Here is a 144,179-nt window from a genome sequence, read left to right on the forward strand (position 1 = left end):
CTTTCAATAACCCATATGTTGTTTTTTCTGTCAAGAGCTTGTATACTTGTTAGCTTTTGCCACACCTATGAATGTCATTGATTTTACTGTGGCTATGAATATTTTATAATTCCCACTTGTTATTGCTATTGTAAAGAAATACTATGAACTTCATGCATTGCTCTTGTTCTCTGCAAATCTTACTGAATTTTTATTAATCAGGATATTTTATTGGATTTTATATACACTCATATGATCTGCAAGGAAATGATCGTTTTGCTTTTAACTATTCCTAAACACTCATTGTTTCTATTTTTTGTTTTGCTGCAAAGGCTTGTTGCTCCAGCGCATGGTTGAGAAGGGAGTGCTAACTCGCCTTTGAGTTTGGCCCTCACGTCTGTGGGTCACGAGGTTCCCTAAACAGCTTCCTGCCCAGCTGTTTGGCTTGTTTCCAGGTCTCAACCCAGCCCCAGGGTGACTCTGACCGGTTGTCATTCATCTTTGGGGCAGTGGATGGGCTGAGCCAGCCTAGTCCTGAAGGCCCATGGAGGGAGGGACGGGCTGAGCTGCAGAGAGACTGTGACTGCCACCAGGGCTTGCTGTCGCCCCTCCAGGTGCCCCTGAATCACACTGGGTGACGGCTGCCCCACCCCCGACTACCCACCCCCAACCCTGCCACCTCCCCTTGGCCAACTTCCTCAGCTAAAAGGCTGACTTGTGGGCAGTAGAGCTCTGGTACAGGCTGACCTCCAGTTTTTGTTTTTATATAATTTTATTTATTTAATTTTGGCTGTACTGGGTCTTTGTTGCTGTGTGGGCTTTTCTCTAGCTGTGGCAAGCAGGGGCTGCTCTCTGGTTGCGGTGCTCAGGCCTCTCGCTGTGGTGGCTTCTCTTGTGGTGTGCAGGCTCTAGAGCACGCCAGCTTCAGTAGTTGCAGCCTGAGGGCTCTGGGGCACAGGCTCAATAGTTGTGGTGCAGAGGCTCAGTTGCTCCACAGCAGGCGGGATCTTCCCAGACCAGGGATCGAACCTGTGTCTCCTACATCAGTAGGCAGATTCTTTACCACTGAGTTGCCAGGGAAGGCCCTGGCCTTCAGTTTTACCTCCTGCCTTGGAGATGGGTCTCAATTCCCCCTTCTCAGACCCATAAATCTGGGAATTCTCCTTCAGCCCCAACTCTGGGGTATAGCTAAGCTCCAGAAGCAGGTTGAATGGGGCAAGTACCCTCAGTGGCCGAGCACCTCCACCCTAATGTGTCCTCAAGATCCCACTGCTTTCTCTCCCTGGCTCTGTTCTTTGCCTTGGGTGTGAGTCAGGGACAGGGCGTGAAGATGGGTGGGGGGACAGGCGACCCTGGGTGCAGTAGGCCCTGGGCACTCAGGCTTTCTTTGCTCCCTCCCCTCCTGCACCTGATTCCCAAGACTGCAAAACGAGGCTCTACTTCCAGCCTCCTGTATGGTCATGTCAAGGAAGACCCAAGAGCCTGTTTTTCCATATTTCACCTCAGGACATTTGGACATCGAATAGTTCAGCAGCAGGAAATAAGCCACCATATAAGCAGAACGTTTCTCAGTCAAAAAACAAGCAATCAGAGAAAACGTATTTTAAAAAAAGAAGATTTAGTGGGTGGGCCAAGTTTTCTATCTTTCACCTGGTAGATTAATGATTATATGGCTGCACGGCAGCAGCTAACATTTTCAAACAGGAAGACATATGATTAAATCTCTTTTGATGTTATCTGCAAATAGTTTCTCTGAGCTCTGCTTCCAAAGGGTCATTCTCTAATTAGAGTCAGAGATGATTATTGTGGCACCAGCCCTGCCTGCTTCGATGGTGAATTCTTCAAAGCATAATTAGCCTACATGCAGTATCTTGTAGCATGTTGGACCCTCAACATTTTGTTCTTTTCTATTAGTAACTAGAACCATTTCATCTCATATGTGAGTGCGTGCGTGTTCAGTTGTGTCTAACTCTGTGCAAACCCATGCACTTCAGCCCGCCCAGCTTCTTTGTCGATGGGATTCTCCAGGCAAGAATACTGGAGTGGGTTGCCATGCCCTTCTCCAGGGGATCTTCCCGACCTAGGGATTGAACCTGTGTCTTCTGTGTCTCCTGCATTGCAGGTGGAATTTTTACCACTGTATCTCCTGGGAAGCCCATTTCATCTGATGCTTTTCCAGTAGAATGGAGTTCTTTGCTACTCCTGCCCAAGGAGTGGACAGGTCCACTCCCTGTGACCTGCCACAGGGAGTGGACAGCCCTGTGGCTACTGCTCCCCTGGCCCTGGGCAGACCATTACGCCCTCAGGACTGATGATTTAATAAGTTAATTTCCACTCAGGACATTTGCTAAGGCCTCTCTTTAAGTAACAGACTGTTGCTCTTGACAACTTATTACTGCTATTGAAGTGGACCTTGCATCAGGGTGAAGGGTGCCTAAACATCTAATGGTCACTGGTGAGCAAAGTGAGGTGGAGGAGCAAAAGCTAATCAGGTACCATGTCCTCTAGTTTCCTTTTGCTCAATAGTGACCACTAGAAGTCAGTTCAGATTCCTGGCATTAGGTTATTTTTTTGAAGAGTTAATTGATGTTATGGGCTTCCCTGGTGTCTCAGAGGGTAAAGCGTCTGCCTGCAATGCAGGAGACCTGGGTTCATTCCCTGGGTTGGGCAGATTCCCTGGAGAAGGAAATGGCAACCCACTCCAGCATTCTTGCCTGGAGAATCCCATGGATGGAGGAGCCTGGTGAGCTACAGTCCACAGGGTCGCAAAGTAACATTATATAAATGACATTGACTTGCTTTAAAAGAAGGCTGAGCACTGAAGAATTGATGTTTTTAAGTTGTAGTGCTGGAGAAGACTCTTGAGAGCCCCTTGGACAGCAAGATGAAACCAGTCGATCCTAAAGGAAATCAACCCTGAATTGGAAGGACTCATGCCGAAGCTCCAATACTCTGGCCACCTGAAGGAAAGAGCCGACTCATTGGAAAAGACCCTGTTGCTCAGAAAGATTGAGGGCCAGAGGAGAAGGGGACAACAGAGGATGAGATGGTTGGATGGCATCATAGACTCAATGGACATGAGTTTGAACAAACTCCAGGAGACAGTGGAAGACAGGGAAACTTGGCATGCTGCAGTCCGTGGCATCACAAAATCGGACACAACTTAGCGACTGAACAACAACAGCAACCCCTCTTTTCTGAGTGAGCTCCAGGCTCTTGTGGGTGAGATGTCTGCCAAGTGAGCAGACTTAACCAGCCTCGCCTGAAGGCGCTGGAGGAGGTGCCTCCCAGGAGTTCCTCCTGGGCCCTTGGCCTTCCCACTTGGCTGGGGCTCCTCCTGGAAGCAGTGGCCACACGAGACTGGCTGGCTGTTCAGTCTGCCAGCTGCCTCCCTCAAGGTTCCCAAATGAAGGTATGAAAACCCAACTTTACCTCCATGAACACATACTTGGTATTATTGTACTCAGAATTTTTGTTTTTTGGGTAAGGGTATAATGACAAAAGGGTACTATTTGTTCAGTAACGTATAACAAATGTGTTATTAATCACAAACACATCTAAGTACATACATAGACAAGGAGCCACGGTGAAAGATGTGTGCTTTTTGGACCACACTGAGTAGAGGGTCCCTGTGACACACGCTGCCAAGGGTACCAAGACCCCCAGCCAAGCCTGCAGCATCCAAAATGCATTTTACTGCCGAGCCTGGTATACAAGCCCTCAGCTTCGGGCGTCCTCTGGAATGAGAGCTTTATTTACTTATTTGGCTGTGCTGGGTCTTAGTTGTAGCACATGGGGTCTTCAATCTTCACTGCAGCATGCAAACTCTTAGTTATGACGCATGGGATCTAGTTCCCTGACCAGGGATCGAACCCAGGCCCCTTGTGTTGGAAGTGTAGAATCTTAGCCACTGGACCACCAGAGAAGTCCCTATTAATTTATTTTTTATTGAGGTAAGTACAGTTGGTTTACAATGTCATGTTAGTTTCAGTTGTACAGCACAGTGATTCAGTTATAGGCATATAACTGAATATATATTGCTTTTTAAATTCTGTTCCCATATAGGTTATAACAGAATATTGAGTATAGTTCCTGTGCTGTCCAGAAGGTTCCCGGGGCAAGAGCTGAGAGCCCTGAGCTCACAACGTGGCCTTCCAGCCTCTAGGCTCCCAGTCAGCACTCAAAGAGCCTGGATGTCACCACCCCTGTGGTTTTACAACAAGTTTAAGAAGCCAACAAGTTGAAAACCAACAGTGCTTCTTAGAGCTGCAAGAGAACTGCGATCACAGGGCAAACCGAAGGTCTCACCTGCAGTGGGGAGGGGGCTCTTGTGAAGGTCATATGCCAGGCACAGGCACCTTCAAGCCTGAGATGCAGGCACACCCCAAGCCCCCAAGCCCAGCCTCCACTCCTGACACCCACGTCGCTGTGGCCTCAGTGGGCCTCAGCCTGCTGCAGGATTCAGCTCCCAGCCAGAGACTGAGGTCGGGCCATGGTGGTGAGAGTGCTGAATCCTGGCCACTAGACCACCGGGGACAGTGACAAGGCCCTGGCCTGTCGGCTTTGTGCAAGTGAATTTCCACAAAGAGACAGAAGTAGTGAAAAGAATAAAGTATACTAGGAGGAAAAAGAATACGTGTAGATAGACCCCCATGGAGAAGGAAATGGCACCCCACTCCAGTACTCTTGCCTGGAAAATCCCATGGATGGAGGAGCCTGGTAGGCTGCAGTCCATGGGGTCGCAAAGAGTCGGATACGACTAAGTGACTTCATTTTCACTTTTCACTTTCACGCATTGGAGAAGGAAATGGCAACCCACCCCAGTGTTCTTGTTTGGAGAATCGCAGGGACGGAGGAGCCTGGTGGGCTGCCATCTATGGGGTTGCACAGAGTCGGACACGACTGAAGCGACTTAGCAGCAGCAGCAGCAGCAGCAGATAGACTCCCAGTGGGCTCAGAGAGGGAGTCACGCCCTCGGGGTGGTCTGAATCGCTTACCCAGATATTTCTTCCGGTTTTCTCTGGCCAATCACCTGGCTCTGTCTGACTCTGAGTTCTTGTTTGGAGTATCTTGGGGTCCTTCCTTGTGTACATGTATGTCTCTAAGCTGAGACAGATTCCTGCACAGAGGCCTGTGGGTAGGTTGACATCACCTGCTGTGGGGTGGGGCCACCTCTCTTTGACCTTCAAGGAGTCTTTCTGCACCTGTGTAGTTAGGAAGGTCTCCTTGACCTTGAGAAGGAGGAACATGTGATCTCCTTGCCTCTTATCTGGGCAGGGCTCAGCTCCTTCTCCCTTCTGCCATCACCCTCATCTGCGAGACTCTGTCCACAGGGGACAAACTCCAGCTGCTCAGCTAGGACCCTGTCCACCTCCCGCCCCACCCACACCCACACCCCCATTCCCCACATCCACATTCCCTGCCTCACCACCCCCCCACGGCCCATCAGCAGGGTTCCAAACAACAGGGAATTCCCATGGAAAACACTGCACGTCTCAGCCCTTGTTGACGGGGACCTGCCTCTCCTAAGTTTCACTTCTAAACACTAAATTGTTCAGTTACACATGTAACAAACCACCTCGCGAGAGCCATAAAAAGAACCAAAGTTCACATGCAGATCCACTGGAACAGCATCATGGTATCTACTTATAAGCAATAAGGAAAAGTTGCTCTGTTTCCATAACCATAAATCTCTTCTCCTGGGTTATCAGGAGGTCTTCCCTCAGATGGCCCGATCTCTGCAGCCTTTGTCCTGGGCATTGACTCTGCTCACCCAAGGACAACAGGGGACAACACGTTCCCAAGCCCTGGGCACTGCACTATTCTCCTGGGTGTCCAAAACCCTGCCCACGCATGTGTACATAGTCCCCGTGTTAAACCTGCCTTCAGCTACCCCTGTGTGAAGGTTCCATCGTTCCCCACAGGGCTCCTGCTACTCCTGAGGATGGAACCAGGGACCTACTAGGTAACACAGACCTCTTTCCACTTGCTTTGGCAAAATAAATGCCTGTTGTTTTGAGAAAAAGCATATTGTGTTCTGTAACTTAACCCAGATGGTGTAAATGTGTGACATTTCATCGAGTCATCCCTCTTCCTCTGGGGAGGCTGCAGGTAGACGGGAGGCTGCAGGTAGACGGGATATCAGAGGACAGCTCAAAATAAACCCTCAGAAGCTGGAAGAGCCCCAGAGTTCTATTTGCTGCACTCTAGGCTGCTGCTGCTAAGTTGCTTCAGTCGTGTCTGACTCTGTGCGACCCCATAGACAGCAGCCCACCAGGCTCCCCCATCCCTGGGATTCTCTAGGCAAGAACACTGGAGTGGGTTGCCATTTCCTTTTCCAATGCATGAAAGTGAAAAGTCAAAGTGAAGTGTCCGACTCTTAGGGACCCCACGGACTGCAGCCTACCAGGCTCCTCCATCCATGGGATTCTCCAGGCAAGAATACTGGAGTGGGGTGCCATTGCCTAGGCAGCTATCTGCAATAGAACCCTATTTTCTTTTTACTTTTGCACTTTTCTTAACCGGAGGGCTGTCTGAAATACTGTTACCATTTTCCTGTTGCCACTGTGAAAAGTCCTGTTGGGGAGCCGACACTGAGTTAAGCAGGCAGAGGTAATTTAACATTTAGTTTTGTTTCAGAAATTGTGGTTCTCTGCTCTTGACACCATTCACTGGAAAAGTCCTCACTTGCTGCAACTCAGAGACCAGCGTCACATAGGACGTTGAGCAAATGTTTTCCACACACACAGTGTTTACGGAGCAGGACCAATCACGTTTTAATTTGGGCCATAGTGACATCAAACTTCATCAAGTAAATAAGCAACATAATCTGGAAATATCTCAATTTACCAATCCTCCTGGTATAGTTTTTCAATTGGGTTCAATAGAATCTTCAGGTCTAGAACAAGAACATGTATATTGAACATTTTTCATATGAAGGATGTGTATCTTTCATTTGCTCATTTACTTATTCAGCAAGTATCTGTTACATGTCTAGTACAGATCAGGTATTGTCTTGGAAGCTGGGGTACATTGGTGGATAAGAGGAAAAAAATCTTTTTTGCTTTGGTGAAGCTTACATCCTGGGGGTCCCAGCTCAGTCGCTTCAATCGTGTTCAACTCTTTGTGACCCCATGGGCTATAGCCTGTCAGGTTCCTCTGTCCATGGGATTCTCCAGGCAAGAATACTGGAGTGGGTTGCCATGCCCTCCTCTGGGGGATCTTCCCAACCCAGGGATCAAACCAGGGTTTCCTATGTCTACTGCATTGGCAGGCGAGTTCGTTACCACTAGTGCCACCTGGGAAATCCTATCCTGGGTTGTAATTAATAAATTAATTAATAAAGATGAAAAATAGACCAGTGTGAAGGGGTTTCTGAGTGCCTGAAGGCGGTTACAATTTTAACTGACATGTTGCAGGTAGATCTAGTGAGAAGGTGACGTGAGATCAGAGCCTTGCTAAGGCAGGAAGTCATTGTTTGCAAACCTATGATGTGAGGGCCACCTGAAGGCCCAGCATCCACAAGACCCTGTGCGGACACTGTCTACCAGGCAATTTCCCTTCCATCAGTTCAGTTCAGTTCAGTCGCTCAGTCATGTCCGACTCTTTGCAACCCCATGAACCACAGCACGCCAGGCATCCCTGTCCATCACCAACTCCTGGAGCCCACCTAAAATCATATCCATTGAGTCGGTGATGCCATCCAACCATCTCATCCTCTGTCATCCCCTTCTCCTCCTGCCTTCAATCTTTCCCAGCATCAGGGTCTTTTCAAATGAGTCAGCTCTTCACATCAGGTGGCCAAAGTATTGGAGTTTCAGCTTCAACATCAGTCCTTCCAAAGAACACCCAGGACTGATCTCCTTTAGGATGGACTGGTTGGATCTCCTAGAAGTCCAAGGGACTCTCAAGAGTCTTCTCCAACACCACAGTTCAAAAGCATCAATTCTTCGGCACTCAGCTTTCTTTATAGTCCAACTCTCACATCCATATGTGACTACTGGAAAAATCATAGCTTTGACTAGACAGACCTTTGTTGGTAAAGCAATGTCTCTGCTTTTTAATATGATGTCTAGGTTGGTCATAACTTTTCTTCAAAAGAGTAAGAGTCTTTTAATCTCATGGCTGCAATCACCATCTGCAGTGATTTTGAAGCCCCCAAAATAAAGTCAACCACTGTTTCCATTGTTTCCCCATCTGTTTGCCATGAAGTGATGGGACCGGATGCCATGATGTTAGTTTTCTGAACGTTGAGCTTTAAGCCAACTTTTTCACTCTCTTCTTTCACTTTCATCAAGAGGCTCTTTCGTTCCTCTTCACTTTCTGCCATAAGGGTGGTGTCATCTGCATATCTGAGGTTATTGATATTTCTCCCAGCAATCTTGATTCCAGCTTGTGCTTCATCCAGCCCAGTGTTTCTCATGATGTACTCTGTAAATAAGTTAAATAAGCAGGGTGACAATATACAGTCTTGATGTACTCCTTTTCCTATTTGGAACCAGTGTGTTGTTCCATGTCCAGTTCTAACTGTTGCTTCCTGACCTGCATACAGATTTCTCAAGAGGCAGGTCAGGTGGTTTGGTATTCCCATCTCTTTCAGAATTTTCCACAGTTTATTGTGATCCACACAGTCAAAGGCTTAGCCCCTTCCATACTTGGATAATAAAAGGCAGAGCACGGGGCCCTTCACTTCTGACAGCAGGGATCACAGCAAAGCTGTGCTTCCTTCTTATAAATGCCCTTTTAAGGTCTCATCGCTCTAACAGCTACTGTAGACAGCGCAATTGTCCTTGTTCAAAGGAGACATGTCTGTATAAATTGCGTATTTATTTTCCTCTCAAGATCTTTCTTTAAAATACATTCTATTTCCATGTGAATCTGAGGCTGTCTGGCAAACAGAATGCTGGCCGAATATTTCCTACCACTGCACGTATTCTCCTGGCTGGTAGGGACAGTATCTTGAAATATTAATCTCCGTGACTTTCTTTTATTGATTCCCTTGTACATGACTTTGCACGAGTTAGAACATCTACGTTGCCTTGAAAAGAAGTAGGAGTTTTGGAGCTGGAATGAGGAGCAGAAGGAAGGAAAGATGTTTGATTTATTTTACTGCAACTCACCAACCTGAGTCAGTAGGGCCAACAAACAGGAGCTAGGCTACTGTCTCCAGGTTTTGCTATATCATTAGGGCAACTTGATTGAGTCACTTAAGCAGAGCAGCCAAACTAATCCCTGGAATTTCCATCAACAGCTGCCTACATGTCAGACTCATGGATCATGGTGATGAGACACTGACTGTGCACAAAACCTCCCTGAGTCCCAACTGAGAGGCTAGGCTACACTGGGGACCCACTCTTACTGCGACCCAGGACATAGGACAAGTGTAAGTTCCCTCCCGGTTTGGCTGTGTCTCAAGGTTTCGGCAGGATATCTATAAACTAGGCATCTGGAGTCAGGCTCCCTGCCTAAGCATGTTCCTAGCATCGGCATGTGCTTCTCATTGCTTCTTTCCACTCAGACGGGTCAGAGAAGTTCTCCAGGAAGAATGACTTGCGCAGAGACTCTGCAGGCAGTGCGCACTGTACTCTATGTAGTCCTTTCAGTGACACTATACCTGCCAGAGGCTCAGGTCACTTACATTGCCCCAGGTTTCAGGCTGGAGTAAAAGAAAAAAGTGTTTGTTGAAAGACTGAGCAAAATTTTTGTATTTTTGCCGTCCTTCACTTCCCCTGATCTTGGGTTGGGTGAAGACACCTGAAATGATGCTGTGTGGGTCAGCATGTGGAGGAAAGGTGAGCCGTCACGGGGCCAGGAAGTACTTCCCCTGCTTACATGTCCCTGTGAGCGTGAGTTCTGATGTGCATAGAAACAAACTTTGCCCTTGCACACATCCCCTCCCCTGGCTGCGGTCACCTTCATCCAGCCGATCCAGACTCCTTGATGACACGAATTCACCTTCTCATCCTGCCATTCTCAGCAGTTCAGAGGACAATGAGATTTGCATGTGAACAGAGAAGCTAAATTTCTGTGTTCTGGTTGCATATTTCCATGTGTGCATTAGATATTTGTCTCCAAAAGATGAGGCTCATTTCTGTCGACATTTTCACCCATTCATTTCCCCTTGCTTTTGTAAATTATTTGGATTTGCTTTAACTTCATTTTCTCCCAGACATTGGAAGAATGATTAATGCAGCTCATTAACCATTTTAGCATTTCATTGCTTATAATCAAACCAGAATTAATTTTCCAAAATTATGTGGCACATTACTATAAAGATTTACTAAAACCCAGATGCATTTAAAATACTCCCTTTCTTTTGCTTCTGTTTATTTTCAGTTCTATCAAAAAGCAGTAAACTTCTGCTGGCAAAATTGCTTGGAAAAACCCAACTGTTTAGCAGGCAATGTTGCTGTTTTCATTTACAGGTTTTTACCGTAGCCTGGGTGACAGGGCATCTGTACAGTTGCCTTCATTTGTACAATTAGTGACTCGATCAGAAACTCAGAAAATTCTCACGACTGGACAGGAGAGGCTCCGCTCATGCATTTCCTCACAAAGAAGGATCCCCTTAGTAGACTTTGCTCATCTCTAGGAGGCTGTGCCTCTGTGCTCCTCCCAGGAGGATACGGTCAGTTGTCCCCCTACTCAGCAGAGGACAGGAGACCAGGGTGACCACTGGTGAAGTCTGGGCCAGTAAGAGGGCCGCTTAGCAATGCCAAGGCTGCTAACACCTTACCAACCACTACCAACTTTTGCCAACCTACAGGTGAGCCGTTACGGGGCCAGGAAGTACTTCCCCTGCTTACATGTCCCTGTGAGCGTGAGTTCTGGTGTGCACAGAAACAAACTTTGCCCTTGCACACATCCCTGTTGGTTGGTTGATAAAAGGCTGCAGACACCTTACCAACCACACCCAACCCATGGTGGTCTCCCATTTGATGGATGTAGGGTGAAGAATCAAGAATTCCAGGCTCAGAGGACAGCAGACATGGGAACCCATCTGCCATGTTTGCAGTGGGAGGTTGGGTCCAGCTCTGCTGCTCTGGTGGACCAGCTGAGTCATGAAAGTGTAGCCTTATCTACAAGATTAGGCTCCATGCACAGTTCTCTCTTGGTTCTAACAATCTATGGAAGTTTAATCTATGGCTTGGATCTCATATAAAGCAACATAGAAATTAAAGAAGCACATGCTAGCATGGGACTAACTATGCAGAAAGTGAAAGTGTTAATCACTCAGTCGTGTCTGACTCTTTGCAACCCTATAGACTGTAGCACGCCAGGCTCCTCTGTCCATGGAACTCTCCAGGCACAAATACCAGAATGGGTTGCCATTCCCTTCTCCAGGGGATCTTCCTGACCCAGGGATCAAACCCAGGTCTCTTGCATTGGCAGGCAGAGTCTTTACCATCTGAGCCACCAGAGAAGCCCCAACCATGCAGATGCCAAGCCAGCTTTCAGTACCATATATGAGGTGACTCTGAAGGCGGACTTGTTCCTGGTCCTTGTGTTGTGAGATCCAGTGGCGTCAGCTGGATGGGTAGCTAGCCTCTCTCTGTCTTCTCCACAGAGAACTCAGCTTTCAGGGCTCTGTAAAGTATCAGGCCCAGTCCCTGCCTTCAGAGAACTTACAGTCTTCATGCAAAGCTCGGGGCAGGGCAGGGCTGAGATTTAGGAGACTGAAAGTATTTACAAGAAACTGTGGTTGTCGTTTGTTGTGTAGCTGCTAAACTTGTTCAATTCTTTGTGACCCCATGGACTGTAGCCCACCAGGCTCCTCTGTCCATAGGATTCTCCAGGCAAGAATACTGGAGCAGGTTGCCATTTCCTACTCCTGGGGATCTTCTCGACCTAGGGATCGAACCCAGTCCCCTGCATTGGCCAGGAGGATTCTTCACCACTGAGCTATCTGGGAAGCTTTTGTGGTTTTCTAGTGACTGGTAAAGACTACAAGCACTGGAGGGCTAGGGGAAGGAGCCCCTGCCCAGTGGGGTGCCTCCCAGGGAGGACGGACACACAGTGATGGTATCAGACTAACAAAGCCATACTCTGGAATCAGCCTACTTGTGGGGTTCCAACAAGGTCGCCGAGCTTTCTGGAAGCCTCGGGGCTTCATCTTCAAGACACAGTAATATAGGACTGACCTTCTAGGGTAATCTTGGACATAAGGCAAGCACAGCATCTGGCACAAAGCCTGATGTGCAGTGAGCAGTAGGTAAAGGTCAGCCGCTCACGTCACCATTGCCATGATCAGAACTGTCCTTGTCATCACCATATAAGGAAAAGGTTGATGTGAGCCTTGAGGAACAGGATTGTGTGGACAGATGCTCCCTTGAACTTGTGGATGGAATTTCAAGATCCAGGACTGGGAGAGACTTAGAGACCTAGCATTTTTTGTTTCTAGATTGGAGAACCTGCTATCTGGGCTTTACATTTGAGGAAAGGGAGCATGGCTCTAAGAGATGTTGCCAAAAACATGTGCCCTGTCAGATTCCCTACTAAGTTAGGAGACTGCTTTCCCTCCTCACCTGCCAAAGTGTATTTTAGTATCTTCTTTGACTGCTCAGGCTAAAGTGATTTCTCTGCATCTATGACCCCCTCATCAAAATTTACTAGTCATTTGTGTGATTGTTTTGGTCCTTCCTTGGGTTCTTTTGAATTTTTATTTAAATTTTTGATTGCTCTCTAACATATATTTCTTGCCTCAATTGTTGTTACCTATATTTTCTGCCTTGATTATAGGGCACAAACTCCTAGTTGTTTCTATGTGTCTCTAGACTTCCCACAATTCTTAATATGATTCTGGGTGTGGGGTAAGCACTCAACATATTTGCTGGTTGTTTGATTTTTTAAATTCAACATGTTGCATAAAATTGGATCAGGAAAAGTCAGATAGAAATGTTTCTGCCAATGAAAAATATGTATTGGTTTATTGAGGTTTAACATACTTCCAGTGACATGCTCTGTGATATTTAACACATTCATATTCTCATTCCAAACCACCCCAGAAAGTTGCCCTGTCCCTCCTCTGGCACCACAAAGCCACCATAGGTGTCATTCTATCACCACGTTAGCTCTGTGTGTTCTAGAATTTCACATGAATGGAGTCACATGGCATACACTTCTGCGTCTGCGTTCCTTCACTAACATACTATCCCTAATAAGCATCCACATTGTCGCATGCATCAGTGGCTCATTCTCTTCCACCGGGTAGTGGTCCACTGCTTGAATATTCCCATCTGTTAGTTCACTTCCTTGCAGACAGGTATCTAGGTTGTTCCAACCAATAAACCACTATGAGCATTATTGTACATGCCTTGATACCAAGCAGGACCCCATGAGGCTCCTGGGCACAGAATCCTTGGAAATGGGCTGCATTCAGCCTCCATAACCTTCTCCAAGTTCCAACAGGCAGGTTCAAGCAGCTGTTAATTAGGGAAGGGAGTGGATGCGGAGACAAGAGAGGTACTGTCAGAAGAAACAATATCTTTGTTGTCTTCAAAGACCCTATCTTTCAATCAGGGTCCTGGTTCCCAGTCAGAGGATACACACAATAGCTTTGAGCAGCAAGGCTGTCTCTAACTCCACTTGCAGATATGTTTATCTGCATACACATGCCCCAGCAGAGTCCACACTCAGTATTTATCAAAGATAAATGAAAACATGGCCAATGAGGAGCATGTACCGTACTGCTTACTGCACACTAGGCGCTGTCCTGAATGTTTTGAGCATGTTAACTCAACTCTTATCAAGATCCGTGAGGTAAGTGCCTCTACTGGCTCCATTTTACTTGTGAAGAAAGCAAAGAGAGAGAGGTTCTGGCCTCAGTCAATCCCCAGCCTCCTGTCTCCGGTCCTGCTCCACAGATGGGGGAGACTGGTCACAACCAGGGCCCTGCTCCTCCCCTGCCCCAGTACCCCACATTCTTGTCTTCTTACTGGGAAAACCCCACAGGCTGACACTTCCACCTCCAAAAAATGAGCAGTACTCTAAACCGTTTATAAATACAAAGGACTTGGGCCTTAAGCTCAGTAGTTGTCCTTGCTCAGTCGCTAAGTCTTGTCTGACTCTTTGCAACCCCATAGACTGCAGCATGCCAGGCTTCCCTTACTTCACTATCTCCAGGAGCTTGTTCAAGCTAATGTCCATTGAGTAGTTGATGTCATCCAACCATCTCCTTCTCTGTCGCCCCCTTCTCCTCCTGCCCTCAATTTTTCCCAGCATCAGGTCTTCTCCAATGAATCAGCTCTTCGTATCAGTACTTTCAGTGAATATTCTGTGCGATCTTAATATATTAATATTAAACTCAATATACAAGGTAACTAGGTACACAGGGTAATTGGGCGTAAAGTGAAGCTACAATCAGGAATTTCATATGGTTTCCGGGCAGCGGTTGGGTTGGAAAGTTGAGCAGGCGGGGGTGATCAGATCTGCAGTCCACACCGCAGTCAGGACGCAGGTACCCACATCCTTCAGTGTACCTAGGACCCCGCAGCGCCGGGACCCTCCGGCCTGGGCCGCACCCACTGCGAACTGGCAGTCAGCAGCTCAGTAGGTTAGGGCAGGCGACGCCCACTGCGCACGCGCGGACTGCCGACTCCGGGATCAGGGTAGCAACACGGCCTCTAGGAGCCGCGCCGGCCAATCAGCGCGGCCGGGGGCGGGGCTTTCCCGTGGCGCTCCCGGGTAGGCGGCGGGCAACTTCCGGCAATAAAGCCTGACGCTCCGCCGTCAGGTGCGGGCTGTGGGCTTTTGAGCGCCAGGTGGGGCCAGGATCGTCGGCGCGCTAGGTAAGGAGTGCGATGCTGCGCGCGCCAGGTGGGGACTGTAGGCGTTCGCGTGTCAGGTGGGGACCGAGGCAGCCTTCCGGCCTCAACCCCGCGCCCACCCTTCGCGACACGCAGTCCAGCTTCCTTCACGACCCTGCCCGGTCCTTAACCGCCTCCCGCCCCCGCCAGGTTGGCCGCCTTGCCCACCGCCCCCCGCCCGCCGTCTCCGGGATCCCCGTCCCTCGGCCCGGCGTCTTGTGAGTCCGCCCTCCGGCTCCGCCCTCCCCAGGCCAGACTCGTCCTCCCGGCGTCGGTCGTCTCCCCTCGCTCGGCTGCGGCCCCTCTGCGGTTGCCTTCCTTGTTTTTCTTGAGCTGACGCCTCTGCATTTTGCATCCTTCTCTTCGCGGTAAGCTCCGCTTTGCCCATTCTCCCAGCCCTGGCCTGCTAAGACTCATCTGAAAGGAGTCCTGAGGAACCTTCCTTTCCTGCCTCTCGCAAACCCTTCCCTCCAGCCCTAATCAGAAATAACTCGCGTTCTCTTTTCTTTCCTATTCCACTCCCCCTCTTTCGGGACTGTTTTCCGTTTCCTTATGGCATCTGTGATTATCTCTCAGGCCTTCGTATGGTAAACCCCATTTCTGATTTCCAGCCCTCGATTTACCCCTGCTTGATCTCTCTGGATAAGATTCTTCCACACTTAGAAGCCATATTCATGTTTTATCTGTCAACATTGTTTGGAAGTCTTGTAAGGAAAAGAAAGCAACAGAAAAAGTCAAATGCTTATCAAATGAAGAATCAGTCATTCTTATCTCAGAACAATGGAAATTATTTTCTCAAAATTGATGATGAAAGATAAATACTGGAGAAGAAACTCCTTTGCCAGCTTTTTGTCTAAATACGAAACTGCCTTTTATTTTCGTTGTAACTTGTGCTTGTATAGCAATAGCTGTTGCTCTACAGTTATAGTTTTTATTGTTTTGAAAATCAGTGATTGAGATAAGTACTGTTATTCCATTTACTTTCCATCTGACTTTTAAAAAGCAAGGTATATGTAGCCTTTTTAAACTTATTAGCTGTTTCCTTTCATATGTTTTCCTTGTCTTGTGTTTTATATTTAGATCAACTATTACTTTCAGTTCAGTTGCTCAGTGGTATCCGACTCTTTGCGACCCCATGGACTGCAGCATACCAGGCCTCCCTGTCCATCACCAACTCCCGAAGTTTACTCAAACTCATGTCCACTGAGTCACTGATGCCATCCAACCACCTCATCCTCAGTCGTTCCCTTCTCCCGCCTTCAGTCTTTCTCAGCATCAGGGTCTTTTCTAATGAGTCAGTTCTTTGCATCAGGTGGCCAAAGTATTGGACTTTGAGCTTCAGCATCAGTCCTTCCAGTGAATATTCAGGACTGATTTCCTTTAGAATGGACTGGCTGGATCTCCTTGCAGTCCAAGGGACTCTCAAGAGTCTTTTCCAACACCACAGTTCAAAAGCATCAGTTCTGCGCTCAGCTTTCTTTATAGTCCAACTCTCACATCCATACATGACTAGGAAAAACCATAGCTTTGACTAGACAGACCTTTGTTGGCAAAGTAATGTCTCTGCTTTTTAATAAGCTGTCTAAGTTGGTCATAACTTTTCTTCCAAGGAGCAAACGTCTTTTAATTTCATGGCTGCAGTCACCATCTGCAGTGATTTTGGAGCCCCCCCAAAATAAGATCAGCCACTGTTTCCACTGTTTCCCCATCTATTTGCCATGAAGTGATGGGACCGGATGCCATGATCTTAGTTTTCTGAATGTTGAGTTTTAAGCCAACTTTTTCACTCTCCTCTTTCACTTTCATCAAGAGGCTCTTTAGTTCTTCTTTGCCTTTCTGCTATAAGTTTATGGCATTACTTTAGATCATATCTGATGTATGACATATGAGCCAAAAAAAATAAGGGAAAAAAACCCTGCAGTTTTATGACATCTGTTTTTATACAGTGTCCTGGAATTGCTGTTATAAAAGTGTTGCGATAGAGATGGATGGTGGTATCCAGGAATTGCCGTCATAACAGTGTTGTGCTAGAGATGGATCGTAGATTGAGATTCCATGACTGTAAATCCCAGCTCCACCAACCTTGGGGCCTCAGTTCCTTCATCTGTAAAATACAGATTTAAACTCTTAAAAGGGGATTGTAACATTTCCTGCCTTGTAGGGTAGTGTAAGGACTAAAAGAGATAGTAGAGGTAGATTGGCTAGAGTAATGCCTACACCATACTGAGATCTAGTAAATGTTTGCTTCTGTTATCATTAGTTAACAGAAAGTTAACTTTGTGAAGGAAAGACATTTTTTGGTTACTTCTGATTCGCTTGTGCAGGAGTTTGAGCTGGTAAATGAAGTTCATAAAGTCCTGTTCTGTTGCAGTGCTTCACCTCCATGTCCTGCTGTATAGAACAGACATCAAGGAAAGGTTTACAATAGATAGCCCCATATGCTCTCTGACATTAGTTGGTAAAATGTGCATAATATTGCAGATTGTACCAGCTACTTCACAAGAGTAGCCACACTTTGAGTCGTTACTCTTATACATTTAATAATTTTCAGGAGTAATTTCTAGTTTTTATTTTTGTATTTGGAAATTATAAAAAAAAGTAATTTTAAGTAAATTTGTAAAATGCTAGCAGTTCAGATCTTTTAGTAGAACAGATAGATACATTTCCATACAAGATGATGGGTTGTCATCATTCCAAAACTTTAGTAATACTGTTTTTCAGTATGCAGATTTGTTAGATGTCTCACACTGGGAACATTTTTGAAAATTTGAGAGCTAAGTCTTTCACATTGCTAGTCATGTGTTTTCATATTTTTCTTTTCTGTGATGGCTTTTTTTTGGGGGGAGGGCGGTTTGCTGTTTGTAATCACTGTGGTTCCAGAATCTCTGCTTTAGTTTATGAACTAAAGCATAAAGATTACATTTGAGTATTATATAAGGTTATATATTGTAATAACCTATGATGGAAAAGAATATGAAAAATATGTATATGACTGAATTACTTAGCTATACATCTGCAGCTAACACAACATTGTAAATCAACTATACATCAATTTAAAAAAAAAGGTTATATGCAAGTATAAAGCATAAGTATAAAGATTATTCACATTTATAGGATGGACTATACACATTTGTTTTGAAACAAATCTTTTACTCTGTGTTGAAAATAAAACCTTTGGAAATGTACTATTGTTATTTCCATGGCCCATTTAGCTGCATTTCATTCCCTAGCAGCTGAAAAATTAAGGCCAAATATATTTGTTTCTCACAGAGTTGTTGAAGTCACTGTGATTATCTGTCGAGTTTTGGTAGTTGTAAAGCAATCAATTATCTTACTGGAAACCCCAAGATGACTCTTAACTTTACAGTAGAAACTTGGTGTAAATGTTATAGGGATTGCTTGTGAGGCCTGAATATAAATGCATTAAGTGGTGAGTGGGCATGGTGTTCACAGAGGCAAGTACAATGTGTGTCATAAAGTCTTAAATGATTTTGTTAGCTGAGGTGTCGACAAGAGGTTTCTACGGCTTAAGTAGTTGTTCTTTCTGCCTCTGTTCTCCCCTTCAATTTATCCTTCAGACCCTGGCAAATGATTCTCAAAATAGCTCTGCTCACATTGCTGGATTGCTCGAAACTTTGAATTAATTAGAGAATAAAGTCCAATATCTCTGATAGGCAACATTCTCCTAGTCTCTTTTTCAACATACCTGCCAGCCTTGCTGTAAATTTCTCTATTTCAGCCAGCCTGTTCTGTTTATTCTCAATCATGTCACATGTATTCCTGTCTTCATATTTTTCTCACCCATCATTTCTGTGATTGGTATTTTTTCTTTCCTCTCCATTCATTTAAGGTCTAACCATGCTCCAGGGCTAAGCTCATGTCCTCATTTTTCTTCAGGCATTTCCCAGATGGTTTGCTTTTTACACAGAATTTCTTTTAATCATTCTCTCTTCACTCACTCAGTACAAGAGTGCATTATACATACATACATATATATATATATTTAAATGAGAAACCAAGTTTATTAATTTAACTATACAGAAACTTCTAAATTCTATAAGAAAGGAAAAAACTAAAATAATAAATTTATTAAACCTTTGAGCTTACAAATCATAAAAGAAAAAAAGAAACAAATATTGGGGATAATTCTTCACCTACATTAGGAATCAAATAATATAGGTTAACAATGTCACCATTTCTGTCTTTCACATCAGCAAATTGTGTTCTATAAAAATTGTCACATGGTTAATACATGTTCACCTAAGAAAATAAATATTAAAAATAAAAATATCTCAAAGAAAAAATAATGTACTTGAAATTCAAACATGAAATCACTTAAAATTGAAACATACAGAGGTATTCACTGTTTACATTTTGCTTTATCTGCTTTTAGACTTTTTTCTGTGCGCACACGTATAAACTTCTGCTCAGATGTAGAAATACACAGAAGTATTGCATATATTTTCCTAAAACTTCTTCCACTTAATATACTATGAATATCTCTTTATGATAATAAATATTCACACAATTATTATTTATAGTCACTTACATCCCTGGTGTAATAACATATATTTAACAAAGCCTCTTTTAGATATTTTAATTGTTACAGTTTGTTCCTGTTAAAAAGAATTCTTCAAGGGGCATTTTTCTACATAACATCTCCCCTCCCAGTTTTACTGAGACATTAGTGACATATAGCACTATATATGAAAGTGCCGTGAAAGTGCTGCACTCAATATGCTAGCAAATTTGGAAAACTCAGCAGTGGCCACAGGACTGGAAAAGGTCAGTTTTCATTCCAATCCCAAAGAAAGGCAATGCCAAAGAATGTTCAAACTACCACACAATTGCACTCATCTCACATGCTAGCAAAGTAATGGTCAAATTCTCCAAGCCAGGCTTCAACAGTCCAGGAACCGAGAACTTATAGATGTTCAAGCTGAATTTAGAAAAGGCAGAGGAACCAGAGATCAAGTTGCCAACATCCATTAGATCATAGAAAAAGCAAGAGAATTCCAGAAAAGCGTATACTTCTGCTTTATTGACTACGCCAAAGCCTTGACTGTTTGGATCATAACAAACTGTGGAAAATTCTTCAAGAGATGGGAATACCAGACCACCTGACCTGCCTCCTGAGAAATCTGTATGGAGTTCAAGAAGCAGCAGTTAGAATCGCACATGGAACAACAGACTGGTTCCAAGTTGGGAAAGGAGTAGACAAGTCTGTATTTTGTCACCCTGCTTATTTAACTTATATGCAAAGTACATCATGTGAAACGCTGGGCTGGATGAAGCACAAGCTGGAATCAAGATTGCTGGGAGAAATATTAAGAACCTCAGATGTGCAGATGACACCACCCTTCTGGCAGAAAGTGAAGAGGAACTAAAGAGCCTCTTGATGAAAGTGAAAGAGGAGAGTGAAAAAGCTGACTTAAAGCTAAACATTCAGAAAACTAAGATCATGGCATCTGGTCCCATCACTTCATGGCAAATAGATGGGGAAACAATGGAAACAGTGACAGACTTTATTTTTGGGGGCTCCAAAATCACTGCAGATGGTGACTGCAGCCATGACATTAAAAGATGCTTGTTCCTTGAAAGAAAAGCTGTGGCCAACCTAGAGAGCATGTTACAAAGCAGAGACATTATTTTGCTGACAAAGGTCCATATAGTCAAAGCTAAGATTTTTCCATTAGTCATGTATGGATGTAAGAGTTGGACCATAAAGAAAGCTAAGTGCTGAAGAATTGATGCTTTTGAACTGTGATGTAGGAGAAGACTTGAGAGTCCCTTGGGCTGCAAAGCCAATTGTAAAGGAAATCAGTCCTGTATATTCATTGGAAGGACTGCTGCTGAAGCAGAAGCTCCAATGCTTTAGGTACCTGATGAGAAGAACTGAGTCATTTGAAAAGACCCTGATGCTGGGAAAGATTGAAGGCAGGAAGAGAAGGGGACAACAGAGGATGAGATGGTTGGATGGCATCAGTGACTCAGTGGACATGAGTTTGAGTAAACTTTGGGAGTTGGTGGTGGACAGGGAGGCCTGGAGTGCTGCAGTCCATGGAGTCGCAAAGAGTCGGACACGACTGAGTGACTGAACTGAACTGATAGCATTGTATGTAAGTTTTTTAAATTTTTTATTTTGTATTGGGGTATAGCTGATTCACAATGTTGTGATAGTATCCAGTGAACAGTGACAGTATCAGGTGAACTCAGCCATACATATACATGTATCCATTCTCCCCCAACCCCCGTTCCATCCAGGCTGGCACATAACATTAAGCAGAGTTCCATGTGCTGTACAGTAGGTCCTTGTTAGTTGTCCATTTTTTTTTTTTTTTTTTGAGATTGGAAAACTCTTATATTTTGAGCATTTCTTTTTTTTTTTTTACTTTACAATATTGTATTGGTTTTGCCATACATCAACATGAATCCACCACGGGTGTGCACGTGTTCCCCATCCTGAACCCCCCTCCCTCTTCCCTCCCCGGTTGTCCATTTTAAATATAGCGGAGTGTACATGTCCGTCCCAAACTCCAAAACTCTGTCTTCCCTTTGTTTTCTAAGTCTTTGAGTCTTACTGTTTGTATTATTTCTTTTTAGATTCCACACATCAGGGATGTCATATGATACTTCTCCTTCTTTGACTTAACTTCACTCAGTATGACAATCTCTAGGTCCACCCATGTTGCTACAAATGGAATTATTTCATTCTTTCTAGTGGCTGAGTAATATTCCACTGTATGTATGTACCGCATCTTCTTTATCCAGGCCTCTGTCCATTGCTTCCATGTCTTGGCTGTTGTAAGCACTGCTGCAGTCAACATTCAGGTGCATGTATTTTTTCAGATCATGTTTTTCTCCAAATATATGCCCAGGAGTAGGATTGCAGAATCATATGGTAGCTTTTATTTTCAGTTTTTTAAACCAAATGTTACATGTAGAGCATGATGATCTGATTTACATACATCATGAAATGAGTACCACAGTAGGTTTAGTGAACATCTATTATCTCATATAGATACAACAGTAAAGAAATAGGAAAAAAAAGTATTTTTCCTCATGATGAGAAGTCATAAGATTTACTGTTTTTATAACATTCATATATAATGTACAGCAGTTTTAACTAGCTTGTACAGTACATCCTTAGTACCTGTTTATTCTATAACTGTAAGTCTGTGCATTTTGACTACCTTCATCTGCAATTATGTATAAATGTATTTACATATACTGCATGTGGAGGGGGCTTCCATTTGTTTTTCTCATTTCGTCAAAGGAGTATACTGGTATACCTTTAGGGAAGGGATGCATAATGTAACAACCAGTTCAGTTCAGTCTCTCAGTCATGTCCAACTCTTTGCGACCCTATGGACTGCAGCACACCAGGCCTCCCTGTCCATCACCAACTCCCTGAGCTTGTTCAAACTCATGTCCATTGAGTCAGTGGTGCCATCCAACCATCTCATCCTCTGTCGTCCCCTTGTCTTCCTGCCTTCAATCTTTCCCAGCATCAGGGTCTTTTCAAATGAGTCAGCTCTTCACATCAGGTGGCCAAAGTATTGGACTTTCAGCTTCAGCATCAGTCCTTTCAATGAATATTCAGGACTGATTTCCTTTAGGATGGACTGACTGGATCTCCCTGCTGTCCAAGGGGCTCTCAAGAGTCTTCTCCAACACCACAGTTCAAAAGCACCAATTCTTCTGTGCTCAACTTTCTTTATAGTCCAACTCTCACATCCATACATGACTACTGGAAAAACCATAGCTTTGACTAGACAGACCTTTGTTGGCAAAGTAATGTCTCTGTTTTTTAATAAGCTGTCTAGGTTGGTCATAACTTTTCTTCCATGGGGCAAACATCTTTTAATTTCATGGCTGCAGTCACCATCTGCAGTGATTTTGGAGCCCCCCAAAATAAGGTCAGCCACTGTTTCCACTGTTTGCCCATCTATTTGCCATGAAGTGATGGGACTGGATGCTATGATCTTACTTTTCTGAATGCTGAGTTTTAAGTCAACTTTTTCACTCTCCTCTTTCACTTTCATCAAGAGGCTCTTTAGTTCTTCTTTGCTTTCGGCCATAAGGGTGGTGTCATCTGCATATCTGAGGGTATTGATATTTTTCCCGGCAATCTTGATTCCAGCTTGTGCTTCATCTAGTCCAGCATTTCTCTTGATGTACTCTGCATATAAGTTAAATAAGCAGGGTGACAATATACAGGCTTGACATACTCCTTTCCTGATTTGAAACCAGTCAGTTGTTCCGGGTCCAGTTCTAACTGTTGCTTCTTGACCTGCTTACAGATATTTCAGGAGACAGGTCAGGTGGTCTGGTATTCCCATCTCTTGAAGAATTTTTCCACAGTTTGTTGTGATCCACACAGGCAAGGTTTTGGCATAGTCAGTAAAGCAGAAGTAGATGTTTTTCTGGAAGTCTCTTGCGTTTTTGATGATGCACTGGATGTTGGATGCTGGCAATTGGATCTCTGGTTTCTCTGCCTTTTCCAGCTTGAGCATGTGGAGGTTCACGGTTCACGTACTGTTGAAGCCTGGCTTGGAGAATTTTGAATATTACTTTGATAGCATGTGAGATGAGTGCAGTTGTTTAGTAGTTTGAGCATTCTTTGGCATTGCCTTTCTTTGGGATTGGAACAATACATTTAGTCTGTGTTTATATATTTGTCATTGAAGAAATCGTATCTTGGACCTATTGGCAATATTCTGTATGGTTGCCATTTGATTCTTCTAAAATTCAGTTTAAATATGATATTGAAAGATACTTTGGCAATTGTCAGAGTGGTCCTAACAGACATTTTTCTCTTGTTTGTGTTTTATCTGGATTGACTGGACACGGGTGGCGGCTTTTGCATTTCAGGGTGATCTGTGGTTGTGAAACAAGAGTGTAATATGAGCTTTATTGATGTACTGTTGAGATTTAAGTAATTGTTTTTAATTATTTTCTAAAGCAAGGATTTAAATAATATATGACTAAAAAAGATGTGTTCTGATGAATTAGTTTAACAAGGTTTTGAGATCCTCTTGGTATGGTGGAAAATTACTTCATACGTTTCATGTTGGGCACTTGTACTTAACTCAGGAATATTGTTGAAGGCTTATCATTTCTCTCTGAAATATTTTTGTCTTTTTTAAGCCTGTATAAATGCCTATTTAATAGCTTATTTTTTGTGAGTTATATTAAATATATTTGGGAGATGGTATTTAAACACTTTAATCTCCTGTGTACTCTGTGATATGATGTGTGATATTAGGGAAATACCCCAGATTTAGTTTGGACATGAGGTTAGTATAACACAGTTACTCTATTGAAACTTTCTGTTGGATTATGAAATACCTTTTGTACAGCTGAATACAATGTATACTTTTAAGTTCTTACCGTACTGGCTTCTTTATCACACTTACTTCTCTGTCGATGGTTTCTTTCTTGAATCCATTCTTGTCTTGCCTTCCCACTTCCACTACATCTGTGGCTCTTCCTTTTTGGTGTCCTTTCTTGGCTCCTCTTCATCTGCCTGTCCCTTAGATGTCAGTGAGTCTTAGAGCGTGTGGCTTGACTCTCTCCTTGCCCTACTCTGTCTGGTCTCTGTCTGAGAGATGGTTCCTGTGGTCATGTCTGGATGCTGATGGTTTTCCTACCTTACTCTCTTGCCTCACCCTCTCCTCTGAGTCATGGATCTGCTTGTGTTTCATTCATTCTTCCATTCATTCAGTGATTGGTGAGCTCCCTGTGTGCCTGGCATCGTTCCAGGTATTGGGATACAGAGTTGAACAAGACATGGTATTTTCTTGAGAAAGGCAGGCAGCAGCCATGTAATTTCAGAGGACACTTATTACTGGGAAGACACGAGGTGCTGGCAGAGAGACTGAGTAGCCTGAGGTCTTTGGGAAGCTCAGATCTGGTTGAGTCGCCTCTCTGCAGAGGTCCTTTGTTGGCCACTCTGTGTCCTCAGAGTGCAGTCCAGCTCCTTTGAGCCATTTGCAGCGGTGGCCTCTTTGTTCTCATGTCAGGTACTCCCCGCTCCTCCCCTTACGTGGTCAGCCTCACCAAACTCGACTGTGTGCAGGGCTGAGCGTCAGTGTCTTGTGTCCTTTGCTTCTAACTTCTGAGTGGATTTTCTGTTTAGTGTCATTTCCCCCGTTCTTCCTTACTCTCTGACTGCTTGTTCTTCAGGTGTGACCTGGGATGTCAGCCCTAGGACACCTTTCATGACACATGCAGGATTGGGCTAGTAAAGCCACCAGTCCTCATCTGTCTGACCCTGTTAGGACAACTGAGGTACTGTGTTATCTTCACTGTATTATCTTTGTGGGTAGCCGGCATGTAAGGCACATATAGACATTTAAATAGGATTGTATTCATTAAAATTAATGAACACATGTTCTAAATGAAAAGAACCATATCAGTTACACATTTTTAACATAAAGTAACCATGTTTTATAGGTGAACTATGCCATTTTTGGGCCAGGACTGGAGATCTCCTGGATGGAGTTGGATGAAAACTGAAGACGGCTGGAAAAGATGTGATGCGTGGAGCCAGGAACTTGAGGGGGAGAACAGCCAGTGTGACATAGGACATGGCATGTGAGTCTAGCTCAGCAGAGCCACGGCGTGTCCCATCCAACATTGATGTCACATCTGCTGAAGCCCCGTGACTTACCAATTGGCTGAGAATCGCCCCCAGACAGGCTGGTGTGAGGAGACAAGTTATTAGCCAGAGTCTCAGCCTGGTGGAGTGCCTGGTGCCCACACACAGATGCTGCTGTCTTCTTTTTATTTAAAGCGTTTACTCCTTACAGCTTTCTGAGAGATAGGTGGTGGTGTTATTAACCTCCCATTATAGCTGATGATGGGGAAGGGAATGGCGACCCACTCCAGTATTCTTGCCTGGAAAACCCCACGGACAGAGGAGCCTGGCAGGCTACAGTCCATGGGGTCACAAAGAATCAGACACGACTGAAGCGATTAAACATGCACGTATAGCTGAGGAAGGAGAAGAAACGGAAAGACGCAGTGCTGGTGGCCTACGTCTGAAGCCCATAATAATGGCTTGCACCAGACGGGAGAGGTTTCTGTTGGAGGCCTGAATGGCGCTGTGACTTTGCTGGGGGCTGAAGTGACACATCTCATTGCTCTGCGGGTCCCAGCGTGCGGCCTCACCTGTGTGGTTCAGGGTGCAGCTTCACCCCAGGGCTGCCTTCCTCCTGGCGGGAGAAGGGAGGAGGGAGACGCCTGTCCCCACCTCATGAAGAAGGGAGGAGGGAGACGCCTGTCCCCACCTCACGAGCTGGTGTGTGAGCGGCAGGGGCAGGGGCCGTGGTCCTCTCCAGATGAAGTGGGTGGTTGCAGACACAGGAGCAGGCTGGCGGGCCGTGGCGTGTCACTCACCGTCTGTGTAACGTGTCCTGCAGCGTTTGGGGAGTGGGAGGTCTGGGGACCTCTTCCTCCAGAGAGTCACAGGTCTTGGCGTGGATCATACTGCATATCTTGATCTCACATTGACCTAACTCTCAACTGTGTATTTTGAACGGACAGCATAAGTGCATAGGTGTCTGTGCTTTCTCCTGTACGTTTGTCCCCGGACCTCCCTCCGTTCAGATGAGGGGCAGTCTGGTGGCCTGGCCCGCCCAGGGCAGAGTGTGGCAGAGCACACGTGGGCGTGTCTCCCCAGTGCCCCTCACTGCTCTCGGCCAGCCAGACGTGTGTCTGAGCCTGCCTCTCCGGGGGCGGGGCGTGGAGGGGGTTGCCGGGCAGCTCCCTCATCCCCCGTGCTGGGTTCCGCTTCTCTGATGTCTTTCTGGGGAGCAGTGTGGTTCCGCTCCTCCTGGATACCTCTGTGATTGTCATTAGCAAAGCTGTTCAGGTTCGAGAGCGTCTGCCTTTAGTGCTTGAATCAGTGACAGCAAACTCGTGTGTGACTAGGTATGAGATACAGACAGGACCATCCGATCTCTATGATTGGTGTTGTTTAGCGCCTGTCACTGGATGTTCAGTTGTTTGTGTTGGGTGTGTGCTCTTTTGCCTGTCTTGATGATTTACAGTTCTTGCCAGTGTTTAAGTCTGTTCTGACAGTGATGAATGCATTCATTTGGCAAATTCAGCTGTTTTTATTAAAAGTGAATTCGGGTTAGTGGATGGCGCCTGTGTACAATTTTCTTGTCAGAGAGTGGTGGCGAGGAAGCCAGCGGTGTGACCTCCTTGGTTTTGAGCCTCGGTGTTTGGACCTCTGCTGGCCAGAATCTCCAGGGAGCCCCTCTTTGCCACCAGCTGGAAAGCTGTCCAGGGTCAGTGTGCTGAGAGTAACCATTGTGTGCGTCTTCACTTTGGAAGGGGGTGGGCTACGTTTTGCCTAGTCTTTTTTTTTTTAAACTACAAGGAAGATTTTTTTTTTCCCTAAAGAAAGTGTTTTCAAATTGTTTAGTTATCACCTTATGATTTTATTATCTTGTTTCATCCGAAAGAAAAAAAATGGGAAAGCTTTAAATTACATGTATTTCAGTGGATAAAAGACATGTTTTACCTCATCTGGCTTCAGTTAAAGGCCTTAATAGGCAGCATTATTTGATTGATGCTTCGTAAGAATAGTTCTGGTTGAGTCTCTAGTTCTGGTTGAGTCTCTGGGGACGTGGGCACAAGTAGAAATGTTGGGTGTTTCCTCAGCATTGGATCAGGGAGACAGCAGATCATTAGTATCAGGTACTTTTTTCCAGTGTATCGATTATAAATATAAGTTTTAAAGTCTGAAATGACCTTGGTTGAGCATGTCAAAATCCTTAGGAGATTCTAAAACATGTACATCAGTTCCTGATGCAACTTTCTGATAAGAATCAGGATAAACCTCAGATTTCTCAGAACAAACAAAAAACTTAGATATTAGCCTTGTAATTTCAAACGTGTGGTTTATTGCTTTGAAAATTAAGTGATTGCCTCCAGATTTTAACATGATTTTTATTTTGGGCTCCTGAATTGTAAAAGTATTTATTGTCCAAATAAACCAAAATTTATTTATTTATTTTACAAAAGAAAATCCGAATGAAGAAATCCTTGTAAAAATATTTTAATAAAATGTATCTTTGTTTCAGTATCTTAAATAGTGAAGATGAAGAAATATTCAGTAATGAAGAGCACGAATATGCATCCAAAAAAAGGAAAAAGGACCATTTTAGAAATGACACAAATACTCAGTGTAAGATCATTTTCGTTAATCATCTCATGATGTTTGCTTGTGGACTGTTTTGATAAATTGCATTGTGTTGACAGTGCTTTTCTAGGGCAGAAATGCTGATCCAGTTACATAAGCAATAGTGTGTCCGGAGGTCAGACTTGGTCAGAGTCTTGCAGCTCTGCCGTTTGCTTGACTAAGTCATCAGTAAGATTTACAGCAATGAAATAAAAGACAGGAAAACCCACAGAACAGCCTGTCTGAATGTTGAATTATGTGTGTTTAGTCGCTATGTCCTACTCCTTGCGAGCCTGCCCAGGCTCTTCTGCCCATGGAATTCTCCAGGCAATAATACTGGAGCAGGTTGCCATTTCCTCCTGCAGGGGATCTTCCCAACCCAGGGATTGAACCCTGAATGTGTCTCCTGCCCTTGCAGGTGGATTTTTTACCACTGAGTCACAGTAGCGGTCCTGAATTCAGGTCTGTTCACTCCCAAGCAGTGAGGCTGACCTTTACAGGCCTTGATACTGCTTTGGTGCAGGGGACACTGCTGCTTCGGAACAGGAGATAGTTGTGGTCAGAGCTGGAGCCTGTAGGCAGGGTGGGTGGGGGCCTGGAGATGGGGCAGCTCTGAGAGGGCGCCTGTGCATGTGCTCAGCCCTGAGTCACTGAGGGCCTGTTAGTGTGATCAGTCGTGCGCCCCCTGGAGGCTCCCATGGACAGTGTAGTCTCGATCCTTGAAGCTCTGGGACAGGAGTTACGTGGAAAGTGTATTTAAATGGAATACCATATAGGGACAATGAAAGAGGAAAAGAATTTTTATTAAGGTATATACAAAATGCATATTTATAGGCATTTATGTTTGGAGATGGCTGAATTCGCTGGTGACACTATTTTCTTCTAAGTCACCAAGACATGGCCGTGCCATGACATCTTTCACGCGAAGACGTTTCAGCACTTTGTAAACTGATGTTGGGACGCGAAGCATGTGGCCGAGTCAGGGGGTCTCCTGTCCACACGGCAGCAGACAGCATTACACGTGCAGCTTTTGAAGCTCCTCAAAATCCTCATTTGGTAAAGAGTCACCAGATGTTAAAAACAAATTTTTATCCTAGGTTTTTATCGTGAAAACTGGATCTATGTCCATAAAGAAAGCACAAGAGAAGTAAGTATTCTGTTATAAATAAGAGTATATTTTGTATTGTTTCTGTTGGTTGTGTGATGTCACGTTAATTGTTTCTTTTGCAATATCAAATCAGTGTCCAAATTCTGATGAGTGAAAGCTTTACGAGGGTCTTTCAGACAGTGTTTGCATGTGCATGAGTGTGTGTGTGCGCCTGTGTGGTGTATGTGCCTGTGTGTGTGTGGTGAGTGTGCGTGTGTGCGCCTGTGTGGTGTATGTGCCTGTGTGTGTGTGTGGTGAGTGTGCGTGTGTGTGCGTATGTGGTGTATGTGCCTGTGTGTGTGTGTGTGGTGTGAGTCTGCGTGTGTGTGCCTGTGTGGTATATGTGCCTGTGCGTGTGTGGTGAATGTGCGTGTGTGGTTTATGTGCCTGAATGTGCGTGTGTGTGCGTGTGTGGTGAACGTGCGTGTGTGCATGTGTGTGGTGTGAGTGTGTGTGGTGTGAGTGTGTGTGTGTCTCTGTGTGGTGAATGTGTGTGTGTGTGTGTGTGGTGAATTTGCGTGTGTGTGGTGTATGTGCCTGTGTGTGTGTGTGTGTGTGTGGTGTGAGTGTGTGTGTGTGTGGTGCATGTCAGTGCCCCGTACAGATCTGATTCAGCTCAGGGCTGTTTCAGAACAAGTGTGGGCCCACAGGTGCTTTGATATTTCTCCCTGCCCTCCCTGAGCTGTTCACAGGGAGCTGCTGTTGCTGGTGGGGCTGTTTCTTGGCCCCTGTGTGTTCTGGGAGGGTGGGAACAGCTTGTAAACCCTCATTTATTTGTAGAGTAGTGAAGGTGGTGTTGGTAGTTAAGTTGGAATCTGCAAAGAGCATGCAGTTCAAGCCCTGCCATCGCCCTTTCTTGGCGGAAGGTCTGGTCTGTTCACATCAGGTGTCTGTTTCCTTTTTCTCTGCTTGGTATCTGGGGAAGCTTGCTTCCATCTGTAACCTGAAAGACCCTTTTGCTTTTGCCTTATTTTGTGACAATTGGGGGAAATGATTTGGGAGGAGTTGTTTAGCATGTGTTTAGACTATGTTAGCGTGAGTGAAGTGTTCTGGCAGTGTTGGTAGTGGATGTTCTGAAACCAGCCGCATTTCCTAGAAGCTTAAGGGTTAGATCCTGAGACAGGGAGTTACTCTGAGCTGTTTGGCAGTAGCTGCTGTTGTTAAATGGATGTGCCGCCGGGAGGACCTGTGTGAGCTCATGAAAGACTCCGAGACAGAGGAGGGTCCTGCTTTGGTGCACACGAGGCAGCAGGGGAGGGGCCGCGAGGCCTCAGACGGCGCTGGGTCCACGGGGCAGGGGTGCAGGCAGGCGTCGGGAGGGCCCCCCTCCATGGAGCATTGCACCTTTGGTCTTCTCCTCTGGGCCCACCAAGTGTCTGCTGCCCGGGAGGGGTCTGTCACACCAGTGTCTGGATGCTGTTCACTGAGAGAGAGAAACATTACCGGCTGTGATGGGTTTCATGTTATGACCGAAGCTCCCTGCACAGCTCCCAGGGAAACATTCTGCAGCTAGTGGTGTTGAGCATTTGCGACGAGTGTGTCTTGCTGACTTCTCGAGGCTGCTGCGGTTTGGGGTTGTGTCTTGTGTCGGAGACAAGGCGTCCCCTGTGCCTCCCGCCCCACTGGGCCTGCTCCTGTCTCTGTTTGAAACACGTCTCCTCATGTTTTCTGTGATTATTCACATGCTTTATCCTCACAGTGCTGAACTGAAAACCTCTCTGTGTTCTAAGTGTTTAAAAACAGAGATAGAGTTTAAAATGTCTTCTGAAACCTAGGGTTCAAATCTGTACAGCACTTACTATAGAACATGGGGCGTATCATTAAGGAAAAACATCTGAAATAGCAGTGTTTCTGGTAATGAAAAAAAAAGTCACGTTTCCTTTGTGGTCTTTGACTATTGAACCCGTGAGCCTTATTACCACATGCTTGGGTTTTGGGGTGCTCGGCCCCCTGTTCCCAGCCTGAACACTGCCCATTGTCACATCCCATTGCCTCCAGCCCTTTCCACCTAAACACTAGTATTCAAACCTCCTGCCCCACTCAGGTGCGTCTCGGCCTTGATCCTGAGTGGCTGGACAAACACAGGACTGCCTGCAGAGGAATTGAGTGGCAACATGTGTGTTCATAGAAGATGCCTTTTTATAGTGGCCAAGCATGATTTATGTATTTGTAGTTGCACAGGCTAGAATACATCTGGTTATTTTGTTATTTTAGGCTTAATTTGGGCCTCCCCAAATGCATGTCAACAAAAGAAATTGACAAGTATTTAATCAGTATTTATCTTTGTATCTACAGTGGTGTAGAGTGTCAATGCATATACATAATTGATTATACATAAATGACAGATTTAGAATGGCTTTAATTTTACTCTAAAATTAAATCTAAATATGGAATAAATTATAGTGAAAATGAATATCCTTTGTGAAAATTAAAAAAAAAGAACTTGCACAGACTAATTCCCGTTAGCTGTCCGTTCATTTTGCCTGGTTGGCTGATTTGAGGTATCGTAACTTGTGTCTGTTTTTCCAGAGACACGGCTACTGTACTTTGGGAGAAGCTTTTAATCGCTTAGATTTCTCAAGTGCGATCCAGGACATCCGAAGGTTCAATTATGTGGTCAGGGTGAGTATTCATTTCAGAGCCACCAGAGGACACGTGGAGTGGTTGCGCCCTAAAGATTATCATGTCACATGTTTAAGATCCTTTTGGCAGCTGCGTAAAGCTGTGCTTGTTCCTGGTGGAGAACCATGGGATGGGGGCTGGGGGTCAGGAGGAGGAGGATTGAAGCTCCCTCCAGCCCACCTCATGTGTCACGTTGGAGACAGACGGAGAAGCAGGAGTTTCTCTCAGGGTTTCTTGCCCGGTGGTTTCATACGCATTTTCTACTTTGTTTTTCCCAGAGCATGAGCCCTGCTCGATAGAGGGGAGCAAGCTAGTGGAGAGAAGGGAATTGATACAAAACAGAGCTGCATAGAAGCCTTATTGTGTTAATGATACATTTTTAGAAGAAATTTTTACCTTTTCCTGCATTCAGAAAATAAGGGATCTCACTATATATTCCATTTATTGTTTGTTTTTATTTGCCTAGCAAGTTTACTCACCTGACTGTCCTAAGCCAAGAGTAAGTGATGAGTCATGAAACTGTTAGTTGGGATTTTTAACAGTGCCACGAGGCTGTGGTACGTACTCCCCGTAGCGGCCTGTAGAAGTGCTCCTGCAAGGACAGAGCGCTGGATGGTTACGTGACCCCAGCCGGGCTGGGGTGTGGTTTCTGTAATCACTGCAGCACAGGACACATGTGTGTAGACGCACTAGAATTAGCGGCGTGATCCTCCCCAGCAGTTAGCGTGTGATTGTCATGTTTGTTGTTCTGGCCTCCACAGTCAACACAGTATGTGAGTGTGTGCGTGTGTGCGAGAGTGTGTGAGTTGGCACTTTCTCTCCTCCCTCTGCAACTGACAGAGGCAGCAGGGAGGGCTGGAGAGGAGGGATGAAGAATCCCTTTTCAGAGACACAGGAGCAGATGTGATCTGGGTTCTGGAATGTGTTCGTGGCTCACCCAGAGGGGCTCAGATTGCTCAGGAACAGTACGGGCCTCAGTGAACGGGTGTGTGCAGGCACGGGTCTGACCAGCACCACAGACAGGCGTGGCCACAGTGAGGGCCTGCATGGGCACAGCAGTCACAGGACGTGAGGCGGTGGGGATGGGCTGACCTGGGGCTCCTGATGCGGTGTGCACAGAGCTAGGCGTGGGTCACTGGAGACTCCTACAGATGAGCGGTGTTTGTGATGACCGGTGTCCCTGACGTGCGGAGGGGAGGGGCAGCTCTGTGTCTGAGAAGCTGGCCCTGCTGCCATGTCCCTCTGGGTCCTCCCCGCTGGCCTCCCTGCCGGCCACCAGGACTGCTCCTCCCTCAGAGCCGAGGAGGGATGCAATGGCTTCCATGTGCTGAGAGCAGCCAGCCTCTGACGGAGGGGGGGCCTGGGAGGCAGGTGGATATCGGGCCCGGATGGACCTGCAGGAATGGTGGGAGGGCAGCACTGGCAAGGAAGCTGGAGGGACAGACAGAGGGACAGATGTGCTGGGGGGCCATCAGGGAAGGCCTGGCTCATGTGAGGCTGGAGCGATCAGAGGAGGGGGCACAGAGTGCAGCAGGGGTGGCCAGGACGCCGACCAGGGCTGGAGGGTGGAGGTTGAGCAGCAGCCCTACCTGTATCCTTTGCTTTCTTCTCGGGTCACTGGGGTGGGGAGGTGGGCTTCCCTTCAGAGGCGATGCTCACCTGTAACCCCTCCCCCTCTCAAGCTGTTGCAGCTGATTGCAAAGTCCCAGCTGACCTCGCTGAGTGGTGTGGCCCAGAAGAACTACTTCAACATCCTGGATAAGATCGTTCAGAAGGGTAAGGCGAGCACTGGCGTTTTTACTGATCTCAGTCTTAGTTAGAAACTTAGTACAAGGAGATTGGATTTTTCCTTCATTTATCCCTAGTATTAATGGTGTCAGATAATGTGATGGGCTCAGGTTGGCCTCTTGGTACTTGATGTTCTTGGTGGTGGTCTTTAAAAGGTGCTTTTGGACCCAGAAGAATATATTGTGATGAGAAAGACAGGTTGGGGGCACACCGTGAGGCAGGTGGGATCTTGGTTCCCCCACCAGGGATTGAACCCATGCTTCCTGCAGTGGAAGTGCAGTCTTAACCACCGGGCTGGCAGGGAAGTCCCTGAGAAAGTAATCCCTGAGTTTTAAACGGACGCATTCTCCTTCATGGTTAACTACTCATAGCTCACTTTTGCTATATAGTGATTCTGTAATTAGCAAGGTTGTGACTTACTTCTTATGCATCAGACAAGCCTGTAATTTTCTTCTTAACTTAATGTTTGTCTTGATTAGTTAATGGCCAATAATAAATGGAACTTTAAGAGTTTATGCATGTATATGCCATTTTAACTATCAGTTCTCTTTATGATTAAGTATAAAAGAAAGTAGAGATGGTTTTAAAGACAAAATTGTAGACTCAACCACAAATACACCATCAGACAGCATTTGGAAGTTTTCGAATCTCATCATACTTGTGATACCTCAAAAATGATGCCACTTTGGATATGCAGTGAAATTAGATCATTATTTTCCTTTTGTGGTGAAATATACCTAAAATACCATCTTTCCTGTGCATCTTCAGTGCACAGCTCAGTGGCACTGAGCGGTCACATCGCTGTGGCTGTGGCCACCACAGCGGAGACACGCTGTCTGCAGAACTGACACACTCATTGCTGTGGCTGTGGCCACCACAGCGGAGACACGCTGTCCACAGAACTGACACACTTATCGCTGTGGCTGTGGCCACCACAGCGGCGACACGCTGTCCGCAGAACTGACACACTGTCCCCATACACACTAACGCCGCCTCCCCAGCACCCGCTATCTGTGTGCTCTGTGAATTTGACTATTCCAAGGACCTCATCAGGAGCATCAAACAACACTTGTCCATCTGTGACTGGTTCTTATCATAAGGTCTTCAGGTTTCATGTGACACACATCAGCATTTCTGCCCTGTTTAAGGCTGAGTGACACTCCCCTGTGTGTATAAGTCACATCCTGTTAACCTGGGTTGTGAAAGCATCATTTTGCTTCCTTTCTTTTGTGGCTGTGCTGGGTCCTCGTTGCCGCCCGGGTCTTTCTCTGGTTACAGAGAGTGGGGGCTCCTCTGTAGTCGTGGTGCACGGGCTTCTCATCGTGGCGGCTCCTCTTGTTGTCGAGCACAGGCTCTAGGGCTCTCAGGCCTCAGTAGTTGCAGCTCATGGGCTCAGTAGTTGCGGCTCCCAGGCTCTGGAGCACGGGCTTCATAGTTGTGGCTCACAGGCTTAGTTGCTCTGAGGCATGTGGAATCTTCCTGGATCCAGGAGCAAACCCGTGGCTCTCCTGCATGGGCAGATGGATCCTTCACTGAGCCCCCAGGGAAGCCCGAAAGCAGGTCATTTTTAACAATGGCGGCTGACGGTATTGTTGGATTGTTTTGTTTTTGTTTATTCCAGTTCTCGGTGACCACCAAAACCCTCGCCTGATCAAGGATCTTCTCCAAGACCTCAGCTCCACCCTGTGCATTCTGATCCGAGGAGTAGGGAAGTCCGTGCTGGTGGGAAACATCAACATCTGGATTTGCCGATTAGAGACCGTTCTCCGCTGGCAGCAGCAGCTGCAGAATCTTCAGATGACGGAGGTATGTGCTTTCTGGCCTGCAAGTGAGTCTGCTGTTACATCACAGAAGCCATTGCTACTTCTGAGTGTATGTGGAAGACTATCACAGCTTTTCCAAAGGCTTTTTCTCTTTACATTTCCTGAGTACATATTAGACTGTCGTAAGATGGATTTAGGCCAGAAGACTCTTTAATGGCTTACAGGTGTCATTGGAAAGACAATGGGGATGGTAATTATTAAAAACAGCTGGTCCTGTGGGTGATGAGGTGGTAAATTAATTGACCTTGACAGCAGATTAGATACTTGAGACTAGAAGGACATTCAGTAGATGAAGACTGCACCGTATAGTGGTGACTGTTGACCTGCTGTTGCTTCTCGGGGTTGGTGTTTTCATCTCATTTCTTGCTGTCTTTGATGTTTTGTGTTTATTCTGATAACTGGTTTCACCAAGAGAAATGTTGACCCCGTTCACTAAAGTGTCTTACGCTGTGTTTGGTTTATCTCTGGTTGGGTTCAGAGGTCACCTTGGGCCATGTATTTGTTGTGTAAATGCGCGATTTATAGGGAGTGATGATTCCCTAGTTAAGGCCCTGCAGTTAGCAGGGGTGCTCTGACATTCCATGTCCAGGCAGCCTCATTCCCGTGTCAGGGGCTTGTGCTGTGAGGGCCACTTGCCTGTAAGACACTTACATGCGGGGTGTGTCTGCTTTCCAGACCGTGACCAGGACATGTGCCCCAGATGCCACTGTCCCCAAGTCCCTGGTGTGCAGTGGCGCCACATCACCTGCGAACTCTGGGACTAGGGTGTCAGTGTCCGGGCCCAGGTTCAGCCAGGGCCGCTGCAGGGTGTCATCTGGGAGGAGTGGGGAGGAGGGAGACGTCACTGTGACCGATGAGCTCCTGCGTTCCCGCTGGAGTAAGTGTGCGGGCCCTCCCAGCAGGTGGACAGTGGCCTGACGCTCAGCGACCTTCCTGTGCACATGCTCAGCAACATCCTGTACAGGTTCTCAGATGGGTGGGACATCGTCACCCTGGGTCAGGTGACCCCGACACTGTCCGCGCTCAGCGAGGACCGGCAGCTGTGGAAGAAGCTCTGCCAGTACCACTTTGGGGAGAAGCAGGTGAGTGGGGGTTGTGGCCCTGATGGCCGAGCCTGGCCGCTTCAGGGAGTGGACTAGAATCACTATGGGAAAGCCTGCTTTTCATGGGGAGAAAGCCCTAATTTTAAAAACGATCTGGAACAGAGCAGCAGAACCAGGGCAGTTTCTTCCTGTCAAGGACGGGCCATAAGTCTTTCCTGTAACTGGAGGCCCCTCTCCAGGCGGCATGTCCCCTCGGAGACTCACGGGTAGGCACCTGCTCCCTGCACCTTGCCCTCCCAGGATGCCTCCCAAGGGGCCAGCCTTGGGTTCTGGTGGATGCTGTGTGTCTCCACTTATCGCTGCCCCTCCCTGCCACCCGTGCGCTGCGTGGTTTTTGGAGCACAGCACCGCCAGCTGGGTGCCCATGATACACACAGCAGCGTGCAGGGCCAAAGCAGACACAGTCTTGCCCCAGGGAGGACCAGATGTCATGTGTCTCCTCAGACACAGGCTTGCAGACCTGAGGGGTCATGTATCCATCCAGGAGAAAGTCAGGTGGTGGAGGCAGCAAGCAGGTTCCTGCCTGAATCAGAGGGTGAGGATTGGGCACAGCCAGGCCGTGGGGCCACCATGGTTGCCTTCTCCTGGGGGCAAGGGGCTCACGAGCAGAGGGTAACATCATGAGGAACTGTGAAGATGCTGCTGCCTCGGGCAGCCCCTGGCCACGCCCAAGCCCGCCTGCTCAGCGTCCCATCCTTGCCTGTTCCTCTGAGGGTGTGGTCGCTGCCCTGTAGGGTGTGAGGTGCCGCCTCCTGCCATCTCTGGGGCCCGAGACACTGAGCATCTGTTCATGTGCTTGTTGCCTGCTTGTGTGTCTCTCCAAATCCTTTGCCCATTTTGTATTTGGATACTTTCTGCATTCTGGTTACCAGTCCCTGTCAGACTCGAGAGCATGTAACTTATTTTTAGCTTAATAGACATCATGGACATCACTCCAGATAAAAACCTTTAAGTCTGTTGAACAGCTGCATGGTATTCCATTGTATAGATTCAGCTCAAATTTAATTTCACATAATTGAATGTTTCCTGCAGCGTGTTGCCTTTTACAGTTGTTGTGCAGATGACGTTGCTATGAAAGTCATCTGCTTCTGAACAGAAGTCTGTTTGTCTAGTTTTGTAGACACTTGATCCTTTCAGAAAAAGGCCATGTGGAGTGGAAGCTGATGTATTTTGCGCTTCAGAAGCACTACCCCACCAAGGAGCAGTATGGAGACACCCTGCACTTCTGCCGGCACTGCAGCATCCTCTTCTGGAAGGTAGGATAGTACCTGTGCTCCTGGAGAGACATACTGTCCAGCTGAGAGTAGTGAGTGATGACATGATGGCGTCTCCCCAGGGACTGCCCACCTGAATGTAGAGTGTGATATTATGGCGTCTCCCCAGGGATGTCCACCCGGGTGTAGAGTGTGATGACATGACGGCGTCTCCCCGGGGACTGGGGCCAGGGGCAGGTTCACCAAAGCAGAACTGTGGTTGGACCTGAAATTGGGGCCACCCAACCTCGTCTGGTGCGGGATGGTAGGGCATGATCTGGTCCCTGGCCGTAAGCACGCTGACTGTGCTGTGGCCCGAGTCCTGGCGGGCTGCTTCCCGCTGTTCTCATGGCTCACAGCCTGAGAGGAGGGTCGGGATCCCCGCCTCTTCTGGAAGTCAAGGGAGGCCACTCCCAACCCCCATTTTCCACACTTGGCCTTAGCTCCACTGTCAGGACCCCAGCAATGGTGCCTCCAGGGGCTTTCCTCACAGCACAGCCCTGGAGCAGAGGAGAGGCCCATGAAAGCGCCCGGGCTCCTCTTGTTTTTTTGAGCTGAACTTAGCATGTCTGGTCCTTGTGGAGACTGAGCTGTGTCCGCAGTTGTCAGGCCCATCCTCTTCCTCTCTGGTCCCTTCCTCTCCTGTCCAGACTCTGATAAAAACAAGTTTCAGCGGGAGGTACGGGTGCTTCTGTTCACCTCCTCTTAGAAAGACCATTTCCGTAGTTTGCCTTGAGTCTGAATTTGTTTAATGTTGTGAAATTTCAATGGGCAGGAGGGTGACAGGCGGTCTGCCCCTGCTGCTCGGGGTCCTCCCTTGGGGCCACGGGGCCACGTGCCTTCTGCCTGGTCTGAAGCACCGTGGCTGTTTTTTGTTTTCTGTTTATCTGTAATTTGTTGGCTGGATTATGAGGCAAACTCTAAACTGCTGAAAAACAAATGACTACTTTAAATTGTTTTCATTTCAGGTTATATACATGATAACGTGGGCTTTTTTTTACCTGTACCCCCGTGGTTGTACGGTGGGAGTCCCCGTGTTAACAAGGCTTTACTGCTGGTGCTGCAGGGGGCCAGCCGGAGACCACTTTATTTCTGACTTGTTTTGGAGTCTGGCATGGCTTGTTCTGCACAGTTAACAAGAGGAAAGGTGTTGCACGGCTGCAGTGGTGGTTCTGTGGAACCTCCTCCTCCAGGCCAGGGGCACCTCACGCTCAGTCTTGCCAGGGTGCTAGCGGGACATGGGTGAACCAGTCCGCCACAGCACACAGAGGGTAGTCCCAGACATGTGGCAGCTTCAGGCCTGAGTCAGCGGATGAGATGATCTGGTCGCTGCTCTGAACGACGCTTCCCCCGAGCCGAAGGTTTATTCCAGAGACACTGGGAGCAGTGGTGTGTCCCCCTGGGACAGAAGTCTCATCTTTGCATGTGGCAGACTGTCTTAGACCATCTGAGGACGCTGTTTCTGATGTAGTGAACAGAGAAACACCCTTGCTACTTTCTGTGTTGGCATACAGAATGTTCAGGTGAAGTATCAAGAAATAGGGGCATTCTGGATTTTTAAAAATTGAGAGGTAATTTTTTGGGTTTCCAGAAGAATTTGCCTACAGATTCTTTTGTTTATGAAAATTGAGAACAAGTGTCTTGCTGGCCTTTGGCTCTGAAATGTTCTTCACAGTCTTGCCTTGAAGGCCGAGTGCCTTGACCTCTATGCAGCCTTGGGGACTGGCTCTGTCCATCTGTGGGGTCACATGGCAGCTTTTTCTCCCAGAGGCCCTTCCACTTTCTTCTGAGTCTATGGGTGGACATTTAAAGAAAAAACGAGTGTCTGGAATTTGTGGTGGACCCTGCTGCCTGTGTCAGCGCCTGAGCAAGCTCCCCGGCTGGCCACCGCACCCCCACACACAGCTTGGCCCCCGCAGGCCTCAGCCCAGTTTCGTGGTGCCTCTGTGAGGGCAGGCCTGCTGCGTGGAGGCTGCATGGTGCTCAGCCCCATGTGGGGCGATACCCCACTGTGCCCATGCTGCCCGTGTCCCACCAGACCTGTCCTCTTCCACACACATAGGCTGGGGCTCTGCCGCGAGCTCATGCTGCTGCCCCAAATGCCCCAAGCCATCCTGTCTGACCTGGCTTCAATCTCTGGACACTGTGTCAGTTTTTCTGCTTTGCTTTGGGGGAACGTCGGCAAGGTGAAAGGAGGTCTTGGAGTTGCACACAGGCCCAGCTCAGGCCTGTCTGCCTTCCGTGGGGTGGCCCTCCTGTGAGGCCACTGTGCTCACCCCATCCTCTAGCTGCTTTTCAGGAACTTCAGCTAAAGCCAGGTGTGGAGTGGGCTGGAAGCCAGACAGAGTGAATGCAGTCAAAGGCAGGGATCGGGACTGTGTGTCCACTGCCAGGCCCACACTGCAGTGTGCAGCGGGGGCCGGGAGGCCGCTGGTCCCAGCCTGTGCCGACAGCCAGCCCCACAGATCCCTGGGCTGTGGTGAGGAGTGGGGCAGCCAGCTGGTGGCGAGAGGGGCAAGTTGGTGCTGACCTCGAGTTGAAAACCGTGGGTGAGCAGGAAGGAGCTGGCTCCTGTGGAACCTACATTATTCACTTAATTCCACCGAGCTGACTCAGAGGGAGTGAGTGGGCTTCAGGGAAACCTAGAAACATTGCAGTATGACCTGCTGCTCTGCATGTTCTCAGTGAAGTCGTGACGGTCATTTGGATCTGCTCTCTCACCAGCTGTGGGCCCGAGACTGGAGGAGGTGGAAGCCAGGTCGGCCCCAGATGGCCTGTGGGTCTTCTGGCTTCCAGCTGCTGCGTGGGGCCTCGGGGGCAGCTCTCCCCTCGGTTTCACTGCCCAGTGATGTTGGTTGTTTTCATAAATGATTCATGTTCAGCCTGAGTCCTGGTGTGGCCTGGCTCTTCCTAACCCTGTTTTCCCTTTTTTCCTCCCTTTACTGCTCTCCTCCTCCGCCACCTCCAGGACTGCCGCCTTGCTTTATTACTCGAGGTACCTCCTCTATGCCTGCGTCTGTGCGCGTCCCCTGTCTGGGGCTGGACCAATGAGGCTGCAGCCTCTGTTGACGTGTGACTGCCCTTCCTACTTGGCCACCATCAGGGTCCCGCGAGCTGCCATTAGACCAGGGGTGTAGGCTTGGCTGTGTTGGGAGGGGGGGGCGGTCCTGTCTCCAGACACTGGCCTAACTGGCCCCCAGGTCCTGAGGCTGTTCTGTCTGCTGACACAAGTGAGCCCTGGGTGTTTCTGCCATGGGGTGTGGTGCTGGGCCCTCGGGTGACCGTGGGTGGGTAGTGCCCAGAGCAGTTCCAGAGTGGATCCTGACCCACCGCCGGGGGAGAGGGCAGCATGACCAGGGCGGGGTTGGGGGTGGGGAGGAGGGAAGCGCAGGCTCCTCCCGGCCCCCTGACTCAGGGCCACCTGTGCCCCATGCACTGGCAGAGAAACTCGCCCTGCTGAGCAGCCACGTGTTCCTAATTCTTGCTTGCTGTCCACATACCTGTGTGGTGGGGTCCAGGTGCATTTAAGTGAATGCCTGGTGACTTCTGAGCTGGCTTCCCTCCCAGCACGTGCGGTAACGCCCTGCCCCTCCCACAGGACTCGGGCCACCCCTGCACGGCCGCCGACCCGGACAGCTGCTTTACACCTGTGTCCCCGCAGCACTTCATCGACCTTTTCAAGTACTGAGGGCCTGGCCGGGCCCACCATGACATGGAGTCTGCGTTGGAGGCAACGTGAAAAGGGCCTGTGGGCAGGGCGCCTGTGGCTTCCACCTCTGAAACCGGGTCAGGGAACCCCAGCAAAATCCACCTTTGAAATAGGGTCAAGGAACCCCAGCAAAATCATTTCTGCTTCTCTTTAAAAAATTCTTCTAAGCACATTAAAATTTGGAACTTTGTGTATTTGTAAATATGGTTCAAAAAGAGTGTGTTTTCAGCACCACATCCTGTGCTGAACTGACACTAACAGCCAAGAAGACTGCCTCTTAACTCAAATGATGGTTTCCCGATTTTGTAGTGACTGGGGTGAGGGCAAATCACGGATCCTTGTAATGACATTGTACAGAATATTTATTTTTCTTAAGATGTATATTAACAGTTTTGGTTGTGTCTGCACGAGTCTTCTCAGATACAGAAGGATCCAGGGAAGTATGTGCCTGTCTCCTGGATGGTCAGCAGTGGGTTGTGAACTGTGCAGATGACTGAGACCCACAAGGGCCTGAGTCTGGGGCTGTGGTCCTGGGCTTGTGCCCAACGCTGACAGGCAGGGCCCTGACCTGGGGGAGCCTGGTGTGGCCTGCACCACACTGCTTGGAATCCTCTTCTAGCAAAGTAATAAATCATGTTTGTCTACCTATTTTAACTTTGTCAATTTTGCATCTTACTGAAAAAAGTAGTGTCAATGATTTTGATAATCATGTATTGAAACCTCTCAAAGATCATTTTATTTTAAAAATATTGCATGTACATTTTAGAAAATTTTGAAAATAAAGGTTTATAAAAGAATAAAACTGGTGCATAACCCTGGCACCCAGAATATGTGTGCTTGCCAGAAAGCATGTTGGAATGGCCCCGGCAGATGCAGGGGAGAAATGAACAAGGTCAGGGACCTGAGCCCAGTCACTCCTGTTTCCTTCTTAGCAGGTAGAAATGTGTAGTCATGCGTACTTGTAAATAAAGAGTCTGTGCTTTCAGCACACATTCTGTGCCGAACTGGTGTAGCCAAAACTATGCTTAGTTGTCAGATGATAGTTTCCCTGTGTGTGAATCAGGTGGAAGCTTTTCATAAAACCATCAACGGCATATACATTTTTCTCATTTTACAACCAGCTCTTTTTTCACAAGAGTTTGTGGAAATACGGTTTTTATTGGTGACACGGTACAATGCAGCTGGAAAGAATCACTCTGTGATCAGGAACACTGCACAGGTGCTTACATCCATCTGATGATGCTTTCCTCACGTTAAACAAGCAGCAGAGCCCAGGAAGCAAGTCAGAAATCTGCAGGGACATTCCCAGAGCAGTGGCGAGAGTGGGTGGTGGCATCTTTCTCCCCTGAAGACGGATGTGTGAAGAGGCTGTGAGGCGGGGGTGTTTTTCTCCTGAAAGCTTCCTGATCGCTTTTATCTCTGATCTACTTTTGGCAAATTACCTAATGTGTGTTTACTTTTGGGGTGTTGGTCTTTTTTGTGTTAATTTCTTAAGAAGACATTAACCTCTTTTTTTTTTTAAATTTTATTTTTAAACTTTACAATATTGTATTGGTTTTGCCAAACATCGAAATGAATCTGCCACAGGTATACACGTATTCCCCATCCTGAATCCCCCTGCCCTCCCTCTGGGTCGTCCCAGTGCACCAGCCCCAAGCATCCAGCATCATGCATCAAACCTGGACTGGCGACTTGTTTCATACATGATAGTATACATGTTTCAATGCCATTCTCCCAAATCTTCTCACCCTCTCCCTCTCCCACAGAGTCCATAAGACTGTTCTATACATCAGTGTCTCTTTTGCTGTCTCGTATACAGGGTTATTGTTACCATCTTTCTAAATTCCATATTTATGTGTTAGTATACTGTATTTGTGTTTTTCTTTCTGGCTTACTTCACTCTGTATAATAGGCTCCAGTTTCATCCACCTCATTAGAACTGATTCAAATGTATTCTTTTTAATGGCTGAGTAATACTCCATTGTGTATATGTACCACAGCTTTCTTATCCATTCATCTGCTGATGGACATCTAGGTTGCTTCCATGTCCTGGCTATTATGAACAGTGCTGTGATGAACATTGGGGTACACGTCTCTTTCCCTTCTGGTTTCCTCAGTGTGTATGCCCAGCAGTGGGATTGCTGGATCATAAGGCAGTTCTATTTCCAGTTTTTTAAGGACTCTCCACACTGTTCTCCATAGTGGCTGTACTAGTTTGCATTCCCACCAACAGTGTAAGAGGCTTCCCTTTTCTCCACACCCTCTTCAGCATTTATTGCTTGTAGACTTTTGGATTGCAGCCATTCTGACTGGAGTGAAATGGTACCTCATAGTGGTTTTGATTTGCATTTCTCTGATAATGAGTGATGTTGAGCATCTTTTCATGTGTTTGTGAGCCATCTGTATGTCTTCTTTGGAGAAATGTCTATTTAGTTCTTTGGCCCATTTTTTGATTGGGTCATTTATTTTTCTGGAATTGAGCTGTAGGAGTTGCTTGTATATTTTTGAGATTAGTTGTTTGTCAGTTGCTTCATTTGCTATTATTTTCTCCCATTCTGAAGGCTGTCTTTTCACCTTGCTAATAGTTTCCTTTGTTGTGCAGAAGCTTTTAAGTTTAATTAGGTCCCATTTGTTTATTTTTGCTTTTATTTCCAATATTCTGGGAGGTGGGTCATAGAGGATCCTGCTGTGATGTATGTTGGAGAGTGTTTTGCCTATGTTCTCCTCTAGGAGTTATATAGTTTCTGTTCTTATGTTTAGATCTTTAATCCATTTTGAGTTTATTTTTGTGTATGGTGTTAGAAAGTGTTCTAGTTTCATTCTTTTACAAGTGGTTGACCAGATTTCCCAGCACCACTTGTTAAAGAGATTGTCTTTAATCCATTGTATATTCTTGCCTCCTTTGTCAAAGATAAGGTGTCCATATGTGCATGGATTTATCTCTGGGCCTTCTATTTTGTTCCATTGATCTATATTTCTGTCTTTGTGCCAGTACCATACTGTCTTGATGACTGTGGCTTTGTAGTCAGGCAGGTTGATTCCTCCAGTTCCATTCTTCTTTCTCAGGATAGCCTTGGCTATTCGAGGTTTTTTGTATTTCCATACAAATTGTGAAATTATTTGTTCTAGCTCTGTGAAGAATACCGTTGGTAGCTTGATAGGGATTGCATTGAATCTATAAATTGCTTTGGGTAGTATACTCATTTTCACTATATTGATTCTTCCAATCCATGAACATGGTATATTTCTCCATCTATTAGTGTCCTCTTTGATTTCTTTCACCAGTGTTTTATAGTTTTCTATATATAGGTCTTTAGTTTCTTTAGGTAGATATATTCCTAAGTATTTTATTCTTTCTGTTGCAATGGTGAATGGAATTGTTTCCCTAATTTCTCTTTCTGTTTTCTCATTATTAGTGTATAGGAATGCAAGGGATTTCTGTGTGTTGATTTTATATCCTGCAACTTTACTATAGTCATTGATTAGTTCTAGTAATTTTCTGGTGGAGTCTTTAGGGTTTTCTATGTAGAGGATCATGTCATCTGCAAACAGTGAGTTTTACTTCTTCTTTTCCAATTTGGATTCCTTTTATTTATTTTTCTGCTCTGATTGCTGTGGCCAAAACTTCCAAAACTATGTTGAATAGTAATGGTGAAAGTGGGCACCCTTGTCTTGTTCCTGACTTGAGGGGACATGCTTTCAATTTTTCACCATTGAGGATAATGTTTGCTGTGGGTTTGTCATATATAGCTTTTATTATGTTGAGGTATGTTCCTTCTATTCCTGCTTTCTGGAGAGTTTTTATCATAAATGGATGTTGAATTTTGTCAAAGGCTTTCTCTGCATCTATTGAGATAATCATATGGTTTTTATTTTTCAATTTGTTAATGTGGTGTATTACATTGATTGATTTGCGGATATTGAAGAATCCTTGCATCCCTGGGATAAAGCCCACTTGGTCATGGTGTATGATCTTTTTAATGTGTTGTTGGATTCTGATTGCTAGAATTTTGTTAAGGATTTTTGCATCTATGTTCATCAGTGATATTGGTCTGTAGTTTTCTTTTTTCGTGGGATCTTTGTCAGGTTTTGGTATTAGGGTGATGGTGGCCTCATAGAATGAGTTTGGAAGTTTACCTTCCTCTGCAATTTTCTGGAAGAGTTTGAGCAGGATAGGTGTTAGCTCTTCTCTGAATTTTTGGTAGAATTCAGCTGTGAAGCCGTCTGGACCTGGGCTTCTGTTTGCTGGAAGATTTTTGATTACAGTTTCCATTTCCGTGCTTGTGATGGGTCTGTTAAGATTTTCTATTTCTTCCTGGTCCAGTTTTGGAAAGTTGTACTTTTCTAAGAATTTGTCCATTTCTTCCACGTTGTCCATTTTATTGGCATATAATTGTTGATAGTAGTCTCTTATGATCCTTTGTATTTCTGTGTTGTCTGTTGTGATCTCTCCATTTTCATTTCTAATTTTATTGATTTGATTTTTCTCCCTTTGTTTCTTGATGAGTCTGGCTAATGGTTTGTCAATTTTATTTATCCTTTCAAAGAACCAGCTTTTGGCTTTGTTGATTTTTGCTATGGTCTCTTTTGTTTCTTTTGCATTTATTTCTGCCCTAATTTTTAAGATTTCTTTCCTTCTACTGACCCTGGGGTTCTTCATTTCTTCCGTTTCTAGTTGCTTTAGGTGTAGAGTTAGGTTATTTATTTGACTTTTTTCTTGTTTCTTGAGGTATGCCTGTATTGCTATGAACTTTCCCCTTAGGACTGCTTTTAGAGTGTCCCACAGGTTTTGGGTTGTTGTGTTTTCATTTTCATTCCTTTCTGTGCAAATTTTGATTTCTTTTTTGATTTCTTCTGTGATTTGTTGGTTATTCAGCAGTGTGTTGTTCAGCCTCCATATGTTGGAATTTTTAATAGTTTTTCTCCTGTAATTGAGATCTAATCTTACTGCATTGTGGTCAGAAAAGATGCTTGGAATGATTTCTATTTTTTTGAATTTACCAAGGCTAGATTTATAGCCCAGGATGTGATCTATTCTGGAGAAGGTTCCATGTGCACTTGAGAAAAAGGTGAAATTCATTGTTTTGGGATGAAATGTCCTGTAGATATCAATTAGGTCTAACTGGTCTATTGTATCGTTTAAAGTTTGTGTTTCCTTGTTAATTTTCTATTTAGTTGATCTATCCATAGGTGTGAGTGGGGCATTAAAGTCTCCCACTATTATTGTGTTATTGTTAATTTCTCCTTTCATACTTGTTAGCATTTGTCTTACATATTGCGGTGCTCCTGTTGGGTGCATATATATTTATATTTATAATTGTTATATCTTCTTCTTGGATTGATCCTTTGATCATTATGTAGTGACCGTCTTTGTATCTTTTCACAGCCTTTGTTTTAAAGTCTATTTTATCTGATATGAGTATTGCTACTCCTGCTTTCTTTTGGTCCCTATTTGCATGGAAAATCTTTTTCCAGCCCTTCACTTTCAGTCTGTATGTGTCCCCTGTTTTGAGGTGGGTCTCTTGTAGACAACATATGTAGGGGTCTTGTTTTTGTATCCAATCAGCCAGTCTTTGTCTTTTGGTTGGGGCATTCAAGCCATTTACATTTAAGGTAATTACTGATAAGTATGATCCCGTTGCCATTTACTTTATTGTTTTGGGTTAGAATTTATACACCGTTTTTGTGTTTCCTGTCTAGAGAATATCCTTTAGTATTTGTTGGAGAGCTGGTTTGGTGGTGCTGAATTCTCTCAGCTTTTGCTTGTCTGTAAAGCTTTTGATTTTTCCTTCATATTTGAATGAGATCCTTGCTGGGTACAATAATCTGGGCTGTAGGTTATTTTCTTTCATCACTTTAAGTATGTCTTGCCATTCCCTCCTGGCTTGAAGAGTTTCTGTTGAAAGATCAACTGTTATCCGTATGGGAATCCCCTTGTGTGTTATTTGTTGTTTTTCCCTTGCTGCTTTTAATATTTGTTCTTTGTGTTTGATCTTTGTTAATTTGATTAATATGTGTCTTGGGGTGTTTCGCCTTGGGTTTATCCTGTTTGGGACTCTCTGGGTTTCTTGGACTTGAGTGATTATTTCCTTCCCCATTTTAGGGAAGTTTTCAACTATTATCTCCTCAAGTATTTTCTCATGGTCTTTCTTTTTATCTTCTTCTGGTACCCCTATGATTCGAATATTGTAGCGTTTAATATTGTCCTGGAATTCTCTGAGATTGTCCTCATTTCTTTTAATTGGTTTTTCTTTTTTTTTTTTCTCTCTGATTCATTTATTTCTACCATTCTATCTTCTAATTCACTAATCCTATCTTCTGCCTCTGTTGTTCTACTATTTGTTGTCTCCAGAGTGTTTATAATTTCATTTATTGCATTATTCATTATATATTGACTCTCTTTTATTTCTTCTAGGTCCTTGTTAAACCTTTCTTGCATCTTCTCAATCCTTGTCTCAAGGCTATTTATCTGTGATTCCATTTTGATTTTAAGATTTTGGATCAATTCCACTATCATTATTCTGAATTCTTTATCAGGTAGATTCCCTATCTCTTCCTCTTTTGTTTGGTTTGGTGGGCATTTATCCTGTTCCTTTATCTGCTGGGTATTCCTCTGTCTCTTCATCTTGTTTAAATTGCTGAGTTTGGGGTGTCCTTTCTGTATTCTGGCAGTTTGTGGAGTTCTCTTTACTGTGGCGTTTCCTTGCTGTGTGTGGGTTTGTACAGGTGGCTTGTCAAGGTTTCTTGGTTAGGGAAGCTTGTGCCGGTGTTCTGGTGGGTGGAGCTGTATTTCTTCTCTCTGGAGTGCAATGAAGTGTCCAGTAATAAGTTTTGAGATGTCTATGGTTTTGGGGTGACTTTGGGCAGCTTGCATCTTGGAGATCAGGGCTGTGTTCCTTTGTTGCTGGAGAATTTGTTTGGTATGTCTTGCCCTGGAACTTGTTGGCTCTTGTGTGGTGCTTGGTTTCAGTGTAGGTATGGAGGTGTTTGATGAGCTCCTGTCAATTAATGTTCCCTGGAGTCAGGAGTTCCCTGGAGTCAGGGGTTGGACTTAAGCCTCCTGCTTCCAGTTATCGGTCTTATTTTTACAGTAGTTTCAAAATTTCTCCTTCTATACAGCACCATTGATAAAACATCTACATTAAACATGAAAATTTTCTCCACCATGAGGATCACCCAGAGAGGTTCACAGCGTTACATGGAGAAGAGAAGAGGGAGGAGGGAGTTAGAGGTGACCCAAATGAGATGAGGTGGAATCAATAGAGAGAGTGGGCTAGCCAGTAATCACTTCCTTATGTGCACTCCACAACTGGACCACTCAGAGATGTTCACAGAGTTATACAGAGAAGAGAAGAAGGAGGAAGGTGGCAGAGGTGGCCAGTAGGATAAAAGGGGGGAATGAAAAGGAGGGAGACAGATCCAGCCAGTAATCAGCTCCCTAAGTGTTCTCCACCGTCTGGAACACACAGAAATTCACAGAGTTGGGTAGAGTAGAGAGGGGTTAGGGAGGAGACACAGGCGACCTGGTGGAGAAAAAGGAGAGTCCAAAGGGAGAGAGAGCAGTCAAGCCAGTAATCTCGCTCCCTAGTGAAAAATGGGTACTGAAGATTGGGTTCTTAAAGGTACAAAATTGGTAACAAATACATAAAAGCAAAAATTAAAAATCTAGAGTTTGGAATTTCAAAAATACAATGTTAAAAGAAGAAGGAAAAGAAAGAGAGAAAAAACAAACAAAAACAAAGTCGCAAAAATTATAAAGAAAATATAGGTATAAAATTGATAACAAATACCAAAAAGCAAAAGTTAAAAATCTAAAGTAGAGTTTGGAATTTCAAAAATACAATGTTAAAAAAAAAGAAGAAGAAAAAGAAAGAAAAAAAAACCAAACAAAAACAAAGTCACAAAAATTATAAAGAAAATATAGGGACAAAATTGATAACAAATACCAAAAAGCATAAATTAAAAATCTAGAGTAGAGTTTGGAATTTCAGGTATACAATGTTATATAAAAGAAGAAGAGAAAGAAAGAGAAAAAAAAAGTCGCAAAAATTATATAAAAAAAATATAGGTACAAATTTATAACAAATACCAAAAAGCTAAAATTAAAAATCTAGAGTAGAGTTTGGAATTTCAAAAATACAATGTTAAAGAAAAGAAGAAAAAAAAAAGGTCAAAAAAATTATAAAAAAAATATATATGAAGTTTGCTTTAAAAAAAAAAGGGTCTTTTTTTTTGCAAAGTAATAGTAGGTTATAAAAGTGAAACTTAAAGGAATAATAGAGGACTTAAAAAAATTTTTTTTTAATTAAAAAAAAAGAATGATCGTAAAAATAGTAAAAATATATCTAGGACTTTCTCTGGTTTTGTTGTGGGTATTGTGGGTTCATTTCATTTTCGGCTAGTTCCTTGGTCCGACTTACATTTCTCAAGATCTATAGGCCCCTTCCTATGTAGACGGTACTAACCACAGGGTTTTAATCTATTGCCTGTAGCTTCCAAGGCGGTTCCCTCTGTTATAGCTTCTTCTGTTTGCTGGTCTCTTCAGTGTCTGGTTTCCGCCCTGACACAAAGGGGACGGTGGAGGACACTTTTTTTTTTTTTAGGCTCACTTGTTCAGTCATGCTGTGGGGAGGGAGGGATGCTGCAAACAGATAACACTGGTGTGTGCTCGCAGTGCCTCAGCCACACTGGGTCTGCCCCTGCTCACGGCGCGTGTAGCCTCCCTGCCCACACTGCTCAGGCTCTAGGTTGCTCCGCCGGGAACCATCCGTGGCCAGCCCTGGGCTGCTTGCACCTCTCAGGTCCAAGCCGCTCAGGTTCAGGCACTCGGGTAGTCCTCAGAGGCGCAGACTCGGTTGGGCCTGCGTTTTGTGCCCTTCCCAGGTCCGAGCAGCTCAGGTGATGAGGTGTTTGGCGAGCACGATTGCTGCGACTTATCGCCTCCCCACGGCTCAGTTATCTAGGTGTACAACCGGCACACCTTCTCAGGCGGATGTTGACCATCCAGACCCCCAAGAAGTCTTAGTTAGCAAAGAAGCCTGCTTACAGTTTTATAGATAATGTCTCTCTGGGGCTGCGATTGCCCCCTTCCGGCTCTGGCTGCCTGTCACCGGAGGGGGATGGTGTGCTGCCGGCTATCTCTGTTCAGTCCTTTGTTCCGTGCGCGGGCCTGGTGGTGTCTTAGGTTAGGGTTGGCTTTTCACGTGGTAGATATCCCACAGTCTGGTTTGCTAATTATTTCGCTCAGATAGCACTCAGGGTATTCAGGCCAGATCCTTACTCTAAGCGATGCAGCCTGCACCACGCCTCCCTGCCCAGCCCCCGCTTGCTAGTGGCGTGTGCAGGCATCTGCACTGCTTCTCCGCTGGGGGAGTTACCGTAGGGCTCGTAATCTGCAGGTTTTAATTGATTATTTATTTTTCCTTCCTGTTATGTTGCCCTCTGTGCTTCCAAGGCTCGGCACAGATTCGGCAGTGAGAAGGTTTCCTGGTGTTTGGAAACTCCTCTCTCTTTAAGACTCCCTTCCTGGGACGGAACTCCGTCCCTCCCTCTTTTGTCTTTTTTTTGTCTTTTATATTTTTTCCTACCTCCTTTCGAAGACTTGGGTTGCTTTTCTGGGTGCCTGATGTCCTCTGCCGGCATTCAGAAGTTGTTTTGTGGAATTTACTCGGCGTTTAAATGTTCTTTTGATGAACTTGTGGGGGAGAAAGTGTTCTCCCCATCCTACTCCTCCGTCATCTTAGCTTGTCCCAGGCAGATTCTTTCGACATCAACCTCTTGAAGTGAGTTCTTCCCCCTCAACAACATGAAAAGTCTTGGGAGACGTGTGTAGCTGTTCCCCATTAATCAGCCCATCTCCACAGGCTGTAGATGTGCTTGGACCAGAACCCACATACAGGGGTCGGCAGGATTTCCAGCAGTTGTGTGGGGCGGGGATGTGACTGCGGTATGGTTGGGGAGGGGCAGAGAGACCATGCACACTGTCCCTGGGCCCCAACCAGTCGTTTCCCCATAATCGAATGGCATAGATCAGGAAGAGGGGTGCTGTCCTGGGCTGCAGCTTTTTGTGGCATTCCTGAGCATGGTTCCCTGCCCATGATGTGGCACCTGTATGCCCTCAGTGCTCACTGGACAGCTGCAGGGGACTCGCAGCACCCCTGTGGGAAGCCTCATCCCCAGGAAGCACCGTCAGCACATCCATGGTGTCCTTCTTGGTGTTGAGGTACATTTTCCCACCCGGGTTGTGACTTGTGGGTTGGGAGGAGCCACGGTAGGTTCTGCAGCCAACACAGGAGCTGCTTTCGGGGCTTCACAGAGTCGGCTGTGCATGGTCAAGGCTGTCCACAGAGAACCACGTCTCCTTTTGGGACAGTATTGAAGGGTTTGGTGTTAGTTTTGCTGTAAATGCCACTTTTAGAATCATACACAAACAAGATGTAAGGTGTTTGTACACTGATTCTGTATCCTCTTCAGAAAGAAAGTGAAGTCACTCAGTCATGTCCGACTCTTTGTGACTCCATGGACTGTAGCCTACCAGGCTCCTCTGTCCATGGGATTTTCCAGGCAAGAGTACTGGAGTGGGTTGCCATTTCCTTCTCTAGGAGATCTTCCTGACTCAGGGATTGAACCCATGTCTCCCGCATGGTAGCCAGATGCTTTACCGTCTGAGCCACCAGGGAAGTCCTCTTAACTTTGCTGCTTTTGAAGCTGAAACTCCAATACTTTGGCCACCCGATGTGAAAAGCTGACTCATTTGAAAAGACCCTGATGCTGGGAAAGAATGAAGGCAGGAGGAGAAGGGGACGACAGAGGATGAGATGGTTGGATGGCATCACTGATTCAATGGACATGGGTTTGGGTGGACTCTGGGAGTTGGTGATGGACAGGAGGCCTGGCACGCAGTGGTTCATGGGGTCGCAAAGAGTCGGACATGATTGAGTGAACTGAACTTTGCTGAAATCACTAGATGGATCTAGTGGTAGTTTGTATACTCCCTGGGATGCGGATGTACATTGTGAGGTCTGCACGTGAAGGAGGCTCATCACCTTCTTTCAGCGGGATACCCTTTTTTCCTTCCTCGCCAGCTTTAATGCCAGACCCCCATGGGTGAGGACGGCAGTCCCTGGGGGCTGTCTGTCCTTCACCTGTCGGTGTGCTGCAAGCTGGGTGTCTCTGGGCGCCTCAAGGTGAGGTGCTCCCTTCCAGCCCTATGTTGTTGGGGGCATTTTACATGAAGGGGTGTTGGGTTTTGTTGAGTTCCCTTTCTGCATCCACAGAGGTGGTCACGTGTTGACTTGTTGGCTGAACCAGCCTTGCACTTGGTGGTTTTAGTTTGTTTCTCTGGATCGGACTGCTGAAGATACGCTGCATAATTGGCATCTTTTAGTATCTGTCTCATCCACGTTGTAGCATGGCTTAGGCTTTCCCTCCCTTGTGGGCTTTCCTGTCCTCCACATTCTGCTTCTTCATCACCACTGATGTGGAGGTGCTCCCCTACTTTGAGCTGCTGTGAACATGCTATGCAAATCTCTCTTTGGAGATACACCCACAAGTGAAATTGCAGGACTGTGTGGTAAATACATGTTTAATATTTTGAAGAACCACCATACTATTTTCCGTGGTGGGAATGTAAAATGGTGCTGCCTCTTATAGTGTGGAATAGTTCCATTTCTCACCATCCTTGTCCTCGCCAACACTTGTTAGGTTGTGGCATTGAGTTTTTGGTTTGATAGTCGTCATCCAAATGGGTGGGAGGTGGTATTTCATTGTGGCTTTGATTTGCATTTCTCTGTCGTGATGGTGAGCATCTTTTTCTACACTTGTTCAAGAACTTGCCTGCTTTTTAATTGAGTTGTATGTGGTTTTGTTGTTGAATGTAGAAGGAACTACTACAGCCGGACACGTAAGCCCTTATCAGCTAGATGACTTGCAAATGTTCTCATTCCCTAGGTTGCCTTTTTCACTCTATTGATTGTGTTCTTTGGGGGCACAGACTATTCACAATATGAACTGAAAGACATTTAGGTTAGAGCAGTGCTTTTTTCTGCAAACTTAAGTGCATTCAGCTGGCTGAACAGTCTGGCAGCTGGCCAGCACCAACTGGACTGGGCTGGGATGGGATGGGATGCAACACAGTTACAAACTATAGAACACAGCTGTGGGGACTCACTCACCAGGACAACATCAGGTGCAGGCCCCTCAGACACTCGTGGGGAAGCAGCAACTACAGGAAGTGGTGGTATCTGTCTTTGGGGCATGGTGCCATGGAAGCCCCTCAGAGGGTTCCTTGCCTCACACTCACCACCAGAACCACACTTCTGCCAGACAGCAAGTGGCAGCCACTGCCTTGGTCAGTCATTCAGCACCATCTGGACCCACTGTGGGCTATTTTATCAGTTACAAAAATTTTAGCCAGTTCCTGTCTTAAAGCTTATTATAGTGTCCTGCCTGTCTTTTGTTCAGTCAAATATCGAGACTTAACCATAAAATCTGGAAAGAAGCTAAATGGCTAGAAGTAAACCGGGAGAGAGAAGAGAAGGCCCTTTGCCTGCACAAGAGTCGGAGCATCTGGTGAAGTGAGTGAGAACCCGAGGGTCAGGGTATGAAGCTACCACATAGCCGCAGGCCCCCAGGGGAGGGTGCAGAGCAGGACCTGGGGAGGGCACAGGCCGCGAGACTGGCGAGGACAAGGCTGCCCGGGGCACACACCACTGGGAAGGAGTTTGGTGGGATGCACACTCACCACCTGGCTCGAGACAGCACCGCAGGTGCTACCCAGGTCCTAACGGGAGTCAGCGTTTCTCGCCAAGAGGCTACTGTTTGGAAAGAAGAGATAAAACCTTAAAAGACTATTAAAGAACCTACTCAGGCTGGCGGCTGAAGGGGAGGCTTCCTTCAGCCCCACCCCCCCCCCCCAAGTGATGGGGAAAAAGCAGGGCCCAGGGCAGGTGGCTCAGACGTGGGGCTCTGCTGCTGCTGCTAAGTTGCTTCAGTCACGTCCGACTCTGTGCGACCCCATAGCTGGCAGTGCCTATTACTCCAAACAGCGTCCGAAGGCCGTTCATATGTAAAAGCTACATTCTGATGACTGAAGTTGAAGTTGGTCATTTATCCATGAATCTACACATTTCGTTGGCATCTTGAAAGACACTGAAACTGTTGAGAAGATGTCATCAGCTCTAAGTCGTCAGAAGCAGATGTCAATAACCATGCAAACTAACAGGATATAAACCATGTTTTTATTTTTAAAAAACTTCAGCATTATGGATGAATTCAACTTCCTTTAAAACCAGTCACTTTCCTGTTAATGACAAAACAACAGGCAAAAGAGCAGACACGTCACTCTTCAGAGAAGCTGTGCAGTTTACAGAATTTAGACAGACCCGCTCTCTTGTCAGCCAGTGAACAAAATAAAGTTGCTTTGGTAAATTCCATCAAGAAAAAAATATCTTTCCCCCAAAGCACACCAATAAATATTTATATTAAAATCCAGAGTTATTTTAATCAGATACAACAGAAGAAAAATTCATTTTTACATTAATGTTTGTAGATAAGAAAAGTATTATTCACGTGCATAATCCAACCCCACTCTGGCTTGCATTCGGTTGTGAGGAATGAGGGGTATGAGGGGCCGTTCTGCCAGCTGTGCATCACGTGTGTCCCCAAGGGGATCACAGGCACTTAGCATCATAGCACACTGGCACAGGCTCCCCGAGCTGGAGGCTGTCCCACCTGCCCCCTACCCCAAGCGCTCTGCCCAGAACCTCAAACACACAAGTCCCTTCCCTGCACCTCATCACAGGATTAGCCCAAGATGAGCCCGAAGCTCCTGCTTCAGACAGCTCATCTCAGTCACAGCAAGCGTCTCTAGGGAGAAGGACTCCAGTCAATGAGCTGAACTGTTTACCTGAGGAGACACGGTTTTCAACTCCGCTATTAACCACTTCAAGGTTCTAACACAAACAGGATTTTACCACCACTCACATGTCCCCCTTTCAAGGCTCGGTGAAGTAAACTTGTCTATTAGAGAGAGAGGGACATGGGTGATTTTGACAGACGCTACACAGATGACAGACACAGATGGTTAGGTGACACGTGGATTGTGGCTATACGGCTGGTAGTCAGATGGCAGGGTGTACACAGACTGAGCGACCGAGATGGCAGGTGGCAGGCAGGCACTCTGTCACCCCTTCACCCCTTGGAGTCCACGGAAATGCTAAACGGCACCCCGTGTGTGGAACAGCACAGAACTGCTCACTGAATACCTTGAAGACAGTGGCTCTCACAAGAGAGGAATGCACAGTGTAACTGGAGGTTTTTCTTTTTAACCAAAAACCCCTACATCTGTTCTGACCTCAGAGACACGTGGTCCTCCTGTGGGTTGGGTCTGTCTTGCTGAGGATACACGTGCTGTGTACCTGACCTGGGGCCCACCTGTCAAGGAGACAAGCAAGTAAGTTCAGAGACACAAGAGATGCTCAGTGACGCTCCTGAACCAGCGCAACACACAGCTTCTCAGGGTCCAACAGTCTCATTTGAAAAAACAAAACCCTGGGTGTTACAGAAAAGAGGCACTTTCAGCATTTTACCTACAATTTCAACTCTTAACTAGCAAGTTAATATTTTCCAAACAAATTTAAGTGTCAAGTTATTAAAACTGATCCATGCTTTATAGCATTCTTTAGTCTGCAATCAAAATAAGACCAAACTTTAGAAGAAAAGAAACATCAGTATTTAAAAGCTCAGGAACCTCAAGATGGGAACACTGTCACCATCTCATATGCTTGTGGGAGGTGAAGCTGTGTTTGCAGACAGTGTATTTCTGGGGATCAGATACAGCCTTCACTTCTCCAGCGTTTAATTTGCTTGCATATTTTACGGTTTAATACAAACGAAGAGCTAGCACAATGTGACGTGACCTTTGGAAGATTCACGTTACACCTGGATTGCAGGTTTCTGACAACAGAAAAGAAGTGTGTGGCCGCTACATTCTTGTGTCATAGAATACAGGTATGTGCTACATGCAGAGACAGGGATCAAGTCACAGAACACAGAACCGCAACTCAGGACACAGACAGACAGTTTTGTGGCAAAAAGCAAATCCCCACTGCGGTGAACTTCCCATCTAAGGTCAGCAGCACACGGATGACAGGTGGACCCTGCGCGTGTCCACTGAGAAATCACAGGACGCCTGGAATTTCCTCACTTGGCTTTTGAAGAGGAAAGCCAAATGAAACTGCACAGAGCAGATCCTCTGTGATTTTCATCTGGGAAAGACCAGACGGGACACTATACTAATAAACACCACGACACCGCAGACTCTAGGAATGTGAAGGAGATGAGATACAAAGGTGCACGATCAGGCAGACTTTGGTGTGAGGACACGCGGGGGCTGGGCAGTCACTCCAGCTCCTCCCAGTCGTCCGTCAGGTGGCCTCTGCTCTGCCGGCGGATGCTGACCAGCTTCCCAGCCGACCTGAGGCTCCAGCGCGAGCTGCTCCCTGCGCCGGCCAGGCTGGTGTACTTGCTAGAGCCCTTGGTGTCCTCCTGCCAGCCCGGCCGAGACGCACGGTCACTCACAGGGCCTCCGGAGTCTGCTGCCACGTCTTCAAGGGCAAGTTTCGGAGGTTCCCAACCTTCTATCTCATCTGGTTTCTTGGACTGTATGTTCTGTTTCAAAACCAAATTGTCCCAAAATCCAGACTTCTTCTCTGTCTTCAACTCTTCTTTTAATCGTAAGTTAGTGCTACAGGAGATGAAAGAGTTAAGTGTTGGTGATCAGTCATCTTAGGATGTCAAGCTGTGTTTATTTTATAAATAAACTCCAACAGATAGATGTGTAAAACCTGAATATTAATATGGAAAAATCAGTCAGTACACGTGATTAATAAAATTTGTGAATGCCATATTTAAGGTACCACCACTTGGCAAAACTCAAGCAATGTCAGCCTCAGGGAGAAGACAGAAAAGCAGACTGTCTCAAGGCACACAGAAGGCTGAGCCTGTCTCTGAAGATACGTGAGAAAAGAGGCCCCAGATCCCAGATTCAGAAACAGAGATTATTCCCTGTACCAAGTCGGTTTGCCACAGGCTTATTCAGCTGCAGCCTCAGATGTTCAGAGCTCAGAGCACTGTGTGCCCTGAGGAAAATGCAGCCAACTGGAAGTGGGTCCCCACAAACGACACAGCACCCTGGCCGCGAGTCCCCTGGCCTGGCTGTGGAGAGCATCCCCAGAACACAGGCCCAACCTTCCAAGTCTTGTTTAACTGGACTGAGGGGCAGAACACAGGCACAGGTTCAAGGCCCCCAGGAGATGCTGGCCTGTTAGCTGCTACCCAGACAGCCCAGAGGACTGACTGACACAGTCCTCAAAGAGAGGGTGGGGAGGTCACAATCACGTGGTCAGAGGAGGGGGAGGACTGGATGGCTCTGATGGGTGCTGAGTGCTGCCAAGGTGCCCTGTCCACGGAGGAGCAGCCTCTCTATGGTCAGATTCCCCAGGATTCACCTGCTGTTGGCAACCATTTATATTTTCAAATTTAAATTTATATTTTCATCTTCAAGTACATTTTTTTGTTGGCCATGCCACACGGCTTGTGAGATGTTAGTTCACCCACCAGGGATCAAACCTAGGTCCACAGCAGTGAAAGCACCAAGTTTTAACCACTGGACTACCAGGGAATTCCCTAAATATATATTTTTTAAATTCAAAATATTTAACTAGCAGCATTATCAGCACGTAAGTATAGTTTACAGGCAATCTTTGCATTTTTAACTGGGTTTTTCCTTGATTCTCTAGAACAACTGCCACCTGCCCACCTTAAACATGTGGCTACCATCTGCTTTAAGGCTTGTAAGTTCAGTTTACAGCTGGAAGTTCAAGAGCTGGTCTGAGAAGCTTTTAAAATTTTTTTCCATTTTTCTATAGTCTTTCAAAGTGCTTATACTTAGAACAACTCATTTCCATCTCCTCACAAGGGAGGAAGCCCCTCTTGTCCCCTCTCATGGCCCTGCCCTCTGTCTCTGGAATGCCTGCTCCCCTGACAGCGGCTACTCACGCTCTGGACTTGGGGGATTTTCGCCCTTCCAGCAGCTGCTGCTCGTCATCCTTGTTAAATAGAGAAGTCACTTCTTTCCAGCCTCGGAAACTTGCTCCTGGAACCTAATGAAAGGTTAAGAGAAGAGCAGACCTGATGCAGTGAATACACAGGTCCCAGTCATGTCACCCAGTGGTCATGAAGCTGACACTTCAGCAGAGAAGCTGGCCCATGCCGCCTTATCTGTGTGTCTGCACAGTGAGTTCTCCCATCAGCTGCAGGCAGCCTCCATGCAGCTGAAGACAGTCACCCGCGTTTAGTAACTTTAGCCAAACCAGATCAGGTTGACGGGGCTCCCAACCGAGGGCAGAGGGGTGCTGAGGGGTGGGGAGGCTGCACCACCACACATTTTGTAGATTCTTAGAAATGATTTTGTTACTTTTTCATTTCTGAAATCAGGATATAATTAACGCCTGGCACCTTAGATTCAAAGAAATATAGTAATAAGAAGGCAGGGATGGAGAAAAGGAAGTGCATCTGCAGAGCTCTCCTGTCAAGTGCCTTTTCCTGGAGTCGCTCTGATGGCTCTGGAGCCTGAAATCACAAAACAGCAGGCAAATGTGACACCACCTAGTTCAGTTGCTCAGTTGTATCTGACTCTTTGCGACCCCATGGAATGCAGCACGCCAGGCCTCCCTGTCCATCACCAACTCCCAGAGTTCACTCAGACTCGTGTCCATTGTGTCAGTGATGCCATCCAACCATCTCATCCTCTGTCATCCCCTTCTCCTGCCCCCAATCCCTCCCAGCATCAGGGTCTTTTCAAGTGAGTCAGCTCTTTGCATCAGGTGGCCAAAGTATTGGAGTTTCAGCTTCAACATCAGTCCTCCTGATGAACACCCAGGACTGATCTCCTTTAGGATGGACTGGTTGGATCTCCTTGCAGTCCAAGGGACTCTCAAAGAGTCTTCTCCAACACCACAGTTCAAAAGCATCAGTTTTTCGGTCCTTAGCTTTCTTCACAGTCCAACTTTCACATCCATACATGACCACTGGAAAAACCATAGCCTTGACTAGATGGACCTTTGTTAGCAAAGTAATGTCTCTGCTTTTTAATATGCTGTCTTGCTTGGTCATAACTTTTTTTCCAAGGAGTAAATGTTTTTTAATTTCATGGCACCTAAGGGAGCTAATAAAACTTCAATAACTGACCCTAAAGAAATGTACCTATAAACTATCAGAGAATTCAAAATAACCCTATTGAAGTTTAGTGAACCACAACACAAAGGTAACTAAATGAAATTAGGAAAACAACACATGGAACAAACAAATAGGAACCATAAAGAAAAAATCTTAGAACTGAAAACACAAAACAAAAATTTTAATAGAGAGGGTCAAAAATAGACTTGACAGTGCACAGAAACAAAGACATCTGAAATTATCCAGTAAGAGAAGAAGAAAAAACAAAAAGAATGACAAGAGAATGAAGAAAGTCAAAGGGACTTGTGGAACACAATCGGTACAGAATAAAAGAGAAAGGGACAGAAAGTATACTTAAAACAATAAGGGCTGAAAATGTCTCAAACCTGGGGGGAGAAATGGATATCCAGATCCATGAGACCAAAGGACCCCAGATAAGTTGAGCCCATGTAGATCGGCACCAAGACACATAATTAAATTGTTCAAAGAGAAAGAATTTTGAAAGTAGTGAAAGAGACTACTTACATACAAAGGAACCCTTCACCCCAATTATGGAGAGATTTCTCAAGAGAAACTTGTCAGGCCAGGAGAGGATGAGATGATATAGTCAAAAGATATTTTAACTACTAAGCATTTTCTTAATTTACTTACTGAATTATAATTACCATAGGATATGGAGAAGGAAATGGCAACCCACTCCAATATTCTTGCTTGGAGAATCCTATTGACAGAGGAGCCTGGCAGGCTACAGTCCACGGGGTTGCAAAGAGTCAGACATGACTGAGTGACTTCACACTCACACTCATTATAACAAAAGAAAAAAACCCTATCAACCAAGATTTCTGTATCAGCAAAACTGTTCTTCAGAAATGAGGGGAGATAAAGACTCTCCCAGACAAACAAAAGTGGAGGGAGTTTGTCAGCACTAGACCTGCCTAACAAAAAATGCTTAAAGGGGTTCTGTGAGTGAAAATAAACACGAAGCTAGAGTAAAACTCACTAGGACAGGTAAATTTATACTCAAGAGTGTAATACAGTAATGGTGGTACATAAATCACTTATAATTCTAATTTAAAAGTAGAAAAAAAGTACTAAAAATAATTCCAACTACAGTAATCTGTCCTTGATACACAAAAATATATGTAAACTGTAATGGGTTAACAAGACCCAACTATAAGCTTCCTACAAAGAGACTCACTTTAGCTTTAAAGACACACATAGCCTGAGTGAATGGATGTAAAACTAACTTCAAGCAAATGGTGAACCAAAAACAGTAGGGATAGCTATACTTATGTAACACAAAACAGACTTTACAAATGGTGAAGAGGGACAAAGAAGGTCACTATAGAATGATAAAGGGGTCAGTTCTATCAAGAAGATTCAGTTATTAAATATTTATGCACCCCATACTGGACACATAAATGTATAAAGCAGAAATTAACAGAATTCCCTGGTGGTCCAGTGGTTAGGACTCAGCCTTCTCACTGCTGGGGGCCTGGGTTTGACCCCTCGTTGGGGACCTAAGATCCCACAAACTGCATGGTGCAGCCAAAACAACTGCTGCTGCTGCTGCTAAGTCGCCTCAGTCGTGTCCGACTCTGTGCGACCCCACGGACTGCAGCCCACCAGGCTCCGCCGTCCCTGGGATTCTCCAGGCAAGAATGCTGGAGTGGGTTGCCATTTCCTTCTCCAATGCAGGAAAGTGAAAAGTGAAAATGAAGTCGCTCAGTCATGTCCGACTCTCAGTGACCCCATGGACTGCAGCCCACCAGGCTCCTCCGTCCGTGGGATTTTCCAGGCAAGAATACTGGAGTGGGGTGCCATTGCCTTCTCAACTACTGCTAACAGCTAAAAAGAGAAACTGCAATACAATAATAATAGCTAGGGAATTTAATACCACACTCCCCACAATGGATAGAGATCAGACAGAGAATCAATATGGAAACAGTCTGAACAACATTATAGATGAAATGAACCTCACAAACACATATAGAATATTCTATAACGTGACTGCAAAATACACATCATTTAAGCACACATGGAACCTGTTCTATAATAGACCATATATTAGGCCACAAAACAAGTCTGAGCAAACTTAGGAGACTGTAAGCCTAGTATCTTTTTTGACTGCAACATATACCATCAGAGGAGGAAAAGTGGAAACTGCATGCAAACTAAACAATACTCTCCTGAACAACATCAAAGAGGAAACAAAACTGTATCTTGAGACAGACAAAAAAACACAACATACTAAAACAGGATGCAACTAAAGCAGTTCTAAGAAAGAAGTTCACAAGACAAAATAACCATCCTGAATAACATACCTCTATGCCTTAAGCAATGAGAAAAAGAACAAACTGAGCACAAAGTTAGTAAAATGGAGTGACAAAGAGGAGAAATAGAGAACAAGGAAATGACAGAAAAGAGTTATAAAACTAAGAGTTGGTTCTTTGAAAACAAAAACAAAATTGACAAACCTTTAGCTAGACTCACCAAGGAAAACAAAGAACCAACTCAACAAAATTCTAAATGAAAGAAACATTACAATCGATACCATGTAAATATAAGGATCATTAGAAGTTACTGTGAGATTACAACTGATATCACCCTGCTCCCCAGATGGGGGCTCTGCATTCATCTGGCTGACCCTTTTAATCTGTTAGGATGACACTCAGCAGTAAACTCTACAGAAACTCCTTAGACTAAGTAGAGAAACAGCTAAGGCTTCACGTGGCTTGCTCTGAAAACTACATACTGTACAATGGTCTGCTGTGGACCTGCTCCTCAGTGGGAATGCACAGATCAAAGTGACTCACCAGCAGAGCACAAGAAGACATGCAGTTGTTGTAGAGTGTGTGATGCTACAAATGCATTTGCTAATAGTAACAAATACATGTAGTAGTCCTAAAATGTGAAAAATGTTCCTGATCAACCACCAATTAAACTTTGAGTTCTTGGTTTGTTTGGTCACTTGTGCAACAATGCTTGTATCTTTTCAATACCCAAATCAGTTGGCAGTCAACTCAATTATTCATGCTAATAGAAGAGAAGAGAGAGGTTCCTGATTCAAAGCCAGTGCATCTTTGTGCCAAAAGCATGAGCAGGAAAATGCACTGTGGAATCCCGAGGGGGTGACCTGAACGTCTGTCAGCTGAGGCCTCTTTAGGCAGGCAGAAGGGGCTTTGGGGACTAACCCAAGCCCACCAGCTAGACACCAACGTGCTACCAGCTGTCCGTGCATATCTGGGGACTCACACGCTCACTTTTTGTACATGTGATATCTGTGTACATGTGTACATATTGACACGTCCTGTGTTTATACATTATATGCAGACAAGACCTCTAGAGGGAGGATCAAGAGCTGTCAACTGGAGAACTGGGTGGCAGGCAGAGATGAGACTCACCACATCCCCTTCAGTCCATTTTCAGTCTTAGATCATGTGTCCCTGCTGGAAGGAGCAGGAAACAGGGTATCCTGGAGTGGTGGACTGGCCACGGGAGGAGGTGGCCCCAGGAAACTAAACGACAGATGGTGGGCAGAAAGAGCATGAGGTGTTGCCAGGCAGATACTGAGTTTTCTGGGAGGAGGAGAGCAGGGAAAGTCACCAGATAGAAACTGGTGCAGGACAGAGCTCAGACACTCAAGATATAAATGCAGTTAAGAGGGGTTTCGTGAGGAAAATCAATAAAAGGCAGATGCGCAGTGGGCACGAGAAGCAGCCCCCAGTTCAGAACAAAGCTCCCCAATGTGGGGACCACAGCTCTCAGCCACTGGAGGACAGTGCCCGCTTGGACACTGCAGAGAGGGACATGTCCAGCAATGTAGCCTCAGATGTCAGCAGACGTCTGACCCGCAACAGAGGCCTTGACGAGTGGCGTTTTCCAGGGGCTGAGGGCAGGCAAGTGCGTACCCAGAAATCTAACTAGTCCAATAAAACACACCTCCCCCTGCGCCCTGGGAAACACCTCTCTGATGGAATGGAAAAGACTGCTCTGAATAGCTTGCTCCTCTGAAACACAGTAGCAAAGAGCAAACAGTCCACAGGCACAGGGCTCAGTCTCTAGGGAGACGGCTTTCTACAGGGTCCCACTGCAACGTGAGACAGGCACTGAGCTTGCAAACCTGCTCACAAGTATCTTGAGAAAGAGCTTCAACATTAACAGTGGTAACTTCTGAGAGCAGAATTCATGGTGGGGAGGGGAGAAATGGGTACTCTTCTTTTAATTATAAACTTCACAGTTCTTTCTGAATTTGAAAAACAAAAAGACAAGCTACTTTGCTAGGAAAGATTGTAATGTATAATGATAAAAATCTAATGTCTTCAATATAAAGAATTTTATAGAACAATTAAAAAAAAACGACCTAGTAGGAAAATGGGCAAAACAAAACAGAATCTTTTGACTTGGGAAGGCTCTCTGAGTATGTGGGAGAAGCCAGTCATGTGACTAGGTCTTCACCCCGGTGTCTCAGGAGGAGACCCTGTCAGGCGAGCCTTCTGGTTCTGGAGAAGGGTGGGCTCTGGGCCTGAAAGGACTTGGATCTTCTGTCACAGACAGCATCCAGCAGCTCTGCATGCCCTGCTGCCCAGGACACTGTCTGCTCAGTAACATGCCCTTTTTTCCATTGGTTTTCTTTCTCTTGTTTAGCTTTGGGGTGCAGTCAGGAAGTGTTATTAAGAGTCTTGAAGCTGGTAAAAAGTCCCCAGCAGATCTGCTTACCACATGAGGTGTGAACTGAGATCTCCAGGAGGCACAAGGTAGCGGGCACTGTCCCCAGAGAGGTGGGTGGGTCTCTGCACCTGCTTGGGCACCACCACCTTGTCAGCATCCAGCACCTCAGGGGGGAGAAGGCCATTGCTTGGCTGCCCTGTGAGCACTCAGCCGCCTGCACGCCCGGTTCCCTGTGAGCATTCAGCCCGCTACACTCCCGGTTCCTCAGGAGCACTTGGCCGTCTACGCTCCCAGTTTCCCGCAAGCACTCGGCCCTCTATATTCCCAGTTCCCTGCGAGCACTGCCCGCCTACACTCCAGGTCCCCGACTTCTTTGTGCTTCACCGTCTCAGGAAGCGAACACAGAAATCTTGGTGCATTTAGAATCTAACACACCAGAAGCTATTCAGAGACAGTGATGAGACATAAAACAAAACAACTTGTCCTCTGCTTTTGCACATTTGGGAACCAAACATAATACGTTCATTCAGAGTTTTTAAACTGCATTTTCAACCATTTCATTTCTAAAAAACTTCCACTTTATGTCCTAAGAGCTATTTGAAAACTAACTGGCTAACTGTAGTGGTAATTAATTGTGGCAATTACTTATTCAGAGTAGGATTACAGTGGGGAAAAGCAAATTTTTCCTTTCCATGCCAAATTTTTTAACAAACTGTTTAGCCGAAATAAAAATTAACCTTAAATGATGACTTAATTTATGTAACTAGTATAAATTACAACCTTCACATAATCTTGTAGGCCTGATGAAAACAAACATCATTTATATATGTGATGTGCTTATGGAACTGAAAATCAGAACCTCTACACACTACCCACTACAACCTTCCTCGCTACAAACTGTGCAGCAGGTCTGCCAAATGTTGGAAAGGACCCATCCAGCAGGAGCGTTAACTGCCCATGTGAATGCACACTGGCCACTGAGTGCCTGACGGCTTTAATAACAGGTAAACTGGGGCCAGAGGGCCTGCCAAAGAGAGAAACGTTGGTCTTTGGCTCATCGAAGGCAATGGTCTAAATGGATGTCTCTCCCCAGAATTCCCCTGCTGGAATCCTAACCTGGGACATGATGGTATGTGGGGGTGAGGGGGATCAGGCCCTGCAGATGGAGCCCTGCGATGGGATGGGACGCAGCCCAGCAGGAAGTGTCCTGCTGGTCTCACCACAGCCGTTTGAATCCCAGTCCCTGGTGTTATGTTACAGCAGCCCGATCCCATGAACACAAAGGTACCACAAAGAAACTGGAAAAAGCAATCCTGATGAAGAAACACAGGCCTTCACTTTGCCAACCGAAATCCAAAATATGTGGGGTTTTTTGCTAGAAATATTTTAGACAGATGAACTTAACCTGTTGCGAGAAGCCAAAGGAAAATTCCATCTGCTCCCCCCACTTCCTGCAGCCTCTGAATACCCTCTGCAGTCACAGCAATGGGAATAAAAAGCTGACAAAACCCAACATTATCAGATAACCAATACATCAACAAGGCTTAGGTAGAGAAAAAGGAAAAACAGCTCTTCTCAGAGCCCAGACTTCATGCGGTGCAGTGTGTACGCCCTCCGGGGGGCAGCCCTGGAAGGAGGTGGCCGCCAGGGAGCAGCACAGCCAAGTGGGCCCTGGGCCCGAGGGCATCTGGGGCGCTAGCTCCTGCTCTCCTCCAGCTGGCCTTCCTGCTTCCTGTGAGCAATCCCCCCTTTTCCCTGGCCCACCTGGGAGGGGGCAGCTCTGGGGCCCTGCCAAAGTGGGAGGGCTGGAGCCCCACCTTTGCACTGGGTCCTGGGCTGTTTGCACCTCCCTCTTGACCCAATGGCACCACCACCAGCAGCACTGTCCTGGCCCATCCTGCCCAGCCACCACAGGCCCCTGTCCCAAGAAAAGGCCAGCTCGGCCGTGGCCTCAAAGGCAAGCCGCTGAGCTCTCACAGTCAGAAGGGGTGCCAGTGAGCCTGCGGCAGTGGGTGGAGCAGGAAGGGAAGCTGGTGGAGCACCCACCAGGTGCCCCTCAGAACAGTCCACAATCCTACCAGAAATTTAGGTTCCATTCCCCACTCCAGTGTTCTTGCCTGGAGAATCCCAGGCACGGGGGAGCCTGGTGGGCTGCCGTCTATGGGGTCGCACAGAGTCGGACACGACTGAAGCGACTTAGCAGCAGCAGCTCCACTCCCACAGTGAGAGGACAAGCTAATCGCTAACTGTATATAACAACCATATAATCATGAGCAATACTAAAATTTTAAGTATCTGCAATGATACAACTAAAAATAGTAGTAAGAACCTAACCTAATTTGTTCTAAGTGTCAAAACAGAGGAATTCCAAATTGCATAAACAAACATATAAAACAAACAAAACAAACATATAAAACTCAGACCAAAGGAAGCCAGTGATTACAGGTCACGGCAGTATTCTAAGTTACTACTGCAAAAATAAACTTAAAAAGATTGATGGGTATATGTAAGAGCTGGAAATAACAATCAATAAGGAAAATAAACTCACATCTTAATCCCTTGTTCCCTTTGAAAGTTATTGGAGACAGAAAAATACGCTCAGTAGACAAAAAATAACAAGTATTGGTAAGGATGTGAAGAGAAGGGAACCCTTGTGCATGGCTTTTGGGAATGTAAATTGGTGCAGACATTATGAAAAACAGCATAGGAATTTCACAAAAAGTTAAAAATAGAATGACCTAGCAATTCTCCTTCTGTGTATTGATCCAAAGGAAATGAAAACACTAACTGGAAAAGATATATGGAAAAATATATGTACTTCATGTTCATTGCAGCGCTATTCCCAATAGCCAAGATGTGAAAACAACCTAAATGTCCATCAACAGATGAATGAATAAAGATAATGTGATGTGCACACACGCACACACACGGTTTATTATACGGCCATAAAAAATGAAATCTTGCTGTTTGCACCATGGATGGACCTTGGGGACATTATGTTCAGTGAAATAAGTCAGACAGATCAGGACAAATACTGTGTGATCTCACTTATATGTGGAATCAAAACCAAAGCAAAACAAAAAAGAACCCAGCACACACGGCTTCCCAGGTGGTGCTAGTGGTAAGGAACCTGCCTAACAGTGCAGGAGACTAGAGATACGGTTAGAAATATCCCTTGGAGGGAGGACACAGCAACCCACTCCAGTATCGGAGAATCCCATGGACAGAGGAGCCTGGTGGGCTACAGTCCCCACAGAGTTGAAGCAACTTAGCATGTACACACAGTACTCACAGAGACAGAACAGACCGAGGTTGTCAGAGGCAGAAGGGGAAAAGGCACAAACTTCCAGTCATAAAACTCATAAGTCATGGGCATGGTGGTGTGATGTACAGTGTGGTGACTACAGCTGATGACACTATACATGTAAGTTATCATCACAAGAGGAAACTTTTAACTGCCTACAGTGATGGATATTAACTAGACTTATTGTCGTGCTCATTTTGCAGTATACATATCAAATCTTTATGCTGTACACCTGAAACTAATATACTGTTATATCCTAGTTATACCTTAGTTTTAAAAAATTTAAAAAGAATAAAATGTCCATTTTCTAATGAAAAATTCTGAAGCAGCCAAAAAAGGAGCAAAGGAAGACCTATAGACCAAAAAGAAAGTGGACAAACAGACTGACTCTGAGAGCAAACCAAATGTTTGATTTGACAAAACAGCCATCACAAACACATTCACAGGACAGAAGGAAGTGCCATTAAAGAAGCAAAAGGAGGCGTGCCAGCACTGCAGCACCCAATAAAAAAGGGCAGAGGCAGTGGCAACCAAAGAGAACCAGGCAGAAATTCTCAGGGCGAAAAGTACAATAAACAAAATTAAAAATTCACCACAGGGGCTCAAAAGTAGGTCTTAATTTGGAGAATAAAGAATTATTGAACTTGAAGCCAAAAACCAGAGAGAAAAAATGAAAAAGATGAAAAGCCTCAGAAAAATGCATCATACCATTAAGCGCATCAACATATGCAAAATAGAGTACCAGAAGAAGAGAGAAATTAGCAAAAAAAAAAAAAAAAAAAAATCAAAGAAATAACAGAACATTACCAAATTTATTGAAAACCAAAAATCCATACAATAGGAAGCTCAAGAAACTCCAAGCAGGATGAACACAGCGACCCACAAGCACACACACTGTAGTAACACAGAGTCAGAGTCAACATCAATGCTGAGACCCACAACACACACACTGTAGTAACACAGTCAGAGTCAACATCAATGCTGAGGCCCACAAACACACAGACTGTTGTAAAGCAAAGTCAGAGTCAACATCAATCCTGAGGCTAACCACCTGGAGTCTGTCTTGGACTCAACAAGTTCAAGGCTCGGTCGTCCTCAAGACTGTCTTTACGGAAGTTACCAGCCTCACTTCAGGGGCTCACTTAACCTGCACTTCTGATCAAAGGGATATAAATTCAGAGGGTGGGGAACGCGGAGCTTCCTGCAGTCTCCCTGTGAACTCAGAGTCAGCTTGTCTGCCTCTCTCTCTCACACACACATCAACATGTTCACCAACCATAAAGCTCTACTGAGTCTTTACTGGGATTTCATTTTGTTGGCATGATTGATTAAATCATTGACTATGTGAAAGAACTCAGTCTTTAGCCCTCTCTATTCCCTGGGGGTGACATGGCTGAAAACCCCAAACCTCTATTCCTATGCCTAGTCTTTGGTACCAGAACCAAGCCCCATCCTTATGCTAATGGAGGGCACAGGGGAGTCATATCCCTGGCATAACAATGACTCCTGACCCTCAGGAATCCCAAGGGTTTAGAACCTCTGTGCTAGGAATGGGGGTTGGAGAGAAGACCAGACATCTTCTTTACCACAGCATACAAAGAGAAAGTCTTGAAAACTACAAGAGAAAAACGTCTGGTCACTTACCAAGGAAGCTGCAGTCAGAGTAGGAGCTGACTCTCAGAGAACTAATGAAGGCCAGAAGGGAGTAAGACAACATACTCAAAGCGCTGCATGAAAACACTGAAAAATGAGAATCCTGAGCCCAACAAAGCCATCTCTCAGAAAGGAGGATGAAATAAAGGTTTCCCCATATAAGCAAATCTGAAAGAATTTGTTGCTAGCAAATCTGTCTTATAAGAAACACTAAATAATGGTCTAGACTTAAGCAAGTAACTCCAAATAGTAATTCAAACCCACATGAGAAAACAAAGGCCACTGATAAAAGTAATTATGTAATTAGCAACGTAAAACACAGTAAAAATGCATAGTTTTTACTTCTTATAACTAACTTAAAGAGGTATATACACTATTATATATTTAACGTAATGCTGGGCCTATGTAACATAGGTGTAATATATTTGCCAATAACAGCATAAAAGAGGTGGGTGGGAATATTGGACTACAGATGGTAAAACAATAAGATACTAAGATGTTACATTAGAAATCTTCCCAACCCAGAGATCGAACCCAGGTCTTCTGCACTGCAGGTGGATTCTTTACCATCTGCTGCTGCTGCTAAGTCACTTCAGTGTCCGACTCTGTGCAACCCCATAGATGGCAGCCCACCAGGCTCCCCCATCCCTGGGATTCTCCAGGCAAGAACAGTGGAGTGGGTTGCCATTTCCTTCTCCAATGCATGAAAGTGAAAAGTGAAAGTGAAGTCGCTCAGTCGTGTCTGACTCTTCGAGACCCCAAGGACTGCAGCCTACCAGGCTCCTCTGTCCATGGGATTTTCTAGGCAAGAATACTGGAGTGGGGTGCCATCGCCTAGCCACCAGCAAAGTCCTACATTAGAAAATATACATGTAATACAAAAGAAAGCATTAAAGGAGGAATCGCTGAACAAAAAAGACACGAGACATATAGAAAACAAAATATGGCAATATGATTTCAACTAAGCAATAATACTATTAAATGCAAACTGACTAAACAATCCAATCTAAGGCAGAGATTGTCATACTGTGTTTAAAAACTGATCCAACTAAATGTTGCCTACAGGAGACTACTTGAGATTCAGAGATAAAAAAGATTAAATGTAAAAGGGAGGGAAAAGATAAATCACTCAAACAGCAACCACAAAAAAAGCTGGAGTGGCTATATCAATAAGATAAACATTAGAATTTTTGAAGTTACTAAAGATAAAGAGATTATTTCACTGCAGCCTACCTGGCTCTGACCATATGCTATGATAAATGGAAGAAATGGAAATTGGATAAACAGAAACTGTTATATCTTACCATCAGAAGATATAACAAAACATATAGGCATATAATAACAGAAAAAATACAGAAAGGTAAAATATGGAGAAATTAAAAGTGAACTAGACAACCCAACAAGGGAAGAGACTTTAGTATCAACACTGGATAGAACTAGATGGAAATAAACAACAGAGGACATGAAAATCACTACAAACTAAGGAGACCTAATAGGTACCAATAAAACACCCTGTCCAACGGTAGAACACACATTCTTCTCAGTGCACATGGAACACAGACCATATGCTGCTGCTGCTGCTGAGTCACTTCAGTCGTGTCCGACTCTGTGTGATCCCATAGACGGCAGCCCACCAGGCTCCCCCATCCCTGGGATTCTCCAGGCAAGAACACTGGAGTGGGTTGCCATTTCCTTCTCCAATGCATGAAAGTGAAAAGTGAAAATGAAGTCGCTTAGTCGTGTCCGACTCTTCACGACCCCATGGACTGCAGCCTACCTGGCTCCAACCATATGCTAGTCCATAAAATAAACATTTAATACTTTTAATAGGATAAAATTGTTCATAGTTGTCAGATCATTCCTCTGACACAGAGGAATTAAACATCAATAGCAGGAAAAACTCACAACTAGGTGGAAGTTAAACAATGCATGCCTAAATAACCAAGGAGTCAAACAAGAACTCAAAAAGGAAATGAGAAATAGTTTGAAATGAATCAAAGTAAAGACACAAACATTCAAGTTTTAAGTGTAACTTACACACATTGCATGGTTATAATAAAACTGTCACTGTATGTGCTAAGTATAGCAGCAATAAGTTTTCAGTGTTTCTTTGACTTGTTATGCTATTAAAAAAAAATCAATTAGTATATATATATATATATATATATTTTTTTTTAAGGAGAGCTCCCTCAATCTGATAATGAGCATCTATGAGAAACTCACAGCTAACATCAGACTGTATGGTAAAATACTGAAAGCTTTCCCCCTAATGAGGAATGAGGCAAAGGAAAAAGAAATAAAAAAGATCCAGATTGGAAAGAAAAAAGTACAACACTTCTATTTGTAGATGACATATTTTACAGAGAAAATCCTAAGGAATTCCCTAAAAACCTACTAGAATTAACCAGTTCAATGAGGTGACAGGATACATGATCAATATACAAAAATCAGTTGTCAATATATACCAACAATGAGCAATCAAAGAAAGAAAAGTGCCATTTACAAACACATCAAAAAGAATACTTAGGAATACAGCTTACAAAAGTTCAAAGTTTTTTTTTTTTCCTGAAAACTACAAAATATTACTGAAATAAACTTTTAAAAGGTCTGAATAAATGAGACAATCATACAATGTTCATGGATCAGAAAACATAACACTATTAAGACAGCAATTCTCCCCCTAAACAGATCTACAGAATCAGTGCTTTGCAATTCTATCTGACTTCTTTGTAGAAACTGTTAAGCTGATTCTAAAATTCATATGGACTCACAAGAGACTCAAATAGTCAAAATGGTCTTGAAATGAACTCCCTCTTATCATTTCAGAACATTCTACCAAGCAACAGTAATCAAGACACTACTGGCAAGTGGACAAATAAACAGATCAATAAAACAGGACTGTGAATCCAGAAACAAACCCACACCTCCAAGGTCAACTAATTTTCTTGAAAAGGTGCCAAGACAAATAGGAAAAGAATCGTCTTTTCAATAAGTGGCGCTGTGACAACTGGGTAATAATAGGTAAAAGAACAAAACTGGACTGTTATCTCACATCATATACAAATACTAACACAAAACAGATAAAAAAAAAAAGAAGAGCTAAAATTATAAAACTTTTAAAGAAAACACAGGGGTAATCTTTATGACCTTAGATTTGGATATTCTTAGATAAAATGCTGAAACCATGAGCAAAAAAAGAAAAAATAAAGTGAACTTAATCAAAATTTAAAACTTTTGTGCTTCAAAGGACACTAGCAAAAAAGAGAAGACAATCCACAGAACGAAATTTACAAATATATACTTTATCATCTTTGCATGAAACGTTCCCTTGGGATCTCTAATTTTCTTGAAGAGATCTCTAGTTCTTTCCCATTCTATTGTTTTCCTCTATTTCTTTGCATTGATTGCTGAGGAAGGCTTTCTTATCTCTCCTTGCTATTCTTTGAAACTCTGCATTCAAATGAGTATATCTTTCCTTTTCTCCTTTGCTTTTCGCTTCCCTTCTTTTCACTGCTATTTTCACAGCTAAGAGAAGCAGAAGCTATTAAGAAGAGGTGGCAAGAATACACAGAAGAACTGTACAAAAAAGATTTTCACGACCCAGATAATCACGATGGTGTGATCACACTCACCTAGAGCCAGACATCCTGGAATGTGAAGTCAAGTGGGCCTTAGAAAGCATCACTCTGAACAAAACTAGTGGAGGTGATGGAATTCTAGTTGAGCTCTTTCAAATCCTAAAAGATGATGCTGTGAAAGTGCTGCACTCATTGTGCCCGCAAATTTGGAAAACTCAGCAGTGGCCACAGGACTGGAAAAGGTCAGTTTTCATTTCAGTCCCAAAGAAAGGCAATGCCAAAGAATGCCCAAACTACTGCACAATTGCACTCATCTCACACGCTAGTAAAGTAATGCCTTAAAATTCTCCAAGCCAGGCTTCAGCAGAACGTCAACTGTGAACTTCCAGATGTTCAAGCTGGTTTTAGAAAAGGCAGAGGAACCAGAGATCAAAGTGCCAACATCTGCTGGATCATGGAAAAAGCAAGAGAGTTCCAGAAAAACATCTATTTCTGCTTTATTGACTATGCCAAAGCCTTTGACTGTGTGGATCACAACAAACTGTGGAAAATTCTGAAAGAGATGGGAATACCAGACCACCTGATCTGCCTCTTGAGAAATTTGTATGCAGGTCAGGAAGCAACAGTTAGAACTGGACATGGAACAACGGACTGGTTCCAAATAGGAAAAGGAGTATGTCAAGGCTGTATATTGTCACCCTGCTTATTTAACTTATATGCAGAGTACATCATGAGAAATGCTGGGCTGGAGGAAGCACAAGCTGGAATCAAGATTGCTGGGAGAAATATCAATAACCTCAGATATGCAGATGACACCACCCTTATGGCAGAAAGTGAAGAAGAACAAAAGAGCCTCTTGATACAAGTGAAAGAGGAGAGTGAAAAAGTTGGCTTAAAGCTCAACATTCAGAAAATGAAGATCATGGCCCTGGTCCCATCACTTCATGGCAGACAGATGGGGAAACAGTGGAAACAGTGGCTGACTTTATTTTGGGGGGGCTCCAAAATCACTGCAGATGGTGATTGCAGCCATGAAATTGAAAGACGTTGCTCCTTGGAAGGAAAGTTATGACCAACCTAGATAGCATATTCAAAAGCAGAGACATTACTTTGCCAACAAAGGTCTGTCTAGTCAAGGCTCTGGTTTTTCCAGTGGTCATGTATGGATGTGAGAATTGGACTATAAAGAAAGCTGAGCGCCGAAGAATTGATGCTTTTGAAATGTGGTGTTGGAGAAGACTCTTGAGAGTCCCTTGGACTGCAAGGAGATCCAGCCAGTCCATCCTAAAGGAGATCAGTCCTGGGTGTTCATTGGAAGGACTGATGTTGAAGCTGAAACTCCAATACTTTGGCCACCTGATGTGAAGAGCTGACTCATTTGAAAAGACCCTGATGCTGGGAAAGATTGAGGGCAGGAGGAGAAGGGGGCAACAGAGGATGAGATGGTTGGATGACATCACTGACATGATGGACATGGGTTTGGGTGGACTCTGGGAGTTGGTGATGGACAGGGAGGCCTGGTGTGCTGTGGTTCATGGGGTCGCAAAGAGTCAGATATGATTGAGTGGCTGAACTGAACTGATACTTTATCATATGCCTGATAAAGTTCTTATATGTATCTAGAACACAGAAAGGAACTTTACAACTCAATAATAAAGAGATAACTAAAATTTTTTACATGAACAAGGCATCAGAATAGACACTCCTCTAGGAAGTTATACAAGCAGCTTGGAAGTACACAAGATGCTCAATACATGTGTCATCAGAGAAATACAAGTCAAACCACAGTGAAATACTACTTTACACCCACAAGGATGGCTAGAATCAAGAAGTCAGAGCAAAACGTATGTGAGGAAGTGGAGAAATCACACCCTAACACACTACTGGGGGTATGAAAAACGATGCCTTCACGTGGAGGAAACAGCCAGCAGGTCTCTAAAATGATTACATGCAGAGAGACCACGTGACCCAGTGTCTCAGTCCATCTGCGCTGCTGTTAACAGAAGACCATGGACTGGGTGGCTTATAAACAATGGAAGTGTACTCCTCACAGTCCAGAGGGTAGGTAGTCCAAGATGAGGTGCTCACAGAGGCTGAGTGGTGAGGGCACTCTTCTTGCCTCACAGCTGGCTATGCTTGGTGTGTTTCCATGTGGTGGGAGAGGCAGGGAGCTCTCGGAGGTCCCGTTCACGAGGGTTCTGGCACATCACCTAATTACCTCCCAAAGGCCCCACTGCTTAGCCCCCATCACATGGGGTAGGATTTAACATATGAATCTGGGAGAATAAACATTCAGTCTGAGGTACCTAGAAATTCCACTCCTAGATATATACCCATCAGAAATGAAAACAAGGCAACGGCCCCACAAAATATTTTACACAAATGTTTATAGCAACGTTATTCAAAATAGCCAAAAAGTGGAAACAGCCAAACATTTGTGATAAATTGATAAAATGGAGCATATACTGCTGCTGTTGCTGAGTCACTTCAGTCGTGTCCTGACCCCATAGACAGCAGCCCACCAGGCTCCCCCGTCCCTGGGATTCTCCAGGCAAGAACACTGGAGTGGGTTGCCATTTCCTTCTCCAATGCATGAAAGTGAAAAAATGCAAGTGAAGTCACTCAGTCATGTCCGACTCTTAGCGACCCCATGGACTGCAGCCTACCACGCTCCTCCATCCATGGGATTTTCCAGGCAAGAGTACTAGAGTGGGGTGCCATTGCCTTCTCCTAAAATGGAACATGATTCAGTCAAAAAAAGTAACTAAGTACTGACATAAGCTATAGCATAGGTGAACCTTTTAAAACACTATGCTCAGTGAAAGCAGTCAGTCACAAAAGTCCACACATTACATGATCTTCTGTTCAAATAAAAGTCCAGAGCAGGGAAGATGCAGTGACACAAACGGACAAGCAGCTGCTTGGGGAGGGGAAACGGGGGGGTGAAGAGCCACAGGGTTTCTTCCTGAGGTCCTGAAAATGTCCTAAAATTGGTAGGTTGTAGTCACATATCTGTGACACTAAGAATCATTTAGTTGTACCATTTGAGTGAATGAATTAAGGGAGATGGTTGTACTTTAACATGCTGTGGAAGGCGTGCAGGACACACCCAGAAGTCAGAAAGCTTCTTCCCACCTCCACCAGCCTTGGCCAACAACAGAGGAAGATGCTGGGAATATCTGGTCACATCACATTAACAGCAGGCTCACAGGTGCAGCAGTGCACAACAGAAGCACGCACTAGCCTTCTCGATCCTCTGTGAAGATGCCTGAACACGACTCCAACGGCCGTGATGCTCTTGACGTGCCTGAGTCCTGGCACAGACAGCTAACACCAGCCACCATTTAACACACTCATAAATTTAACAGAAAAATACGTCCAACGGCATGAAGACTGAGGGATGGGACTCCACACAGAGCCTGCACGAACGGCCCCCAGGAAACTGGACCAGAGCGGACCTGCCAGGACACGCTGGCCGCAGTCACATTAAGCTCCTCTAGACCAACACGCTCGGCACAAACCCAGTGGCCAGCAAGCCTCTGCCTACCCTGCTGACTCCTCAGCTCACACATATCGACACAGGACACCACCTGGACTAGAAGCTCCATATCAGCACGTGGGTGGTTCTCTGTAAGTGGCTGCAGGGATGGGCAGGCCTCACAGGCACTGGGAAATGGCAAACTCAGTTTTCCTGCTCCAGGGGCAGGAGTCGCACAAGACCACGGGGACACGAGCTGGGAGAGACCACTGGCAGCTCTCATGGGCCACCACCCTCGCCCCCAACCCCAACCAGAGGCTGCCGCCAGCAGGCTAAGAATATTTGTTTCAGCCCTTGAAGGACCACCTAAAATAAAAATCCTCATCTCACAAATCAGAGGAACTAGATCTTGATGGACTCAATCCTGGGGAAAAAAATTTAGGAAGGGAAACATTTTGCAATTCAGATTTTCCTACACTTCAGCTAATATTTCTGAATAAAGATATCATAAATACTGGGAATGCAGATCAGGTCAGGGCCCCACATACATCTGCAGTTGGCCAGAAAAGCAGCACCTACTCAGCCAAAAACTCATTAAACTTGGCAAATGCTGACCTCCGCCTGAAGAGACAGCCATGGGACTGGATCTTAGGTCCCTCCTCCACCCTCTTTAAATATAGTTGCTGATCTACATTTTTGATGATTTTTAAGTGCTCAATAATCAATCTCTTGGCCAGCCAAAAAATTGTATCTATGAAACCTACCTCTGATTAAACTTACAAATACAGGCATTCAAAACAGTATATGTATGAGAATGCTTACAGTAGTTTCAAAAGAAATGATATTCTCCCCAGCATAACCCAGTTAGAAAAAAGTCAGAAAAAAGATATGGCCGCCCTCCCACATTATTACTCAGTATTATTCTGTAAGTTCTAATCAGTACAAGGCATAAAACAGAAAAGAGAACTACTGGGAAGGAAAATACAATTACTATTATTTAGGCAAAGATCATATAACTAGAAGATGGAAAAAGCATCAAATGAAGAACCAGTAGACCTAATGAAATGGCTAAATATAAAATAAATGTACAAAACTAAATAGCTTTATTGCAATTAAAGACAACAGAATAAATGCTGTTCTCGAGAGAACATTTAAAATGTCCAGAAAAAACTTTTACAGGTTACCTTGACAGATTATATTTAAAAACTTGAATAAATGAAAATAAAAAAAATCATTACCTAAAAAAAAATTACCTAAATGGCAAGAATAAATATTAGGGAATATTAATTTCTTCTCAGATACAGGTCTGGTAGTATGCTTTCCACATGGGGCGGGGCAGTCAGGGAAGAAAGTCTCAGCCCCGGGCTTCTCCCTGAGTCCCTTCAGGCAGTGAGCCGCCGCCCCCGCTGGCACCGCATCACAGCCCTCAGGAGTGTGGAGTACAACGAAAACAGCGAAAATTCTAGAGAGAAGAAAATCCAGACTTGAAAAAAACATCTGCAAAAGACACACCTATCAGGTATTAAGATACTGTCCAAAACACACAAAATACTGACACCACCAAATGACTCATTCACTGCTGGTAGTATTGCAAACTGGAAAAGTCACTTTGGAAGAGTTTGTCAGTTTCTTATGCAAATAAATATACTCTAACTATAAAGTCCCCCCTTCATGGCTCACACACAACCTTGTCATGGCAAAGAGTCTTGCATAACTCAATGAAGATATGAGCCATGCTGTGCAGGGCCATCCAAGATGGATGGGTTGTAGTTAAAAGTTCTGACAAAATATGGTCCACTGAAGAAGGGAATGGCAAACCACTAAGAACCCCCATGATAAAGCAAAAAGATATGACACTGGAAGATGAGCCCTGCAGGTCAGAAGGTGTCTAGTATGCTACTGGGGAAGACCAGAGAAATAGCTCCAGAAGAAATGAAGTGGCTGGGCCAAAGCAGAAACAACGCTGAGTTGTGGATGTGTCTGGTGGTAAAAGTGAAGTCCGATGCTATATAGAACAATACTGCATAGGAACCTGGAAAGTTAGGTTCATGGATCAAGGTAAGTAGGACATGCTCAAGCAGCAGTTGTCAAGAGTGAACACTGACATCTTAGGAATGGGAATGGGTGAATTCAATTCAGATGACCATTGTATCTACTGCTGCTGCTGCTGCTGTGTCGCTTCAGTCGTGTCCGACTCTGTGCGACCCCATAGACGGCAGCCCACCAGGCCTCCCGTCCTTGGGATTCTCCAGGCAAGAACACTGGAGTGGGTTGCCATTTCCTTCTCCAATGCATGAAAGTGAAAAGTGAAAGTGAAGTCGCTCAGTCATGTCCGACTCTAGCGACCCCATGGACTGCAGCCTACCAGGCTCCTCTGTCCATGGGATTTTCTAGGCAAAAGTACTGGAGAGGGGTGCCATTGCCTTCTCCGTTATATCTACTACTGTGGGCAAAAATCCCTTAGAAGAAATGCAATAGCCCTCATGGTCAACACAAGTCCAAAATGCAGTACTTCAGTGCAATATCAAAAACAACAGAATGATCTTGGTTTGTTTCCCATGCAAATCATTCAACATCACAGTATTCCAAGTCTATGCCCAACCACTGAAGCCAAAGAAGCTGAAGGTGACTGGTTCTATGAAGACCCACAAGACCTTCTAGAACTAACACCTTTTCATCATAGAGGATTGGAATGCAAAAGTAGGATGTCAAGAGATAGCTGGAGTAACAAGAAAGTTTGGTCTTGGAGTACAAAATGAAGCAGGGCAAACACTAACATAGTTTTGCTAAGAAAACGCACTGGTCATAGCAAACACCCTCTTCCAACAATAGAAGAGATGACTTTATACATGGACTCACCAGATAGTCAATACCAAAATCAGACTCGTTATATTCTTTGCAGCTGAAGATGGAGCTCTATACAGTCAGCAAAACAAGACCAGGAGCTGACTGTAGCTCAGATCATCAGCTCCTTATTGGAAAATTTATGCTTAAATAGAAAAAAGCAGGGAAAACCACTAGGCAATTCAGGTATGACCTAACTCAAACCCCTTATGATTATAATACAGTGGAGGTGTCTAACAGATTCAAAGGATCAGATCTGGAAGACAGAATGCCCAAAGAACTATGGATTGGGGGTTTGTAACACGGCACAGGAGTCAGTGACAAAAACCAGTGAAAAAGAAATGCAAGACGGCAAAAGGGCTGTCTGAGAAGGCTTTACAAATAGCTGAGGAAAGAAGAGAAGCAAAAGGAAAGGGAAAAAGGGAAAGATATTCCCTACTGAATGCAGAGTTATAGAGAATAGCAAGTGCTGGGAGCTGGCATATTGCATATTGAGTGCAGCACTTTCCACAGCATCTTCTTTCAGGATCTGGAATAGCTCAACTAGAATTCTATCACTGCTGGGAGCCAGCGTGAGGCACTCCGCCCATGGCAAAGGTCATGAGGAAGGAGGCTCGGCACACGCAAAGGCGGGATCAAGCCTCAGGAGTCCCCCTGGAAATTCTCGAGCATCTACCCCCAAACCAGAGTCTGCCTACTTTCGGCTTTGTGCTCTCACCTACACCTCTGACTTTACGGGGGCTGTCCCCCACTACCTCTCTCTGAAAAAAGAGTTAGCTTACAGCTCCAGTTAATAATTCCTGGGTGTGACAGTGTTTCAACCTACAAACTCCTTTGGAAGTCCTCTAGCCTGCCTGAATAGGTTTTTCCGGCCACATGTGATTGTTCAGAGCCTCCCAACTGTGAGAGGCAGGAGATGTTCTAAACTGTCTAAACACAGATTCTTTTGAGTAGTTAAAAGACTGATTAGAAATTGTATTGGTGAAGGGATTTTCACTTATTGAGGCCAATGTTTGCTGCTAAGTCTCCATACTCCTTACCTACTGTGTCCTTGGCAGTGTATTGATTGATATAATGGGTGTATAGAAATGTAAGTAGTAGCCTCAATGTTTGTAACGTTGGACCCTTGAGTTAATTATTTTCTTGATTGAGCCCACCTCACCTTTGCCCTATAGGAATGCAGCTTTGTCCAGTGCTTTTTTGGAGGCTGGTGCCTGACTTTGGAATAATCACCTTTAGAGAAAGATAAGTTTCTTAAAATGTTAACAGGCCTCCTGGCCAGAAGATGATGTAATTCACCTGAACTTTTGCATATGATAAGTTTGAAAGCCTGGCTTCGATTAGGACCAGGAACTGCTGTCCTTGCATGACTCCACCCCTTCCCCCATTATCCTCTATGCACAACTTTAGGTATAAAAACTACTTTGGAAAATAAAGTGCGGGCCTTGTTCACTGAAACTTGGTCTCCCCATGTTGCTCTCTCTCTCAAATTCTGGCTGAGTCTCCATCTGGAGCGCGGAACCCGCCATGCTTACTAATTATGCCTGGGCTTCTAAGATCCGACTGGGGAGGCCTCAGTGTCTCCTCTCCTTCGGGAGAATGGAAGGATGCCTGCGGCCTACGTAAGTGGTGCAAACTTCTTGTCTTGAAGTTTTATTGGTCTCCCGCGTAAACCAAGCTACTCAGCCTCTTTTCTCCACTGAATTTTCCTACTGAGCTATCCTCATTCTATTACTCTTTATATCTTTAATTAATATCTAATTGAAGCTATTGTATCCTTATCCTCGCCGACGCCATCCCCGCTTCGAATACCCTGGATCAGCCGGGGCCGGACCCCGGCAAGCAAGGATAAGAAGGTCTTCTTCAAAGAACAGTTCAAGGAAGTAGAAAACAAAAGAATGAGAAAAACTAGACATCTCTTCAAGAAAATTGGAGATATCAAGGAAACATTTCAAGCAAGGATCAGCACGATAAAGAACAGAAATGGTAAGGACCTAACAGAAGTAGAAGACATTAAAAAGAGGTGGCAAGAATACATAGAAGAGCTATACAAAAAATGTCCTGGATAGCCACAATGGTGTGGTCATTCACCTAGAGCCTGACATCCTGGAAGCCGAAGTCAAGTGGGCCTTGGGAGGCATTACTATAAACAAGGCTAGTGGAGATAATAGAATTCAAGTTGAGCTATTTAAAATCCTGAAAGATGAGGCTGTTACTGCGCTGTACTCAATATGTCAGCAAATTTGCAAAACTCAGCAGTGGCCACAGGACTGGAAAAAGGTCAGTTTTCATTCCAATTACAAAGAAGGCAGTGCCAAAGAAGGTACAGTTCAGTCGCTCAGTCGTGTCCAACTCTTTGCGACCCCATGAATCACAGCACGCCAGGCCTCCCTGTCCATCACCAACTCCCGGAGTTCACTCAGACTCACGTCCATCGAGTCGGTGATACCATCTCATCCTCTGTCGTCCCCTTCTCGTGCCCCCAATCCCTCCCAGCATCAGAGTCTTTTCCAATGAGTCAACTCTTCCCATGAGGTGGCCAAAGTACTGGAGTTTCAGCTTTAGCATTATTCCTTCCAAAGAAATCCCAGGGCTGATCTCCTTCAGAACGGACTGGCTGGATCTCCTTGCAGTCCAAGGGACTCTCAAGAGTCTTCTCCAACACCACAGTTCAAAAGCATCAATTCTTCGGTGCTCAGCTTTCTTCACAGTCCAACTCTCACACCCATACATGACCACTGGGAAAACCATAGCCTTGACTAGACGGACCTTTGTTGGCAAAGTAATGTCTCTGCTTTTGAATATGCTCTCTAGGTTGGTCATAACTTTCCTTCCAAGGAGTAAGCGTCTTTTAATTTCATGGCTGCAGTCACCATGTGCAGTGATTTTGGAGCCCAAGAAAATAAAGTCTGACACTGTTTCCACAGTATCCCCATCTATTTCCCATGAAGTGATGGGACCGGATGCCATGATCTTTGTTTTCTGAATGTTGAACTTTAAGCCAGCTTTTTCACTCTCCACTTTCATTTTCATCAAGAGGTTTTTGAGTTCCTCTTCACTTTCTGCCATAAGGGTGGTGTCATCTGCATATCTAAGGTTATTGCTATTTCTCCCGGCAATCTTGATTCCAGCTTGTGCTTCTTCCAGTCCAGCGTTTCTCATGATGTACTCTGCATAGAAGTTAAATAAGCAGGGTGACAATATACAGCCTTGACATACTCCTTGTCCAATTTGGAACCAGTCTGTTGTTCCATGTCCAGTTCTAACTGTTGCTTCCTGACCTGCATACAGATTTCTCAAGAGGCAGGTCAGGTGATCTAGTATTCCCATCTCTTTCAGAATTTTCCACACTTTATTGTGATCCACACAGTCAAAGGCTTTGGTATAGTCAATAAAGCAGAAATAGATGTTTTTCTGGAACCTCTTGCTTTTTCCATGATCCAGCAGATGTTGGCAATTTGGTCTCTGGTTCCTCTGCCTTTTCTAAAACCAGCTTGAATATCAGGAAGTTCACGGTTCACGTATTGCTGAAGCCTGGCTTGGAGAATTTTGAGCATTACTTTACTAGCATGTGAGATGAGTGCAATTGTGTGGTAGTTTGAGCATTCTTTGGCATTGCCTTTTTTGGGATTGGAATGAAAACTGACCTTTTCCAGTCCTGTGGCTACTGCTGAGTTTTCCAAATTTGCTGGCATATTGAGTGCAGCACTTTCACAGCACCATCTTTCAGGATTTGAAATAGCTCAACTGGAATTCCATCACCTCCACTAGCTTTGTTCATAGTGATGCTTTCTAAGGCCCACTTGACTTCACATTCCAGGGTATCTGGCTGTAGGTGAGTGATCACACCATCGTGATTATCTGGGTCATGATGATCTTTTTTGTACAGTTCTTCTGTGTATTCTTGCCACCTCTTCTTAATGTATTCTGCTTCTGTTAGGTCCATACCATTTCTGTACTTTATGGAGCCCATCTTTGCATGAAATGTTCCCTTGGTATCTCTAATTTTCTTGAAGATTATTTTATTATTTACTTTGCTGGAGCGGCCATGAAGAGATACCCCACACCCAAGGTAAGAGAAACCCAAGTAAGATGGTAGGTGTTGCAAGAGCGCATCAGAGGGCAGACACACTGAAACCATACTCACAGGAAACTAGTCAATCTAATCACACTAGGACCACAGCCTTATCTAACTCAATGAAACTAAGCCATGCCCGTGGGGCAACCCAAGACGGGCGGGTCATGGTGGAGAGATCTGACAGAATGTGGTCTACTGGAGAAGGGAATGGCAAACCACTTCAGTATTCTTGCCTTAAGAACTCCATGAACAGTATGAAAAGGCAAAATGATAGGATACTGAAAGAGGAACTCCCCAGGTCAGTAGGTGCCCAATATGCTACTGGAGATCAGCGGAGAAATAACTCCAGAAAGAATGAAGGGATGGAGCCAAAGCAAAAGCAATACCCAGCTGTGGATGTGACTGGTGATAGAAGGAAGGTCCGATACTGTAAAGAGCAATATTGCATAGGAACCTGGAATGTCAGGTCCATGAATCAAGGCAAATTGGAAGTGGTCAAACAACAGATGGCATGAGTGAATGTCGGCATTCTAGGAATCAGCGAACTAAAATGGATTGGAATGGGTGAATTTAACTAAGATGATCATTATATCTACTATTGTGGACAGGAAACACTCAGAAGAAATGGAGTAGCCATCATGGTCAACAAAAAAGTCCATAATGCAGTACTTGGATGCAATCTCAAAAACAAGAGAATAATCTCTGTTCATTTCCAAGGCAAACCATTCAATATCACAGTAATCCAAGTCTATGCCCCAACCAGTAACACTGAAGAAGCTGAAGTTGAACAGTTCTATGAAGACCTACAAGACCTTTTAGAACTAACACCCAAAAAAGATGTCCTTTTCATTATAGGGGACTGGAATGCAAAAGTAGGAAGTCAAGAAACACCTGGAGTAACAGGCAAATTTGCCCTTGGAATACGGAATGAAGCAGGGCAAAGACTAATAGAGTTTTGCCAAGAAAATACACTGGTCATAGCAAACACCCTCTTCCAACAACACAAGAGAAGACTCTACACATGGACATCACCAGATGGTCAACACCGAGATCAGATTGATTATGTTCTTTGCAGCCAAAGATGGAGAAGCTCAATACAGTCAACAAAAACAAGACCAGGAGCTGACTGTGGCTCAGATCATGAACTCCCTATTACCAAATTCAGACTTAAATTGAAGAAAGTAGGGAAAACCACTAGACCATTCAGGTATGACCTAAATCAAATCCCTTATGATTATACAGTGGAAGTGAGCAATAGATTTAAGGGCCTAGATCTGATAGATAGAGTGCCTGATGAACTATGGAATGAAGTTTGTGACACTGTACAGGAGACGGGGATCAAGACCATCCCCATGGAAAAGAAATGCAAAAAAGCAAAATGGCTGTCTGGGGAGGCCTTACAAATAGCTGCGAAAAGAAGAGAAGCGAAAAGCAAAGGAGAAAAGGAAAGATATAAGCATCTGAATGCAGAGTTCCAAAGAATAGCAAGGAGAGATAAGAAAGCCTTCCTCAGCGATCAATGCAAAGAAAGAGGAAAGAAGGTACAAACTACTGTAAAACTGGACTCATTCTGCAGCCAGTAAGGTTATACTCAAAATCCTTCAAGCTAGACTTTAACATTACATGAACTGAGAACTTGCAGATATACAAGCTGGGTTTAGAAAAGACAGAGGAACCAGAGATCAAATTGCCAACATCCACTGGATCAGAGAAAAACCAAGAATATTCCAGAAAAACACGTTCTTCTGCTTCATTGACTATGCTAAAGCCTTTGACTGAGTGGATCACAACAAACTGTGGAAAATTCTTAAAGCGATGGGAATACCAGACCACCTTACCTGTCTCCTGAGAAACGTGTATGCAGATAAAGAAGCAACAGAACCAGACACAGAACAACTGACTGGTTCAAAATTGGGAAAGGAGTACGACAAAGCTGTATGCTGTCACCTTGTTTATTTAACTTCTATGCAGAGTATATATCATGGGGAATGCTGGGCTGAATGAATCACAAGCTGGAATCAAGAGTGCCTAGAGAAGTAACAACCACGGATATGCAGATGGAACCACTTTAATGGCAGAAAACAAAGAGGAACTAAAGAGCCTGTTGATGAAAGTGAAAGGAGAGTGAAAAAGTTGGCTTAAAACTCAACATTCAAAAAACTAAGATCGGGACTTCCCTGGTGGTCCAGTGGTTAAGATTCTGAGATTCAGTGGTTCTCAGTGGTTACGACTCTTTGCCCACCCAATGGATGGGGCATGGGTTTGATCCCTGGTTGGGGAACTAAGATGCCACATGCTGCATGTCTAATAAATAAATAAATAAATAAAATAAAACATAAAAAAAAAAAAAAAGAAAACTAAGATCATGGTATCTGGCCCTATCACTTCATGGCAAATAGATGAGAAAAAGTGAAAGCAGTGACAGATTTTATTTTCTTGGGCATCACTGTGGATGGTGACTGCAGCCATGAAACTAAAGGACATCTGCTCCTTGGAAGGAAAGCTATGATAAACCTAGACAGCATATTAAAAAGTAAAGACATCACTTTGCTGACAAAGGTCCATACAGTCAAGGCTACGTTTTTCTGCTAGTCATGTATGGATGTGAGAGCTGGACCATAGAGAAGGCTGAGTGTCACGAATTGATGCTTTGAACTGTGGTGCTGGAGAAGACTCTTGAGAGTCCCTTGGACTGCAAGGAGATCAAACCAGTCAATCATAAAGGAAATCAACCTTGCATATTCATTGTAAGGACTAATGCTAGAGCTCCAATACTTTGGCCACCTGATGCGAAGAGCCAGCTCACCGGAAAAGAACCTGCTGCTGGGAAAGACTGAGGACAAAAGAAAGAGGCAAAAGAGGATGAGATGGTTAGATGGCATTTCTGACTCAATGGACATGAATTTGAGCAAACTCCAAGAGACAGTGAAGGACACAGAAGCCTGGCATGCTGCAGTCCATGTGGTTGCAAAGAGTCAGACACAACTTAGCGACTGAACAACAACAACAAACTGTAAGGTCCAGCAATCACATGCTTCAGTACTTAACTAAAGGAATCAAAAACTTATGATCACACATAAACCTGCACATGGATGTTTACAGAAGCTTCATCCTTAACTTCTAAAACTTGGAAGCAACCAAGACGTCCTTCAGCAAGTGAATGGATAAATAAACTTAGTATTTCCAGAAAATGGGACATTATTCAGCTGAAAAGAAATGAGCTACCAAGGCATGAAAACACATGGCATGGAGAAAAGTTAAATGCATATTGAGTGAAAGAAACCAGTATAAAAAGACCACATACTATACATTCCAACTGTGTGACACTATGGAAAAGGCAAAACTGTGGAGACAGTAATAACACCAGGGTTTGGAGGAGGGAAACTTCCCTGGTGGCTCAGATGGTAAAGCATCTGTCTACAATGCGGGAGATCTGGGTTCACTCCCCGGGTTGGGAAGATTCCCTGGAGAAGGAAATGGCAACCCACTCCAGTACTCTTGCCTAGAAAATCCCATGGACGGAGGAGCCTGGTGTCCTTGGGGTTGCAAAGAGTCGGACATGACAGCGACTTCACTTCACTTGGAGAAGAACGGGTGGAGCACGGAGGATCTTTGGGTCACGAAACCCCACTGTGCGATATTATAATGGTGGATATGTGTTGTTACATGTTTGTCCAAACCCTCAAAATGGGCCAGGAGTGAACCCTGATGTAAACCATGGACTCTGGGAGATGACAATATATCCGATTGTAACAAACGTCCCATCTGGTGTGGATGGTGACAGAGGGGGAGGCTGTGCATGTGTGGAGGCGGGAGGTGGAGGACTGGGGTTTACCCAGTCCTGTGTGCCTTACCCTCAGTTTTTCTGTGAATCTGAAGCTGTTCTAAATGAAATAAAAGGCATATTAAAAACAAAAAAGAAGATAATAATCTAGCTCAGTAAGACACATACATACAAAAAATAAACAGCAAAGTGTCAACTGGGAGAAAAAAAACACAACCTAAAGTTGACAACAGTTTCATCTGAAGAACTTCCTGAGGGCGCAAGCCTGGGGGCAGCTCCCAGGTAGCCCTGAGGGGCTGCTCTGAGGAGTGAGAGAGCAGCAGCTGGATCTACAGGAATATTTGCAACACAGACCAGGTAGTGGGAACATCCAAAGATTACTGGTAATTAAAGAAAACCAAGTTAAGGAATTTGGTGCTTCTCTATGCATGGCAAGATGCAAGAGTCTGGGCTCGCTGAAATCATTCCTCTGCTGTGCACCTCACTCTCTGGGGCCAGAATCCTGTGCTTTGCCAGCCTGAGTCCCCTCTGGGCTCACCATCGGGCAGCTGTAGTGGTTTGATGGCTCCAAAAATCTGCTTTTTAAGAATGTGGCATGCAATGTTTTTCATTCACAAAAACATTTTTAAAAGGCTAAGAAAATGCAATTTGTGCCACCAGTTATTAAATACTTTATAAAACTTCAGTACATAAACTGTGGAAATGGAACGAGAATACATAGAGTTCAAGACAAGAGAAGGGAAAACCCTACAAACTCTAACAGAGAAGAATTTTAGTAAGAGTGATGTGACAAAGAGGGCAAAAGAAAAATGATTTAAAGAAAAACAAAACAGACTTATAACAATTGGTTATCTATTTTGAGAGGGAAAACTTATATCCTTATTTTCACAGAAAATAAATTCCACACAGATGAAAGAGCTGTTTCTTTTAACTGAAGCCATAAAGGAACTAAGGAGAATCTGATCTCAAGGAAGGAAATGCCTTTCTCAGCATAAAAGCAACAGGAAAAAAACACAGAGAAAAACTGAGACTTGATCTTTTTTAAAAGATTTTTAAGAAAATATTTACATATTTTAATAAAAAGTTTAACTTAAAATCCACATACATTTACAATATATCAAATATTGGGGATCTAGTACAGTAAAAATAATACTTGATCTTTGTTTCCTGGCGCAAAGTCACCAAAGTCTGGGAATTTATAGTCTTTTGAATGCTAATACGACGACACAGGGGTCTTGGGGGGTTTCAGAACTTCGGGACTCGGGGTGGAGTGGGGTGGGGTGGCTGGTCACCAGAAAAGCAACTCCTACAGTCACAACTCTCCTTCATTCCCACAACCATGCCTCCCCTGATGGCTGAGAGGGGCTAAACTGACTCAGTGAGCGATGGCCAACCAGTCATTTAATTTCTCCTGCTCAGTGTTGGAAAACTGAAAGCTTATATGTGTGTGTGTGTGTGTGTATATATATATATATATATATAGAATATATATGTAATATGTATAAACATATGATGACCCTCTTTGTCTCTTGTGAGAATCTTTGACTCAAATTTTTGTTTGATGTACCTGCATACTTATTTTTTACGTTTATTCAGCTACTCTGTATCTTTTGATTGGGGAGTTTAAGACATTTACACTGAAAGTAATTACTGATAGTGAAAGTGAAAATGTTAGTCATTCAGTTGTGTGTGACTCTTTATGACCCATCTGGCTACTCCATCCATGGGATTCTCCAGGCAAGAATACCAGAGTGGGTTGCCATGCCCTTCTACAGGGGTTCTTCCTGACCCAGGGATTGAACCCAGATCTCTTGCACTGCAGGCAGATTCTTTTCCATTTGAGCTACCAGGGAAGCACTTATATTTCCATTTTGTTGACTGTTTTTTGTCTTACGGTTTATTTGCTCCTCTTTTCTGTTCTTGCTACCTGCCTTCATGCTTCCTTGGTGTTCTGCAGTGACATGGTTTGATTCCTTTCTCATCTTCCATCTTTATCCTATGGGTATTTTCTTCGTGGGGAGGTTACATAACACATTTTATAGTTACAACAATCTTTTAAACTAATTACTGCTTAATTTCAATTACACACAAAAATTCTACTCCTGTACATCTCCCCCCACTTATGTTATAAACATCACAAATTACTTCTTTTTATATTTTATAGTTACTATAGTTACCATTTTTTATTTTTTAACTTATGTACCACTATGACAGTATTACAGATTTTGGACCTTTCTCTATGGGCTTCCCAGGTAGCTCAGTGGTAAAGAATCCGCTTGCCAACAAAGGAGCCCCAGGAAATACGGGTTCGATCCCTGGGTTGGGAAGATCCCCTGGAGGCAGAAATGGCAATGCATACCAGTATTCTTGCCTGGAAAATCCCGTGGACAGAGGAGCCTGATGGGCTACAATCCATGAGGTTACAAAGAGCTGGACATGACTGAGCGTCCACACACCTGTCTCTATACTCACCTTTAACAGAGTGTTACGCTTTCGTGTGCTTTCAGGTCACACCTTGCATCCTGTCATTAGCATTTCTGGCAAAGCAAGTCTAGTGATGTGCACTCCCTCAGCTTTTACTTCTCTTGGAAAGCCTTATTTCTCCTTCACTTTTGAAGGACAGTTTTGCCAGATCCAGTTTCTTTGGTTGGCACTCTTCTTTTCTTCTAGCACTTTGAATACGTTGCCCCACTCCCTCTTGGCCTATAATGTCACTACTGAAACACCTGCTGAGAACCTTATAGGAGCTCCCCTGTGACAACTCGCTTTTTTCTTGCTGTTTTCAAGATTCTCTCTTTGCCTCAGCCTTGTGAGTTTTATTACAACGTGTTTTGGTCCGGGCCTCTTTTAGGCATCTTGAATTTGGATGTCCATATCCTGCCCTGAGTTTCAGAAGCTTCCTGACCTTTCTCCTAGGTCTCCCACGCGATATATACTGGTCTACTCGTTCATGTTCCATAAGCCTCCGAGGCTTTCCACACTCTTCATCATTCTTTTTCCTTTTTGCTCCTGACTTGGTAATTTCAAGTGACTTGTCTTCAAATTCTAATTCTGCTGTTGAACACTCTAGAGAAATTTTCAATTTAGTTATTGTATTCTTCAGCTCCAGAATTTGTTTGGTTCTTTTTTATACTTTCTCTTTCTTGATACTTGCTTCCCTGGTGGCTCAGTAAAGAATCACCTGCAATGCAGGAGACTGGGTTTGATTCCTGGGTTGGGAAAATCCCCTAGAGAAGGGAATGGCAACCCGCTCCAATATTCTTGCCAGGACAATTCCATAGACAGGAGACTGGTGGGCTACACAGTCCATGGGGTCACAAAGAGTTGGACAGGACTGAGTGACTACATTTTCTTTTCTTTCTTTCTTCTGTTGATATTTACATTTTGTTCATTTTCACAACTGCAGTTAGTTCACTATGCCCTCTTGTAGCATACTTAAGCTACAGTTTAAGACTATTATTTTGAATTCTTCGTTAATTCACACACCTTCGTTTCTTTAGGGTCAGTTTCCGGATATGTATTTTGATCCTATGACTGGGCCACATTTCCCTGTTTCTTCATCTGCCTCATTATTTTTGGCTGGGATTTGGGCATTTGTAAAAACTGCCACCTCTCCAAGTCTTTCTGAACTGGCTTCATACTGGGAAAGACTTTCACCAACCAGCCTGGCTAGATCCTGGGAGCCTCCAAACCTTCTCTGGGGACGTGTCTTCTCTCCACCTGTCACTGCGCAGAGCGGTAAGCTGCTTCTCCATCTAGCATCCATCTGTGGGGCTGCAGGTTCTCTGACCACAAGCAGCTGAACTCCCCTTGTTCTCAGTGGCCCCAGGGGTGCCAATCATGCCAATCAGGTGAGAGAAATTGACCTGTGAGGAGCTTCTCTTGGGCACGTAACTGGGGAGGTGTGAGCGTGGCGCTCACTGAGAGTCCTGCTGATGGGCACTTGTGGATGTGGCTCTTACTCTTGGCTTTGTGCTGGCCTGGGTGACTGCAACTTCTTAACTGGTCTCTGGAGTCATAAGAGCTTTTCTGGACCATTTATTGTTAAGGCAGTGTGTCTGAGGCTTCACAGATCTGGGGTTCCCTTTGCACCATCGTGCTGGCTTCGCTCCTCTTGATTGCCTGGCCACCCGTTGGCAGCTGACTTCTGACGTGGGGACAGCTGTGTGGGACTGAGCCCGTAACCTGGGGGGTCTGTGCTCACTTGAGGCTGTGTCAGAACGCAACTGAACTGGAAGACACCCAGTTGGTGTCAGAGGACTGGAGAACTGCTTGGTGTCAGGAAAGAAGACAACATGGGGATATACATATTTCTTATGATAAAAATGGAAATGTGTGAAGATGACCACTCTTAAGTATAGTCATACACTGTTTTTTCTCTGTAAAATTTCTTAGCACACTTTCTTGCCACATCAACCAATGTCTATAATTACATCTTAGGACAAAACTTTTCCATTTATTATTTAAAACACCACTATAAAACAACTTTCTGTTTAAGAAGTATTATTTATCTTCAGTCAATAAACTTACTATGCTGCTGCTGCTGCTGCTAAGTTGCTTCAGTCGTGTCTGACTGTGTGACCCCATAGACGGCGGCAGCCCGCTAGGCTGCCCCATGCCTGGGATTCTCCAGGCAAGAACACTGGAGTGGGTTGCCATTTCCTTCTTCAGTGCATGAAAGTAAAAAGTGAAAGTGAAGTCGCTCAGTCGTGTCCGACTCTTAGCGACAATACCTAGCAAAGAAAATCTAAAATGAGATATAATAGTTACAAGGAAATACTAAAGTTTTATTTTAAAGTTTAATTGATACAGAAGAGGGAGAATGAAGTAACTGGTACATGACGTAGAGTGGGCCACTGGGTAGATGCAAAGAAATAGAGGAAAACAACAGAATGGGAAAGACTAGAGATCTCGTCAAGAAAATCAAAGATACCAAGGGAACATTTCATGCAAAGATGGACACAATAAAGGACAGAAATGGTATGGACCTAACAGAAGCAGAAGATATTAAGAAGAGATGGCAAGAATGCACAGAACTACACAAAAAAGATCTTCATGACCCAGATAACCACAATGGTGTGATCACTCACCTAGAGCCAGACATCCTGGAATGCGAAGGCAAGTGGGCCTTAGGAAGCATCACTACTAACAAAGCTAGTGGAGGTGATGGAATTACAGTTGAGCTCTTTCAAATCCTAAAAGATGATGCTGTGAAAGTGCTGCACTCAGTATGCCAGCAAATTTGGAAAACTCAGCAGTGGCCACAGGACTGGAAAAGGTCAGTTTTCATTCCAATCCCTAAGAAAGGCAATGCCAAAGAATGTTCTAACTACCAAACAATTGCACTCATCTCACACGCTAGTAAAGTAATGCTCAAAATTCTCCAAGCCAGGCTTCAACATTATGTGAACCATGAACTTCCAGATGTTGAAGCTGGATTCAGAAAAGGCAGAGGAACCAGAGATCAAAGTGCCAACATTGCTGGATCATTGAAAAAGCAAGAGAGTTCCAGAGAAACATCTCCTTCTGCTTTATTGACTATGCCAAAGCCTTTGACTGTGTGGATCACAAGAAACTGTGGAAAATTCTGAAAGAGATGGGAATACCAGACCACCTGCCTACCTCCTGAGAAATCTGTATGCAGGTCAGGAAGCAACAGTTAGAACTGGACATGGAACAACAGACTGGTTCCAAATCGGGAAAGGAGTACGTCAAGGCAGTACACTGTCACCCTGCTTATTTAACTTATATGCAGAGTACATCATGAGAAATGTTGGGCTGGAGGAAGCACAAGCTGGAATCAAGATTGCCGGGAGAAATATCATAACCTCAGATATGCAGACGACACCACTCTTATAGCAGAAAGCGAAGAAGAATTAAAGAGCCTCTTGATGAAAGTGAAAGAGGAGAGTGAAAAAGTTGGCTTAAAACTCAACATTCAGAAAACTAAGATCATGGCATCTGGTCCCATCACTTCATGGCAAATAGATGGGGAAACTGTGGAAACAGTGTCAGACTTTATTTTCTTGAGCTCCAAAATCACTGCAGATGGTGACTGCAGCCATAAAATTAAAAAACACTTGCTCCTTGATAGAAAAGTTATGACCAACCTAGACAGCATGTTAAAAAGACATTACTTTGCAGAGACATTACTTTGCCAACAAAGGTCCACTTGTCAAAGCTATGATTTTTCCAGTAGTCACGTATGGATGTTAAGAGTCAGACTATAAAGAAAGCTGAGTGCCAAACAATTGATGCTTTTGAACTGTGATGTTGGAGAAGACTCTTGAGAGTCCTGTGGACTGCAAGGAGATCCAACCAGTCCATCCTAAAGGAAATCAGTCTTGAATATTCACTGGAAGTACTGATGATGAAGCTGAAACTCCAATACTTTGGCCACCTGATGCGAAGAGCTGACTCATTTGAAAAGACCCTGATGAGGGCAGGAGGAGAAGGGGACCACAGAGGATGAGATGGTTAGATGGCATCACCGACTCAATGGACATGAGTTTGAGAAAACTCTGGGATTTGGTGATGGACAGGGAAGCCTGGCGTGCTTCAGTCCATGGGGTGGAAAAGAGTCAGACAGGAGTGAACAACTGAACTGAACTGGGTAGATGTATGTCATAAAGCCTCTAGTTATAATAAAATTTGCTGCAAGAATACAGCACAACAGAACAGAACACTACACCAACACCATAGCCCACCTTACCCCACCCCCTCCGGGGCAGAGGACAGCCCCACCATCATTGACCAAAGTGCCAAGGGAATGGGAAGCAGGTGGGCAAACACACTTGGTTCCTCCCACGTGACTCCCCAGACCTGGACGCAGAGCTCTTGCTGGTGCAAGGCATGCTGGGAGTGAAATCTCCAGCTGGGGGGCTGTGCACACGACGAACATATAGTGGGAAGTCAACAGTCTCTCCCAAAAGGGCACCTGCCAGTCCCTAGGCTCTACAGAACTAAGATGAACACCACTATACACAGTTCTTAACTGTCGACAAGACACCTCCCGGTTCCCTTCGCCTCCACGTGCTGTTTGGGTTGAGATGATGCAGAAGATCACTGTGCTGTTCTTAATGTTGTCTCCATGACTATAAAGCATGACTCATTTCATCATGGAATGAGAAGTAAGGGGCCAGAGTAGACAATTTATGTGAAAGCACAGAAAGATACACAAATGTTCACTGGCCAATTAATAAAATGTAAGCCCAGGAAGAATATAAATGAACTCCAGCATCTGCCATTAATTTCCAAGTTTAGCAACTAAGACTTCCTACTTGTACCCTAAATCACAACAAATTCCACACTGCAAAACTCTAATGAATTAGGTTGCCTCATAATTAGCATAGACCCCAAAGATCTTTATTCTAAACCAGGGTCAGCAAAGAATGGCCCAGCCCTGCCTGTGTACAGTTTTACTGGAGCACAGCCACGCTTGTTCACCAACACAGGTCATAGCTGTCTGCACACGACAGCTGCAGAGTTGCACATCTGTGACGGACACCGTGTGGCCCTTTACAATCAGCTTCTCCACTCCTGCTCTAACCCTCTGGCTTAGAACAGGGGCTCTGCAGAGCGAATAATGCACTCACTGGCCCCATGTCTCACAACTGCTGAGATGGGGTGGGGAACCAGGACTGTCTGCTGATGCCAGGCTACCAACTCCCTTGCCAGTGGTCCCAGTTCATTCATCAACGGAGAGCCAGGCTCTTGGAGTTTCTCACAAATGATGAGTCCTCTGGCTCCTACCCAGTACTCTACCTGTGCGGCTCAGCCATGGGGGTGTCTGGGAGAAGCTGCCTCTAAGTCACATGTCCACAGTCAACGCACGCAGGATTCCCTGCTACTCAGAGGTGACATCATCTTCCTCATCACTCCAGGTGCCCTTCAGCCTCTGACCTTCACTTCAAAAGGCACCACCTCTCTTTCCATTGGCTTGGCAAGCTCACTTCCTCCCACTTGTCCTAAACCTAATCCATCTAGAATTCAGGCTCTTATTTCAGCCTGAACTCCGATACCAGGATCCTACCTGTTTTACCTGCACCTCGCCTCTAATCCCTCCTCCCCAGACAAGAATTCCCTGTGAAGTGGCAGGAAGCCATGACTCAGAGGCCTCAATACTTACCTCCAAGGTGAAGTCTAAACCCCTCAGTGGGGTTTCCCAGTTCTCCCTGTACAAACCTTCTATACCAATTAAACTGGTTCGTTTTCTATTCCCCAAGCTATTTGGGGGTCCAAAGCTATGCCATTTCCTCCCTCCCTCACTATCTTTCTTTAAGAATCAGCTTAAATTCTACCTGCTCTTCTTCAAATAACGAAGTTAAAAGGGAGGTGCATAAAGAAAAGAGTGTGTGCACGACAGTTCTTTATTTCACCTGCTAATTCACCAGAGAGCCATTTACCTTCCACAGTAAGACTTCTATAAATATACTCATTATTACAATACTTAAGCACAGCCAAAAAAAAAAAAAGAAGTATATTAGGATGTTTGTTATACTGAAATTTGAGCCAAGACATAATTTTATCAGTGCTTTTTAAGGCACTAATTATGAAGCCCTAGTACTTTAAATACTGGCTTCCTTCATAGCTCAGTCACTAAAGCATCTGTCTGCAATGCAGGAGACCTGGGTTCAATTCCTGGGTCGGGAAGATCCCCTGGAGAAGGAAATGGCAACCCACTCCAGTATTCTTGCTTGGAGAATCCCATGGACAAAGGAGCCTGGCAGGATACAGTCCATGGGGTCACAAGAGTCGGACACGACTTAGTGACTAAACCACCGCCACCACTTTAAATATAAAATATGAAACCTGGATTCAAATTCCTGTTAGTAGCTACATAACTCTACACAAGTTCTTTAGCTTCCTTAAGTTACTCAAATGTAAAATACAGTCGATTTTCAATATTCAAGACAGCTATGAATCAGCAAATACTGAATTGCTGCTCTTACAGGAAATACAGGGTCAAGTTCCTGTGAGCCTCTGGTCACATTTTCTTCAGTCGTTCAATATATATCCTTGTTTTGTGCGTGTTTTGGTATGAAACCTTGTTGTTGCTCTTTAGTCGCTAATTCGTGTCTGACACTTTTGAGACCCCACGGACTGTAGCCCACCAGGCTCCTCTGTCCACAGGATTTCCCAGGTAAGAGTACTGGAGTGTGTTGCCATTTCCTCCTGCAAGGGGAATCTTCTCAACTCAAGAGACTGAACCTGTGGTCTCCTGCAATGGCAGGCAGATTCTTTCCCACTGAGCCAGCTGGGAAGTGTATAAAACTTTATTTAACATATACTGCAAAGTTATTAATGTTGACCTCACAGGCAACACACTAACTCACCATAACAGACTTCAACAGACCCCTCCCAGCACCACACAAGAAAGATTCTGTGTTATCTCAACTAAGACTCTTGGTTTTTCCTATCCTCAAAGCAGAGTAAAAAACACCTGAAACGTTCTCTGACTTTTTTTGGAATGCCTACAGAGTATGTCTAAGCCTTTTAAACTTGTAAATAAAGTCTTTTAAATTTTTAAATAAAGCTTTTTCATATTTAAATGAAAATATGCCCAAAATGTCCTGAGTTTTGTTTCTGAAGATGTTCAATTGCAGCTGGAGAAGGCAATGGCAACCCACTCCAGTATTCTTGCCTGGAAAAACCCACGGACAGAGGAGCCTGGTGGGTTGCAAAGAGTTGGGCATGACTGAGCAACGAACACTCAGGACCCTGTGCAGTGCAGCTTGAAGCAAGTGAAAACCAGCTGAACCCTCCCTCATGTGGATCATCTCAGACCAACTTTTCCTCTTACCACTCACACAGCTCCCAGGAGCAGCGCCTAAAGATAGCTGCCTCCACATCCATCAGGAGAGGTCCAACCAGATAAATTCTGGCATTTAATAATACCCAGCCTTAAGGATGGTTTTTCCCCCAGCTGTAGGCTTGAGACAGGAAGTGCCCCATGATACATATATTATTTATTGAGGGAACCATTCCAAGTACACAAAATAGTTTGTGGTGGAAAAGCAAATATGTGATTTTAAACATACATTTATGTATGTACATAAATGCTTCATGGATAGCTATATTAAAAAAAGTAATGGTACTTCCTACTGGAAAGAGGAAGAAGACCCAATATGGAACATCCAGAAATGTTTTACTATATGCATAGCAGATGTTGTTTAAACAAACATTAGATTCATTAAAACTTCTCAATCTTTTTTAAATGATTACAATAAATGTTTCACCTTAAAAACCTCACTGTTATACTTTAATACAAAATAGATGCATATTCATGACAAAAAAGGCTAATTGCCTACAGAGAGACTCAGATAAATTTGCTTAGTAACAGTTAAGTGTTCCTTCGGAGAAGGCAATGGCACCCCACTCCAGTACTCTCGCTTGGAAAATCCCATGGCTGGAGGAGCCTGGTAGGCTGTAGTCCATGGGGTCGCTAGGAGTCGGACACGACTGAGCGACTTCCCTTTCACTTTCATGCGTTGGAGAAGGAAATGGCAACCCACTCCAGTGTTCTTGCCTGGAGAATCCCAGGGACAGGGGAGCCTGGTGGGCTTCCATCTATGGGGTCGCACAGAGTCGGACAGGACTGAAGCGACTTAGCAGCAGCAGCAAGTGTTCCTTAAATCCAAGGAATGACTGAATGCCTCACATTTCAAACTTACTAGAACCTAACATTAAGCTATTTTTTCTTTTTTTAAAAAACGACACAGATTATAGCTGTGTGACCTGATTTTCAAGTAAGTCGACTGACCAGATTTGAACACAAATTAAATGCCTTTCTGGAATAAGATAAAGGGCACTCCCAGCCTACATGTTTTAATATGAACTGACTTTTTTGAGGGGACAGGGAGGGGTGGGGGGAAGGTATGGACTGAAAATGAAGTAGAATGAGAATGAGGAATGAGAATGTCTTTCTAATGAGACACAATTTAACAGATCCATTAAATCCTTCTGTATTAACTCCTACTCCTTTCAACTTTAAAATAAAATTTTGTAGGCAGAAGTTTTATTTTAGACTTGTCATAAATTTTAAAATTTAATTCTAAGAGAAGCTGGCTTTGGGATAAATATCAATCTACCTGATGAAATGAACTAAATTTAGAGTATGACTAATTTGCCACAAAAAGTCTTTGTTTTTCTATAGCAAAGTTTTTTCAACACACCAAACTATAGATACACTTGATAAAGTAAGATAGAAACTGCAGTCAAATCTCACTCCTAGAAGGTAACCCAGGATAAAATACAGACGCCTTTGGGGAAACACCACCAAAGACGTGATCTATGAAAGAGGTAACTGATAACCTAGATTTCATTAAAATTAAAAACTTCTGCTCTGTGAAATATAATGTTAAGATAATGAAAAGATATGCCATAGACTGGGAGGAAATATTTGGAAAAGACACATATCATAAATGCTGCTGCTGCTGCTAAGTCACTTCAGTCGTGTCTGACTCTATGCGGCCCCATAGACGGCAGCCCACCAGGCTTCCCCGTCCCTGGGATTCTCCAGGCAAGAACACTGGAGTGGGTTGCCATTTCCTTCTCCAATGCATGAAAGTGAAAAGTGAAAGTGAAGTTGCTCAGTCGTGTCTGACTCGTAGCAACCCCATGGACTGCAGCCCACCAGGTTCCTCCGTCCATGGGATTTTCCAAGCGAGAGTACTGGAGTGGGTTGCCATTGCCTTCTCCGTCTCATAAATGACTGCTATCCAAAATACACTAAGAATTCTTAAAACTCAACAATAAGGGGAAAAAAGCAACTCAATTAAAAAATGGTGCAAGAAAATCTGAACAGTCATCTCACTGAAGGAGACAGGAGTGAGTGAAAGTTGCTCAGTTATGTCCGACTCTTTGTGACCCCATGGACTATACAATTCATGGAATTCTCCAGGCCAGAATACTGGAGTGGGTAGCCTTTCCCTTCTCCAAGGGATCTTCCCAACCTAGGATTCAAACCTAGGTCTCCTGCATTCCAGGTGGATTCTTTACCAGCTGAGCCACAAGAGAAGCCCAAGAACACTGGAGTGGGTAGCCTATATGGATGGCAAATGAGCAAGATGAAGAGATGTTCTGCATCAAATGTTATCAGGGAAATGCAAATCAAGCAACAGTGAGATGCCAGTACTCATCTATCAGAATGACCAAAATGCAGAACACTGACATCACATGCTGGCAAGTGCAGGAAGCAACAGGAAGTCTCACTCATTGCTAGTGGGCATGCAAACTGGTGCAGCCACTGTGCAGACAGTCTGGTTCTAACAAACAGAATATACTCTTACTCTATGATCCAGGAATCACACAGTCCCTGGTATCTAGCCAAACGAGTTAAAAACTAACATCCACACAAAACCCTGCACATGATGTTTTATAGAAGCTTTATTTAAAATTTCTAAAACCTGGAAGCAACCAAGATGCCACTCTGCAGTGAACTGGTAAACTGGTACATGCAGACAATGGGATATTATTCAACATTAAAAAGAAATGAGCTATCAAGCCGTGAAAAGACACAGAGGATCCTTAAATGCACACTGCTCAGCCAGTAAGAGAAGTCAATCTGTACAAGCTGCATATCTTATGATTCAACTCTGACATTCTGGAGAAGCAAAACTATGGAGACAGCAAAAAGATCAGTGGTTGTGGGGGGCAGGGGAGGGATGAATAGGCAGAGCAGAGGGGATTTTTAGGGCAGTGAAACAATACTACATGGCACTATAATGGTGAATTCATGTCACTATACACTTGTCTAATCCACAGAACAGACAACACCAAGAGGGAACCTTAATGTAAACTGTGGATTCTGGGCAATAACAGTGTGTCAGTGGAGGTTCCTTGGCTGTAACAAATGGGATTTTGCTAGTATGGGGGAGGCTGTACATGTGTGGAGACAGGGGGTATATGGGAACTCTGTTTTCCACTGAGTTTTGTTGTGTACCTAAAAAAAAAAAAAAAAAGGTCTATTAAAACACACATACAAGTACACACAGAGGAAAAAAAAATGGTATAGACTGTAATTCTATAAATTTGAAGAGACACAGGTTCGATCCCTGGGTCAGGAAGATGCCCTGGAGAAAGAAACGGTATCCCACTCTAATAAAATTTCTGGAAAATCCCATGGACAGAGGAGCCTGGAGTCCATGGGGTGGCAAAGAGTTGGAAAGGATTGAGCGACTAAATAACAATGGTTATGTCTAGGTAGTATATATGTGGGTGCTTAATCTCCTATTCTTCCAACTTTTCTCTGTTAAAGGACAGAAATGGTATGGACCTAATAGAAGCAGAAGATATTAAGAAGCGGTGGCCAAGAATACACAGAAGAACTATACAAAAAAGATCTTCACAACCCAGATAATCACGATGGTGTGATCACTCACACTCACCTAGAGCTGGACATCCTGGAATGTGAAGTCAAGTGGGCCTTAGGAAGCATCACTACTAACAAAGCTAGTGGAGGCAATGGAATTCCAGCTGAGCTATTTCAAATTCTAAAAGATGATGCTGTGAAAGTGCTGCACTCAATATGCCAACAAATTTGGAAAACTCAGCAGTGGCCACAGGACTGGAAAAGGTCAGTTTTCATTCCAATCCCAAAGAAAGGTCATGCCAAAGAATGTTCAAACTAATGCACAATTGCACTCATCTCACGTGCTAGTTAAGTAATGCTCAAAATTCTCCAAGCCAGGCTTCAGCGATATGTGAACTGTGAACTTCCAGGTGTTCAAGCTGGTTTTAGAAAAAGGCAGAGGAACCAGAGATCAAATCATCAACAACCGCTGGATCATTGAAAAAGCAAGAGAATTCCAGAAAAACATCTATTTCTGCTTTATTGACTATGCCAAAGCCTTTGACTGTGTGGATCACAATAAACTGTGGAAAATTCCGAAAGAGATGGGAATACCAGACCACCTGACCTGCCTCTTGAGAAACTTGTATGCAGGTCAGGAAGCAACAGTTAGAACTGGACATGGAACACCAGACTGGTTCCAAATAGGAAAAGGAGTACGTCAGGGCCGTATATTGTCACCCAGCTTATTTAACTTATATGCAGAATACATCATGAGAAATGCTGGGCTGGAGGAAGCACAAGCTGGAATCCAGCCTGCTGGGAGAAATATCAATAACCTCAGATATGCAGATGACACCACCCTTATGGCAGAAAGTGAAGAAGAACTAAAGAGCCTCTTGATGATAGTGAAAGAGGACAGTGAAAAAGTTGGCTCAACCCGGTCCCATCACTTCATGGCAAATGGATGGGGAAACAGTGGAAACAGTGGCTGACTTTATTTTTCTGGGCTCCAAAATCACTGCGGATGGTGATTTCAGCCATGAAATTAAAAGACGATTGCTCCTTGGAAGGAAAGTTATGACCAACCTAGATAGCAGATTCAAAAGCAGAGACGTTACTTTGCCAACAAAGGTTCGTCTAGTCAAGGCTATGGTTTTTCCTGTGGTCATGTATGGATGTGAGAGTTGGACTGTGAAGAAGGCTGAGCTCCGAAGAATTGATGCTTTTGAACTGTGGTATTGGAGAAGACTCTTGAGAGTCCCTTGGACTGCAAGGAGATCCAACCAGTCCATCCTAAAGATTAGTCCTGGGTGTTCATTGGAGGAACTGATGTTGAAGCTGAAACTCCAACAGTTGGCCACCTGATTCGGAGAGCTGACTCATTTGAAAAGATCCTGATGCTGGGAAAGATTGAGGGCAGGAGGAGAAGGGGACGACAGAGGATGAGGTGGTTGGATGAAGTCAGCAACTCAATGGCCATGAGTTTGAGTGAACTCCGGGAGTTGGTGATGGACAGGGAGGCCTGGCGTGCTGCAGTTCATGAGGTCACAAAGAGTGGAACATGACTGAGCAACTGAACTGAACTGAATTTAACTTAAAAGGGGAAAAAAAAACGTGTTTTGGGATTCATTAGGAGAAACAGAAGCGGAACACAGAATAGATTATAAATTAGATTATAAAATTTTAAGTTCATTCAGAAACAATACTGCTTATCTTTGACCAATAATAGTTGTTTACAGAATTAAATAAGTCTGTAACCACATTTAAACTGCACTTAAATTCTCAACATTATATTTAAGAAAGCTGTTGTTTAGAATAACCATAAAATTTTGAGATTTAAAAAGTAAATAGTAGGGTGAACACTAAAACTACCAAGAAGTGGTTTCTGAAAGACCCTTCAGACAGGGATCACATTTAAATGCTTATCCAAGGGTATTTAACTCCTACTAAAAAAATATCCAAATGAAGCAACTTCAGTTCCAAGAGAAGTTATTTAGGACCAACTGGGAAAGAAACAACCTCGTGAACTATTTCCAAGTGCCGAGAAGAGAGGCACAGATCACCATTAACTTCCGTCCTACGCCAACAGCAACAGGAGACGGTTTCCAAACATTTAACAAACAAGAAGTTGTATGACCACCGTCATTGTTAAAAAAGCTTAATTTCTGACCTAATTTCACTGCATAGGAAAAGGAACACTGCGTTGGGGGTGGGGTGAAGGGGAGCGTACGTAACGCGCACAGGATCCACCTGGGGTCCTTTTTAATTAAAAAATTCTAAACATTCCAGGCATATCTCCGAACTTGTAACGGCAGTGTCTGTCTAAATAAAGGCCATCTGCCTTCTTCCTCCAACCGAGGGTTTAAACAGAGGTGAAGGTCTGTTTGTTATCTGAAGAGGTATTTAGCGCACTCGGCGCGCGCGCTGCAGTCCCCAGAAGCTCCTGACCTCGCCGGCGGGCCGGTGCCCCGCTCTAGTCCAGGCCTCGCCGGTGAGTCCAGCCCAGCCCGGCGCGCGGCCCCGGACTCGGCGCTGGACTGATGGGCCCGGGCCGGGGCCAGGGCCGCGTCCACTCGGCAGGCAGGTCCCCCCGAGCCGCTGGAAGGCCACGGCCCGAGGTTCCCACCTCCGGGAACTGCGCCCGCCATCCCAAACCCGCGCGAGGGGCGGCGGGGCGCTGGGTTCAGTCACTCGTAACGTGGCGGGGGGGGGGGGTGCGGTCACCACGGGGCACAGCGGCCGAGCCCGGACCAGCCTCGGGAAATTAAAGGGCCGCGCGGCGCGGGCCTCACCTGCGCGCCCCACCTGTGCGCCTCCCCCACTGCGCGGCCAGGCCTCAGCTCCGCTCATCCCTACCCGCATCACCCTACCCGACCCCCGACCCCCGCGCCCCGCCCCCCCCCCGCGCCCCCTCACCTGAGCGGCGGCGGGGGCGGTGGAAGGCGGCGCCCCCCCCCGCAGGCTGTCCTCCTCCTCGGGGGGCTCGTCCAGGAGCACCCGGCTTCGGCCCAGCTTCCACATGCTGCAGGCGGGCGGTCGGGCGCCGGTGTCCGTGCGTGCCCCTCCTCGGCCGGCCCGCAGCACGGACGCCCGGGCTGCGGCTCCTGGAGGACCGGACGCTGCCAGTGGGGCCGGGCGGGGCCGGGCTGTGGGGCGGGCCCACCCCCGGACCGGGCCCTCCCCAGCCCACCCCGCCCCCTCCCGGACAGGGCTCGGTTCCCTCACCCAACCAGACCCGGCGTCCGTCCGGGCCCGGGCCCACCTCCAGACCCGGGCCACACCCCCCCGGGCCTTCACTTCCCCTGCTCACCGCCCCTCTCAGGTCACCACCGCCCCACCCCCGGCCAGGCCCTGCCCCCGACAGACCCCTCCCCACCCCACAGAGGCTCCTCTTCCTCTGAGAGGTCCCCACCCCCTAACATAATCCCACGAGGTTCCTTCTGCAGACCGCCCACCCAAACCGACCCTCTCACCCCTCGCCCCTCACCCAAGGTCCGGTCACCTAGCCCCCACTCATCTCGGACCCTCTCCGCTCACCCCTTGACCCAAGGTCCCCGCAACCCGGCCAATCTGCTTACCCCTCACCCCGTGATACTTCCTCACCCCAAGCGCACCCCCATCCCGATCTGACCCTTTCACCCCTTACCCTTCACCCCACTCTGGGTCGCGGCCAGGCCCGCCGGGCGGCGGCGCGGGGGGCGGGGCGGCCGGGGCTCCGGTCACCATGGCGACAGCTACCGGACGCGGAGCGGGCATGGTGCGCATGCGCACACCCCAGTGTCCGCGGCTCCCGGCGCGGTGGGTGGGGCTGGAGGCGGTGGCTGCTTGGGTTCCCGCTGGGTCGGCCCGCCTCGGTGCCTGGTGGTCCCGGGGGTGCGCAGGCGTCCAGCCTGGGGCTCCGGTGGGTAACAGCGCGAATGTTGGCCGGCACCACAGAGGGTGGAGGCACTGGGCATGCGGACCTGCCACCGAGGGGAGGGTGCGGCCGAGCCCCGGGATGGGCCACTGACGGTGGGCTCGGCCCAGGCGGGTGCGGGGAGAGGGACGGGAATGTGTCTGCGTTCGGAGCCTAAGGCCCGCGGGGAAAGCGGGCAGCTCGCTGGCTACACCACCTTGGAAGCCGCCGTGTTGCGCGCCGGACGCTCGCTTTCCGGGAGCCTGAGGTTGACCAGCAAGTAAGATGACCCACACGTGGTGTAGTTCACGGGCAGTCGAGGGGACTTTATGACAGTCAATTATGACAACCGAGATTTGTTACTTTTTCTCAGTATTGCGTTTTACAGTCACAGTCATGGCGAGCGAACCCCAACCTGTGGCAGAGGAGGCCTGGCCCACCCGGCTCTCTGGCTTCTTACCCAAACCCCAAGTACAATACAGGATAACTTTTACTTTCTGCCTCATAAAGGAACCATACAATGAAATATAAAAGATATTCAACTCCAGTGTAATCAGTTCAGTTCACTTGCTCAGTCGTGTCCGACTCTTTGCAACCCCAGGCCTCCCTGTCCATCACCAACTCCAGGAGTTTACCCAGACTCATGTCCATTGAGTCGGTGATGCCATCCAACCATCTCATCCTTTGTCGTTCCCTTCTCCCACCTTCAGTCTTTCTCAGCATCAGGGTCTTTTCTAATGAGTCAGTTCTTTGCATCAGTTGGCCAAAGTATTGGACTTTCAGCTTCAGCATCAGTCCTTCCAATGAATATTCAGGACTGATTTCCTGTAGAATGGACTGGCTGGCTCTCCTTGCTGTCCAAGGGACTCTCAAGAGTCTTCTCCAACACCACAGTTCAAAAGCATCAATTCTTCTGCACTCAGCTTTCTTTATAGTCCAACTCTCACATCCATACATGACTACTGGAAAAACCAAAGCTTTGACTAGACCAACCTTTGTTGGCAAAGTAATGTCTCTGCTTTTTAATAAGCTGTCTAGGTTGGTCATAGCTTTTCTTCCAAGGAGTAATCGTCTTTTAATTTCATGGCTGCAGTCACCTTCTGCAGTGATTTTGGAGCCCAAAAACAAAGTTTTGGGCTGCACTGTACTCAGGGAAATGCAAATGAACATAAGAACCCTTTTTCGCTCATGAACATGAGGCCCTTTCTCCCCTATCAAGATGGTGAACATTTGCAAGAATGTACCCTGTGTTAGTATCTATTACAATTTAAACTCATGAACCCTCTGCCCAGCAAATTAACACCTGCAGAGAAACTTTTTACTTAAGTGATATGCTTCAGTATTGCTTGTATTTTCACAACAAGTGTGTATTAGTTGAGAAATCCAGAATCATTGGCTTCTATAAAATTTTCTTAAGTTTTTTAATTTTACTACTCTGAGGAAAAAAAAAAAACATCATCTGTACCTTTTGGGATTTTCCAGATGTAATGGCCAGGAAAAGTTTTAAAATGAAGAGAGGCTCTGAGTTTGTCTTTGGGAGAGGCCTGCAGAAGCCCCAAGAGCAGACCCAGTGGTGAGGGGCATGGGAGTCCTTGCAGGGTTAGTGGTTAGGGCATGTGAAGTGAGAGTGTTAGTCACTCAGTGGTGTTCAACACTTTGCAATCCTATGGACTGTAACTCTCCAGGATCTTCTGTCCTTGGAATTCTCCAGGTAGGAATACTGGAGCAGGTTGCCATTCCCTTTTCCAGGGGATATTTCTGACCCAGGGATCGAACATGGGTGTCTTGCGTTGCAGGCAGATTCTTTACCATCTGAGCCACAGCATGGAAGGGGAGAATTTACCTATCAGCCAGCTACCTGGAACCCAAGCCTGTGGCAAGAAGCCCAGGAGACCCCATTCTCCCTTCTCACTGAGTCAGGAGGATCATGAGATAAATACACAGGCACACACACCAGGGCCCCAAATATCTCTGGATCCACATGGCACAAATACCCAAAACTGATGTAGAACCAGAGAATACCTACTGAAAAATACTGTACCCACTATAAATTAAAGAACTCTTTCTTCATGGGGCTATATAAGAATGTTAAAACTATATAGATATATACATTTTTCAAAGGATCAAGACCATCCCCAAGAAAAAGAAATGCAAAAAGGCAAAATGGTTGTCTGAGGAGACCTTACAAATAGCTGAGAAAAGAAGAGAAGTGAAAGCAAAGGAGGAAAGGAAAGATATACCCATTTGAAGGCAGAGTTCCAAAGAATAGCCGGGAGAGATAAGAAAGCTTTCCTCAGTGACCAGTGCAAAGAAATAGTGGAAAACATAGAATGGGAAAGACTAGAGATCTCTTCAAAATTAGAGATGCCAAGGGAACATTTCATGCAAATATGGGCACAATAAAGGACAGAAATGGTATGAACCTAACAGAAGCAGAAGATATAAGAAGAGGTGGCAAGAATACACAGAACTACACAAAAAAGATCTTCATGACCCAGACTTCACACCATGATGGTGTAATCACTCACCTAGAGCCAGACATCCTGGAATGCAAAGTCAAGTGGGCCTTGGGAAGCATCACTACGAACAAAGCTAGTGGAGGTGATAGAATTTCAGTTGAGCTATTTCAAATCCTAAAAGATGATGCTGTGAAAGTGCTGCACTCAATATGTCAGCAAATTTGGAAAACTCAGCAGTGGCCACAGGACTGGAAAAGGTCAGTTTTCATTCCAATCCCTAAGAAAGGCAATGCCAAAGAATGTTCAAAGTACTGTACAATTTTACTCATCTCCCACGCTAGCAAAGCAATTCTCAAAATTCTCCAAGCCAGGCTTCAACAGTGCATGAATCGAAAACTTCCAGATGTTGAAGCTGGATTTAGAAAAGGCAGAGAAACCAGAGATCAAATTGCCAACATCTGTTGGATCATTGAAAATACAAGCGAGTTCCAGAAAAACATCGCCTTCTGCTTTATTGACTATGCTGAAGCCTTTGACTGTGTGGATCACAACAAACTGTGGAAAATTCTTCAAAAGATGGGAATACCAGACCACCGGACCTGCCTCCTGAAAAATCTCAGGAAGCAACAGTCAGTTCCAAATTGGGAAAGTAGTACGTCAAGGCTGTACATTGTCATGCTGCTTATTTATCTTATATGCAGAGTACATCATGAGAAAAGCTGGGCTGGATGAAGAACAAACTGGAATCAAGATTGCAGGGAGAAATATCAGTAACCTCAGATATGCAAATGACACCACCCTTATAGCAGAAAGAAAGAACTAAAGAGCCTCTTGATGAAAGTGAAAGAGGAGAGTGAAAATATTGGCTTAAAACTCAACATTCAGAAAATGAAGATCATGGCATCCGGTCCCATCACTTCATGACAAATAGATGGGGCAACAGTGGAAACAGTGACAGACTTTATTTTTTTGAGCTCCAAAATCACTGCAGATGGTGACTGCAGCCATGAAATTAAAAGATGCTTACTCCTTGGATGAAAAGTTATGACCAACCTAGACAGCTTATTAAAAAGCAGAGACATTACTTTGCCAACAAAGGTCCGTCTAGTCAAAGCTTTGGTTTTTCCAGTAGTCATGTGTGGATATGAGAGTTGGACTATAAAGAAAGCTGAGCACCGAAGAATTGATGCTTTTGAACTGTGGTGTTGGAGAAGACTCTTGAGAGGCCCTTGGACAGCAAGGAGATCCAACCGGTTCTGGATCTCACTGGAAATCAGTCCTGAATATTCATTGGAAGGACTGATGCTGAAGCTGAAAGTCCAATACTTTGGCCACCTGATGTGAAGAACTGACTCCTTTGAAAAGACCCTGATGCTGGGAAAGATTGAAGGCAGGAGGAGAAGGGGACAACAAAGGATGAGATGGTTGGATGGCATCACTGACTCAATGGACATGAGTTTGCATAAGCTCCAGTAAGTGGTGATGGACAGGGCAGCCTGGCATGCTGTTCATGGGGTCTCAAAGAATCGGACATGACTGAGCAACTGAACTGAACTGAACTGACTGGCACATCTTTTCAAACCAGGTCAATTAACCTTCGTCTTCTGGACTGGAAAGATTTCAGGATGGAAACATTGAACATAAACATGGTGGTGATTCTAGGATGTGTGACCTACACACAATAAATTTGTACTCCAGGGCTCACAGGGTACTGTCAGAATAAACACACTGCACACACAAATAGTGATAAAAGTAAAAAAAAAAAAAAAAAAAAAAAAAGTAGAGGCTACAAAACAAAGCCAGGATCCAAACACAGCCCCTTCAAAGTTACCACAAACAAAATATGGAAAACCAACTCAGAACACTTCCAACAAATAAACACGGATGCCTTTACTCTTGCCAGTAGAGCATGGGGCCTATGCCCGACCACTGGCCTCCTTGTTCTGGTGTATCTGCATTTCTCATTTTTGAGATTTTTCTTTATAAATTAATCTGTAACCTCCTGCAGATGCAGGCCAATCTGGGATAAGAAGGCCAGGCTAACTAAATAAAACAGCTCAATTCCAGATCAGTTATACAGTGTCTCGCATTAACTTCTAGGAGAGCTCTGCAGGGAAGGCCTGCTCTTGAGGCTAAGGTCAGCAGGAGGGCCAGGTGGCTGAGCAGCAGGCAGCCTGGCACTCTGAACACTTCCAGGGAGTTCTAGAAGTCTGACCCTACTCATTCATTCATTCACATATGAGTTTTATAAAATTAAGTCTTGCTATGGTGAAAGTGCCATACAAATGCGCTTTTCACAATGCAATGTCACAAAAACACAGTGCCTACACCTAGGAATCCACTTTTGGATCTAGAAAGACATGGCTAACCTTTCATTTACTGAGCCCTCCTTGAAGAAAGCTACTAATTTTAGCCTGAATTGCCTGTATTGGCTAATGGAGTCCTGAAAATTCACTGGATTGGAGGGGGAACTCTGTTAATAAAGATTGAGTGTGCCATCCCTGTTTGAAGGCTCACCTTAGTTGGCTTTTACTCCTGCAAACTTAGTGTTAAAGGAGAGCACTGTCTGGGCACGAAAAGAACCTCTTAGCAACCAGAGCCCCAGTGAACTCACAGCAGGTCCTCACCCCAGGAGGGGATGGTACAGAGGCCCATCTGGGTGATGAGGCAGCCCAATGTGAAGTCCCATTATTCCAGTTATGGGGGCCATGAAGCCAGGGGTGTCCAATGGCGTTTGAGCCACCACATGCTGGTGGTTCTGTTACTGGAAAACTGGGTTCACCTCTTGGTGGGTGTCAGCCAGCAGACAGCACCAAGCCAAAGATCGGGAAAAGGAAGGGTCTGCAACAATTACAACCAGACATGAAACAACGGACTGGTTCAAAATTGGAAAAGGAGTACGACAAAGCTGTACATTGTCACCCTGCTTATTTAACTTTTATGCCGAGGACATCATGTGAAATGTGGGACTGGATGACTCACAGGCTGAAATCAAGATCGGCAGGAGAAGTATCAACAGCCTCACGTATGCAGATTATACCAGTTTAATGGCAGAAAGTGAAGAGGAAACTAAAGAGCCTCTTGATGAAGGTGAAAGAGGAGAGTGAAAAAGTTGGTTTAAAACTCAGCATTCAGAAAATGAAGATCATGGCATCCAGTCCCATTAACTCATGGCAAATAGATGGGGAAAAAGTGGAAACAGTGACAGATTGTATTTTCTTGGGTTCCAAAATTGCTGTGGATGGTGACTACAGCCATGAAATTAAAAGATGCTTGTTCCTTGGAAGAAAAGCTATAACAAACCTAGACAGCAAATTAAAAAGCAGAGGCATGACTTTGCTGACAAAGATCCAGTCAAAGCTATGGCTTTTCCAGTAGTCATGTATGGATGTGAGAGTTGGACCATAAAGAAGGCTGAGCATCGAAGAATTGATGCTTTTGAACTGTGGTGTTGGAGAAGACTCTTGAGAGTCCCTTGGACAGCAAGGAGATCAAACCAGTCAATCCTAAAGGAAATCAACCCTGAGTATTCATTGGAAGGACTGATGCTGAAGCTGAAAGTCCAATACTTTGGCCACCTGATGTGAAGAGCCAACTCACTGGAAAAGACCCTGACGCTGGGAAAGATTGAAGGAAGGAGAAGGGGGCAACAGAGGATGAGATGGTTGAATGGCATCACGGACTCAATGGACATGAATTTGAGCAAGCGCCAGGAGATGGTGAAGGACAGGAAAGGCTGGTGTGCTGCAGTCTATGGGATTGCAAAGAGTCGGACATGACTGAGGGACTGAACAACAATAACAAATGGCTTTTCCAGTTGTCATGTATGAATGTGAGAGTTAGACCATAAAGAAAGCTGAGTGCTAAAGAATTGATGTTTTCAAACTGAGGTGCTGGAGAAGACTCTTGAGAGTCCCTTGGACAACAAGGAGATCAATCATAAAAGAAACAACCCTGAATATTCATTGGAAGGACTGATGCTGAAGCTCCAATGCTTTGGGCACCTGATGCGAAGAGCCAACTCATTGGAAAAGACCCTGATATTGGGAAAGATTGAGGACAGGAGGAGAAGGGAGCAACAGAGGATGAGATGGTTCGATGGTATCACTGACTCAATCTGCCTGCAATGCAGGAGAACCGGGTTCGATCCCTGGGTGGGAAAGATTCCTTGGAGAAGGACATGGCAACCTACTCCAGTATTCTTGCTATGGGTAGGGAAGCCTGGTGGGCCACAGACCATGGGGTTGCAAAGGGACATGACTTCGTGACTGAACAACAGCTTTTACTGGCAGCAAATAAAGAGAATGCCAGGGATCTTTCCAAAAGCAGTGTTTCCTGAACAGCACAACTGGGGAGGCCTTAAGCTTTAAGCTAAGGTATATGCATATTCATGAGGGGCTTGAGAAGGGGAGAATCAGCATAGAACTGGGGAAAAGTCAACAGAATCCACACTTTAGTTGTCTGCCTTCTGGAGGGTCAACCCCATTTTTCAGCCTCCTCCTAGTGAGAGCTTTAGTTCCCATAGAGCTCAAAGATGTATCATTACGTCTGTCCCTTGAAGAGGAACTGTTGCTTGTTCATTAGTCACTCAGTCATGTCCAGCTGTTTGCAACCCCATGGCCTCTAGCCTACCAGGCTCCTCTGGGAAATTCATGGGATTTCCCAGGCAAGAATACTGGAGTGGGGTGCCATTTCCTTCTCCAGGGGATCTTCCCAACCCAGGGATCGATCCTGCATTTCCTGCACTGCAGTCTGATTCTTTATGACTGAGCTACCTGGGAAGTTCTCCTTACCTGGAGGTATTATTAAAATGACATTCTGTACCCTTCACATCCTCTCAAGTGCATCCTCTGTGGTGCTGAGAACAAAACTTGCACCAAGAATTCACAAACTGCTCACTAATTCCATTCAGCTGTGTCGACAGATGTGAAACACAACTACAGCTTACTGAGGGCTACTGAACACCAGGCATTCACTAGTACTTTATATACATTGTCCTAGTTAATGGGGGAAAAAAAAAAAAAACAGAATTTGGAGCACATTGACCTGGATTACAATTTTAGCTCTACTTAAAAAAAAGAAACAGAGCCTCAAAGGATTTGCACCAAACTTCAGTACTGGCTACTTGTGGGAATTAAGCTTGAGAATCAGTAACAAAATTCCACTTTGACTTCTATAGTTATATATATATATGTATATACATATGTATAACTATATATATATAACTACATATATGTATGTATATATATGTATGTATGTATATGTATATATATGCATATTCATGAGGGGCTTGGTTGGATATATATATATATATATATATATAACTACATATATATGTATATATGAATTTTGGCATATTTAGATAGCAAATTATGCATTATGTGTATTATGTATCTAGTCTATATTGGACTTCCCTGGTGGCTCAGATGATAAAGAATCTGCCTGCAATTCAGGAGACCTGGGTTCCATCTGTGGGTGGGGAAGATCCCCTGGAGGAGGGCATGAGAACCCACTCCAGTATTCTTGCCTGGAGAATCCCATGAACAGAAGAGCCTGGTGGGCTACAGTCCATGTGATCGCAAAGAGTTGGACACCACTGAGAGACTAACACAAAGACAAGTATATATGCAAGGTGATCAAAAAGTATTTGCTGTTTTCAATTTTTAAGAAATTTGCTACTCTATAAAGTATAAACAGTTATCACATTGCAACAGATATGAAATTTACAACAAACAATTGATTTGTTCTATTTATCTTATTTTTCATGTTAAAATCCTACGATAACTTCAGTGCCTATATCCAAATTTATGTGTAATGATAGTGAAAGTATAAAAGCTCACATTTCTACCATTAAATGTAATGTACAGCATAAATGTTACTAACAATCACATGTATATTTTTGGGAAATTTGTTTTCTATTTTTGTACTTTCGTTGCTCAGTTGCTCAGTAATGTCCAACTCTCTGTGACCCTATGGACTGCAGCACACCAGGATTCTCAGTCCTTCACTATCTCCCAGAGTTTGCTCAGATTCATGTCCATTGAGTTGGTGATACCATCCAACCATCTCATCCTTTGCTGCCCCCTTCTTCTTTTGCCTTCAATCTCTCACAGCATCAGGGTCTTTTCCAGTAAGTCATCTCATTGCATCAGGTGGCCAAAGTATTGGAGCTTCAGCTTCAGCCTCAGTCCTTCCAGAATATTCAGCGTTGATTTCCTTTAGGATTGACTGGCTTGATCTCCTTGCAGTCCAAAGGACTCTCAAGAGTCTTCTCTAGCACTACAATTCAAAACCATCAATTCTTTTGGCATTCTGCTTTCTTTATGGTTCAGCTCCCACACTGACAATTGGAAAAACAAGCTTTCACTATATGGACCTTTGTCTGCTTTGTAATATGCTGTCTAGGTTTGTCATAGAGTTTCTTCCAAGGAGCAAGTATCTTTTAATTTCATGGCTGCAGTCACCGTCTGCAGTGATTTTGGAGCCCAAGAAAATAAAATCTGTCACTGTTTGCATTTTTTCCCATCTATTTGCCATGAATTGATGGGATTGGATGCCATGATCTTTTTCAAATGTTGAATTTTAAGCCAGCTTTTCACTCTCTTCTTTCACCCTCATCAATAGGCTCTTTAGTTTCTCTTTCCTTTCTACCGTTAAAGTGGAATCGTCTGCTTATGTGAGGTTGTTATTTTTCCCAGCAATCTTGATTCCAGCCTGGCACTTTGCATGATGTGCTCTGCATGTAAGTTAAATAAGTATGATGACAATATACAGCCTTGTCTTTTCTATATTTTTCAAATTAAAAAGTTCCTTAGGGGGTATAAATAGTTCTGCTCTTTGACTTACAAATGCTGTGACTCTGGGAGGTCATTTTGGTGCCAATAATGGGAAGGTTTCGTGGATGAGGAAGGACGGCAGGGCGCGTCCTCAGCATAAAGACACAACATGCACTTGCTGTGAAGTTCGGCAAGAGGGCCTTGCCCTCTGTGAGCCTGGGTGTTTCAGGTCAGCATTCCTGATCTAACCTTCCTCTTGCACTATTAAAGCCCTGCTTCCAGACCAAATCTCTGCGTAAACTCATGTGAAGCACTTGCTTCTGTGACCTGAGTCCTGTCTCCTGGACCCCTTCCACATGAAGCCCTCTGTGAGGCACACAGCCCTGCTCCCCTCAAACTCAGCCCAAACTCGGCCCCTCCTGGCTCGAGCCTCAGTGTCTAACGGTCAGCATTGGTCGCCCAGTCTCAGCAAGACACCCCCTGGTCAGCTCAGTGGAACTACTGCAGACCACCCAGGGAATCTGACCCCCTGGCTGTCTCCAGCAAGACCCCCAACACCTGATGTTTTCTGTAAGTGGATTTCCATCATGAATCTGCCCTGCTCCGTCTTGGGCTGGCCCCCCCAGGCAGAACCCTGCTGGTGTAAAGCTCACCATCTTTAGCAACTGTCCAAATAACTCAGCTGCCCAGGGAGCAAGGTTCAGTCTCGGTTCCCCTCATACTCTGGAACCATAAACCCTCACACTCCGGAACCATGAAAGCACAGAAAATTCCAAATCCTCCCGCAGTCCCCAGTCCCCCTCCCAGGAACAACCCCCCACAACCTCCCTCCCCTCCCAGGAGGAGCCTGCTCTGCTGTCTCCTGCTGGCTGTTAGCAGTTCCTACCAGACTAAGGGCCTGGGCCTTTTAATTAACCCTGTTTTCGCCAAAGAAATAAAACTGTAAATAATGCAATAAAACCCTGAGAGAAAAAAGGAGTACCCTTACCATCAAGCATCCTGCCGCCCCTAGCATCTTTATTTTTAAAGCCTTTTTGTATCTGCTGTACCTCATTCCCAACATCTTAATTAACAAGTATAATATTTATTTCCCTTTGATTTTATTTTTTATTGAACTTCAGCTGACTTACAAAATTGTTTTAGTTTCATGTGTACAGCATATTGATTTGGTGTTTTGCAGATTATATTCTGCTGTAGGTTATTACAAGACACTGAGTGTAATTCCCTGTGCTTTTCAGTAAATCCTCCTAGCTTATTTCTGTTATGTATCATAGTTTGTATATTTCTTTGAAAAATTATAATCGTGATAAGAGGTTGCACTGTATCTAAAGTTTTTTACATGCTGAAGAAATGTGGAAACCAAAGTCATAAACCTGTGAGTGTTGGGGACCGTCAGCTGTCAGCACAGGCTCTGCAGGGAGCTGTGGGCTTTTAGGCTCTGGGCACAGCCTCTTCTCTCCCCCGGGTTATCTGCCCCGGGAGGCAGCAGAGGGGCAGGTCTCATCTCCCCTGGCGGCCTAGGGCAAGCGGGCACCTGGAGCAAAGGGCTAGGGCGGGCAGGTGGCTGGGGGCTCCCTGGGGCCGTCTTCCAGCCGGAGCCCAGCCCCGGCAGACCCCCCTCCCCTCGGGTTCTCCTTGCCTCCAGCCTCCAAGAGGCCTCGCCACCTCCCTGGGGGCGGCCCCTCCTCCCAGGAGTGTGGAGATGAGGGGGCTGCTCCTTGGCTTCCGCACTGACTTTGGCACCAGCTCGGTCTGCAGTCTCCACCCGGGGGCTCCTCAACAGGCTGCTAAGCCTGGCTCATGGGTGGGAGGCGCTCGGGTGGCAGAGGGTACTTGGGCCAGGGCCCTGCCGACATTGCCGCCTCGGCAGTGACTGCAGGGGTGGCGTCGGTCCGTGCCCACCTACACCCCCTCTCAGCGCAGGTGCCACACTTGTACCACGTATACATTCTACTGGCACCACACACACCACATACACACATACCGCACAAACTCCCCAACACACACACACACACACACACACACACAGGGGACAGCCCACCACACTGACCTTTGGTGGCCTTGGGCAGTGCAGAATCTCTGACTTTCCCAGACCCACAGTAGATTCCATCTCACTTACTGAATCGCTTGTTTTTTAAGGTGTAAATGGAAAAAAGCAACAGGGCAGGACGACCACACAGTCTTTACAAGGGCTGTGGACCCAGAGGAGGGAGTCCAAGCCTGCGACCCTGATGACGGGTGACCCTGGTGACCTTGGCGATCCTGGGTTCCCGGCACCGGTAGTTCCTGCCGCCCTGTTAGGATGCGGCCGTCTTTCCTTCTTCCTTCTTTCTCCTCCCTTCTTTCTTTTCAATAATTGTATTTGCTTTTTCTTGTGCAGTTTGCCTGTCCCTTTTCATTCTGTTTAATAGCAACATATTTCTTAACATTGGTGTTAAAAGAGTCAATATCTTTTAAAAATATTCACTTTTTTCCCCCTGCTTACAAGGATAATACAAAGCCATAATAGGCTACCTGGTAAATAATGAAGAGCACAAAGTAACAAGGAATTATCCAATCTGCAGTAACTTCATCACCCAGTGAAGAAGCCTGGCCGGAGGGAATGTGCAGGGCTGGCCAATGCAGGCTTTGGGGTTTAAAACCAACCTGACTTCAGGGCTCCAGCAGGGGCCTGGCAGATGCCTCCAGCATGACTCTCCCAGTCAGCCCCTTCCCTGAGAATTCTCCATCTACCTCATCACTGATGACAGGGCATTCCTTACGCTATAGGCTCCTGTTCAAGGCCGATTTTACTCAGTTGTCAAGTGGATAACCCATCCTAACTAAGCCAATCACAGTTTCCATTGACAGGAATTAGGTTTCGAGGTTTTGCAGGCAGTAAAAGCTTCCTTCCACCCTCTTAGGCTCTGTGATGGTGCCTGTAAATTAAACCAACATAAGACATTTTTAACATGAGAAAAGCATACAGATTTTATTTAATATTTTTGTCCACATAGGCAGTCTTCATAAGAAAAATGAGGACTGAAGAAGTGGTTAGGATCCAGAGCTTGTACACTTTTTAAACAAAAATATGATAAGTTCTGGGGCTGTGACAAAAGATAAATGGTGGGAGAAGACTAGGAAACATAGGGGACCCAGTGGGGGATAAGGGTTGTGTTACTGGGTTTGCCCAGATCCCAGTCTCTGGTGATTAAAATGTTCTGTTCCCCCTGGTACAAAAGGGCTCCACCCTTATGGGCAAGTTCATGTGCTGCTTTCAGGAAGAAAGAGGTCAGAAAGCCCCTACTATAACTGTGGCATCTCAGGTGACTTGGCCCAGAGGGATCAAGATGCCAACTCGGGGCTTCAGGGAGTAGGGGAGTCATGTTCTGAATGCCTTGTGGAGATCCAGGGACCACAGTCTAGAGATTGGAGACCAGCATGTGAGCCGGGAGTGGTGCGTGTCACTTGAAGGCCAGCCCAGTGATCACCCAGAGTGCCAAAGACCAGGCTGAAAAGGCTGAGGCGGACGGTCTGGAGCCCAGACAGGTGGGGGAGTGAGTTCATGCTCATCCCCAAGTCCTACGTCATGGCCCCATCAGGGAACCCTCCTGATGGGTGCCACAGTCTGGGCCCACCCAAGGCAGAGGCTGGATGTTTGCTGGGTGCATGTCACCGAGTTCAGTGTTTGAACAAGAAAGACGCTGTCTGGAGGGCTGAGACTTAGTGAGACTCCTTCCACTTAACAACAGCAGGTGTCCCTAAGGGGCTTGGACCCCCCCATCCTGCTCCATGGTGACATGACATCAACATCCTCTCCAAAACGTCACCACAGAGATGAGGCGGAACCTTTGTGCCTGGATACTCTCATAAAATCCCCAAATGGACATCCGTACCCTGAACTGTGATGCAGACATTCACATGCAGTTCATACACAGATTTTTTCCCCCCAAATTGTAAGAAAAATAAAACAAATGTCTTTATTTAAAAAATTATGTATATATATATATATATATATATATTCATTAAAAAAAAGTCTAAACAACACCAGGAAAAACTGAAATAAGGTAAAACTAATATTGAATTCCACTACTCACCCTAGGGTCGGCCGATTGATGGCCCCCAAAAATGTCCACACCCTGACCCCCAGAACCTATGGGTATGTTAGGTCAAAGGAGAATTCAGGCTGCAAATGATATTACATTTAACAGCTGACTTTAGAATGAAAAGATTAGTCTGGATAATGTGGGTGCGCCCAGAGAAGGGGCAGCACCGCTGAAGATGGAGGGGGCGGGATGAGCCAGGGAGGACAGCGGCCTCTGGAAGCTGGACAAGATGGGAACAGATCCCCACCCAGGCCTCCTGAAGGGGCATAACTCTGCCCACACCTTGACTTTAAGCCAGGGAAACTGGCTGCAGACTTGGAAGATAACTGGTGTCCTTGTAAGACCCTGTTTGTAATGTGTCAGAGGTGATGGGAAACTACTGTCAATTACAAATTGACACTTGCCAAGAGCATTGCCAGTGACTGAACAACAAAGGCATTTGCCATCTGCCTCTACAGAGATTGCACCCCATGCTGCTATAGCTGTTGACCTTCAAAAGCCCCTCAGGGAGTTCAGGGGGGGGGTGAGGCACTCTGTGCTCCAGGGAATCTGGTGGGACAGGTCTTTAGACGGATGTTTTTAGAAACAGATTTTATGATCTTAGTCCTTGCATCTCCTCCTATCTAGAGAAGCACTGAATTTCTTCATGGTGACATCTGATCCTCATGACTAGCCAAAAAAAAAAAAAAAAAACCTTTTGTAAAATGAGTGCTTAATGGTATTGAACTCCCCCTTCACCAAAACCTTATATATTGACCTTCCTCCACTGCTGCTTTGGGGCAATCTCTCAGAGCTGTCTGAAGTGCTGCCTCCCAGGCTGCAGTCCTCATTCTGCCTTAAATAAAACTGAACTCACAGCTCTCAAGTTGTGCACCTTTTTAAGTCAACACTAACAAACATACATGACGTCCACTCCATTTGGGGAAACCTCATTCCGGATTTCTGATTAAGGGTGTAAGAATTCTTCTGTTCACTCTTCTCTGTCTTGAAAAAAAAAACAAACAAAAAACTATACTCTCATTTCAAAATCTTCATCCAGCGTTTTTTGTTAAATGTCATATAATAAGAAGTTCCCAGTGACATTAAAAATTCTCAAGATTATAAACAGCATCAATTCTTTGGCACTCAGCTTTCGCTATGGTCCGACTCTCACATCCATACATGACCACCGAAAAAAATCATAGCTTTGACTAGATGGACCTTTGTTGGCAAAGTAATATCTCTGCTTTTTAATATGCTGTCTAGCTTTTCTTCCAAAGAGCAAGTGTCTTCTAAATTCATGGCCACAGTCACTGTCTGCAGTGATTTTAGAACCCAAGAAAATAAAGTCTGTCACTGTTTCCATTGCTTCCCCATCTATTTATCATGAAGTGATGGGACCAGATGCCATGATCTTTGTTTTTTGAATGCTGAGTTTTAAGGCAGCTTTTTCACTCTCCTCTTTCACTTTCATCAAGAGGCTCTTAAGTTCTTCTTCACTTTCTGCCATAAGGGTAGTGTCATCTGCATATCTGAGGTTATTGATATTTCTCTCAAGAATCTTGATTCCAGCTTGTGCCTCTTCCAGCCCAGCATTTCTCATGATGTGCTCTGCATATAAGTTAAATAAGCAGACTGACAATGTACAGCTTTGATGTACTTCTTTCCTAATTTGGAACCAGTCTATTGTTCCATTTCCATTCCTAACTGTTGCTTCTTGACCTGAATACAGATTTCTCAGGAGACAGGTAAGGTGGTCTGGTTTTCCCATCTTTTGGAGAATTTTCTGCAGTTTGTTGTGATCCACACAGTCAAAGGCTTTGGCAAAGTCAATAAAGCAGAAGGAGATGTTTCTTTGGAACTCTCTTGCTTTTTCAATGATCCATTGATGTTGGCAATTTGATCTCTGGTTACTCTGCCTTTTCTAAATGCAGCTTCAACATCTGGAAGTTCTTGGTTCATGTACAGTTGAAGCCTGGCTTGGAGAATTTTGAGAATTGCTTTGCTAGTGTGGGAGATGAGTAAAAATTGTGCAGTAGTTTGAACATTCTTTGGCATTGCCTTTCTTAGGGATTGGAATGAAAACTGACCTTTTCCAGTCCTGTGGCCACTGCTGAGTTTTCCAAATTTGCTGGCATATTGAGTGTAGCACTTTCACAGCATCATCTTTTAGGATTTGAAAGAGCTCAACTGGAATTCCATCACCTCCACTAGCTTTGTTGGTAGTGATGCTTCCTAAGGCCCACTTGACTTTGCATTCCAGGATGTCTGGCTCTAGGTGAGTGATCACACCATCATGGTTATATGGGTCATGAAGATCTTTTTTGTACAGTTCTTCTGTGTATTCTTGCCACCTCTTCTTAATATTTTCTGCTTCTGTTAGGTCCTTGCCATTTCTGTCCTTTATTGAGCCCGTCTTCGCAAGAAATGTTCCCTTGGTATCTCTAATTTTCTTAAAGAGATCTCTAGTGTTTCCCATTCTATTGTTTTCCTCTATTTCTTTGCACTGATCACTGAGGAAGGCTTTCTTATCTCTCCTTGATATTCTTTGGAACTCTTCATTCAGATGGATATACCTTTCCTTTTCTCTTTTACCTTTCACTTCTCTTCTTTTCTCAGCTATTTGTAAGTCCTCTTCAGACAACCATTTCACCTTTTTGCATCCCCCCCCCCACCCTTGGGGAAAGTCTTGATTACTGCCTCCTGTACAATGTCATGAACCTCTGTCCATAGTTCTTCAAGCATTCTGTCTATGAGATCTAATCCTTGAATCTATTTGTCACTTCTACTGTATAATTGTAAGGGATTTACAATTTAAGTCACATATGAATGGTCTAGTGGTTTTCCCTATTTCTTCAATTTAAGTCTGAATTTTGCGATAAGGAGTTCATGATCTGAGCCACAGTCAGCTCCCAGTCTTGTTGTTGCTGACTATATAGAGCTTCTCCATCTTTGGCTGCAAAGAATATAATCAATCTGATTTCTGTATTGACCATCTGTTGATGCCCATGTGTAGAGTCATCTCTTGTGTTGTTGGACGAGGGTGTTTGCTATAACCAGTGTGTTCTCTTGACAAAACTCTGTTAGCCTTTGCCCTGTTTCTTTTTGTACTCCAAAGCCAAACTTGCCTGTTACTCCAGGTATCTCTTAACTTCCTACTTTTGCATTCCAGTCCCCTGTGATGAAAAGGACATCTTTTGGGGATGTGAGTTCTAGAAGGTCTTGTAGTTCTTCACAGAGCCATTCAACTTCAGCTTCTTTGGCATTAGTGGTTGGGGCACAGACTTGATTTACTGTGATGTTGAATGGTTTGCCTTGGAAATGAACAGAGATCATTCTGTCATTTTTGATATTGTACCCAAGTACTGCCTTTTGGACTCTTCTGTCAACTATGGGGGCTACTCCATTTCTTCTAAGGGATTCTTGCCCATAGTAGAAGACATAATGGTCATCTGAATTAAATCCACCCACTCCAGTCCATTTTAGTTCAGATTCCTAAAATGTTGATGTTCACTGTTGCCATCTCCTGTTTGACTACTTCCAATTTACCTTGATTCATGGACCTAACATTCCAGGTTCCTATGCAATATTGTTCTTAGGGCATCCCACTTTACTTCCATCACCAGTCATATCCACAACTTTTCGTTGTTTTCACTTTGGCTCCATCTCTTCATTCTTTCTGGAGTTATTTCTCCACTCTTCTCCAGTAGCATATTGGGCGCCTACCAACTTGGGGAGTTCCTCTTTCAGTGTCAAATCTTTTTGCCTTTTCTTGCTGTTCATGGGGTTCTCAAGGCAAGAATACTGAAGTGGTTTGCCATTCCCTTCTCCAGTGGGCCATTTTTGGTCAGAACTCTCCACTATGACCTTTCTGTCTTGGGTGGCCCTACACATCATGGCTCATAGTTTCATTGAGTTAGACAAGGCTGTGGTCCCTGTGATCATTTTGATTGAAGTGACTGAAAGGTTGTTCTTGAAACACGAAAAGACGCTGGGATTCTTGGCCTCCAGAGGAGAAGAATTCAATCCGGGGCCAGAGACCAGGCTTGATCACTCAGAGGTTTTGTGTAATAAAGTTTTATTAAAGTATAAAGGAGATAGAGAAAGTTTCTGACATAGGCATCAGAAGGGGGCAGAAAGAGTACCCCGCTGCTAGTCTTCAGCTGGATGTTATATAGTCACTAGCAGTTTGCTAATGAAAGAAAGGAATGTCTTAAAAACTCAGAATGGCATCAGGCCTCTCATCCATAAGATGTGTTTTGGGGTAATCTTGGCACCAGACAAGTCATCCCAGGCCATAAAAAGATTGACTTGAATCTTGTAGAAGGGCAGATTACCATACAAATAGTTTCATTTACATAGATTAGGGGAACAATGTCTGCGTATAACATAATGGTTTGTCAAGCAGGTTCTGAGCCATTAGGCAGAACCGACTTGAAGACAGTCTGGGGTAAATGCATAGAACATTAACGTAGCTTAAGACAAACATTTCCATAAGAAAAATGCATTGGTTAACTCAAGATTTGAGAATAGTTAACTTCAGGTGAAACCAGGTGTCATTATGGCAACAGTATTTTAAGAGAAACCTCCTTTTAAATTTGTATAGAGAAGGAAAATCCCATGGACGGAGGGCCTGGTGGGCTGTAGTCCATGGGGTCGCTAAGAGTCGGACAGGACTGAGCGACTTTACTTTCACTTTCACTTTTCACTTTCATGCATTGGAGAAGGAAATGGCAACCCACTCCAGTGTTCTTGCCTGGAGAATCCCAGGGACGGGGTAGCCTCATGGGCTGTCGTCTATGGGGTCGCACAGAGTCAGACATGATTGAAGCGACTTAGCAGCAGCAGCAGAGAAGGAAAAAATATCACTAGTTTGTTTCCTCCTGCTGCTTAAGAGAGATAAAAATGTCTGACTTGCAGCCTATTTCCTCCGTTTGGAGACCCCTGGCCTTCCTGCCTGTTACCCTGTCATGACATAGCATAGCTCATAGCTGATAAAAAGGGCTTTAGGGAAGATAGGTTCTAGAGTCGGGTATTCATTCTGCAAACTCAACGAATGTCTTTGCTTAAAATGAGTGGATCTAAGACTGGAGAAACATATATCACATCTGAAATGTGGTGCATGGCAGGAGGTTAAGGCAAGCACAGTGACAGAACCGCACCCCTTCCATCCTTTCCTGCAGAGTAAGTTGACAGCAGCATTTGAAATCACGGCTCACATAGTGGAAGCTCACCAGTGATTCTGAAACAGGAGGCATGTGGGCAGGGCGCAACCTGACAGTTCCAAGGCTGGCCATCAAAGACAGAAAGCGGGTGGTGGCTGAGTTCCTGGGAATCTCCACCTCTTCCCCCAAATATCTGGAATAATCCTCCCACTCATTGTTCTTCAGTTGGTCAGTCGTGTCTGACTCTTTTTGACCACATGGACTGCAACACTCCAGGTCTCCCTGTCCTTCACTGTCTCCCTGAGTTGGGTCAAACTCATGTCCATTGAGTCCGTGGTGCCCTCTAACCATCTGATTCTGTCAGCCCCTTCTCCCCCTGCCTTCATCTTTCCCAACATCAGGGTCTTTTCCAATGAGTTGGGTCTTCACATCAGGTGGCCAAAGTATTGAAGCTTCAGCTTTAGCATCAGTCCTTTCAATGAATATTCAGGACTGATTTCCTTTAGGATTGACTAGTTGGATCTCCTTGCAGTCCAAGGGACTCTCAAGAGTCTTCTCCAACACCACAGTTCAAAAGCATCAATTCTTTGGTGCTCAGCTTTCTTTATAGTCCAACTCTCACATCCATATATGACCACTGGAAAAACCATAGTTTTAACTATACAGACCTTTGTCAGCAAAGTGATATCTCTGCTTTTTAATACACTGTCTAGGTTTCTCATAGCTACATTTTGTGGCTGCAGTCACCATCCTCAGTGTATTTGGAGCCCAAGAAAATAGTCTGTCACTGTTTCCAGTGAGGTGGTTAGAAGGGCTCCCTCTGGACTGAGGTCCTGGACTAGTCCTTAGGGCAGCAGTCAGTGATGATCCAGTCCCAGCCACTTGGTCGACTGTTCTAGGAGGTTGTTGGGTTTTCTGGACTGGTTGCAGGAAACAGAGCCTGACCTCCTACACGTGTGACCTCAGCAGGCTGGTTCCTGGGCTGTTACTGCAGAGGAGGGACTCCCCCCTGGCCTGGCTACTGCAGGCTGTGGGCCAGGCTCCTCCTTTGTATATGTTTTGGCTATTGTTCCTTTAAAAACTGTAGCCCTGGGACTTCCCTGGTGGTCCAGTGATTAAGAATCTGTCTTCCAATGCAGGGGACATGGGTTCAATCCCTGATAAACAAATGAAGATCCCACGTATCATGGGGTGTCTAGAGAGCCCACACACCACAAAAAAACGCTTTTGAACGCTGCAACTAAGATCCAGTGCAGGCAAACAAACCGCTCAGAGTTCTTATATAAAAAAAGATTAAATAAAGACTATAGCCCCCATCCAGTTATCTGTGGTCAACTGCAACTTGAAAATATTAAATGGAAAATTCCAGAAGTAAGCACTTCATAAGTTTTAAATTGTGTGGCATCTGAGCACAGAGATGAAACTGAAAGATTGTTGCTGTAAGACATGAAAGATACCCAGATGCTTGGCCTCAGGAGGAGAAGAATTCGATCTGGGGTCAGTGATGAGGCTTGATCTCTCAGAGCTTTTGTGTAACAAAGTTTTATCAAAGTATAAAAGAGATAGCAAAGCTTCTGACATAGACATCTAAAGGGGACAGGAAGAATGCCCCCTTGCTAGTTTTTAGCAAGAAGTTATTTACCTATTAGCAATCTGCTAATTAGACAAAGGAAATGTCTCACTCAGAGAGTGGCACCAGGTCCTTCACCCACAACCTGCATTTTGAGATGGCACTGGCACAAGGTGAGTTATCCTGGGCCATAAAACAATTGACATAAATCTTGAAGAAAGGCAGATTTTAAAGCAAATACACAGCCTCATTAACATAGCTTAAGAGAACATTTCTGAGCAAAACATACTGGTTTGCTGAGCCATTATTGGTTCTGAGTCTTATGTGAAGAAAGACAGAGTCTAGGGTAAATACGTAGTTCATTAACATAGCTTAAGAAAAACATTTCCATTAAAAAATGCATTGGTTAGCTCAGGGTTTGAGAAAAGTTAAGTTTAGGTGAAACCAGGTGTTGTCATGGCAACACAGATTTTTAAAAGAAACCTTTTAATTCTGTATAGAGAGGGGGAAAAAATGTCTGACACTTGCAGTCTATTACCTCCGCTTGGGGTTCTCTAGCCTTCCTGCCTGTTAGCCCTCTCAAAACCTTGCTCTGTCCCACCCAGGGTGTGGATTGGCCCTTGCCCAGAGTGTCCCATTCATCCATCACCGGTAGGCATCTTGGTTATCAGATTGGTGGCTGAGGTGTCAAAGCCTGTGTTCCAGTGGCTCTGATTTTACTTAACGGCCCCACAGCCCAGGAGGAGCAATGCTGGGGATCCATCAGACTGTGTCTGGCTTGTAAAGTGAAATTTGTCCTGGGGTGGGTGGACAGAAGTCACATTGTGTATGTAGGGTCCAGTGCTCTTCCACTGCAGATTCTGGAACACACCACTGAGGACACTGGGGGATGACTGTATGTATTAAGAACCTGACCCTTAAAGGCTGACTTTTCAATTGGTGGCACTGCATCATGTTTCAGTGGGGGCCACACGAATTCCCACTTCCAATCCCATATTCATGGAGTCTAACATGGATACAATTTCTTTCAGAATAATATTTATGCTCTTACCTCCTCAGTGGAACAAGATTCTGAGATTTCTTCCCCTAAGGGCCACTCTACTGGGTAAGAGGAGAAAGTAAATTTCCCTTCCAGTTAAAGAGATACAAGTTGGTAGAAAGGGTTCTGTTCTACAAAAAGCTCACAGAGGTAGTCAATATTTACTAGATTTAAAAGGCACTGAGAAAGTTTTACTGATGTCCTGGGAGAAAAAGAGTTAATTGACTCACAGAAAGTACAGCCCAGAACAGGCAGACCACTTGGCTGGCACTATTTATATGTAATTTTAAAGCAATTTTTAATCAGAGGCAGTAGCTCCTGTGCCCTGTATGTCTGTCTCCCTCTCTCCTCTCTCTGGTTTCTGCCTTCATTTTCCTTGGTCGTCCTGCAGGATAGCTTTCAGAGCTGCACCCGTGCTCCCACCTTCTGGGTAGATTAGCCAGAGGCTCCAAATGATGAGCTCAACCATTAGCCGTGATTTCAATTTGATGCCCACAGATTTTAAAGCAGGCAGGAATTATTTTTCTGTGGCAGCATTCTTGGCCTGACAAGGAATGAAAAAAAAATGTCACTTTTGTCACAATTGTATACTGAACATGACTAGAGAAAGATGAGCATCAAGTATGATTAAGAACATGTGTTAGAAAGAATTCTTGATTTTTGCAGGAGGAGAGTGTTAGGTAGTTAGAATAGGAAAAAGGAGTCCAGAATGGCGGTGGCTAAAAGACAAAGAAGGGAAAAGCCCGTGAAAATAGAACAAAGGAAGGTCCAGGAACAGGAATGAGGACCTCAGGTAGAACAAACAGCCCTCCTGGCTAGCCCAGTTTACACAGGGCAGGCTCAGAAGGAGGGAAAAACATATAAAAAGAGGGGCCAAAATTGAGCATTGGCTTCTCTTCTCTCGGAGTCTTTAGGGTTGGCCCATCCTAAGGCCTCGAGGATGAATTTTCCTTTGTTTACCAATAAAACTGAGCTGTAACACTGGTCCGTCTGTTGCTTCAAATTTTTGCTGCAGTGAGACAGAACCAAGGAAATTACACACTCTCCCGACAAAAGGAAGCAGGAAAACAATGTTTGACCTTTTGCAGGTAAAAGTCACCTGCCAAGGTAAGACAAACATTTGGGGGTGATGCAGAAGACATTCCTACTGGAAAATAAAATAAACCAGTCTTCACAGGATGCTTTAACATGTTCATCTCTGCTTCTTGTCCTGTAAATGTGCCCGTTTCCTTCAGAGAAGAGATCACCGAGCCCACTCAGTCATGTCTAAATTCCCCCCAAGTTCTCTCTTCTTATCTTTAAACAAGTTACCAGAGCCCAGATGTTTTACACAGACCCTGAGACCCCAGCCTGTGCTGAGGTCAGTGTTCATTCAGGAAACGGGAGCTGAGGGAGGCCTGTGAGCAGCACCCAGTTGCCCTCAGATAAGGAGACAGCCAGCCTGCGAGGACCCCCAGCTCCTGCTCCCAGGCAAAGGCTTTTCCATGTGTGGGCAGTGAAAGCTCGTCTTCCTCCTCTTCTCTTCCTTCTGTGTCTCTTCTAGAGCATTTTGTCTGCAGATTCTCGGCCACAAGGAGTGCAGTAATAATTGCACTTCCTTCAATGGGAAGCTTACCACCCGACCCCTCCTTGGAAGGAATTGTCCCAGTTCCCTGAGGAAGGAAGGAGCTACCTGGACAACTGCTGGGAGAGTGTGTGTGTGGAGAGGGGGCATCTCAGCGCCTGGGGGTGGGGGGGTGCATTACTCTCACCAGGTAGATTCTACTTTATACCATTTACACCTCGGAACCCTTGCAATTCCTCTATTTTTCTAAGCATTTTCTAATGTTGCCACTTTGGGAGCAGCAGGAGCAGTTTCCAGCCCAGGCCATCATGGCCACAGCTGGAGGTCCCACACTGCCTTCTTCCTGAGGCTCCTGGTGCATCCTGGGAAGTTTCCACCTTTTTTTTTTTTTTTTTTGAGAATTCCTTCTTTCATTTTCCCTCACATATGTGAGCCAAACAGCTAAACATACTTGGTTTTAATCATTTTATCAGAAAAGAAGGTGCTTTACCCCGATTCCAGAAGTTGGTTTTTAGTGTCCCTGCCTGTCCCTCCCTTCAGGCTCCCGTGTGGACCGTCCATCTGGTGGGGAGTTCCTGGGGAGCACCTGTGTGTCCCTCCTCTAGGCCAGGACTGTCCCCCTTCACTGCTGCTACTCTTACCTTTTATTATTTTATTGGCTTGTGTGACATTGCCCCTCCACACCCACACCCCCCCCCCCCCCACACACACATGACATGATGAGTTCTGAGCCTGTGGAAAGCATATTTCAGACTTAGTGTGAAATGTTAGGGTTTTTTTAAAAGTTTTCAAATGGTTTGGTTCACAACCAGAATGAATAAGACATTTCTCTGGACTGTGAACTTGACTCCTGAACAACATCCCCTGTGGAGGCTGTAGGCTCTGCAGGCTGGGTTTGGTCAGCCCTCCCCCTCGCTTCCCTCAATCAATTCCCTCCCTCACCATCAATTCCCCAGGGAACATTCTGGCCTGTTTTCCCTTCAGGTCACAGGAAGCAGGGCTCTTTGATCTATAACAGGATTGTGGTAGTTTCATAAACCGATGGGTGGATTTTTTTACTCACAAAGGGAATGTTTAGAATAACAGCTGCAAATCCACTTGATCTTACTTTTCTGTGAGCACAGGAGTTATGTGGGAACACAACCACTGTTCAGCTCTCTGATGTCAAAGAACTTGAAGTTGGAGCTTCACCTGGGGGCCCGACCCCTTACTCCTCTAAGCTGTGCACCTGTCACAGCCATGCACTGCCATGACTGACACCAGGCTTCCACAGAAAACCTTCCGCTCCGACACTGGGCTTGAATGTTTCCCCAGGACAGACTCTGTACAAATGCCCATCAGTAAATGCCCAGTGTCCAGCCTGTCTGAGCAGAGGACGAGCCTGCAGTGGAGTCTGACACAGCCCTAGGACTCTCCTTGTCCCAAGGAACACTAAATCTGGGGGTGACATTCTTAAGAAGAAGGCTGTCTCTCTCCCCATGTTTTGTCACTAGGGTGCTGGCATCTCCTGGGCCCGCTCTATGGTTGGAGGGCGGGGGCTGACCTTGCAGAGGAAATGTGAGGGCACCCCCTCACATTTCGCTCCTTCTGCAAGTTTGAAGGCCCCTCACCACAAAGTCCACCTGAGGGTGCTGACCTGATGCGGCCAAAGCCCCTGCATAACGCGGCCACTCAGAGGAGAACGAAATGGTCAGAATGGCCAGTGGTCACTCCTGGTGGGGGGATAAGTCCTGTGCATCACCCAGGAAGGGTGATCAGGAGCAAAGCTGGACTCTGAGCACAGTGAGGGGACAGTCAACTACCACCGTGACCTCAGGCAGTGGTCTCTGCTCCAGTCAAGCCTGAGACAGGGAGCTCTTGTCATTTCAGAAGGAGAGAGCGAGTGCCGTGTGCACTGATACAGCCAGATCAGGTGCAAAAACCCTAACCACAGCTTGCGGTAACCAGCCCAGGAAACCAGCCTTCCCTTTGCAACCACCAGTTTAGAAACCAGCCCCTCACCTGTGCTCACCTGCCCAGAGACTAGCCCCTCATTTGTGCTCAGCTGCTTACCTTCCCAGAACTGTATTGAATGCCACCTAAAAGACCCAGCAAGCCTGAAGCCCCTTCTGGACACCCCAATGATGGACAGACAGGGACCCGGGGCATGGGGAAGTGGCTGTGGCCATGCTCTGCCCCTGCTGGGCTCTGCAGTCTGTCCTGGTACAGAAGGAGGCTTTTCTGGGCATCATCGGGACCTGTGCCCCCAGGCAGCTAATATGGTACGGGAGCATCTCGTCCTGAGGCTGTGGGAGGTTCAGAGACCCTGGCTGGTCCCCCAGCTCCAGGGGCCCCACATGGCCACTGGCTACAGGACAGGCCCCTCATGTGTCCTCAGCAGAAAGGAGAGGAGGTGGGGGTGGTGGTGGTGCAGGAACCTGCTGGTCTGGACAGAAAGTTCCCCAAGTGCACCCTCTGTGTGGGTGTTGGAGGGGCCCGCAGAGCTGCTGAGGGTTGGATGAGGTCATGATGGGGGCCTGCAGTGGGATCGGTGACCTGTAAGGAGAGGAAGAGGTCACTGAGGAACAGCAAGAGGGCCTGTCCTCGGACCTGGAAGAGGCCTCCCCAGGGACCCCAGCCTCTGCATTCATGAGCAGCCCAGCAGGTTCCAGCAGGCCGAAGCTCACGGAGCATGTGCCCCTGAGGGCACTGCAGCCTCACGTTTCTCCTCACTCTTGCCTCCTCCTTTGTGTCTGTGCTTCCCCACCTTGCTTCTTGATGACATTATCGAATGGTTTATCTACTTTATTTTCCAAAGAATTGTTTGTCACTCCCTCTCCCTCTCATGAAGCTCGGCTTTTATCTTCAGTAATCATTTCCCTCCAGGTTACTTTTTATACTTTTCCCAGCTTTTTGAGTCACAAGCTTAATTAATCTATTTTACAGCTATTCCTGTTTATTATTACAAGTGTTTCAAACTATGAATTTTCTCTTTCAGCTGGATCTTTTTTTGACCTCAAATTTATTCTAAACTAATATGAAAGCAGAAATGCCTGTCAGTACCTGCGATTTCTGTTACAAAGGGAACACAGGAGGGAAAACAATAAGTCACAGTGCAAACAGTGTGAGCAGGGGACCTATTGCTCTGGGAGCTGGGCAGGGACAGTGTGGGGATGTGTACTGCTCTCTCCTCTAGAAATTGTTTTTCCAATGATGAAAATCTTTTTAAAAAGTTCAGTATAGTACTGACACAGGAACATTTTCACAGATGAATGGAATAGGTAGAGTTTAAACAGTGACTCAGATAAATGATGCAGGAGACGTAGCGGGTCATTTAGTCTGTGTGTGCAGAAAATGACCGCATGGGTGAAAACAGAGTTAGTGTCTCATCAAAGCCTTAGTGCAGAGGTAGACTCCAGACAGACTCATTCTCCAATGCTAGAGATGAAAGTAGGACAATCACAGTAAGGATTTTAGTAGCCAGGGAGAGATTTTTAAACAAGGATCTCAAAACACAATTCATAAAGTTAAAAGATAGAATCTTATGTCAATCTTAGTGAAGTTTACCATAGAGTTCAGAAACCCAAGCCATGCATATCTCATACAACCAGGATTATATTGGGGCTTCCCTGGTGGCTCAGTTGGTAAAGAATCCACCTGCAATGCCGGAGACCCGGGTTTGACCCCTGGATCAGGAAGAACCCCTAGAGAAGGAAATGGCAACCTGCCCCAATATTCTTGCCTGGGAAATCCCACAGAGGAACCTGGTGGCCTACATTCCATAGGGTTGCAAAGAGTTGGACATGACTTAGCAACTAAACCAGCACCACCAGGATTATATTCCATTAAAATATATAAAGAGCTTCCTCAAATCATCCAGAAAAAGACAAAAAAACCCAACAGAAAATTTGCAAATGACTTGGAACAGCATTTGTGGTGGGCAGAACATGGACATCTTCTCCCTCAAAGGTGTCCAGGTTCTGACTTTCCAGATGAGGCCACCTCATTGACCAGAGGAGCTGTGTAGGTTTGACTGTACTGGGCTGTCTGGGTGAGTCCACCTAACAGGGAGGCAGGGCCACAAAGTAGCTGGGAGGATGGGAACAGGTAGAGACAGTCAGGGTCAGGGCCTGGGAACATGGAGCTCTTGAGGCTGAAGAAGCCAGAGAAGCTGATCTCCCAGAACCCCCAGAGAAACCCAACCTGACTGACCCAGTCCTAGGTGCCGTCATCAGACCTGCAGCAGAATAAGAGTGCCGTGATGGGGGAACTTGTCGACGTGGCCATAGGAAACCACTCCCCAGTGCATAGAAGAGTGAGTGTGGATGCTCCATGGGCATATTTCCCGAGTCCCCGGAGACAAAGAGCAACGCAGCACTGAGTAGCAACCAGAAGACCCACATTGGTTCTGAACACCCTGGGAAGGTACCCATGGGATGCTGGTGACCACAGTGGGGCTGGCAGAGTCGTGGGCAGTGACCACAGGGTGTCGGCCCAGGAGCATGCAGGGACCAGCATCCCCGCAGGTGGGACATGCTGAAGGGGACCAAGGCGTTGATACAGCACGTGGACAGATGTCTCAGACATGGTGGAGACAAGAAAGCATCACAGAAGAGCAGCATCTTTAGGATCCTTCCTGCCATTCATGAAATTAACACATACATGCACACCACGTGATAAATCCTGAGGTGTGCTCTGGATGCCAGTAACAGGGCAGCTGGAGATCCCCCACTTGGGAGCTCACACTCCACACACACATCTGAGGATGGATTTCAAGGCCTTGGCCATGGAGCCGTGAGGAGCAGAGATGGACAGGGGCCCAAGTTAAGGGGACCCATCAGTTAACAAGGGTGGGGAGAAGCCGGGACCAGGGTGGAAACGTTGTGTGCAGCTGTCTGCTCTGGGGACTAAGTGAACACAAAAGACACACAGCCAGAGCCTCAGGGAGCCCCAGGCTTCCGGGTGTCGGGGCATGATGCTCCCGCCCCTGCATGGCCTTGCCTGTACACCGATTGCCTGCAGTCTGACTCTGTCTCCACACACAACCAAACAGCCCTGGTATTTATTTCAAGCCATGACCACCGGCTTCCAGGATTTCAGGGTGGAAACACCTGAATTTCTCCGGGTCTGGGTGCGTCCATCAGCTTGGTCCAATGCTGGAGTCTACATGATGTTACCCACTGACCTGAGGTGAACACCTGCCGTGGTGTGAAACAAGCACATGCTGGGTGTGTCCCTGACTTGCACACAACCTGCCTGTGGTCCCTACAGCCTGTAAAGTGCATGGGTGCCACTTGCCGGTGGCCTGAACAGAAGCAGCCACCTGAAGCAGACGTAGAAACCACGCGAGTGATGGGAAGGAACCACATTTCAAAAGACTGTGAGTCTGAAGTTGTTTTCTCATGGCTCACTCATCACACCCACCTGTTTATTGGCTCCTGTATCCTTAACCTTGACTCTTGTTTGGACAAGAAGAATATTCATTTTTACTTCAATCTTTTTGAAGAATCAGAAAGTCATAAACTCCAGTCCTAGTGTAACCTGTGGCTCATCATTAAAATTTCCCCCTAGATCATATATTTTAAAATGTACAGAGACATTTCATTCTGGAATCAGATGGTGAACTCTCTTTTCATAGCTTATTTCTGTGACAGAACAGAGCTGTCTCCAACTTGAAAACATTTCCAGGACTTCCCTGGTGGTATACTGGATAAGAATCTGCCTGGCCACGCAGGAGGCATGGGCTTGATCCCTGGTCCAGGAAGATTCCACAGGCTGTGGGGGCAACTAAGCCCATGCACCACAACTACAGAGCCTGTGCACCTACAGCCCATGCTCTGCATGAACAGAAGCCACCACATGAGAAGCCCGTGCACAGCAACTACTGAGCTTGTGCTCCAGAGCCCATGCTCTGCTACAAGAGAAGCCACTGCATTGAGAAGCCCGTGAACTGCAGCTAAGAGTAGCCATCCCCCGTTCTTTGCAACTAGAGAAAGCCTGCTTGCAGCAATGAAGACCTCCCAAATAAAATTAGTTAATTTATTTAAAAAAGAATTAGGACTTGGACACATATTAAAAAAAAAAACAAGAAAAACAAAGCAAAAATTTCTAGAGCATTGGGAAGGAAAGTAAACTTCCAACTTTTTCTAGAAAATGAATAAATATAACATTAATGACAAAAATCTGAAAAGATTGTTCCAAAGGAAAATACCGGTTTTCAACAACCTGCCTGTAAATGTCAATGCAGAAAAGGTAAGAAAAGTCTAGAAACAAAGTCAGTAGCACATTAGAAATAATGCAAGGTGATTAGCAAAGCTAGGATGTGTCTGTAACATTTACCTATTCATATAATCATCACATCAATAATCGTAAGAGGAAACTGCATGATCATCTTCAGAGTTGCCACAAAAGTATTTCTAAAAACATTCTTTATGATAACATGGAATAAAATGTAATAGATGGATATTTCCTTACTATTAAGAAATATATTAAGTATAAAATACATTCTCATGCTTAATATGAGACTGCGTGCATGTGTGTTAAGTCACTTCTGACTCTTTGCAACCCCACGGACTATAGCCCACCAGGCTCCTCTGTCCATGGGATTCTCCAGGCAAAAATACTGGAGTGGCCTGCCATGCCCTCCTCCAGGGAATCTTCCTGACCCAGGGATTGAACCTGTGTCTCTTATGTCTCCTGCACTGGCAGGCATGTTTTTTCCACTAGCACCACCTAAGAGGAGAGTACTTTCACTGAAATCAATAAAAAGCAATCATATCCAGTACTAGCACTGTTGTAGAACATTATACTGGAGGTAGCAGTCCATGCAATTTTTAGCTGAATAATATTCCATTTCTGGCTGCACAGCAGTTTATTTATTCACTCATCTTTTAAAAGACATCTTGGTTGCCTCCAAGTTTTGGCAACTATGGATAAAGCTGCTTTAAACGTCTGTGTGCAGAGTTTTGTGTGGACATAAGTTATGAATTTTTCTAAGTTAAAAACCAGGATATGTGATTACTGAATGATAGGGTAAGAGTGTGTTTAGTTTTGTAAAAAAACAAACTGTCTTTCATAGTGGATGAACCATTTGCACAAAAGCAATGAACGAGAGTTCCTGTTGCTCTGCATCATCACCAGCATCTGATGCTGTCAGTGTTTTCAATTTTAGCCAGGTTAATAGGTGTGTAATTTTTTTGGTTTGCCATTCCTTAATGTCATAGGATAGGTAGACATCTTTTCATATGCTCATTTGCCATCTGAATATCTTCTTTGATGAAATATCTGTTTGATCTTTTGCCCATTTTTTAATTGGGTTGTTTGTTTTCTTATTGTTGAGTTTTAAGAGTTCTTTGTACAGGTTAGATACAAGTCTTTTATCACATATATGCTTTGCAAAGTTATTCTTCTTGTCTGTGGCTTATCTTTTCATTCTTTTAACAATATATTTCATGTGTGTGTGTGCTAAGTCACTTCAGTCATGTCTGACTCTTGGCAACCACATGGATCATAGCCCTCCAGGCTCCTGTGTCCATGGGATTCTCCAGGCAAGAATATGGGTTGCCATTTCCTCCTCCAGGGGATCATCTTGACCCATGCATTTCTTACGTCTCCTGCATTTACAGGTAGGTTCTTTACCACTAGCACCACTTGGGAAGCACAGTATATTTCACAGAGCAGTTTTAAATTTTAATGAAACTGAACTTGTCAAATTTTTCTTTCATGCATCATGCATTTGGTATATCTAAATAGTCATTCCAAACCCAAAGTCATCTGGATTATTTCTTATGTTATCTTTCAGGAGTTTTACAGTTTTGCATTTTAAATTTAGATCTCTGATTTGAGTAAACTATTTTTGAGTTGATTTTTGTAAAAGTTGTAAAGTTTGGGTCCAGATTGATTTTTTTTTGGCATGTGGAAGTCCAGTTGTCTTAGCACCACTTGTTGAAATGACTATCCTTTATCCATTGAATTATCGTTGCTTATTGATAAAAAATGTGTTAACTGTATTTGTATGGGTCTATTTCTGTGCTATTACTCTGTCTCACTGACTTATTTGCCTACTCTTTTGTCAATACCACACTGTAGCACTATAGGAAGCCTTGAATTCAGGGAGTGTCAGTCATTTAATTTTGTTCGTCTCCTTCAATATTTTTTTGGCTGTTCTGTGCCTTAGCTGTATATATATATGTGTATATATATATATATATATATATATGATTTATAACCAGTCTATTAATCTACAAAATTACAGGTTTTTGATTGAGATTGCATTAAATATATAGATTAAGTTCTGAAGAACTGACATCTTGATGCTATTGAGTCTTCCTATCCATGTACATAAATTATTTCTCCACTTATTTTTTCTTTGATTTCTTTCATTAGAATTTTGTAGTTTTCCTCATATATATCTGGCACATATTTTTTAGATTTATTCCTAAGCATTTCATTTTGGGGGTGAAAATGTACATGAATGGTATTGTGCAATTTCAAATTCTCCTTGTTTGTTGCTGATGTATGGAAAGCAACTTACTTTTTTATGTTGACTTTGCATCCTTAAACCTTATTATAATCACTTATTAGCCCACAAGTTTTTTAAACTTATTCTTTCGGATTTTCTACATAGAAGTTTACATCATCTGTGAACAGACAGTGTTGTGTCTTTCCTCCCTATCTGCAAATGGCTTATTTCCTTTTCTTATTGCATTGGCTAGGACTTCCAAGATAATATTGAAAAACAGTGGTTAGATGGTAGGTTTTGTTAATGCATCTTCTGCATCTATTGTTATGATCATATGACTTTTCTTCTTTAGCCTGTTGATGTGATAGATTATATTAACTGATTTTCAGTTTTCAGAACTTTAACTTTTGGGTAAGTCTTTTGCACCTTGATTTTGGAAGTTTATATTGACCTTTCTTCAAGCTCACTGATCCTTTCCTCAGCTGTGTCCAGTCTACTGCTGAGCCCATCAAAGGCGCTTTTCACTTGTGATATGGTGTTTTTGATTTCAGCATTTCCTTCTCATTTTTTCTTAACGTTTCCCTGCCTGCTTATATTGCCATTTGTTTGTGCATGTTGGCCTCTTCCTTTATTCAGTCTCTGGACATGTTCATACGTTCCAGCATCTTTGCCATATTTTGAGTCTCGTTCTGATGATAGCTTTGTTTCTTCAAGCTGTTTTGACTTTTAGCGTGCTTTGTAATTTCTTGTTGAATGTCAGACATGATACACTGTGTAGAGGAACTGAAGTAAATAGTTCTTTTATATAAGGTTTTCTTTTCATCTGCCAGGGGCTGGGCTGTGATTGCCATTTGCTGTAGATACTGGCGTCAGAGGCTAAAGTCTCCGGTGTGTCCTTGTCCTCATCTCCTTGTCATCTTTGGCTTTCCCTAGATGCTTCTTCTTAAGTAAGTGCTGAGACATTTAATTCATTTCATTTTACTCCTGTTATTACACAAGGAGCCTGTTAATATGGAGGTGCAATGTGTGAGGGGATGGGAAGCTTCTCGAGTTCTGTGTTGAAGGCTCATCTTTCAGTGAATCTGTGCCCTGGACTGTGACAAATGCGTTTCAGTTTCCCTCCCCAATTCAAGTGAGAAAGAAAATATTTTCTCATTTGTTCTTGTGAAAGTGAAAGTCACTCAGTCATGTCTGACTCTTGCGACCCCATGAACTGTAGCCTGCTTGCTTCCTCTGTCCACAGAATTTACCAGGCAAGAATACTGGAGTGGGTTGGAGATGTGGAAATTGGTGGTTCAGGTGAAATCTCAGAGGGGGGACTTGAGCATCCAGAGCTCATTGGCTTCAAAGACTGGGTTTGGCCAGAGCCCTGAGCAGTGATTAGAAGCCAGCCACACACCCACCCTCTGCCTTCTTGTCACGGGGATCTATGGGTTCCTTCATGGTGCTTGTGGAGATTCATTGCAGTCCTTTAACTAGAGCCCAGAATCCAGCACAGCTCCCTCAGCACTGAGGGCAGTCATGGGGGGAGGGCACGCCCTTTATTTTTTCTGAATTGCATGACTGTAGAGTGGCCTGGTTTCCAGGACATATAAATAAGTAAGTAGAAGAGGTTGTACCAGGAGACAACTGTATTGGGATTTATTTGAGCTGTCTTAGCTTAACTTGGAGAAGAAAATGGCAACCCACTCCAGTATTCTTGCCTGGAGAATCCCATGGACAGAGGAACCTGGTGGGCCACAGTCCACAGGGTCGCAAAGAGTCGGACAAAACTGAGTGACTTCACTCACTCACTCACTCACTAGCTTAACTAAAAGAATGTAATAAATACTCAGAATCACATTTGTCCATAGATGGTAAACTAAGAAGTCAGTTCCTGTCAACAAAACAGAAGTTGACGGTTTAATTTATTTAATTTTCTAGTTGACTTGTGTTTGGGTAGAACTGACATCTGTTTGAAAAATGCTTTAAAAATAATGTGAAACCTTTCTCCAAAAATTGCACAACTACCAACATGCCGTAACATCTCTTTTTCCCAATAGAAAAGCGCTTAGCACGGCTTTCACTTCCTAAAATAAAACGTCTTGCAATTAAGTATATATTCAACTATAGCAATTAGATTTTCACATTGAGAGTCCAGAACCAAATAGATAGGAGTTGATTAACTGTTGTGAAAACCAGTTCCAGTTATTTTACCTTCAGAGAAATTTTTTAAAGGAAGTGAATATGCTAATTCACTTCGGATGAGAGTGCCAGCATATTCCACATACATTCTGGATGCTAGTCTCCCATCTTTTTGGCCCTAATTTGAAAAGCTACAGGCATTCTCTCTCCTGACCCAGGGATGTCTCTGTGTTTGACTGTCTCATTTTTGAAGATTGATATCAGCTAATTGTAAAATTCAAGATGTTGCCTACAAATGTGGCAAAACACATTTGGGTTTGAATTAAAAAAATTAATCTTAAATTGGGGACACAGAAAAATAGAGCTCTGATAGGGCAACATAGAGTTCTATTAACCTGGAGGACAAATGATTTGTTTGTTTTCTGCAGGCCAGCTAGATTACGGTTCTGCTATTTATCTTATTTGAATTTCTTTTTTATACAACTTAGACCTAAAAATGACCATTTGGAGATGAAAATAATGCCTTGACTCACCTCCGGCCTTTATTGTAAAATGCAGTTTGCTGGTGGAATTCTACTGCCAAGATGTGATGCACTGTGGGGAGAGTTTCCTATTTTCTGCACAAATGTTATTCCAGGGATCCTGTTTTTTTCAGCACAAGAGTCCTGAGTAACGGCTTCCACAAGGAAAACCTGCGGCCAGCCCTGGATGACCTGAGTCATGACCTGGCAGGGAGACTGGGAAACGTGTGAGTTTGCTGCTAAATTCTCACATTTCCCGCCAGCTTCCTTCTCTATGTTTTTCTGCCGTTTGTTAAAAAATGAAAAGATGATGATGATTCAGATCAGCTAATCAATTTTCTCACCTGCAAAGTGTGAAGAATCGGCCAGAGCCCGCGGAGTGATTTTGAAGGTGACATCAGTTGATGCGGGAGCTCCAAGGGCACATCCAGCCCTGGCCTCACTGCTAACAACCTCCAGAGACACAGCCACGGGGGTTCCCTCCCACCTCTGCTGTTCCTGAAGGCACAGAGGACCCATGTGGTCACCGAACCAGGGGCCACCGTCCTGGATAGTACCAGAGAGTGCTCTGAGTCTACTTAGCCAGCTTAGGTGAAAATGTACTCTGAGATGACCCTCTAATAAGGAGTTGAAAGCAGCTTGGTTTGGTTTCCAAAACCAACAGGATTTGATTAAGGGAGTTGTTGAACTGAATAACACACAAGCAAGCAGAGTGTTTTCCAGGTAACTTTCAGTGTAAAACCACCTAGGTTTTGGGTGCAGAAAAGAGAGCTTTAACCCAAAGCTGAGGTTCAAGGATCACTCACAGCATGTTTCTGAAGAATGTAAAGACACAAAAGGGCTGAGGGGATCCTTCTGGGAGAACCACTGTTTGAGCAGTTAACTGTAACTAACATTTATAGGTGGATTTGACCTCTGAGAAGAACTTCTACCAAGGTGTGACAACCAGCTTCTTTCTTTCAGAAAGCTCAGGGATGAAAGTAGGAAATTGTGAATCTGAATAAAATGAAGGCGAATATAAGAAACTAGATTTCTGATTTGGAACGTATGGCTTGAGTCAAAAGATCGGTTTGCTAGGTTCCCACACAGAATGATTCTCAAGAAAGGAAAGACACACAGGCCACTCTGGATTATTCTCTGGTACACTGGATTGAGCAGAGAGTTCTGTGACTTGCTAGTTCTCTAACTATAACTAACGTGGATAGGTGAAAATGTACTCTGAGATGACCTCTTAGGAGTTGCGAATGTCTCTCTCAGTTCAGAAAACTTGAGGATTAGAGTAGGAAGTTATCAATCTCCAGAAAACCAAAGAGAGCAGTGTGTTGTAAGATGCTAGTTGCCTGAGGCAGGAAATACAGCTTGAATCACAAATTTGGCTTGCAATGTTCATGCACATCTAATTTCCAAATCAGAATGTAAAGACACAAACAGGGCACACAGGGTCTTCCTGGGAGAACACTGCTTTGAGCAGAGAGTTTGGTGCATAGTTACTTTTCTCACTACAGCTCAGCTGGTGAAGTGCAAATGTGCTCTGAGATTTATTCCTCACAGGAGGTGCAAGCAGCTTCTCTCTTTGAGAAAACTGAAGAATCAGACCTGGAAGTGATCGATCAGAAGCAAAGCCAAGCCACCAAGGGGTTTCTTGGTAACGTACACTGTAAAATATAAGCTTTCTGAGGCAAAAAAAAGAGGCTTTAGAAAGCAAGTTCTGGTTTCCGGGTTCACAGCATGATTCAGAAGAATGTAAAGACACAACCTGGGCACTTGATCCTCCTGTGAGAATACTGGTGTTGAACAGAGAGTTCTGTGACCAGAAAGTGCTCTGAGTCTACCTAGCCTGCTTAGGTGAAAATGTACTGAGTTGACACTCTAACAAGGAGTTTAAAGCAGCTTGCTTTGGTGTGCAAAACCAGCAGGATTTGATTAAGGAATTGGTGGAACTGAGTAAAACACAAGCAAGCAAAGTGTTTTCCAAGTAACTTTCAGTCTAAACATAACTAGGTTTTGGATTCAGGAAAGAGAGCTTTAACCCAAAGCTGGGGTTCAAGGATCACTCACAGCATGTTTCTCAAGAACATGAAGACACAAAAGGGCTGAGTGGATCCTGGGAGAACCACTGTTTGAGCAGACAGCTAACTATAACTAACTCTGAGAAGAACTCCTACCAAGGCGTGACAACCAGCTTCATTCTTTCAGAAAGCTCAGGGATGAAAGTAGACAGTTGTCAATCTGAATAAAACTAAGGTGAATAAAACAAACTAGATTTCTGATTTGGAAGGTGCGGCTTGAGTCAAAAGTTCAGTTTGTTAGGTTCCCACACAGCATGATTCTCAAGAAAGGAAAGACACACACAGGGCGCTCTCAACACTTCTCTGGGTACTGGTTTGAGCAGAGTCCTGTGAATTGCTAGTTCTCTAACTACAGCTAACCTGGATTGGTGAAAATGTTCTCTGAGATGACCTCCTAGTGAGGACCTGCAAACGTCTCTGTCAGTTCAGAAAACTTGAGGCTTAGATAGGAATTTGTCAGTCTCCATAAAACCAAAGTGAGCAAAGTGTGTTGCCAGAGAGGCAGGAAATATAACTTGAACCAAAAACTTGGTTGCAAGGTTCCCGCACATCATGTTTTTGAATCAGAATATAAAGACACAAACAGGACACACTGGATCTTCCTGACAGAACACATGCTTTGAGCATAGAGTTCTGTGTGTACTTTTCTCACTACAGCTCAGCTGGTGAGATGCTAATGTGCTCTGAGATGGATTCCTCACAGCAGGTGCAAGGAGCTTCTCTTTTTCAGAAAACTCAAGAATCAGACCCGGAAGTGATTGATCAGAAGCAAAGCAGAGCCATCAAAGGGTTTGTGGGTAACTTACAGTGGAAAGTCTAAGTAATTTTCTGAGGCAGAAAAGAGGCTTTAGAAAGCAAAGTCTGATGTCATGGTTCACAGCATGATTTGGAAATTTGGAAGAATGTAAAGAAGGTAAAGATTTGGGCACTTCGATCCTCCTGTGAGAATAGTGGTTTTGAACAGAGAGTTCTGTGACCAGAGAGTACTCTAAGTCTACCTAGCCTGCTTAGGTGAAAATGTACTGAGTTGAGACTCTAACAAGGAGTTGCAAGCAGCTTCCTTTGGTTTCCAAAACCAACAAGATTTGACTAAGGAAGTTGTGGAGCTGAATAGCACACAACAAATAAAGTGTTTTCCAGGTAATTTTCAATGTAAAATCCCTAGGTTTTGAATGCAGAAAAGAGAGCTTTCACTCAAAGCTGGGGTTCAAAGATCACACACAACATGTTTCTGAATAATGTAAAGACACAAAGGGGCTGAGTGGGTCCTTCTGGGAGAACCAGTGTTTGAGGAGACAGTTAACTATAACTAATGTATTTAGGTGGACTTGATCTCTGAGAAGCACACTTACCAAGGCATGACAAGCAGTTTCTTTCTTTCAGAAGGCTCAGGGATTAAAGTAGGCAGTTGTCAATCTGAATAAAACGAAGGTGAATAAAACCAACTAGATTTCATATTTGCAATATATGGCTTGAGTTAAAAGCTTGGTTTGCTAGGTTCCCACATGTTTCTGTGGAAACATTCTTCATGTTTCTGAAGAATGGAAAGATACACACAGGGCACTCTGGGTTCCTCTCTGGGTACACTGGTTTGAGAAGAAAATTCTGTGACTTGCTAGTTCTCTAACTATAACTAACATTGATAGGTGAAAATGTACTCTGAGATAACCTCCTAGTGAGGAGTTGCAAGCATCTCTTTCAGTTCAGAAAACTTGAGGATTAGAGTAGGAAGTTGTCCATCTCCAGAAAACCTAAGGGAACAAAGCGTGTTGCAAGATTCTAGTTGCCTGAGGCAGGCAAAACAGCTTGAACCAAAAACGTGGTTTACAAATTCACGCACATCACCTTTCCGAATCAGAATGTAAAGACACAAACAGGGCACGCTGGATCTCCCTGGGAGAACATTTCTTTGAGCAGAGTTCTGTGCAGACAGAGTTACTTCTCTCACTACAGCTCAGCTGGTGAGGTGCAAATGTGCTCTGAGATGAACTCCTCACAGGAGGTGCAAGTAGTTTCTCTCTTTGGGAAAACTCAAGAATCAGACCTGGAAGTGATTGATCAGAGGCAAAGCAAATACACCAAAGAGTTCTTGGTAACTTCCAGTGTAAATCTAAGTAGTTTTCTGAGCCAGAAAAGAGGCTTTAGAAAGCAAGCTGTGATTTTCTGGTTCACAGATGATTCAGAAGAATGTAAAGACATAACCTGGGAACTCGGATCCTCCTGTCTGAACACTGGTTTTGAACAGAATAGAGTACTCTAAGTCTACCTAGCCTGCTTAGGTGAAAATGTACTCTGAGATGACCCTCTAACAAGGAGTTGCAAGTAGCTTTCTTTGGTTTGCAAAACCAATAGGTTTTGACTAAGGAATAGGTGGAACTGAAAAACACTCAAGCAAGCAAAATGTTTTCCAAGTAACTTTCAGCTAAACTCAGCTAGGTTTCAGATGCAGAAAAGAGAGCTTTAAGCCAAAGCTGGGGTTCAAGTGTCACACACAGTATGATTCTGAAGAACATAGAGACACAATAGGGCTGAGTGGATCCTTCTGGGACAACCCATGTTTGAGCAGACAGTTATCTATACCTAACCTTTTAGGTGGACTTGACCTATGAGAAAAATTCCTACCAAGGCATGACAAGCAGCTTATTTCTTTCAGAAAACTCAGGGATTAAAGTAGGAAGTTGTCAATCTGAATGAAACAAAGGTGAATAAAACAAGCTAGATTTCTGATTTGGAACTCACAGCTTGAGTCAAAAGCTCAGTTTGCTAGGTTCCCCCATAGCATGATTCTCAAGAAAAGAAAGCCACACACAGGGTACTCTGAATTTGTCTCTGGGTACAATGGCTTGAGCAGAGAGTTCTGTGACTTGGTAGTTCTCTAACTATAACTAACCTGGATAGGTGAACATGTACTCTGAGATCACCTCCTAATGAGGAGTTGCAAGCATCTCTTTCAGCTCAGAAAAGTTGAGGATTAGAGTAGGAAGTTGTCAATCTCCATAAAATCAAAGCAAGCAAAGCATGTTGCCAGGCGCTAGTTGTCTTAAGCAGGAAATACAGCTTGAACCAAAAACTTGGTTTTCAATGTTCACACACATCATGTTTCCAAATCAGAATGTGAAGAACAAACAGGACACACTGGACCTTCCTGGTAAAACACTGCTTTGAGCAGAGATTTCTGTGTGGAGTTACTTCTCTCACTACAGTTCAGCTGGTGAAGTGCAATTTTTCTCAGAGAGAATTCCTCATAGGAGGTGCAAGCAGCTTCTCTCTTTCAGAAAACTCAAGACTTATACCTGGAAATGATCGATCAGAAGCAAAGCAAAGCTATCAAAGGTTTTGTTGGTAGCTTACACTGGAAAATGTAAGTAGTTTTCTGAGGCAGAAAAGAAGCTTTAGAAAGCAAGCTTTGATTTCCTGGTTCACAGTGTGATTCAGAATAATGTTCAGACACAACCTGGGCACTCGGGTCCTGCTGTGCGAACACTGGCTTGGAACAGAGAGTTCTGTGACCAGAGAGTACTCTAAATCTACCTAGCCTGCTTAGGTGAAAAGGTACTACTCTGAGGTGAGCCTCTAACAAGGCATTGCAAGCAGCTAGCTTTGGTTTCCAAAACCGTCAGGATTTGACTAAGGAAGTTGTCTAACTGAATAACACACAAGCAAGCAAATTAGTTTCCAAGTAACTTTCAGTCTAAAATAAAGTAGGTTTCAGATGGAGAAAAGGGAGCTTTAACCCAAAGTTGGGGTTCAAGGATCACACACAGCATGTTTCTGAAGAACATAAAGACAGAAAAAGGGGGCAGAAGGGGGCAGTCCCAAGATGGCAGAGGATTAGGACAGGGAGACCATTTTCTCCTCCACAAATTCATCAAAAGATCACTTGGATGCTGAGCAATCTCCACAAAACAACTTCTGAACGCTGAGGACAGCAGGCACCCAGAAAGGCAGCCCATTCCTTTCCAAAGGTTGTAGGACAAAATATAAAAGACAAAGAGAGAGACAAAAGCATTAGGGATGGAGGCCCATCCTAGGGAGGGAGGCATGAAAAAGAAGTTTCTAAACAGCAGGAAACCCTCTCACTGGCAGGTCTGTGGAGAGTTTTGGAATCTCAGAGGGCAACATAATTGGGAGGAAAAAAAAAAAAACCCC

General features: G+C 44.9%; 2 protein-coding genes and 1 long non-coding RNA gene across 11 annotated transcripts; 1 reads left to right on the forward strand and 2 right to left on the reverse strand.

Moving 5' to 3' along the window:
- The first annotated feature begins 14,624 nt into the window (after positions 1-14,624).
- On the forward strand, positions 14,625-42,251 carry FBXO25 (F-box protein 25). 7 transcript variants are annotated; one of them, XM_055569893.1, is made up of 12 exons: positions 14,634-14,765; positions 14,934-15,151; positions 25,242-25,382; positions 27,881-27,984; positions 29,076-29,125; positions 31,655-31,747; positions 33,430-33,523; positions 35,157-35,341; positions 36,258-36,440; positions 37,574-37,717; positions 40,683-40,709; positions 41,313-42,251. In XM_055569893.1, the coding sequence occupies exons 3-12, from the start codon at positions 25,249-25,251 to the stop codon at positions 41,400-41,402; spliced, it is 1,104 nt and encodes a 367-aa protein (XP_055425868.1). In that variant the 5' UTR covers positions 14,634-14,765; positions 14,934-15,151; positions 25,242-25,248; the 3' UTR covers positions 41,403-42,251. The 7 variants fall into 7 exon arrangements, with proteins under 7 accessions (XP_055425869.1, XP_055425868.1, XP_055425871.1 ...); XM_055569896.1 differs by having other exon boundaries at positions 36,261-36,440; XM_055569894.1 differs by lacking the exon at positions 14,934-15,151 and having other exon boundaries at positions 14,625-14,765.
- LOC129644301 (uncharacterized) lies at positions 31,662-33,363 on the reverse strand. Of its 3 annotated transcripts, XR_008710789.1 has the most exons (4): positions 32,840-32,974; positions 32,227-32,339; positions 31,928-32,057; positions 31,662-31,796 (listed from the first exon to the last, which is right to left on the reverse strand). It is a non-coding gene; the product is annotated as an uncharacterized LOC129644301 (long non-coding RNA). The 3 variants fall into 3 exon arrangements; XR_008710790.1 differs by lacking the exons at positions 31,662-31,796; positions 32,840-32,974 and adding an exon at positions 33,337-33,363 and having other exon boundaries at positions 31,920-32,057; XR_008710788.1 differs by lacking the exon at positions 31,662-31,796 and having other exon boundaries at positions 31,920-32,057.
- Positions 42,252-54,641: 12,390 nt separating the features above from the next.
- Positions 54,642-103,465, reverse strand: TDRP (testis development related protein). The gene is made up of 3 exons (XM_055569901.1): positions 103,261-103,465; positions 58,482-58,585; positions 54,642-57,168 (listed from the first exon to the last, which is right to left on the reverse strand). The coding sequence occupies exons 1-3, from the start codon at positions 103,363-103,365 to the stop codon at positions 56,823-56,825; spliced, it is 555 nt and encodes a 184-aa protein (XP_055425876.1). The 5' UTR covers positions 103,366-103,465; the 3' UTR covers positions 54,642-56,822.
- Between the last annotated feature and the right edge of the window lie 40,714 nt (positions 103,466-144,179).

Source organism: Bubalus kerabau, chromosome 2, assembly GCF_029407905.1.
Source record: "Bubalus kerabau isolate K-KA32 ecotype Philippines breed swamp buffalo chromosome 2, PCC_UOA_SB_1v2, whole genome shotgun sequence".
Lineage (NCBI taxonomy): Eukaryota > Metazoa > Chordata > Mammalia > Artiodactyla > Bovidae > Bubalus > Bubalus kerabau.

Coding starts and splice junctions, on each gene's coding strand:
- FBXO25 (XM_055569894.1), top strand. CDS start 25,249: ATGCCATTTTTGGGCCAGGACTGGAGATCTCCTGGATGGAGTTGGATG. Junction 27,985..29,075: donor AAATGACACAAATACTCAGT/GTAAGATCATTT, acceptor TTTTTATCCTAG/GTTTTTATCGTGAAAACTGG. Junction 40,710..41,312: donor GCCTTGCTTTATTACTCGAG/GTACCTCCTCTA, acceptor CCCCTCCCACAG/GACTCGGGCCACCCCTGCAC.
- TDRP (XM_055569901.1), bottom strand. CDS start 103,365: ATGTGGAAGCTGGGCCGAAGCCGGGTGCTCCTGGACGAGCCCCCCGAG. Junction 58,586..103,260: donor CCGCCCCCGCCGCCGCTCAG/GTGAGGGGGCGC, acceptor ACCTTTCATTAG/GTTCCAGGAGCAAGTTTCCG. Junction 57,169..58,481: donor AAATCCCCCAAGTCCAGAGC/GTGAGTAGCCGC, acceptor CATCTCCTGTAG/CACTAACTTACGATTAAAAG.